Source organism: Quercus robur, chromosome 5, assembly GCF_932294415.1.
Source record: "Quercus robur chromosome 5, dhQueRobu3.1, whole genome shotgun sequence".
In the NCBI taxonomy this organism is placed as follows: domain Eukaryota; kingdom Viridiplantae; phylum Streptophyta; class Magnoliopsida; order Fagales; family Fagaceae; genus Quercus; species Quercus robur.
The window spans coordinates 70,975,101-71,119,279 of NC_065538.1; the positions used below are offsets into that span (position 1 = coordinate 70,975,101).

The 144,179-nt window shown below is 33.9% G+C and overlaps 12 protein-coding genes and 1 long non-coding RNA gene across 16 annotated transcripts; 7 read left to right on the plus strand and 6 right to left on the minus strand.

Annotated features, from left to right (window-relative positions):
• The first annotated feature begins 4,820 nt into the window (after positions 1 to 4,820).
• Positions 4,821 to 5,699, plus strand: LOC126728651 (uncharacterized). The gene is made up of 2 exons (XM_050434444.1): positions 4,821 to 4,884; positions 4,981 to 5,699. Exons 1-2 carry the CDS (start codon positions 4,821 to 4,823, stop codon positions 5,697 to 5,699), a joined length of 783 nt encoding a protein of 260 aa, XP_050290401.1.
• Positions 5,700 to 10,404: 4,705 nt separating this feature from the next.
• Positions 10,405 to 11,050, minus strand: LOC126729170 (uncharacterized). Its single transcript, XM_050434861.1, has one exon. It carries the CDS (start codon positions 10,898 to 10,900, stop codon positions 10,418 to 10,420), a length of 483 nt encoding a protein of 160 aa, XP_050290818.1. The 5' UTR covers positions 10,901 to 11,050; the 3' UTR covers positions 10,405 to 10,417.
• A 3,267-nt stretch (positions 11,051 to 14,317) lies between these two features.
• On the minus strand, positions 14,318 to 15,135 carry LOC126728652 (uncharacterized). The gene is made up of 2 exons (XM_050434445.1): positions 14,916 to 15,135; positions 14,318 to 14,694 (listed from the first exon to the last, which is right to left on the minus strand). Exons 1-2 carry the CDS (start codon positions 15,133 to 15,135, stop codon positions 14,318 to 14,320), a joined length of 597 nt encoding a protein of 198 aa, XP_050290402.1.
• A 2,361-nt stretch (positions 15,136 to 17,496) lies between these two features.
• Positions 17,497 to 18,503, minus strand: LOC126728653 (uncharacterized). The gene is made up of 2 exons (XM_050434446.1): positions 18,078 to 18,503; positions 17,497 to 17,913 (listed from the first exon to the last, which is right to left on the minus strand). Exons 1-2 carry the CDS (start codon positions 18,501 to 18,503, stop codon positions 17,497 to 17,499), a joined length of 843 nt encoding a protein of 280 aa, XP_050290403.1.
• Positions 18,504 to 22,101: 3,598 nt separating this feature from the next.
• LOC126726926 (uncharacterized) lies at positions 22,102 to 25,323 on the plus strand. Its single transcript, XR_007656098.1, has 3 exons — positions 22,102 to 22,717; positions 23,794 to 23,855; positions 25,113 to 25,323. It is a non-coding gene; the product is annotated as an uncharacterized LOC126726926 (long non-coding RNA).
• An 8,288-nt stretch (positions 25,324 to 33,611) lies between these two features.
• On the plus strand, positions 33,612 to 34,346 carry LOC126726927 (NADH-ubiquinone oxidoreductase 20.9 kDa subunit-like). The gene is made up of 2 exons (XM_050432341.1): positions 33,612 to 33,869; positions 33,977 to 34,346. The coding sequence occupies exons 1-2, from the start codon at positions 33,707 to 33,709 to the stop codon at positions 34,123 to 34,125; spliced, it is 312 nt and encodes a 103-aa protein (XP_050288298.1). The 5' UTR covers positions 33,612 to 33,706; the 3' UTR covers positions 34,126 to 34,346.
• Positions 34,347 to 54,839: 20,493 nt separating this feature from the next.
• LOC126726928 (scarecrow-like protein 13) lies at positions 54,840 to 59,970 on the plus strand. 2 transcript variants are annotated; one of them, XM_050432342.1, is made up of 2 exons: positions 54,840 to 55,013; positions 57,862 to 59,970. In XM_050432342.1, exon 2 carries the CDS (start codon positions 58,111 to 58,113, stop codon positions 59,785 to 59,787), a length of 1,677 nt encoding a protein of 558 aa, XP_050288299.1. In that variant the 5' UTR covers positions 54,840 to 55,013; positions 57,862 to 58,110; the 3' UTR covers positions 59,788 to 59,970. The 2 variants fall into 2 exon arrangements, with proteins under 2 accessions (XP_050288299.1, XP_050288301.1); XM_050432344.1 differs by having other exon boundaries at positions 54,881 to 55,013; positions 57,859 to 59,970.
• Positions 59,971 to 63,464: 3,494 nt separating this feature from the next.
• Positions 63,465 to 67,247, plus strand: LOC126726929 (uncharacterized). Of its 2 annotated transcripts, none has more exons than XM_050432346.1 (7): positions 63,465 to 63,664; positions 64,352 to 64,718; positions 64,829 to 64,990; positions 65,173 to 65,335; positions 65,444 to 65,524; positions 65,624 to 65,729; positions 66,852 to 67,247. In XM_050432346.1, the coding sequence occupies exons 2-4, from the start codon at positions 64,358 to 64,360 to the stop codon at positions 65,328 to 65,330; spliced, it is 681 nt and encodes a 226-aa protein (XP_050288303.1). In that variant the 5' UTR covers positions 63,465 to 63,664; positions 64,352 to 64,357; the 3' UTR covers positions 65,331 to 65,335; positions 65,444 to 65,524; positions 65,624 to 65,729; positions 66,852 to 67,247. The 2 variants fall into 2 exon arrangements, with proteins under 2 accessions (XP_050288303.1, XP_050288302.1); XM_050432345.1 differs by having other exon boundaries at positions 63,466 to 63,664; positions 65,173 to 65,319.
• Positions 67,248 to 75,466: 8,219 nt separating this feature from the next.
• LOC126728654 (pumilio homolog 12-like) lies at positions 75,467 to 78,672 on the plus strand. The gene is made up of 5 exons (XM_050434448.1): positions 75,467 to 75,917; positions 76,745 to 77,378; positions 77,494 to 77,656; positions 78,031 to 78,194; positions 78,336 to 78,672. Exons 1-5 carry the CDS (start codon positions 75,467 to 75,469, stop codon positions 78,670 to 78,672), a joined length of 1,749 nt encoding a protein of 582 aa, XP_050290405.1.
• Positions 78,673 to 84,178: 5,506 nt separating this feature from the next.
• On the minus strand, positions 84,179 to 88,471 carry LOC126726930 (pentatricopeptide repeat-containing protein At4g16470). Its single transcript, XM_050432347.1, is given in 9 exon segments — positions 84,179 to 84,626; positions 84,864 to 84,985; positions 85,244 to 85,388; positions 87,076 to 87,133; positions 87,255 to 87,341; positions 87,344 to 87,768; positions 87,770 to 88,023; positions 88,025 to 88,141; positions 88,143 to 88,471. Coding segments are annotated over 9 exon segments (1,545 nt in total). The 5' UTR covers positions 88,224 to 88,471; the 3' UTR covers positions 84,179 to 84,370.
• Positions 88,472 to 95,977: 7,506 nt separating this feature from the next.
• LOC126726931 (heterogeneous nuclear ribonucleoprotein 1-like) lies at positions 95,978 to 101,162 on the plus strand. 2 transcript variants are annotated; one of them, XM_050432349.1, is made up of 6 exons: positions 95,978 to 96,366; positions 96,514 to 96,606; positions 96,714 to 96,740; positions 96,917 to 97,141; positions 98,357 to 99,551; positions 100,693 to 101,162. In XM_050432349.1, exons 4-6 carry the CDS (start codon positions 96,920 to 96,922, stop codon positions 100,704 to 100,706), a joined length of 1,431 nt encoding a protein of 476 aa, XP_050288306.1. In that variant the 5' UTR covers positions 95,978 to 96,366; positions 96,514 to 96,606; positions 96,714 to 96,740; positions 96,917 to 96,919; the 3' UTR covers positions 100,707 to 101,162. The 2 variants fall into 2 exon arrangements, with proteins under 2 accessions (XP_050288306.1, XP_050288305.1); XM_050432348.1 differs by lacking the exon at positions 96,714 to 96,740 and having other exon boundaries at positions 95,980 to 96,366.
• A 5,772-nt stretch (positions 101,163 to 106,934) lies between these two features.
• LOC126726932 (ras-related protein RABA5a) lies at positions 106,935 to 113,435 on the minus strand. The gene is made up of 4 exons (XM_050432350.1): positions 113,116 to 113,435; positions 109,034 to 109,196; positions 108,462 to 108,880; positions 106,935 to 107,482 (listed from the first exon to the last, which is right to left on the minus strand). The coding sequence occupies exons 3-4, from the start codon at positions 108,799 to 108,801 to the stop codon at positions 107,157 to 107,159; spliced, it is 666 nt and encodes a 221-aa protein (XP_050288307.1). The 5' UTR covers positions 108,802 to 108,880; positions 109,034 to 109,196; positions 113,116 to 113,435; the 3' UTR covers positions 106,935 to 107,156.
• Positions 113,436 to 134,084: 20,649 nt separating this feature from the next.
• Positions 134,085 to 137,502, minus strand: LOC126726933 (U-box domain-containing protein 4). The gene is made up of 2 exons (XM_050432351.1): positions 135,979 to 137,502; positions 134,085 to 134,572 (listed from the first exon to the last, which is right to left on the minus strand). Exons 1-2 carry the CDS (start codon positions 137,299 to 137,301, stop codon positions 134,510 to 134,512), a joined length of 1,386 nt encoding a protein of 461 aa, XP_050288308.1. The 5' UTR covers positions 137,302 to 137,502; the 3' UTR covers positions 134,085 to 134,509.
• Positions 137,503 to 144,179: the final 6,677 nt, after the last annotated feature.

Here is a 144,179-nt window from a genome sequence, read left to right on the forward strand (position 1 = left end):
ATTAATTAAATAGCCAGAATGCAAACGACCGGAAGAGATAGGAAAAATTGATGACCCAAACTATTGTAAGTATCATCGCATCATCAACCATCCAATCCAAAAATGCTTTGTTCTTAAGAACTCATCTTGAAGCTGGCCAAGGAAAGGAAAATCGATTTGGATTTTAATGATGTCGCTCAGTCAAACCTTGCCACATTTGCTTGCGAGTTACCTAGTTGCATGTCTCCAACTACTAAGCAGGGGGCAAATACCAAGCTCATTCAATTTGGTTCTCTAGAACCTGTTCAAGTTCAACTCTCACAAAAAGTATCTAATTATAACTCAAATGATGATAGAAGGTCAATAGTGGATGAGGAAGAGGGCTAGATGATGGTTACTCGTAGGAGATGGAAGAAGAGATGAGCATTCCCTCTTCATTTGATCACCCAAGAGTCTAAAAGTGTACAAAACCAGATTCAACCTCGATCAAGAAGGAGTGATGAAAGGCAAGAAAGACTGGAAACAAAAATGTATGACGATTTGGCACAAGCCCAAAAACTTTGAAATCTCATCACATTGGAAGAATTCTTTCCCATAAAATTCTTTCAAAACAACTCAGCGAAGGCCGTTCACATGGTCTCTCGTTACGAAGTTCATGACAAAAAGGAGGGTGTTGACCATAGTGATCCAAATGAGACTTTGTCACCTTAAAGGAGCTCCAATCTCAAGTTAATGAGGTTGAACCCTTGCAATTCTCCACCTCACCAAAAGAAGTGCTCACCCAAGCCCTTGAAGAGCCAGAGATGTACACCCCTTATACCAATACACTTCAACAAACGTAGGAATGTTACGTGTGCTCTCCAGTCTTAACTTTCACTGACGAGGATCTGTTGTTAGGCTCTAAGCCTCACAATCATCCACTTTATGTCTCTGGTTATGCTCATAAACAAAATATCGATCGTATTCTCATTGACGGAGGTTCAGCTGTTAATATACTATCAAAATGACAATGAGACGACTTGGTCTTACTATGGAGGAATTATCGCACAGTCGTTTGGTCATTCAAGGTTTTAACTAAGGAGGACAACTTGCAATCGGCATGATACACTTGGAATTAATCATTGGAGAATTGACAAGCAACGTTTTATTCCATGTCATTGATGCCAAGACAACCTACAACATGTTGTTAATATGTCCATGGCATGGAAACGGAATAGTGCCGTCAACTTTGCATCAATGTTTCAAGTATCTTCAAACTGGAATAAAGAAATTCAATGCCGACTTGAAGCCTTTTGCTGAGACTAAAGCTCACTTTGCTGACGCAAAATTTTATGTAAAAGATGACATTCCTAGTGAAGTTCTCCTAGTTAAGATCCTGTCCATGGAAAGCAAGCAGGTTGATGAGAAGCATGTTAAATTCATCACTAGAAAGGATATTTCTTCCCCAAAGGAAGGTCCAAAATATGGGAATGATCGTTCTAGTGAATCTACCAGTAATTCAGTGAGAGCGGAAATTGCAACGCCTTCCAATAGCCCTCCATTCCTCCGGTATGTACCATTATCACACCACAAGAATGGACAATCACCATTCGCGGAATGCCTTCAATCTATAGAAGACATGCAAAGGCCTTTTGCAAAGCTCACGATGAAGGATGTAGCCATATTGAAAGAAAACCATGTCATGCCTTTAACTTCATCCACAAATACTTTGCCCTTAAAGCCACTAAATGGATTTGTGAGGTCTTCACAAAGTCTAACAGAGCATGGTATTCTACCAAGTGAGCAGACGAAAGAATGGTTCGACCCAAAGGCATATAGGCTGTTAGCCAAAGCAGGCTATGATTTCTTAAAACAAGGGACTTAGGGAAACTAATTCCAGAAGCCACCGGAGAAAAGATGCATGGCCTTAGCAAAACACAAAGAAAGATGCAGCTCGAAGGGCATGAAATTCCTATCCCAAAGACCGGATTAGGTTATACTCCAGAACAATCGGCTTAAATATGGATCAAGAAAAGAAGTAATACTTCAAGTTCCCAATACATAACGGTGGAGGTTGGTGAAAGTTTGAATCAAAGAAAAGATCACTCTTTATCACGCGTCTCAGTGTTCGATCACATCAAGGCCTCATCGTCACAAATCACAGTGTTCAACAAGTTAAAAATGGCTTGTTTAACACAAAATCGAGACACTATTGTGTGTAGATCAGTCTTTGATCGATTAGGGGCAAGGAAAAGGCCCGTTGATAGTTGCTCTCAAATCTCAATAAACTTTGAGGTTCAAGAGGAGAAAGCTAATAATGAGATCCACAGTAGCATTCCTTCATATACGAAACGTAACTTTACCCTAGATATCAGCACTGAAGGATCGCTCAAAGTCAAAAGGCGAACGATTGTACACACAAGTTAGTCACTCGTCCAAAATCAGCAAATTGAAGAGGTATCATCCTCGTTTCATATTACAGTAGAAGAGGATACACAGTCAGATGCTAAAGCAACCAATGAAGAGGTCAGTAAAGCTCCTCCAGCATTGGAAGATGAAGGACAGGCTATAGTTGATGAACTTAAAGAGATCAATTTAGGAACTACTGAAGAACCCTAACCAACTTTCATCAGTGCGCTTCTCAAGCCTGAAGAAGAAGAAGAAGGATACCTTAAGCTCCTGGTAGAATATAAAGATGTGTTTGCTTGGACTTACAAAGAAATGCCTGGGCTCAATCCAAGTATTGCTCTACACCATTTGGCAGTAAAGAATGGCGTGTGCCCAATCAAACAAGCCCAAAGATGCTTTCGGTCGGAACTTATCCCTCAAATAGAAACCGAGGTCAATAAGCTAATTAAGGCGGGCTTCATTCGTGAAGTACAGTACCCGAAATGGATCACTAACATTGTCTCTGTTAAAAAGAAGAATGGGCAAATCCGGGTGTGCGTTGGCTTCTGTGATTTGAATAATGCATGTCCCAAGGATGATTCTCCATTACCCATCACTAAGGTCATGGTTAACGCCACTACTGGTTATGAACCTTTATCTTTCATGGATGGTTCTTCAGGTTACAACCAAATTCGAATGAATCCTAAGGATGAAGAGCTTACAGCTTGTCGTACTCCTAAGGGCATTTACGGTTACAAAGTAATGCCTTTCGGACTAAAGAATGCTAGTGCTACTTATCAACGGGCCATGCAAAAGATCTTTGATAATGTACTTCATAAAAACGTGGAGTGTTATGTCAATGATTTAGTGGTTAAAACAAATAGGAGGGAAGACCATCTGGTAGATTTGTGATCTGTGTTCAACTGCCTAAGAAAGTTTTAGCTTAAAATGAACCCCCGCAAATGCGCTTTTGGCCTAACATCTGGGAAATTTCTTGATTTCATTGTGAGGCACTATGGTATTGAAATTGACTAGTCCAAAATTGAAGCTATCCAAAAAATGCCAAAGCCCAAGAATCTGTGAGAACATAGAGGCTTGCAGGGAAAACTAGCTTACATACGACGATTTATCTTGAACTTGGATGGCCGATGTCAACCTTTCAATAGATTGATGAAGAAGGATGTGCACTTTGAATGGGATGAGGCTTGAATCAATGCTTTTACGCGCATCAAAAGATACTTGCTTAATCCTCTAGTTTTAGGTGCCCTTATCCTAGGAAAGCCTTTGATGCTATACATTGTAGCACAAGAAAAGTCTCTAGGTGCTCTTATAGCGCAAGATAATAAAGAAAGGAAAGAAAGAGCCCTTTATTATCTAAGTCGAACTCTCAATGGGTTGAATTAAATTATTCTCCTATCGAAAAGATGTGCCTTGCTCTTTTCTTTGCTATAGAAAAACTGGAGCACTACATGCAAGCATATATGGTCCGTTTGATAGCAAAGGCGAACCCGATCAAATATGTCCTCTCCAGGCCAATAGTTTTGGGTCGTATAGCTCAATGAGCAATCTTGCTACAACAATATGACCTTGCATACGTTCCACAAAAAGCTGTCAAAAGACAAACACTGGCAAATTTCTTAGCTGATCACCCGGTTCCATCTGATTGGGAGTTCTCCGATGATTTCCTGAATGAAGACGTGTTTTACATTGAAGTAATGTCATCATGGATGATGTTCTTCAACGGGGCTGCACGTCGAGAAAGAGCCAGGGCAAGTGTAGTGTTTGTTTCACCACAACAGCAAATACTTCTATACTTGTTCTCATTAAGCGAACTTTGCTCTAACAACATAGCCGAATATCAAGCATTGATTATTGGTCTACAAATGGCCATTGAGATCGGCATATCGTAACTTGAGATCTTTGGGGATTCCAAATTAATTATCAACCAAATCTTGGAGCAGTATGACGTCAAGAAGGAAGACCTTATCTCTTATTACAAATATGCGAAGAAGTTGCTAACAAATTTTAAGGCCATTACATTGGAGCATATACCAAGGAAGGAGAATAGACAGGCTGATGATTTAGCTAATTTGGCTACAACCTTAGCATTATCCCAGGAAGAGACAACCAAAGTTGCTATTTCCCAAAGGTGGGTGGTACCTCTCGTGGTTGAAGAAGAAGAGCAAGCCAACGTCATTTCTGTATGCCTTGTTGAAAAAAAAGATTGGCGACAAGCGATCATTGAGTACCTTCAACATGGAAGACTCCAGGATGATATACGCCACAAGACTAAAGTTTGACGAAGGGCTGCTCGATTCATTTACTATAAGGACACTCTCTTCCGCCGTTCATTTGATGGTTTGTTTCTCCATTGCTTAGGAGAGGAAGAGGCTAAACAAGCTTTAAAGGAGGTTCATTCTGGAATATGCAGCGCATACCAATCGGGTCCTAAGTTACACTACAGGATCAAACAAATGGGTTACTATTGGCCTATGATGGTGCAAGATTCCATGGAGTATGCTAAGAAGTGCGAAGCTTGTCAGTATAATGCAAACTTCATCCACTAGCCGCCAAAACCTCTACACCCAACTATAGCTTCTTGGCCTTTTGATGCATGAGGGCTTGACGCAATAGGGCCATTACCAAAATCATCCGGTGGCCATTTGTACATCCTGGCTGCAGCTGATTACTTCTCAAAATGGGCAGAAGCTGTGCCTCTTAGGGAGGTGAAGAAAGAAACGGTGGTCAATTTCATTCAAACTCATTTGATCTATCGGTATGGTATCCCTTGTTATATCATAACTGATAATAGCAAACCGTTCTATAATAGGCTGATGATGGAGCTATGCAAGAAGTTTGGATTTAAAAAATACAACTCCTTCATGTACAATGTCCCGGCAAATGGACTAGCTGAAGCATTTAACAAAACACTCGGCAGTTTGTTAAAGAAGGTGGTATCCAAGACAAAGCGAGACTGGAACAAAAGAATCGGAGAAGCGTTATGGGCATATCGAACAACATTTCATACGCCTACTCAAGCGACGCCATATTCTCTTGTTTATGGAGTGGAAGCCATCCTTCCCTTAGAACACCAAATCCTATCATTACAGATTGTCATTCAAGAAGAGTTGACTGAAGAAGAAAATTTCAAACTCAAATTGCAAGAATTAGAGGCACTTGATGAGAAAAGGCTTGAGGCACAACAACGCCTTATGTGCTATCAAGCTCGTCTTTCAAGCACATTCAATAAAAGAGTCAAACCACAATCATTCCAAGTTGGTGACTTAGTCCTCGCCATTCGAGGACCTATCATCACAACTCACCATACAGGCAATAAGTTCATTTCAAAATAGGATGGACCTTATGTTGTGTAAGAAGTCTACACCAATGGAGCTTACAAGTTGATTGATCATGAGGGTGTAAGAATTGGCCCTATCAATGGGAAGTTCCTCAAACACTTCTATGCTTAAAAATCAAGGACTGCTCCTTGGTAAAAGTTTGAACTGCCCACTGCAGCGATGCAAGGGTACATGATGTCTTCCCATTACCTTTGAAAGCGTACCAATAAAGAGAAATGAATCCCCCTCTAAGTCACCAATGGCGAGTGTGGTGTAGTGGTTGCATGCCTTTGTTGCCCTTAAGGCCGAGATCTCGAGTTTGATTAGTGGTGATACCCATTATTACACATGTGAGCCCTCTTTTTTGTAAAAACAAAAAAAAAAAAATTACAAAACAAAACAAAAAAATAACAAATAAATAAATAGATAAATAAATAAAAACAAAACAAAACAAAAAAATCATCAAAAAAAAAAATCTATTGAACTACGTAATGACTTGATCCCTCTCCGGGGTACGTAAGCAGCTTAGTACTTTTCAATAAATTCAGTCACATGAAAAGAAGAAGGATTGTCAGTCTAGCTTGAAGAGTTTTCCAACGGTCATCAATATGATTTTAAGGTCCCTTTGGTTAGCTAGGCATTGCTTAAAGACAGTTAACTGCTCAATAAAATGATCAAAGATCGTTGTAGTCAAAGATGAAAACTAAATGAGGTCTGTATGACATTGCCCATTTTCTATGGACATTCTCCCACATTTCTAAAGTATGCTTTGCATCACTTATCTCTTGGGGGCATTTTCTTGTACCTTGCAAGTCTAAGCTACATCCTCTATCTTCTAGGTTGTGTCATTTCATAGCTCTGAAATTTGAACCACATTATCTCCCTTCTAAGTGATGTCGTTTCACATCATGTTTCTGAAATCTAGACGGCGTCAACTTCCTCCAGAATGATGATAGATTATATATCCGAAGTCGGTGTTGCATCATCTCTCCTCTATGGACATGTTCGTGCAATTTCAAAATTCTTGGTGGCATGTTTCAACATCTTCAAAGTCTTGGCAGCATACTCTAGCATCTTCAAAGTATTGACGTCATTTTTTTTCCCCGCATCTTCAAAGTCTTGATAAGGACTCCTTGCATCTTCAAGATTTTGTTGGCAACTCCTTGCATCTTCAACGTCTTGTTGGCAACTCCTTGCATCTTCAATGTCTTGTTGGTATCGCTAAAATCTTGATGTCTGGCTACAGTGTTATACACCCTCGATGTCTAAGCTATGTTGCCTCTAAAAATTGGTGCTATTATAGCTTTATTGATAAGTGTAATTTTTACATGATTTTTATTATCCTCTTATTTATTAAAATTGCTAGTTTTCATTTATTTGTTTTGATTTGATTTTTATTTATATTTATCTATTCATTTGTGCTTTGAAGGAATGAGAAGATTTCAAATTAATCTACAAGGGCTTTACATGCAAAGTGGGGCTAGGTCAATTGAATCAAGTCAACTTACATCTAGCCAGGCATGAATTCAAGAGAAGACCAACCCAATTAAATTCAAGTCCAATTGGCGCAGGGAATCAAAGGAAATTTGCACCAAATCTAAGTCCAATTCGGATTAGGATTCCAGCTTGCATATCAGTTAGTATTTTCAGCATAACTTTGGGCTCAGATGTCCAATCGAGATGATTCAAGTTGGGCTGGAAATTTAACTTAAAGGGTTACAACTTTGTAGTTTACCAAAAGTCCGAATTCTGAAGTTAAATGGGCCAAAATAGTCGGTTAAGTGAAGCCTAAAAATATGGGATTTTCTCCAAACGGGAATAGGATTCCTTGACCTATTTAGAGGCTCTTTAAGGAAAAAAAGAGAGAAGAGAAACCTGAGAGGAAAAGGGGGTGCCGCATTTTGAAGAATTTTCTTTGGAGTCTTTCTAAGGACAAAGGGCGCTGCTTCATGTTGATCAACCAATTTCCATGAAAGACATAAGTTTTATTTGTTTTCTTTTCAATTTTATTATGAACTAAATTTTATTTTCTAGAGCGTTGATGTAGTCTAGCAATGAACACACAATTTATATTCTGAGTTATTTTATTTTTAATATTTCCATGATTGAGTGTTTAATTCTTATTCTTAATGCTTAATATTTCTTTTTACGAATTATTGATTGATCAATTGAATGACAATGAGACCGAGAGGTGATTTGTTATTTTAGTTCTAGAATTAAACACCATTAGTTGAGCGAAAGTAGAGATGCTTTACTGCGATTAGTGTGATTTTTCAGAAAATTCAAAGTATATAATGAGTCTCCAATTAATTAAATTCACATAGAGATATGGAATTGTTATTTGAAGATATTTTTGATATTATTCGAGAGAAGATATTGAATACTTAAGGAATTTTTAATCATCAACGGGAGATTATTAGAATTTAATAATTAGGAAGAATAAATTGTGTGGGATTTGTTAGGTGAAATCAACCGCTCTAGATCCATTCTTATCATATATTTTTTTACGCTTTTAGATTTTTATGTTTTGTATTCGTAGATTTATTTTTATTAAATAGTTTAATTAAATTTAGATAGTAAAACTTCCTTTTATTTTCGATTTTCCAAATAGTAATTAATTTAGTGAATTTCGGTATTCAATAACATAGTTAATCCCTGTGGGTTCGACATTCATTTTCTAAAAACACTTTACTAATTGTTACGATTTTGTGCACTTGCAGATTATTTTTCGCGAACAATTATAAAGGTCAATATTGGTGCAACTTCAATGCGAGTGCAAGTGCTAATGTGGAATGTTGTTATGGCTTCATGACAAAGATGAACGTTGGCACGGCTTCGGTGCAAATGAAGTGTTAACGTAGCTTCATGGCAAAGATGGATGTTGGCACGGCTTTGGTGTGAATGAAGTGTTGACATGGCTTCATGGCAAAGATGAATGTTGGCACGGCTTCAGTGCAAATGATGGTGCAACTTCAATGCAAGTGCAAGTGCAAGTGCTAATGTGGAGTGTTGTCGTGGCTTCATGACAAAGATGAACGTTGGCACGGCTTCGGTGCAAATGAAGTGTTAACGTAGTTTCATGGCAAAGATGAATGTTGGCATGACTTCGATGCGAATGAAGTGTTAACGTGGCTTTATGACCAAGATGAATGTTGGCCCTCCTTTAGTGCAAATGATGGATGCAACTTCATTGTGAAGGTAAGTGCAAATATTGCTTCATGGCAAAGATGAATGTTGGCATAGTTTCAGTGAAAGGACAAATGTTGGCACAACTTCATGGTAAAGACTCTTGATGTGGCTACGTTGCAAAGATTGTTGAGATGACTGCATTGAAAAGACAAGTGTTGGTGTAGCTTAATTGCCAAGATAAAGGCCAGTACAACTTCAAGGTCAATTACTAGTAATAGCATCATTGTATCTGGAATATCGTTGATAACATTGTTGCCTAGATGACTGCTGCTATGAGAACGTCAATGATGGATATCGCTAAGAGATTGTTATTGCAGGGCAATAATTTGATAATATGGAGACAAACATCACTGTAAGAACGTTGTGTTCAATGAAATGTAAAGTCGCCAAATAAAGATGGCCATCAGGCTAAGAATGTTGATGTAAAGCTTGACGCTAAAGCCCAAAGAATAAGGAAAGCATGCTGCATAACAAAAACAAGCAACAACAAAGAACTTGTCAAAAGAAAATCTCATCGCACATCTAAACGGAAAAAAAAAAATGATAAAGAGAGAGAGCTTCAATTTTAATCTCTAGCCTATCATCAAAAAAAAAAAAGCATAATTTCTCTACACTTAGAGTATCATGCTACCCACTGGAGATTGCTTGTACAATTTAATGCATACCCCGGGTGGCTTTATATTGACAACTTCTGAGATAACAGACAAAAGGAAAAAGGAGAGTAGGCAAGCTATTAAATGCTGCCACTAGGGGTGGCAAACGGGTGGGTTGGGTCATAAATAGATTGGGTGTGTAATTACTCATTTATCCATTTATGACCTATTTATATATAAATTAATTATCCATTACCCGTCCAACGCATTTAATTAGTAACCCGCCCATTTAACGCAATATGACCCAAATAAATAAAGGCGTAAATGCTCTTTTCGTCTCTATATTTTGGGGTCATTTCTATTTTGGTCCCTACATTTCTATTTTACCATTTTTAGTCCCTAATCCAATTAACGCTTGTTATTTTAGTCTTTTCCGTCACTCAACTAACAAAAAAAGCTGACGTGGCAAACAAATTGCACTGTTGATACAGTAAATGCTTACGTGGCGAATAAAATAATAATAAAAAATTATTTATTATTTAATAAATGCCAAGTCAGCATAAAATAATAATAAATGCCACCTCAGATCCATGTCAGATTAGAATTTTAAATTTTAATTGATCAATTTTTAAAAAATAAAAAACAGAATTAAAAATAAAAAACACATTAATTTAGATCTAACATCCTCTTCATCAAGAACACAGAAGAGCACAACCCATAAAAAATCATACAAACCCAGAAAATCAAACACAAGAACACAAGAAAATCAAACTGAGAAATACTAGGGAGCATGCTATTTATTTTGAGGGGCAATCAAATTGAATTTGGCATGAAAAACCAAAAAAAATACCAAATTTGGAGGTGATTGCCTTTCACTACTCTTCTTTACTTGTTCCTTCTCTCTTAGAGATTGAATCGTAGAAACTCTCTGAAAGCAAAATATCTCAAAAATTAAACGAATTCAAAAACAAAAACAAAGAAATCAAAATTTGAATACTGAGTGGTTACCATAGATTGAGATTGGAGTTGCTTCAATCTGTATAATCTATCGAGCTCGATTTCGAGGCTCTTCTGAATCTCTCCTCCCTCTTCGACCTCCTTCATCTTCATCTCCAACAACAAGTCCCTCTCTCTCACCATCTTCTCCGTTCTCTCTCTGTCCGACCTCAACCTCTCCATCTTCTTCCTAATTGCGCTCAGCTCCTCCGCGAGTGACGCGTCCAGAGATTCGATCTGAGTCGGACGGTGGAGGATGTTCTCTTTGTTTGACTGGTCGGTGATGCAGATCTCGATCTGAGTTTGCTTTGCTGGCTTGGTGTGTGAAGAGGAGTCGGTGACATGGTTCGCCGGAGAGTTCAGCTGCTGGAGAGGTGTTCTGCCAGACTTTGGCCGGAGTTTATGGTCTCCGGCTACTGGGCACTGAGGCATTGGCATTGGTGAACAGTGAATGAATGTGTGGGGTTTGTTTGTGGTTTGATTTTCTTGTGTTCTTGTGTTTGATTTTCTGGGTTTGTATGATTTTTTCTGGGTTGTGCTCTTCTGTTTTCTTGATGAAGAGGATGTTAGATCTAAATTAATGTGTTTTTTATTTTTAATTCTGTTTTTTTTTTTTAAATTGATCAATTAAAATTTAAAATTTTAAACTAACATGGATGAGGTGGCATTTATTTATTTATTATTTTATGCTGACTTGGCATTTATTAAATAATAAATAATTTTTTTATTATTATTTTATTCAACACGTTAGCATTTACTGTGTCAACAGTGCAATCCATTTGCCACGTCAGCTTTTTCTGTTACTTGAGTGACGAAAAAGACTAAAATAACAAGCGTTAATTGGATTAGGGACTAAAAGTAGTAAAATAAAAATGTAGGGACCAAAATAGAAATGACCCCAAAATATAGGGACGAAAAGAGCATTTACGCCATAAATAAATAGCTTGTTAAAAACTTTAAAAACAAAAATTAAAAAGTTCAAAAATCATTTTTCCTATTCTTTCCTTTCATTTTCCCTTCACAAAATTCATTTCTCAGCAACCAAACAAAGCCACAAAGAGAGAGAGAAAAATGACTTTTTTCTTCTTTCTCTTTTTTTTTTTTTTTTTTTCTCGGCAACGAAACAGAGTCTCAAGCACACCGAAGGTCATAAAATTCCTTTCATTTCCTCTTTCCCTTCTATTCCCTCTGTTTTACTCAGCAACCAAACAGACCATCAGAGAAAGAAAGAGAAAAAGTTAAAGTTGTCAACTTCCAAAAAAAAAAAAAAAAAAGGGTTCAAAAATCACTTTTTCCTTCTCTTTCCTTTCATTTTCTTTGCAACAAAAGACCCATTAGATAAAAAAATCATTTTTTTTTCCTTTCATTTCTTAGGAACCAAACAAAGCATTAGAGAGAGAGAGAGAGAGATACGAACAGGGAAAATGAAAGTCCTGGAGAACTCTATGCTTTTCAGACGCAACGCCGGGATTGAGAGCCAAATCGCCTTCTCGCCGATCATGGGTCAGGTCGATACGAGAATCAAGTCAGGGAGTTGCCAATCGAAAGGGAGAAGTATTTGGTGAACATGGGCCTGACCCATCTATGTTTGGGGAATCGAGAAAACGACAATGCCGTAGTTCGAAACGGTGTCGTTGTGTGCGAAGAGTGCAATAGAAGAGAGGTTAGGTTTCATTGGTGCGTTTATGATGCCGTGACTTTCGGGTTCAAGCCTCCAGTTGGCCCGATTGCCCAACCTGTTAAAGGGTTCGATTAAAACCAACTTCGCTAGAGACGAAGCTAATACACTACCTTTGTGCACTTTCTTCTCCGCCTTCTTCGCTTCGTACCTCTACTGCTTCAGCAGCTTCTTTTGAGCGTTCTTCGAGAGAGTTTGTGGTTATGGTTGTGGTTGTGATTGTGATTGTGATTGTGATTGTGAAAGGGAATTTTCTTCATTTTGCGTGGCCTCCATTGTTGCTCTAATCAGTGTTGTTCTCTTTTCTCTGTGCTTGAACACGAGTTTGTTTGGGGTTAGGGCACTAACATTTCTTTGGGAAATCGAATGACAAGGAAAAGAGTGGAATGGTGAACTCCGATTCCATCCTCGTTCTCTCTCTAGAATTTCCTTTTGTTTGGTTACTGAGAAAATCTGAGGGAAAGTGTTTGGGCTTAGAAATCTAGAGGTTAAAGTGTTTGGTTACTGAGAAAATCTGAGGGAGAGTGAGACTGAGATCATACTATTTATTTAAGTTTTAGATTTTAAAAGGGTTTAGTGGGTATTAGTGGGTTTATTTAATTTTAAATTTTAGATGGGTTTAGTAGGTATTAGTGGATTTATCCATTTAGACCCATCTAATTAAATATCCAAATGGGTCTTTATCCATTTAACTCAAATACTTAAATGGGTTAGGTTAAGACTTATCCAAATAAGGTGGGTAATGGACGGGTTCATGGATATGGATAAAAATTGTCACTCTTAGCTGCCACCAAACAGATATTATTTGAAGCATTGTTATTAATACCATTCCGTTCCGGTTGGAATGGCCGGAAAATCTCCACTGCCTTTGTCTCTGTTTAAAACGAAGAAGAAAAAACACAAGAATGAAGAACAAAATGAAACAAACATAGCAGAGAAAGAAAGAAATAGAGGAAACAAAAAATAGAACAAAGGGTAGAGACCGAGACAAAGCTGGTGAGTGGTGAGGCTCCAGACTCTTGAATAAGAACATTGAGAAGTGTGAGACAAAGGAAATAAATGGAGTAGGTGATAAAGAGATGGAGAGGTTCACGTGGGTGGGGGTGGGTTTGGGAAATGGGAAAAAGTTAAATTTCAATAATGTTCTTAGAGCATTTCCATTAGCTCTCTAAAAAAAATGCCATTTTAACATATCAAAAACCTACTTTATCATTTTAGCACATCATTTTACAACATACCATTTATCAGATGTTCTATATTTTTACAACTTCATTTAAATATTATTTCTTAACTCTTTTTTATTATTATTTTATTCTTTCTTATTATTTGTTCCTACCAGCCATATTCTTGGTCTAATGGTAACATTGCATTCTTGTTCAAATATTTTGGTTCTAATCAACGATAACATTTTCAAATAATCATCCTATTCAACTGTCATATTTTTTTAAATCCATATTTTCCATTTAGCATTTTTAAAAAAAATAAAAATAAAAACTTAGAACCTGTCAACTTCCAAAAAAAAAAAAAAAAAAAAAAAAAAAAAAAAAAAAAAAAAACCCAGAACCTGTCACGTTCAAATCAAAAAAATAAAAAAAATAAATAACCCTCAGAACCTGTCACCTTTAGGAAAAAAAATGTTGAACCTGTCATTAACTTATATCCAATAACATCAACTCAAATTTTACACACATAGTTGGCTTAAACAGATGGTACTTAAACAACATCAACCTATCAAATTTACACACTTCCTTGATCACAGATGGTACCTAAACAGACATACTTGAATTAACACAACACAAGTGGTACTTAAATAACATCAACCTGTCAAATTTACACAAATACTTGAATTAAATAGAGTTGAGCTTGCCACTTCCTTGATCACAAATGGTACTTAAATTTAACACAACACAACAATTGGCTAGTACTTAAACTTAACATAACGAAACAACATAGCCAATGAATTTTAGTGGCAACTTCATAAACAAAATAAAACAAATAAACCAAATCAAAAGTTTTAATGGCAACTCCATAAAAAGAAGAGGAGAGAAATAAACAAAACCAAAAGTTTTCACAACTCTTCTTGTAATTGCCATAAATGATCAACGAGATTCTTTTGGAGTTGAGAATGAACTTCTTTATCCATAATGCGTTGATGAACTTGAATGAACTCCGAAAATTCAAATTGTCCGCTCATGTGACATTGGTGTACATGAAATCTCATCAATTTGTTCATAATCGAAGTCCACTGCTTCAGCTTCATCTCGCTCATTTTCAATAATCATGTTATGAAGAATTATGCATGCTTTCATAATGTCATGTAGTGTTTCTTGATAGAAAAACTGTGCAGGTCTACGTACAATTGCAAATCGTGCTTGAAGCACTCCAAATGCACGTTCTACATCCTTCCTATATGCCTTCTGAGTTTTTGCAAATAATTTTCTTTTATCTCCGAATGGAGATGAGATTTTCTTCACAAATGTTGACCATTTTGGATATATACCATCAGCAAGATAGTATCTTATTGTGTAATCATGACCATTGACTGAGTAATTAACTGCAGGAGCACGTCCTTATGCAAGCTCAGAAAATAAATGAGACCGCTCCAACACGTTAATATCATTATTGGACCTAGGTAATCCAAAAAATGAGTGCCATATCCAAAGTTATATGAAGCCACTGCTTCCAAAATAATAGTTGGCTGACGAACATGACCACAATTCATCCCTTTCCATGCAGTTGGACAATTTTTTCATTTCCAATGCATGCAATCAATACTTCCCAACATGCTTAGAAATCCACGGTTTTGGCTATGGGCTAACAATCTAGCGATGTCTTCATTGTTTGGTGACCTCAAGTGTTGCTCTGAGAAAATAGCAACCACTGTTGCAACAAATTTTTTTAAACTCATCATTGCAGTGCTTTCGGCTATTCTCACATATTCATCCAAAAAATCAGCTGTTACTCCATAAGCAAGCATCCTAAGTGCAGCGGTCATCTTTTGAAGGGGAGATAGACTAAGCTTTTTGGCATTATTTCTTTTTTGGATAAAATAAGGTTCGTGAGCTTCTACCTTAGATAGGATTCGGAGAAAAAGAGAACGTCTCATTCGAAATCTCCTTCGAAATACTTTGGGAGGATATATAGGTTCTTTAGCAAAGTAGTCATCATAAAGCCGTTTATGGCCTGCCAAATGATTACGGTCGATATACTGACGACGCTTACGTTGTGATGTCTCACCCATGAGAAGTTTTATAATTATCTCATCTTCATCTGAGTCATCATCAAGCAATTCACAAAAAAAAAAAAAAAAAACGACCCATGGAGATAAACTAGAAGAAAACATTGGAAAGCAATTATCAATATAGATGCAAGAAACATAATATGAAATGAAATCAATAACTTTAAAAGAAGGTTTGATCATTATGTAAAGAATATAAAATTTTCTTTAAATACAAACGTGACCTAAGATGAGATCCTCTCCTATCTTCTTCTAGCACTTAAGAATTGTAAACCAATGGATACATTTCAGCAACAATTAGAAGAGCCCAAGAGTCAAGACAAGCATAGAAACTAAAAGAAAATAAAACCAAATCAGCACCAATAGCACAGCAGCAACAATAGCAAAATAAGGTTGAAACAATAGAAAATATAACCAAATCAGCACCAATAGCACAGCAGCGTTAATAGCAAAATAAGGTTGAAACAATAGATACATATAAACTTATTTTCTTTAGCACATGAAGTTGGATTTGGTGGAGGCATGAGGAAGAATGAACAAGCTAACCTACTGTTGCCACTATTTTTACCAGCTGCTCCCACTCTACCCTTGTTTTGATTATGAGATATGCTAGTGTTGTAAAATTGAAAACCCCTTTTTAGACTTTTCCTTTATTCTCTTTTTGACTGGATAGTCAGGACTCAGGAGCAAGTTTTAATTTCTATGTTCTTTTGCTACCTTTTATGGCAACTTCCCTCCCTCCAAGTTTTATATATATATATGTGGGAAATTAACAAAGACAGCCATTGATAGGCTCCATCATGGATTTCACCTAAGAAATTACCTATAAATTAATAGAAAAAATAGAATTCCTTCAATGAAGGTTGCAGCCATTAATCAGCTGTTTAATCCCCTTTTTTTTGGGGGGGGGGGGGGGATGAGGAACATAAATTCATTGCCACAAGAAAATGAAGTACAACAGGAAAGGCAAAACAAAGGAAAGAGATACCTAGCTACCATCCTGCCATCACAGAAACAACAACCAAAGATAGATCCTTCCAAACTACAAAAGATTTACTTTACAAGCACAAGCCAACTAATAATAACCAAATCAGCACCAATAGCACAGCAGCGTCAATAGCAAAATAAGGTTGAAACAATAGATACATATAACCAAATCAGCACCAATAGCACACCAACATTAAGCATGACAGTAATATAAGCTAAAATGTTAGGATTACATAATAAAATACACGACATTTTAGAGATTGCATCCACCAGTCTTCAAACACTTACTCCAAAAACTATGGATCCCACAGCATATCATAGTGGACAACGAATCAAAATAATTGAATCTCATATACTTACAGTTCTCAAGGAAACCATAAAGCTTAAGGTAGAGCTTCTCTTATTTTAGAAATGCATCATTCTACTTTGATCTAGCAGTTTCAGTTTCTTGAGAAATTTTAATTAAGCTTAGTTAATAATCTCTTCTAAGTGCTCATACAATCAGAAATTACTTTCACAGTAGAACATTATTGGTCTTATTATGTTGTCCATGCACAAAAGAAATTCATTTATTTCCTATTCCCTTCTTTCTTTTTCTTCATTTAAAATTTTCCGGAAAAAATACCATTACATATAGGCAGTAAAGTAACTATTCATTTTTCTAGACATTATTCTTTGTGAAAATGTTAACATGAACCGCTCTAATTAGCTGATACACATTATTATATAAATTAAAGCTTGTATAATATCATGTTCGACTATATTATAACATATATAAGTAAGCATGTTAGGCAGAGCACGCAAAGGTCCCCAAAAAAAGTAAAAACCTCATGGTAGAACTCTAAAATGACAGTAATATAAGCTAATATAAGTAATATAGAAAATACATGACATTTTATATAAGCTAAAATGTTAGGATTACATAATAAAATAGTCTAGACCTTTTGCTAAGATCACAATTTACATATTTAAGGCCTAAAATCAGCTACATCCAAAAAATGCCACAAAATACATATCAAGGCCTACAGTAAGTTCCTACCAAAAAAAGAAAAAAAAAAAAAAAAAAAAAAAAAAGGCCTACAATAAGTTACTACCAAAATAAGGTTGAAATAAGACATCCCCAACATCATCTCAACCCAACGAACTACTTGATCTTTGTTTTGCAAGGATTTTCTTTTTGAGTCCATCATAAAAAGTTCTTTGGTCTTCATTCATGCCACTTGTGTCTAGCATCATAATTCTTTCATTCTCTTTCAACTCTTTCAAGCAAACCTTTTCCGCTTTGAGACGAACTCTCTCTTTTTCTTGTGCATAAGATTCGTCAAGCATTTTCTTTTTCTTTTTCAAATATTCCGTTGCAACATTTTTCCCGTCATCTTTTCTCTTTCGATTAGCCTTTTCAGCTTTTCTACCTATTGGCCTCTCGAAATTCATAGTGTCACCAACCCCCCCTCCTTGATCTATTGAATCTGGAGTTTGAGGCATTTCTTTTCTTGAATCTTCCCTAGGCATAGTAGATGCCCACTTGGGAAAATCCTTCAACATTTGCTAACAATGTTCATATAGAAAAAAGTAACCATATAATTCTTTAAATAATTCCCTTGCTTTGTCAATCTAAAAAAAATTAAATAAATATAACATAATTAGTTTCTTCAATCATTTCATTTGTGTTGTAAATCTAAAAAAATTAAAGACCATTGCAAAATTTATACCTTCATTTCAGCAGTGGTTCCACTTTCATTCTTTGCTTCAATTTTAGTTAAGGAACCACAAAATTTAACTGTTTCCCTATTAATCAGTCCCCATCGGCTTGTTAGGGATGAAATACTACGTGTAGAGTCAATCCTGTGGTCCTTGAAGTATTTTGCAACTTTGCCGTAAAACGTTGTTTTATGTTGCTCATTACCATTCACAGGATCGATACTGGTATTGAGCCATGCTGCTACAAGCAGCTTGTCTTCCTCAGGATTGAAGCCGACACCACATGATGTTTTTTTCTTAGAAGTGGCAACTTCATCATCCAGTGAAGAATCTTGGACTAACACAGGACTATTTTCAGATAAACTGAAAAGTTCGTCCTCACTATTAATATTCCCCCGTAAGACATCAGTGAACGATGAATACTGTCTTGAGTCCATGCTCTAAATGCTGGAATTAGAATTTAGAGCATGGACTATTAAAATTTCATAGTGTCTAATAGATTATTCGTAGTGTCTCATAGCCTAGATGCTAGAACTAGAATTTAGAATCCGTAGTGTCTCATAAATTTGCATCCAAGTAATCATTCGGTAATGCAAAAGAATTGAAAAAAAAATTTTAAATAACACAGCACACAACACACAGCACATATGAACTAAATAACGAAATACCAAGAATAGATGTAGACACCGAAATACCAAGAATCATAGAAAAGATGGAGAACTTACCTGTACGGTGAATCGGCGATAGTGATACCGAGATGAACTTCTGATCAACGATACCGAGATGAACTTCCGATCGGCGATACCAAGTTTGAACTGGGAATCAGCGACTTTGAGATGAACTGAACTGATTCGGTGTGTGAGATCATAGAACAATGGGTAGATCGCCAAAAAAAATGTAAGAAAGGGGGAAAAAAAACCGATGAGCCTGATTTTTTATAGATCAGTGATGGTGGAATTTGTAGGATGGTAGAAAGTAAATCGGTGGTGGCTCAAATTGAACTGCGAATCGGCGACATTGAGATGAACTTTCGATTCGGTGTATCAGATCATAGAACAGAGAGAAGAGAGCGAAAAAAAAAAAAAAAAAAAAAAAAAAAAAAAAAAAAAAAAAAAAAAAAAAAAAAAAAAACCGGTGAACCTGATTTTTATATATCAGTGATGGTAGAGAGGAAGTTGAAGGGAGTATGGGAGAGAGCAAGATGGCGGTGTGAAGCAGCAAAGAGCAAAAGGGAGAAGAAAAGAGTGTGTGGGAGAGTGTAGATGGTGAGGCAGAAAAGGAGCGACTGTGAACATGAAAGAGGAAATTATATTTTAATTGGTATCAGAGGGAAAGACAAATAAAATAATAATAAACAGAAATGGCATTCCAGTCCGTACCATGCAAAAAATGAAAGTGTACTGTAGCATGTTCCAAATTTTTAGCACATATAGCACACTTCATGATGCTGTGTTTTTGGTGTTTAGTGTGTCAAATGCCAAAAATTTGGCATTTGATACACCTGATGAGAGTGCTCTTAGCTATTAATTAGTCAATATGTTCACTTTATTTACAAAAATGCAACTAATGATTTTTTAATAATCAAATGCTAACTTTATTTGAAAATTTTTTTAAAACGTAAATATATTAAATCCATTATATTATATTTTTATATATTAATATTTATTTATTAGTGATAATCTGTAACAGTAAAAAACGGTACGTAGAAATAGATTTTTATCAAAATATTTCATTCCAATACAAGACAGTATTCGTAACATTGATTTGAAGTCAGATTTTGCAACTCCAATGCATTCAAAGTCAAAAAATACTGCAGTAAGCACCCATAAAAGGATCATGTTGACAGAAAGAAACCGTGGCACTAAGCCTCAGAAAATGCTTGTAGGCCTCAAAGAGTACACATGTCACCTAGGGGAAAGCAGCAGACCCGGGATGAAATTCTTGGTCGCATATTGCTCAAAGTGAAAGTGCTACCGACCTTGAAAGCAGTAAAAGACACTGTCAGAACCACAATGTAGGCTAAAATGGCTGTCGTCTCCTTTTTCAGATTTTTAAAACTTCTGACAAGATTTCACAAAAATCAATCCACAGAAATCTTTTAAGGACTTCGAACAACAAGACCCAAAAAGAGACGTCCACATTGGAGCCATAACGCGCCGCCACGCGCGGTCACAAATTCTCAACGACCTGTGGGTTTTTCATTTAAATCTGCACAAATCTGAGAAAATTTTTACAAAACCGGTGCCACCACTAGATCCATCGGCCCACGGTCTACAAAACCTAAAATTTTCAAGACCAAAAACGGCTGCACGCACCCCACGCGAAGCCACGATCTCTCAACGACCCGCGGCTAGTCCTTCAAATCTGTGCAAATCTGATCACAATTTTACAAAACTGACACTACAGGGGTCTTGTACGGCCTTAGAACTACAAAACCTGAAAATTTCAGGCCCAGAAACACAAACACGCACTGCCACGCGCCTCCAGAAGGTCCGGAAATCTCTGCCTCAAACGAACACGTACTCCCACGCGCCTCCATTTTATTTCACGCGCTTACACGCGCCGGCAGATTTCTCACACGTGTCACGCGCTTCCACGCGCCATACTCTGACACGCGCCCACCAGCTCTATGACGTCATCCTACACCAACAGGTTTGACCCGGACCGACCTGGAAATTGACCCGGATCCGAACCGCTGCAAAAAAAAAAAAAAAAAAAAAAAGGAAGAAGAGAGAGAGAAAATGCTTTGACCAAGTAGACCTTTAACTTTGACCAAAAAGTCAAAATTTTAAAAAAGGACCTGTCCCACTCAGTTTTTCGAGTACATTCCGATTTTGGGATCCATTTTTTCATTCGAAACTCAGAAATTGCGCAAACGTCCAATTTCTAGAAAATTGACTTTTGCATAAATATTGACCAAAAGTCAAAATTTTTAAGAAAGGTCTGTCTTGCTCAATTTTTCGCATACATTCCAATTTTGGAGTCCGTTCCATCATTTGAGACTCGGAAATTGCACAAATGACTCAATTCCAAGATAGTTGACTTTTTATGTTGAAGTTTACTCAAAGTCAAGATTTTCAAGCCAGACTTATCTTGCTCAGTTTTTTGCGACTTTGAAATCACCAATCTAACCCACATCTTCGAAGTATTGACGGTGTCCAAAACTTAAGCTCCCAAGATCAAAATTTGAGATTCATCCATTTAATTTGAATCCCCTCCGGGTTATCCTCCAAACTTCATCAAGGCTTCCCTTTTAAAGAACAGATGAACTCTCACAAGTGTGTCTTAAACTTAAAATTACATTTTGTCACTACTTCAGCCTACAATTCCCGTTCAATGCCTACCTGTAACACCCCGACCCAATTTTTATAATTAAATTATGTGTTTAAGTGGTTAAGTATTATTAATATTTTAAGCCACTTTCTTTTTATAATTAACATAAAAGTATTTAATAAGCATATTATTTCATAATGCCATTGAATGAGAATTGTAAAGATTATAAATAATTGAAATGACTATTTGTATTATAAATATATACTTAATATGTGCAAAACTATATTAAGTGGTTAAATTATGATATATATATATATATATATATGTGTGTGTGTGTGTGTGTGTGTGTGTGTGTGTGTATGCAAAGTGATATTATTTTTGTAGAAAAGTGTGAGTGTGAATGCAAGAAATTATTTTGGTAGAAAAGTGAGTGTGAATGCAAGAAAGTTGAAAAGATGAGTTATCCTCCCTTTCCTTAGCAATATACGTATGTCACCCAAGATATTTTGCCCAAGATATTTTGCTTGACTTCTTGACTACACCAAGAGGTTCATCTCTTATTCTTCTTTCCATATTCCTTTTCTTTGTCTTATTTCTTTGTTCTTTCCTTGTACTTACACGACAACACTGTAGGATTATATCTCCTTAAAGAGAATTTTATGTGGCTCACATTTGAGTGAAGATGAAACTCATGTCTTAAGTTTCTTATTTCATGTCTTAACTTTCCTATTTGTGAAAGTTACATGTTAGATGTAACATCCTTTAGTAACTCTCAAATGGTGTAACCCATTTGGTTAATAAACACCATGAAGTTACAACTTTTAAGCTCCTTGATGGAAGGAGAGTTATGGAAATCTTCATTTAAAAGGGTCCCTAGTCTAGCTTATATATATGGCCTGTCTCCATCAAAAGGAAATATGTAAGGTGAAGGTCATAGACTAAAAGACCCTTTTATATACACTATTATCATATAGTGAGTCTTCTTTTTCTCTCAACACTTAAACAACTATGGCTGAAGGTATGTCTATGTTATTTTGTTTCCGCTGCACTCTGAATTTTGTCTTACAAACACTTCATTTTCTTCTTTGACTTTCTCAAAGAAATAAGACTCAAGAAACTCTTTTGCTCCCATTTCCCACGGGTCCATGCAAATCAGAAATTTGCACCTTACTTTATCTTTTTCTCTTAAGGAAAGAGCTAGGAAGCTCTCTTGATTCTTTCTCTCAAAACCCACAGTCAACACCTCAAAAGAAAGATGAAGCTTCATCTCATTTCTTCTTCATATTCTCTTAAAGGAACCAAAAAACTCTCTCAAGCTCTCTACCATTCTTTCATGAGTGGTTCTATGTCTATTTTCCCCACAAGAACCATAAACTTGGTAAGGGTTCTTGCTACTCTCCTCTTAGAATCCATGTTTTCCTTTAAATAATTTTAGTAATGGTATTTGTAAGTCTCTCTCTCTCTCTCTCTCTCTCTCTCTCTATATATATATATATATATGCTGTTTTAAGAAGCTTTGAAGTTGTGTTGGTGATTTGTTGAAAGTAGGTTAGGGTTTTTACTAATTAATGATTTTATAGGATTAAGGAAGTAAGAAAATGTTAGGATGAGTATTTTGATGCTGCTGCTGGGATTTTTGGTTGTGGGTATTTTGCTCTAAATGGTTAAATGACTGTATGTAAGTGTTTTATAACATGTCTTATGCGTGTATAAAAATCCCCATATGAAAATACCATCGTTTGATAATTCTTTGTGGATTTACGATAAAAAGTTGCAGAGCTGTCACTGTGACAGATTCTGTGTTTATGCATGATAAATTATGTATTAAATTACATATAGTGAATTTGGATGCTAGGGATAATTCCTATGAAACCTAACACACTTGTGGTTGTTATTGAAATGGTCTCACAGCATTTGGATTAATATAAAAATAATGGTTTAATTTTTAAGTTGCAAGAAATTCTGTCAGGGCAGATTTGAGTATGCTGTCTTGTGTGATTTTTAGTAAATCATGGGTTTATTCTTTGACTTCGAAAATTTTATGGTTTATAATGAACATACAGGGGAGTAGTTATATAAAATTCCATGACAATTGAATGTGATTGGACAGCCCGTTTGTATTTTACAAATGGGGTATATGCTGCTGGAATAGAATAGTGAACAGTAAGGGACATGCCTAACTTTGAGGATTTAATTCTCAAGTTAGGGTGAATGTTTTGAGCTATAATTTAATATGCTCATCCTTTGGTATGTTAGAATCATATATAAATTTTATGAATTGGTTTCTCTATGATTTAGTACATCATGTTGTCTGATGAATGCATTTTGTGTTTGTGGGAACCTCTTTGAGGTGGGATTAGGATTTCCTTGATTCTAAGAGATAGGTTTTGAGATGAATGTGTAAGTTTATGATAAGGAATTATGAATAGTAATAAGCTTTGATATTTGGTTTAGGTGTTACCAGTATCCAGGTCTAAGCTCCTTCGACTTTAGGCTCTCGGTTCCTCTGCTTTCAGGTAAGGGATAAGTTATATGGGCATTTGATAAGCCATGAGGTTATTTTAAGGTATATTATGCATTAAAATGTTTTTGATTAGAGACATGGCATATAAGCATTATTCTGAGAAAGATATGTTCGTGAGTTCTCGAAACCCTATGTATATGATTTAAGCATATTGATGCCATTACTAATTTTCACAAACATGATGTCTAATGAAAAGAATGGAAATGCTATTATTATGAAATGCTATTATTATGAAATGCTATACAAAATAAGAAATTTCAGTATGATGTAAAGTATGAAATGTTTTCGGGTTATGTCCTCTGGTGATCTGAACTCGGCCAGTAGGGGTTAATTACTGGCTTTCCATGGAAAAATGTTATCTGTTTGGCCATTTAAAGTAGAGGAAATGGGGTTGCTCGTAACTCTAGGCCATTTAAAGTAGAAGAAATGGGGTTGCCCGTAACTCTAATCTGAATAAGGTCTTCTCCCCAATGTGTACGGACGGCGGGGAGGAAAAAAACCTGGAGGGGATGTGCCATCAGGCCTCCCAAAAGGGACAATATCATACACACGGGGGCACCCAAATGTGATGAGACCTTCTCTGTACAGCTTATCAGAAATGGACTAACCAATATGATATGAACAACTATGTTATGTTATTAATCATGAGAGAATTATTTTGTTTAAATGCATTATGAAAAGCTAAAAGCTCTCATGAAAATAAGAAGTTTCTGATGAAAAGAAAGCTATTCATTAAAGATAAAAGTTTCTGAAGTTCTGTTGTACTATAATGATAAAGCTTCTGATGAAAATACAAGTTTACATTTAAAAGTTATCAGATATCTATTTTTATGAAACGTTAAGTTTTATGATCATGAAAGTTATAATATTCTATGAGAAGAAGTTTATAAGGAAAAGTTTCTTATTAGTCAAGATGTTTCTAGTTTAATACAAAGTTGCCGATTATTTGATTTAAATTAAAATAAGTATTTTGTAATGAGAATATATATATGGCGACTTTGTAGGAAATGAAAGAAGTTTAATCTGAAAGGTTTGATAATGTTAACCTAATAAGAAAAGGAGAACAATTGTTTTCTATGAAGAGCGTATAAGTTATTATTATGAATAGTATTAAATACTATGCATGAAAAGATGTTCTCCTATTCGAATATTCATAGAATGAAATGATCTGATTTACATGCATCCTTATTGAATTCTCATATATCTTACCTTTACTGAGCTGTGTAGCTCACCCCTTCCACTCTTTCAGTTAGCAGGTTTTATTTTGGAGCAGAGGGAGCCTTAGTCGAGTTTGGAAGGAGTTGGTTTTTGTTTTATATGTACAGATCCTAAGTTAGCATTCTGACGTTTAGCTTTATAGTTATTGTGTATTCTAGGATCAAATGAAAGTTGTGTACCTTAAAGTATTAGGAGATGTATTATGTAAAAGTATGAAATTAAATGACTGGTGGATTATGTTATATTTTGAGTACGATGTAGATGCTCTGACTATCAAGTGAAAAATTATATCAAGAAGTAAAGAAACAAGTATGAAAAGAAAAAGAGAAGATTTTGGAAAAAATTTACTAAAAGTTAAGTTGGTTCTTATTAATATCAGGTTTAAACTTGATATTAACATGCCGGTCATGGTCACAAATCCGGGTATCGGGTTTGGGGCGTGACACTACCAGTTTCCTACCTACCATTCTCGTTCCCTATCGATCTCCCACCTACCATTCTTGTTCGATGCCTACCATTCTCATCAAAAATTCTCATCCGCCATTCTCAACTACCCATCTACCATTCTTTATCTTTCTATTATAAATAGAAGGGTCGGATTCATCGAAAACTCATCAAGAAAAAGCACATTGAATCATTAAATGAAGATTTGCTTCTTTCAAATTTTCAAGTCATCCTTCTCATAGCCATTTCTCACTATAGCCTTATCATTCTCAACACTTAGCAACCAATATTACTTCATAATTAGTTTGAAATCAACCCTCTCATGGTTCAGTAGAAACCCTCCTCACAACATCCTTGTAGTTTTGAGATCCAAACAAATTTTGTTTCTCCACTTAACTACCACATTTGTCCATAAAATTACTCATAACAAGGCTAGTATTGTTGTTCCATGCTTCCTCGGACTTAGTTGACCAGGACATTTAAGTCCAGTAGAGGCACCTGTTCCTAAGCTCAAGGCTCCCGTAGTCTTTCTCCAATTGCTTGGTCTTCCAGCAGAAGCAGCTGTTTGGAACAAGCAACAACTTAGCCGGTTCCTAAAACCAAGATCACAAGTTAGCTTCATCTTTTATTTTCTGTGCTTTTCTAACAAGTGACATTAGGTGAAGGTGGTAAAAAGTGTTGGGGTATCCTACAAATTTCCCCCCATCCAACACTTATGATGACCTCTATGATACCAGCTCATCAGAAATTAGCCTTTGGTGTCGGTAAATGGTCGCCAAAACCTCATTCCATGTTCCCACCAGCGTGGGACCCAAAGGTCATCATTGCTGGTACCTTAGAACACACTTTTCTGGAATTACTCCAACTTAAATTTTGCTTGAAGTATTTCAAAAAGTACTCTTTTGAAATTACTTCAACTTAACGTTCATCAGCATGGTCCTATCACACAGGCGCATTCTACGACTTGCCTCCAGACCTCAGTCAGCATGCAGTCAGTCCCATATTCCAAAATACCCCAGAAACATCTACACCAAAAATTCCTCGACGTACAAGGCTAGCTCCATGGTGTCATATTTTTTACCCATTCACTATCTTTGCTTCATCCCCGTCTTCTTCACCACCAACATTAGCATACCCAAAATCCATAAGCTTCTGAAATTACCTTAACTTAACCTAAGTGATGTAATAACACATGCACACTCAACCACTTTCCCACATGTCCTCTCCGTAATCTGAAGCATATTCTTCCGAGATAACTTCACCAAGAGTTCTTAAAAACACGAGGCTAGCCCCATAGCTCTGCATGTTGTACCCAGCCACCATCCTCACCTCTTTCCCATCTTCTACACCCTGTGATCGCCGCCAACGATCCAAAATATTCTTTTGAAATTACCTCAGCTTAACCTCTGCTAAAATGATTCAATCTTGCAAGTACATCCAACTTCTTGCAAATAACTTTCAGCCTCACCAACCCACTTCAAATACCATAGAACACTCTTTTAAAATTACTTCAACTTAACCTCTGCTGAGAAGGCTCGATCACGCAAGTACATTCAAATACTGGCAGACCCCTTTTCTGTCTCATTAAAGCCTTTCATATGGGTGGGTCTACTCTTCGGAAATTATCTCATCTTGCTAAAAGTTTCACCACCTTCAACTACTTCACTTGAAGAGTCAAGTGTAAAAATCCGTTTTTGAAACTCATTCCCGCACCACACCCCAAAATTATGTGCATGAACAAGTCTTGATGGGGCATTTGTAGAGGAAAAATTCCCGACCTATCACAAGCTGACACATCATACTACCAAGTTCACAAAATACAACCAATTACAAAGCTCCATGTATTGTTGCTAGGTTTTGCTATTACTACTTAGAAACCAACAAAAATTTGCCAAGTGTCATGCAAAAACCAATCACACATCAGCGCATGTAAGCGATGACATAAGCAGTCCAACACGTGTAAGCAATGACAAATGCAATCCAATGCGTGTAAGCAATGACATAAGTGGACCAATCAGGCTGTGACATGTGTCACCAATCAGACTCCGCCATGTGTCACTCACCCACCCCCAAACTCCTATAAATAGAAGCCTTCCTAAGGCATTTAAAAGGACACCAAGCCATTTGGAGCACAAGCAGCATCAGAGAAGATTCAGAAGTACTCAGAAGTACAAAAGCTCTACAGGAATCAAGTCTCAAAACCTTCAAGAACTTCAATCTCAAAATCAAAGAACATTCGAAGTAGAATCTTCCAAACTATCTGCCCAGATCTCAAAGTTCACTGGAATCAAGCTCAAAAGCCTCTAGAAACCTCAACAAGCCATAAATCAACGAAGCTCTACAAATTCAAGCCTTCAGAGCACCGAAGAACTTCCACCACAAACCTTCGAAAACGAAGAACACACTAAGAACACAAAGAATGTGAAGAAAAAAGGATGTGAAGAAAAAAAGATTTCTAACAAGCTCATAGCTAGAGATTCATTGTAATTCTGTTTCAAAGATCTTCAATCCATTCCTCAACCAAATTGAAGGATATTTTGTGTTCAAGTCAAAATCAAATTACCACAATTCCAATCAATAAGTCTTGCAAGGAAATCGAATCAGAGAATTACTCTTTTGTAATTTTAGAGAATTGTATCACATATTCATCAATACAAATTTGCATTTGTGAAACTATTTTACTTGTTTGATTTATTTCAAACTAGAAATTAGGTCGTCTACACATACACAATGAAAAATTTTGTCATTCATACTTTCTTCTTTATCATTCTATATGAATCTAGGTGCAATATTTAGTTTACTTAGTTTTTAATGAAAACTCATTTTAGGATAGAAAAAAAAATTAAAAAAAAATAACAAAAGGCATGTATCATCGAGTTTTCCATTAAATAAATTATGAGTTTTGAATATTTAAATTTAGAAAATCAATATTCTCTAGGTAATAAATAAAACACCTTATATCATCATTCCAACTTTCTAAGCATTACTACCATCTAAAACTCAAAGTACATTAAGAAGATTTTTAGGATTTTAAAATTTAGTGGAGGTATTTTAGACATTACACAATGGAATATTTTAAGTATCATAAGTTTTCATTAGGGTTTAATTGAGAGAATAACAATATGACATATTTTCTATTTCCCAAAATATTAAGGGAAAAATTGCTTGATTTTAAAATTTAAAGAGGAATTGTGGACTATCCTAAACATAAAGGATGAAAAGTGTTTTTATCCTAAGTTTTTGATTTTTTGTGTGTAAAACTATGTGTTTTTACTTAAAAGGGTGCGTAAAGATAAAAATACAATATAAAAAAATACAAAAAGTCAATCTAAAAAAACTGTATGTGAAACAGTGAATTTTGGCTTAACAGAATGGTTCAACATTACCACCTATAATTTGTTATGAAAATGTTGTGAACAATGTTGTGGATATAGGACTTCTTTTTTCACAATACCTTTATTTTTAGTTGTGATTAGTTTTAGTATGATATTTTATTTTGACCTATAAAGAATTAAAGCTCAACAATTATGAAAATATTGTGACAATTTGTTGTGTTAACTAACTGCTCTATATATATATAAAGAGTTGACTAGGTGATATTACCGGGAAAAAAAGAAGAAGAAGAAGGCCAGTGAACAATGCAATTGAATAAACCAAAAAATAAACTGTAGATACTACTATAGCTTTACAATTCACGCTTTTGTTCTAAAAGTGTTGTGAAAATATTGTAGATGTAGCATTTCTTTTTTCACAATACCTTTATTTTTAATTGTGGTTAGTTCTAGTATGATATTTTATTTTGACTTATAAGGAATTAACATATCAACAATTATGAAAATATTGTGACAATTTGTTGTGTTAACTAACAGCTCTGTATTTAAAAAAAATTAATTAAAAGAAAAAGTTGACCGGACTATATTTTCAAAAAAAAAGAAAGAAAGAAAGAGGCTAGCAAAACAGTGCAGACATTAAACAAACCAAACTCATGTGGCTGTTTACTGTAGCTATAATGCATTAGCTCTAGAGCTGTCCAAACCCATCCGAAGACCCAACCCACCCGAAGAAATCGACTTGATCTGATCCGACGTCGGTCGACCCAACTACTCTAGCGGTCGGCAGTGGGTCTTCACCACCAGAAATCGACTCCGACGGGTTGATTTTGGTTTCCTTCCCCTAAAACCCGAAAAACCCGAACCAACCAACAAAAACCCAAATTCTGGCAAAAAACCCATATTCCAAAGAAAATTTTCCAGATCCCGGCCAAAAAAACCCAGATTCCAGCGATATTTCACATAGATTCGGTGAGATTTTGATCGGATTTGGCGAAGTCTCATCGAATTCGGTGAGATTTCTATCGGATCTGGCAAAATCTCATAGAATCCAATGAGATTTTCACTAAATCTAGGTTTTTCTCACCGTTTTCTCGTCGTTTTCTCAGATATATGACGCTGACTAACCCATCTGACACCCGTTGAAGGTCTTATTAGCCCGATCCAACTACTCCGGTGGTCAACAGTGAGTGAGATTTTCTACCACCTGATTCTGTCGGGTTGGTTTTGTGTTGGGCGCAAACCCTACCCGACTTGTGGACAACCCTAATTGGCTCTTTTTATATATAGATATAGATAAGAGCTCATGAGTAGTAATTGGGATGGCAGTGATTCTGATTCATACATCGGCCCGAATATATCAATGTCAACGAAGTTAAGGAGGATTTTTTTTTTTTTTTTTTTTAAATGCTGGTGACATTAAATTTTATTGCACAACTTTTTTATAATTTAATTATAAACGTTATTTAGAGTAATACCACTTTTTCATATACTTATTATGAATAAAAAGCTTTCATATTAAGTTACTTTATAAATTGAAAAAAAAAATTGCAGCAAAATACAATTAAGACATGATTTTTATTCACTTATTACTAGCAATAGTAGCTTGTAACCCATGCATATACATGGATAAATTTAAAAATAAACACATTTTGTTGCCATAAAAATTTACACAATCAATCTAATTATTAGAAAAAATAAATGTAATTAGATGCATGATAAAATTCCTTTCTTAAGTTTAGCACTACTACTTATGATCACTTTTGTTAAATAATTATATGATTGATTTTTTATTTATTTATAGTTTATTAATATTAGACTTTTAGTATTTTGCACTCATTAACTCACTTAGCACACTAGAAAACTTTACATAGAGATATAATTTAGTTATGTTATCTCAAACTAAAACAAATAAAATTTGTTTCAATAGGTTCTGATGTACTATATGCATAAACGTAAAATTTGTAAGCATGAAAATTCAAAAAGTAAAATATTCGCTTAAGAGGATTCATATGCATATATAATAGTGGTTGTGAACAATTGAAAAAAACTAACCATTATTTCAAACATAAATAAAATACCCTTCATAACTTAATTTAGGCTAAGTTCTTCTAAAAATTTATTTGAACTAGATAATTTCATAATTAAAAATAAAATATCATAAAATTTGTATTCCATCATAGTTCAATCATCCTAAAACACATCAAGATATAGCCAAAATGCATTTACACATTTATAGTACATGTAAGGTAGTTAACTAATCTCTCAGCAAAAAAAAAGAAAAAAAAAGATAGTTAACTAATAATTACTAACCAACATTAAGTTATACTTTCACATTCAAAGTTTTAAACCTTCACTCTAAATGATCATCTAATAACACAATCTAACAATCATAATTCATAAAAATTAATCAAATAAACCATTTACACTCCATTTGGAAGGTGGAAAAGTAATGTAATAACATAAATTATTTTGGAATGTTCGTTCCGTTCCCTTGTTTGGGAGTTTTGATGTAACTAATAAAATTAGTAAGAGTGAACACTCATTCATCTCTATTTCCTCAAAACCTCAAATTTTTATTCCCCGAAAATTGGAGGAATCAAAGGAAATGAAATTATTAATGAAGTTTTCACTAAAACTCCTAAAATATCCCTATATATTCAACCATTTATTTTAAACAAGAGATCTAATAGTAATATTATCATAAAATGATTATATTCATTTTCCTCTATATTACTCCCAAACAATGTAACTTATTTTCCATTCCTTTATTTAAAAACACCCAAACAATATTACCTAACTTTATTCTATTCATTTCTTTTCTATTCCTTTCCTTTAAATACATTTTATTCCAATTTATTTCATTCATTTCCATTCATTTTTTATTTACTTATTCTATTCCATTCCTTTATGGACTCCCAATCGAAGTGTTAAACAAAGCAACAAATCAATTCTCTATTTTGGATTTTTTTTTTTTTTTTTTAAAAACCCTAGACAAATAAAAACACCAACAAGTCACAAGTCCAATCTAAAAAAAATAAAAATAAAAACCCAAAACAATTACAAAATACAAATCCCTAGCAAAAACAAATCACAAGACCCCAAGAGATTTTTACCCAATATCTCTCTCTTAGTGAAGAGCTCTTTGCCTCTCTTAACCCTCATTTCTTCCTCTAAGGCTCTACTTTGCCACCAAATCATCACCTCCCACTGATCGCTCCATCTACACACCAATTTGTGTTGCCAACGGCTTGGGTCCACTAGTATCTCTCCAGCTCACTAGCCCAATCCATCACAACACTCACATATGAGTCGAAATCGGCTATGTTATGCCCTCATGGATCTCTCTATCCTCTGATATCTCTCATTCTCTCTTCTCTATTTACGATGTGTTCTTCTGGTTGTGAGAAAGCCCTTTGCTCTTTAATAACTTAGTTGTGATTCTTGCTTTTTATTTTGGAAAATAAGATGCTAGAAATTAATTGATTTGCAGTGTTTGTACAACGTACTTATGTATGAAGTAAAAAATTATGAAAGAAAGTGTAAAATGTCTCCCTAACAAACACAATACAAACCCACTTGACACTTACCATGCATGCGTACCGGATAATGAACGTGTGTGAACAAAACAATACCATCAATAACTGTTACGTGACCTCTTTAATTTTTATGTATCTTACAACAGATTCCTATCTCTCACCATTTTTTTGTCTTAATATTCATGCATGATGTTGGTTAACCATCATTTTAGTTGTTTTTATTAATCTAGTGATTGACATGAGTTTGATCTTTGAACATTGAACAATATTTGTTTTACAGCATCTTAAGTTGGTTTTTTTTTTTTTTTTTTTTTTTTTTTGCCCTTGATGTGTTTTGTCCTGATCATCCGTTTCAATGATGACGATGATAATAATTCTTAGAATGTTGTGTTGCATCTCCAAGAAAATACTACATCTATAATATTTTCACAACAAATTCTAAGTGACATGCTGTTATTGGTGGACAAAAAAATAATTTCAGACCAATACCAACTTACCATCTTGAAAGTGTTGTGAACATGTGTTGTAAATTTAGCACCACCTGCGATAGGGGGTGGGGGGATTTAAAATCTTATATGATGTGAAAATCTTTTTTATTTTTTTTTATTATAACATGCGAAAATCAATGTTAGTGTTACATTTTGTGACTCTTGGAATATTTTATGAATTTAGGTTTGTCAATTTAATTTCTTGATATTTTTTTTTTTTTAAAAATTGAGACTTACAAAAATAACAAAACAACATCATTTTTGGGACACTTAACGGAGCAGTTCAAGCGGACAATATGACCATATTGAATCAAATTCAAAATTATAGGATTAAAATGAATAAGAGTGCCTTTGGATTATGCAATTTCTGGTAACTTCTTTATATAATATTTATCCAAAAAATATATAATTTTTGATAAATTTTATATTAAATGTGTAACGAGTAGTTAAAAACTAACTCATTTTTTAATAAGTTAAGAATTATATTATTTGAAAAATAAATAAATAAATAAACTGAAACAAAAAAGCAAAAGGCAAATCAACTTTTTCCAAAGGCACACTTAAATCAAAATTTATCCAAAATATAATTTAATCTTTTTTTTTTTCTTCATAAAATTAAAAGAACATGATCCCCAAAACTGTCAAAAAGCCTAATAGAGTCCATTTGGAGCTAGAGCTCAGCCCATGAGGCCCAAAATCCCATTTCCTCTTGTAATTTACACTAGCAGTAGCAGAGTAGAGAAATCTACAACCCCAGTTCCATCACACCCAAGTAGAACACACTGAGTAATTCTGATAGATAGCGTCTGTGACTATCAAGTAAAAATGTCGAAGATGAACATAGACATCACAGCATCGGTGAAGCCAGAGTACCCAGTCTTAGATCGGGACCCTCCGTTCACCAGAGTCGTCGGAAACTTCAACTCCCTCGACTACCTCCGCTTCGTCACCATCACCGGCGTCTCCGTCACCGTCGGCTACCTCTCCGGTAACCCATCTCTCTCTCTCTCTCACTACTTTTTCAAATTTGTTTCTTCAATTTCCGAAACTGAATTGAGCAATGAAATGTTGAATCATTTGGGTGTGAAAAAATAGGGATTAAGCCAGGGATTAGGGGACCGTCGATGGTGACCGGAGGCATTATCGGGTTAATGGGTGGGTTCATGTACGCTTACCAGAACTCGGCGGGTCGAATCATGGGCTTTTTCCCCAACGACGGCGAGGTAGCTCGTTACAAAAAGTGACACCATTTTTTTGGGTTTTTCAACAAGTCGTTAAATTTGTCACTCTTTTCAGACAAGTTTTAATTTCTAAGTTTTTTTTGTTGTTCTTTTTATTTTTCCCATGATGTTTTGTCCTGATCGTATGTTTCAATGAATATAATAATTCTCAGACTATTGTGTTGCATTGTATTGAGAAAACACCAAAGAATTGGTATTACCAAAGACCCTTTTGATTTTGGCTTTGTTGGTTTGATTATCGTGTGTTGTGAATATCAGAATGTAGTGTTTTATGATACTACACATCTATAATGTCTAATTGTGGAAATGATAGGGTGGGAATTTAAAAATCTTATCTGATGTGAAAATCAATGTAAGTGTTACATTTTGTGAGTGCTATGGTGTTGTTGACTCAATAATTAGGAGATCCTTTTAGAGGTACTGTCTGGAATCTGCGAGAATGTTGTTATTGATTTTGTGAATAACGTAGGCGTCATAAAGGACGGGATTGCTATCTTTTTGGGTCAATTTTTAAGGAGAATTATCTGAATGTTTTCTTTCTATGTGATTATGAATTTAGGTTTGGTAATTGATGGTTTGATGAATACCATAGTGTGTGCACTTGTGTCAACTATTGCATATGTGCATGGTTCTTGTAACTTGTAAGGTCCTAGGATTTAGAATGTTCTCTCTCGATCTTCTTGTTTAATAGTGGGGTACTAGTTTTGCTCTCTTTTGGGTTGTAGATTATGCTCTTTTCCTAGTTGAGGAGTTCACCCTGCTGGCATCTGGTCTAGTGTATTCATTACGAAGCAAATCTGTCTTTAATTTTTTTTCTTTTTATATTGTAGCTTTGAAATAGTCTCATATCATGTCACTAGAATGGAACACTGAACTTGGGAATACTTTAGTAGATTGTTTGAATGGTGTTGGCTTTAGAACACTAGGAGGATTTACATTCCAATTTAGATGGTCCTTATTTTCAAGTAATGTTAGTTATGGCTTTGAGAATGTTTTCTTATCCCAAAAATACAAAAAACAAAAAATACTGCTTTAAAGAATGTTTAATTGAGCTATTGAATGTATGCATACCTTTTTGTGGGAAGAAAGAAATGTGATAGGCACTTGGGTCACCTGTGCTTAACTTTTTGGGGAGAAAGAAAGGTGACAGGATTTAGACAACCCCATACCTTCATAGAGCTGGAACTGGGCAAATATGGGTAGAGCAGGGAATATTACAAAACAATTACTCCCAACACTGCATCTTCCCCTAAAAACTCTGGCAGAATGGTGCACAGAGAGATGTTAAGAGAATGCGTGATGCAAATTTGAAGCAATCTTCCAGTCTATTAAATGAACTATAGTTAATCTTGAGGCTGAAATGTTGCAGACTTCCTCACTTAATAGGTCTTTTAGCCAAAACTGTTTGGAGCTTTGCTTTTTGGCCTGGTGAGTGGAATTTGTAATCTGAAACAGCAATTTGTTGTTTAGCTATAGTATCCCATTAAATGTAGAACCATGTCTGTTGCTGTTTGCCTCAACTGGCACCTCTTTGTATTTTTAACAAAGACATCTAGGATTTAAATCTTCCACTCCAATTTATCGAATTATTAAAAAAAAAAATTGCTGCTACTCAACAGGGTTGACAGAATGGCTTGACTCCAAATGGTTGCCTTTTGTTTTATGGTTGATTTCTTTTTCTCCCTCTCCCTCTTTCTATTTGGTGTTGGGGTTGTTAACATGTTTTTCAGGGGACTTCAACGATTGTGGCTTTAATAGAATAATTATGATGGTGTGATTTGTTTTTGAATGTGTGGATGGAAGTATTTTCGTTTTAGCAGGATGCCACAACAAAATGAAATAGTCATTTTACTCATATGTAATTCTCTGATCATTGTGCTCTCCATTTCCTTATCAATTCTAACTCCTGCACAAATTAGAAATGCTTGGAGTCTTTTGGTGCTATACTAGTTCAGGTCATAATACTTCACCATGTTGTGCAATCCCAACATGTGAAGCAAGCTTCCATTTCTTAATTAAACCTTTAGTTAATCTTGAGGCTGAAATGTTGTGGACAGCCTCACTTAAGAGTTCTTCTAGCCAAAACTATTAGGAGTTATACTTGGTTGGCCTGTTCAGTGGATTTCTTTCATGTGAAAGAACAATTTATGTTGTTACTGAAGTAGTTCAGTAAATGATTTTGTATCCATTAAATGTAGTATCATGTCCCTTGCTATTTAACAGGGATGGCTTGACTTCAAATGGTTGATTCTTTTTTTTATTTTTCCTCTTATGGTTGATCTCTTCTTTCCTTTTTCTATTCGGTTTCAGGATGCTGTTCAGGGAAATTTAACGAAAGTGGGTTAAATAGAATAATGATGATGGTACTTCCTTTTTTGCAGTAGCGTGCCACAGCAAAATGGAATAGCCATTTTTTGCATTTATAAGTCTGCTCATCAACCCCGTACCAATTCTTAAATTTTATTATTCACTGCACAAATTAGAAATACTCATAGTAATTTTGGTGATATACTAGTTAAGCTCATATTACTTTACTGCATTCTCTGCATATTCATTTCATGCCAGATTGAGGATCCCCAGCAAGAGGAAGTGTGGGGTGTCTTAAAAAGCTAATATCTATATGATGTTGGTATTGTGTAGGGCCTGTAGGCCTATGGAATTTGCATTCAACATATAACAATGTAATGTTAGAACGTAAAACCCCATCAAAATCTCGAACAACTTGGTGTTATATGTTGAATGCAAATTATATTGTTATATAATTGTATGTTTTAGTGTTCTAACATTATACTGTTATATGTTGAATGCTTGTGGAGCCAGTTATAATCGTATTTGTGGGCTAGATATTGCATAGTTTTCGTTAGAGATCAATTTTATTTCTTCTTAGTTTGCTGATCTTAATCTTTCTAGTCATAACATTCTCTTGAGCTGGTTGAATCCATGATTATAGTGGAAGATAACTAAAACTAATACAATGGTAGTCATCCTAAAAGGTTTTTCCCTGTGGAAGTTCAAAAAATTATGTTTCTTGTGAGAGCAATCATCATTCTAAAAGGTTTGTCCACGTGAAATCTCAAAAAACTTTGTTCCTTGTGAGAGCAATCATCATTATAAAGCGGATGTTATAAAGGTTCAAATTTTATTGAATACTGGTCAGAGCATTGTGATGATTGAAGCACTTGACATTGTTCGAACATTCCTTTTTTTCGGAAGAACCCAGATTCAGCATTAACCATTTTACTTTGCCCTGCCAATATGACCTGTTTAATCAACGCTCAAAAATAATTGCTTATATTATCTGGAGTTGTGATCATTGTTCCAGGCTTTTAGCATTAAGGGTTAACTTTGGTCGTTCATCTTTATTTTGTTTGGATGCAACTGATCTTTAGATTGGTAAAAGAGGGTTACTTCTTATGAATGATAATATATTAAAAAGAAACAAGAGTGCAATCCATCTTCAACTTTAGGGACAATCACCCAAGAAGGAAGAGAGGAGATGGAGATAGATCGATTTCAATTGCAGAAGGCAGCCTGGCGAGCCACATCGTGAGGCAAAAAATTAACATTCCTAGGAACGAAAAAGAAATCCCAACAAGCTTCAGTGAAAATAGGAGCGATGAACCTAGGGGGTAAAGAGTGTAGTTCAGTAGGGATTTAATGACACATTTAGAAACCCCTGCAAAAATAACATATTGGCATTTGTGCAAGACAGCCAATTCAATGTCTTGGAAGGCATGCAGCATGAGGGAGTCGGGTCTGTTGGGGGGAAGAGACGTGAATGTGTAAAAACGATATCACCAAACTCATGTCTACAAACAGCTGCAGAGAAGGAGGCATGAGTTTGGAGAGATTCAAGAAATAATAATCAAACTTTGATGCTGCCAGTGGGAGGTGAACACCATTTTATGCTTGGAGAAACAGCCAATGAGGACCATGCTGAGATGATGTGGTCTTGACTCTTGATACACTTTGATTATACCTTCTGCATCTTTCCTTGTCTCTGGTGAGTGCCCTGCAAAATTGGTTTGGTTTCTAATTCTCCATATGTTATCAAATAAAACTGAAAGCAAATAAAGTGAATCGGTTCACAATCTTAGCTTATAGATACTGGGGATTTTGGAAAAGTACACTCTGATTAGAGATATTAGGCTGTGAAAATTTCCAAGGACATGGATTAGGCATTTGTATTGGCCTAAGAATACGTTAAAATAGAATCCCTGGGTATATATTAAAAAGATCGAATAAATTTTATTGATAAGATTATCAAGATATTGAAAGATTCAAGAAATTGATTGGGATTGGTTGACATAGGAGAAATATATAGTAATAGAATTGGTTCCAATATTTTCTCCACCAATTTATGGTAGGTTTAGATTAGAGGGAATAAAGTAAAGTAGAATATAATTAGCCCAAAATTAACCTATTTACAGTTAATTCTACTTTACTCTCCTCCACTCTCCCTCCCTCCCCACTCAATCCAAACAAACCCTTAAGTACCTACCTTTTAAAGATGTTGTCTTGTGTTATCGACAAATTTATAACCGTCCTTCCATATAGAAAAGTCAAAAAAATAAAATTGTCAATAATAAAGGCAACAGCCCTTTGGGTCATTTGTGTCGGGAAATGTAGATGTATGCCTATTCTTTCTCTCTCTCATAATTTAATTGTTACAATTTACAATGGAAAAAGACAGGATTTAAATACAAATTATCTTCATTGAAAATATTAGGAAGTGTGAATCATTTGAAAAAAAGTTAAGGAAGTGTCAATCATTTGAACCTCTCTCTCTCTCTCTCTCTCTCTCTCTCTCTCTCTCTCTCTCTCTCTCTCTCTCTCTCTCTCTCTCTCTCTCTCTCTCTCTCTCTCTCTCTCTCTCTCTCTCATCATTCTATCCTTAATTAATTCTAATATGACCTTACATAGAACTTTATTGTAGTCTTTGCATGCCAAACTGGAATGATCCATTTAGAGGAAAAAAAAATTTTCAAAATTTACTTTATAATTTCCTTGTGTCAATTTATGATTGGTACAATATTACTATCATATGGTATTATCATTAACATTATTTTTTTTTCCCATATACCAATCACAAATTCACAACACATTAACTCAATAATTATTATTAAAAAAAAAAAAAACAATAAGTTAATTTAAATGTTGATAATGTAATAAAAAAAAGTAGCGTCATGTCTACAACATTTCCACAATACTTTTGTAGGGACACGTTCCACAACGAACCGCAGTAGTGTTGGATTCGCACGTGAATGGGTCCAGACAATATCATTTGTAGAGAGTGGGTTCGAAAGGCTAGGCCTCGGTTACCTAGCGGTGGGTTTTTGTGGTGCTCATATGTGATTGAGGTGTCTTCACCCTTAGAGTCTTTCTCCTGGAGGTGGACTGGGAGGCCCTTCCTTTTTGGCCAGTCTTCTCCCTTGGAGTCTTTCTCCTGGAGGTGGACTGGGAGGCCCTCCCTTTTTGGCCAGTCTTCTCCCTTGGAGTCTTTCTCCTGGAGGTGGACTGGGAGGCCCTTCCTTTTTTGCCAGTCTTCTCCGCCCCCTCCCCAGATTACTTATTTTTTCTTTTATACTAGCCTGCGTTCACTTTCCTTCGTCCACGTGTAGGGTCAACCTTTCCAAGACTGATACTTGTCCCGTCAGTCCCAGACCAAAGTTGTTGGGAGTGGTTGATAAAGCTAAAGAATACGGCTCTATTAGGTGCAGAGCTATGTATGAGGAAGGTAGTAAGGGCAGTCTTTCCTAGATATTTTAGATTTTCTTTCAAGTTTGTCCCTATACCGTTTTCGCCCCTCTTCTTGGTGGAGCTTTGGGTCAGCCGAGGACTGCACTGTCCTCGGCTGCTTCTTCGGGCCAATTTGTGCTTTACGTTATTGAGTTTGGACTATAACCTTCTTCGGCTTGGGCCTTAGGGCTCCCCATGAATAAGTGGGCCTGGCCCATAAATTGTTGGGCCCCACAACTTTCATTACAAATCGTAGGTGGCAAGTTGTTTTTTATCTTAATATAAACTCATTATTGTAATTACATTTTATCTCAATAGTAATAGCAAATTTAGCAATTTGTCACCTAAGACTTGTTGTGAAAAGTGTTGCAAAAATGTCGAGGACATAACATTTCTTATAAAGTAAAGTCCAATTTTTTAATTTCATATGAACGTGAGGTCGTAAATGAACTAAAATGTTGATGAACAACTTGAGCTTGGCTCTGGAAAAAACTTGTTTACTTTTGTTTGTTTAGCAAACAAGCTAAGCTCAAGCCTAAATTTAGGCTTAACTATTAAATTAGCCAAGCTCAAAAATTATAATATATTTGTGAATAAGTTCATAAATATGTTTTGAATTAACTATATATCTACTTGTCTAAAATATACTTTTATAGACTTGAGATTAGAATGTATAAATTTGTAACTAGGTTTATATGATATTAAATTATTTTTTATGGTTTATTCATAATATAAACAGACCATTCGTAGTAAAAATTCATAGATTTGTGAAGGGATAAAAAAATTATTCATAGTTCTATACTTTTATTGTATATGGGAAAAGAATTAATCAAGCATCTTATGCACAAGCTCAAGCTTGTTCAATCAATCTTGAACATATACTCTTGTTTAGTGATGAGCTCGAGCTTATCTCATGTTTAAAGTAAAATTAAATAAAAAATTTAAATTTTTAAGGACAAAGTTTAGCTACAAAATTGGTTGTAACCTTAGATTACAACCTTACTCAATATCTTTTTATTGGAGGTGAATTTTGACAAATCCACTATTAGATTACATCTTCCTCTTATATCCTCCATGCTCGCAAAATTTTTAAAAAATTAAAGATCAATAGCTATGTTATCAATAAAATTTTTAAATTGCAAGTTTTTGTAATTTAAAATTATGCATAAAATATAAGCTTATAGATAATATAGTAAATAATATCCGATTAACACAAAATTTGACATATGTATTAAAATTATATAGAACATGCAATTCAACGGTTAAATTTTTAAAATATGTAGTAATATTTATTTTATTGAGTAAGTTTGTAGCCTTAAACTACAACTAATTTTGTAGCTAAATTTAGTCCAATTTTTAATACTCTAAACTCAGCTCAACTCAATTTCAGGCCTATTCAACGGTTTGAAGGATGCTGTTATTTTCATGTACCATTTGCTTCTTTTCTGGTAAAAGAAGCAAGACTGACCTCATCCCACCAGGTTGTGTTTGAAGCTTTTTTGGTCTTTATTCTTTGGCAAGAAAGTATGATTATTCTACACGCGTCAACAGAAACACATAAAAATCAAAGTATTGCTTCTATATGACAATAATTGAAATTTTTTTTTTTTTTTTTTTACGTGGGGCACACTGGAAGGTCTCTTTCTTTAGTTGGAGAGATCAAGACAAATCTGGATTTGTGATAAAACTTATGTTAATGATTTTCTTAAAGTGGTCAAGGGTTTTGATCTGGTCACCCCTACATTACGTACTAGGTGATCTCTCATTCTGCTGACGTTTATTGGTTGAAACTATAACCAGGTTGGTCTAACAATGGCCCATATTATAATTGCACTAGGTGGAACATTTGAACATGTTGAGAATGCAACTATCTTTGATTTTTAAATTAATAGATGTGTTTTTTACTTGTTTATTGAAGGATTATGACTTTATATGCTAGGTACAGTGCATAGAGGTTTCTGGGAGAACTCAGAAAACTAAAAAAATAAATAAATAAATAAATAAAGATATGCCCAGAGAGACGGAGAATCTAATCTTTATAATCGGTGGGTGTTTTCTGTAGCAACTTGCATATGAATAAAATAAGTTTAATGGCTACTGACATAATCTGATGGTCAGTTTCAGAGATATCTTCTGTGAATTATTTTATATGAAGTTCAAAATGGTTCTAATTTGGATTTTTTTTTTTTCGGCAAATGGTAATTCAGGGAATGATAAATTGCAGATGTACGTATCAAATATTTGTTGCTAGCATGTTGTTGTAAGTAGGAGCGCAGCCAACCTGCTAATCTGTTAAAACTGCAATTCCACAATTTTATTTTGTGTGTAAATTCTGCTATGATATATATATATTTTTTTAAGAGAGTTGCAATGTATGACATCTACTACTAATGATAACTTTTTATCATCAAACTAAAATATCAATCGATTTTTAATATAGATGGAAGTTGAACCTATCAAAGCCGCAGTCAATCACAAAAATAGCTACTACTAGAACATAGAAAGTAAAATGAATTACATTGACATAAAATTTCGCACAATTTTTTTTGTGTGTAATTTCTACAATGAATTTTTTTTTTTTTTGAAAAAGAGTTTCAACTTATGGCATCCACTCCTGATAAGAGCTTTTTATTATTAAATTAAAACACCAATCAGTTTTTGGTGTAAACAAATATTGAACCTGTCAAAACCGCAGTCAATCACAAAAAGAGCTCCTACTAAAACATAGAAAGTAAAATGAATTAAATTGACACAAAATTTCCCACAATTTTTTTTGTGTGTAAATTCTACAATGATTTTTTTTTTTTTTTTTGAGAGAGAGTTTCAACCTATGACATATGCTCCTAATGATAACTCTTTATCATCAAATTAAAATATTAATTGATTTTTGGTATAGGCGAAGATTGAATCTCTGATCTCTTATTCACCCATTAAAAATTTTACCAATTAAGTTAATTGGAACTCACAACAATGATATGTTAATTGATTGGTATATAATTGTTTTTTAAAAATGTCAACCTGAAATTCATGTGAAAATGATATAACATTATATCACAACTTATTCTCTTTAAAAATTTGTGTGAAAAAAAAAAAAAAAAAAAAAAAAAAAAAAAAAAAAAAAAAAAAAAAAAACGAAGCAAGCCCCCAATAATACCCATTTCTCTTGGTCACGGTCTATCACTTATAGTGCTTTTTTAGCTTCTGATTCGAAGCACAAAACCAATTGTGATACACCTCTAGGAAAGGTTCTAGTGATAAAGAAGGGTGATAGTTATAAGATTTGGCTTATTTAGATCAATCTCAATCCTTCAATTTCTGACATTAGCTTACTTTTTCTTTTTTAACTTTCATCACTTTTATTCACTTGCCGACAGTAAAAGAAGAAACTTTCATCTAATGCTGGGGCATTGATGAAGATAAAAAGTGGGCCATAATTATTAAGCTGCTCTTTTTTATTTTATTTAAAGTATATAAAGGAAAGAACCAGGATTCTCCTTTCCCAAAATTCCCTCTATCAAACATCATTTTCAGATCTCACCGGCCACTAACCATTAACTATACTTGTGGAAAATGGGGAAGCCGATCGGAAGAAGAGAAAAAGTAATGATAGATCATAGTGATAATAATTATACCTATAAAGCGAATCACTTTGAGCTCAAACTCCCAAAATTCCATTCTAATTTGGAATCACCGTCCAAAAGAATTTGGAATATGGCCTGCATTTGGGTGTAACTGTATACGAAACTTTGGTACGTGATTGAAGTAATTCTGAGCAAATTAGGGTTGTTTGATAGAGCATTTTAAACATATGTTTTTTATTTTTAAATAATATATTTTTACACATTTTTTTACTTATACGTATTTATAAAAAATACAAATAATATTACTCAAATTCCTCTATCAAACAGGTCTTTAGATTTTGTCTAAGTAAATACTAAGATTTAAGAAAAAACTAATCCAAAACAATAAAATCATAATCAAATGTTTCATAATGAACTTTTAAAAAGATCTTAAATCAATAATTACAATTTTAAAAAAAATTAAGACCCTTTAGCAAGGATTTTTTTTGTTTTGTTTTGTTTCTTTTTTACTTGCAATGTTTTTATTGAGCTTTAATTTAATTAAACTAATTCAAGGGTCCTGTAACTCAATTGATTGGTACCTCCTAATATTTCCATAACATCTAACACAAAAATATTTTATAAACTCCATTTAAAAGCTATGATATCTTTTAAGGAAAGTTAAGCAAAGAAAAACTCAACCTAAAACAATTCTTTATGAGACTAAAAGTAGTTGTTTTGAATTTTCCGTGGAGGTGGTTAACTAAATTAGACTCTAATGACACAAATTAATGGAGCACTATCTAGTACAAGAAATAAATAAGCCATTGATTTTTCTGCACTAAGCAAGACCCGAACTTTGTCACATTCTTTTAATTCTGTCTTCCACCCAACTCTTTTCTTACACTATTTAAGGTTAGGTAATCGTATCAATTGGCTAAAAAGGTAGGAACAAAAATATTCAGGTGATTTGTTGCATACCATGCAATCATGCATTAATAAAATTCAACATATAAGATCTTTTTTCTAGCTATCTTATCTTTCTCCTCTCTTATTTGAAGAAACAAAACTTTAAATTTATGGCCTATTTTAAAAGTAATGTTAGAATCACATAATTTTATACAATTTTGACCACAATTCATCACGTGACAAATTGTAAGTAATAAATGTATAAATTCATATGGACCCACTAGCACTTGTTTATCATTCCAAAGTCCAACTTAACATTTTCCCTATTTTAATTGTAGTTTCCGCCCAAATCTTTTACCCTATTAGCTAAAAGGTTGGGTCAGTCTTACTCTTATTCATTGGTCAACAAAAATGAAAATAAATAAATATAACATAGCCACATTGGTGACGTGCAACGCGTTTTCCATATAGTGCATGGAATTATTATTCAATTGGAAAAATAAATATAAATAGATACAACCGTTGAACGGCACATTCTCACCCAAAATTTTAAGGGTACCTGCCTATTCGAATGATGACGTGGCACTATGCCTTTGGTAAGAGAATAAGTGACTAACAGCTGAATTGATAAGACACGCGCGCGGCGTGTTCATTCTCATTCATTCATTGCCCGCGCTTCCTCGTGTCTCATATGAAAACACGCTGTGGTGACAAGGACTACCGAGTAGTTGCTGATGTGGCTAATTATAAGCCGTCCATTTTTTTTAGAATAATTACTTTTAATTGATATAGTAAGGGGGAGTTTGATTAAACTTTTTAAATTTTTTATTTTTTCAAAGTAATTTTTTTTTTTTTTTACTATTTCTACTAATTATTAACCTCTTCCAATGTGAAAAATGAGAATAATTGATTAAAAAATTTTCGTTTTGTAAATTTTACCAAATACATTAAATCACTTCTTGAAACAACAAATGTGAATTTTTGCCCAAAATGTTGTAACCAAACAAGCACTAAAACACATTGTTATAATCACTTTTTTTTTTCCTGACAGTAAATACTAAGGATATTATCAATTTTGTAGTATAAAGAGACAATGAATATAATTGGTGAATTTTTAAAACATAATAAATAAACATTTGAATTTCATTGTGACTAAAAATACATCAATTTATAAAGATTATGTAGTACTGATAAAAATAAAATTATATAGTAAAAATTATTATCCTTGTCACTCTTTTTTAATAGTTACAATAGGAATTAAAACATATGGTATTTATGATGATTTTTTTATCATCAAGTCAAAATTCAATAAAATAAGATTTAAAATATATGATATCTATTCTATGACAATTATTTTTTTAGTTTTATGATAAAAAATTAATGAATATATTTTATGTGTAGATGAGATTCGAAAAAATGTTAATGATGATTGTCTTTTATGAATTTATCATGAGGCCAAAAAGACACGACCCAAATCACAATTTTTTTAATAAATAAAATATAATTTAAACTTTATGGAGTATGTCATATGATATTTAGTTTTTAGCATAGGTTAAAACATCATTGACTTTCTTTTTTGAATAGTCGTGATTCAAACTTAAATGTATTAGTATTATTACAGCTCTTTTTTTTTTTTTTTTGTCTTTACATTAATCATTACGAGTCTGTTTAGAATCCATTTATTTCGTTAAAATTAAAAAAAAATTGTTGAAAATACTATAAATAAAGGTAAAAGTTAGTTGAAATAATATAATGAGACTCATGAATAGTACTAAAAAATACAGTAAAGCCTATAAATAATAACAAAAATAAATTAAATAGTAAAATAAACTAGCAAAATTAATCATATCCAACGGACACTTATATTGCTTATACACTAAAGCAACATGGTCCTTCCACCACGCGATTACCGCCAAACCGTGTCTATGTGACGTGGGGTGTGGGGTCGTGAAGTGAGTGGGAAGATGTTGATTTCCACGTCACTATTACTATTTTTTTAAAATAAAAATAAAAGAAATACTATTTGGTTAGAATTTAGAATCAAAGCTGCTTCGAGGAATGTGTAGGCGTCAGAGTCTCAACTCTCAAGTAAAATACGTGTTTATTAAACTTCCTTAAAATTCAGTTCATTTACTGAAATGCCATTTGACCGTGTTTCCGTACACGAACGATAGAGCTCATGGTTTCATTATTACACCTCACGGCTTTACTAATGTTCAGGATTATCCATCTTCTAGATCCCACTTCTATAGTGTCTGTATTTGTATATAAGGTTTTTTTTATTTATTTTTCATTTTTATCAATTATTCAGTTAAGTTTATTACTCCTACTACTTTTATATGAATTTTGTCACGTGCATTAGTTACATTGGATACATTAAGATACAAACATGTATTTCTCTTTTTGATAATCATATCTTAAGTTTAAGGATTCGGTTAACGAGTGCCCATAAGATATTTATTAATGTACAATTTTAAAAAAGTTTTGACACCATTCTTTTGAAAAATATAAAGAGCTACCAAAAAAATTAGTTACTTTTTTTTTTTAACATAAAATTTTTTTTAAGTACATTTTCTAAATTTTAAGACATCCATTAACTTATCCCTAAGTGTGATATGCTTATTTTAGACCTATCAAATATTTGTTAACAGAAGATTTAGACATCTCAATTCAGGACTTGGATTAGGTCCAGTCTAATGTCCAATTGCTTTAGACTCATTTAGACGATGACATGTTTAATAGTAAAAATATGGCATCATCAGAATGAGTTTAGTGCAATTGGACACTGAACTCAATCCTTACCCCCCCCCCCCCCTCTCAACTAAAATGATACTCTTCTTATTTAAAAAAAAAAAAAAAAAAAAAAAAAAAACTACAGTTTTTTTATGATTTTTATTATTATTTATCTTTTAGTGCAATAGTCACTCTACAAGTATAAGTGTTTATGGGAGTGTGGGGAGCAAGGGATAGGGTTCAGGTCTCCATTAAAGGGAGTTTGACACACATATACACTTAGATTGGGCTAGAGTAGAATTTCTATCTTGTATAATAATTATAAAAAAAAAAAAAAAAAAAAAAAAAAAAAAAAAAAATCACACTTTCTTTCTTCTTTAATACTAAGTAATGAGATAAAGACTAAGGTAATGAGTTTTTTTACATTTTTGAAGGTAAGTCAACTTTTATAAATTTAAATTATGAATCATTAAAGGAACAAAATTAGGAGGAATTTTTTCCATTCAAACGTTCATATTATGAGCATCTATTGCTTTTCTAGTCAAAACATGTGCTACTACATTCACTTATATCATCACCTTAATCTACTAGGTTAAACCTTCACTCCAATGATGATGTGCCCATACTTGGAAAAGTTAGGAGTAGATTCAAGAAGAGATTTCACTGGGTCATAAGTATGGTTGTCAAAATCGCGATCTGGATCATAGGATTGCATGATTTGATGATCCCACTTCACCAAAATGTTTAGGATCTCATTAGGATCGTAAAAATGGTAGGATCAGGTAGGATCGTAGGATAATATGGGATCCTACCAATTCTACCAAAACATCAGTTTTTAGTTTTTGGTTTTTTTTTTCTATGTTGTGATGGTATGAATTTTTATTTATTTTTATATAATTATGTTAACCTAAGCAAATGTTTTCTAGTTTCTAGTTCACTTGTAATCAAAATGAAGGAATGCTTCGTCATTTCTAAATAAAGAATTTATATTGGCTTTGCTACCTTTTAAGCTATAATGTTGTTAAATTTGTTTGATCAATATACTAATTTGTGTTCTAATATTACTAATTTTTTTTCTTATATATAATTTTATTAGTATGCTTGTATTTGTATATTGATTGATTGATTTTTTTTTAGCATGCTCTGTAATTGTTGCTGAGTGTTATAACTTGAATAGTTCAGTATGAAATTGTCTCTTGATCTCTTTTGCAGTTCTAATATACAAATATACAATATCTACATAGATGATGATATGGATGATGATGATTAGGACGGTGGTTATAAGAACCCTAAAATAAAAATAATTAAATGTTCACTTCACCTTAATATTCATCTTGCTTTTGAATTTCATATTTTAATTAGCTAGTTTTCATTTGATAGCTTATTTTGAATTTTAAACTTGGAACTTGGAAAATATTTTCATATGTATTGATAAATATTTTGTTATTTGGTTGCTACTTAAACATTTATTGAATTTTTTAGATACATTTGGTCAAAACTTAAATATATTTGTTTTGTTAATATAGACGTAGCAATGTATGACATGCAAATTGCATCATATGATGCAAGTCTTTGTTTTTTTTATGGATAAATTCACGATTTACGTGATTATTCAACATACAAAATTATTATCAATGTGTTTTTTTACTTTAAATCTAAAAATATGTAGGATTTTATGATCCACGATCCAATTCTATGATTCACGATCCCGCCTACCTCCTCCAATCTTACATAGGATTCCGAATTTGACAACCTTCATGAGTTTAAAACTAATAGATTACATGTATAAATTATTAATATTTATGTCATTTTTGTTTATTGCGAAGTAATTAACAATTTGGGAAGATCATTATATTTATTTTATTAATAATCATGGAATTTCAAATGAAGATATCTATTTAGAGCCAAAGAAAATATAAGAAATAAACTATTAACATAAAAATGTCATTATATTATTTTATACAAATTTTGATACGTTTTGTTTGTCTACTTGAAATTTATTTAAGCATAAAGTTTGACTATAAAATTTATTGTTGTCAATGGCTACAACTACACTCAACATCTTTTTATTAGATATGAATTTTGACAAATCTAATATTGGATTACTTTTCTTTTTCTTATATCCTCCATTATTGCAAAATTCTCAAAAAAATTAAATATCAATAACTATTTTATTAATCAAATTTTTAAATTTTAAATTTTTTAGTCTAAAATTATACATAAAATAAGTTTATGAATAAAATAATAAATAATATTTGATTGACATGAAATTTAAGATGTTTGTTAAACACATAATGAACATACAATTCAACAATTAGATTTTCAAAATATATAACTAAATTAAAACTTTTTAGTAAGAGTTGTATCCAATTGGCTATAACTAAATTTAGAATAAAACTTTATCCTTTATTTAATTTATTATCCTTATAACATTTGAAACCAATATACAAACCTAAATCTATCTTTCATCTAAACTTTTTTATATTATAGGCGGAAAAAAAAAAACAAAAAAAAAAAAACAAAACGTCTTTTCTTGATATAGGCAGGATCGAAAAGCCACTTTTTCAAAGATATTGACCTTGACACCGACTTTTATATATATATATATATATTTATATATTTATGGAACACCGACTTACATATTATGTGTATCATTGCTTTTAGCACGTTTGTTCAATAATGATTTAGGCCTGGGAGTTCAAACTTATATTTTCACATTTTAAATAATATTATATACACTTTTTTATTCACATGTATTTCAAAAAACTTCAAACAATAATTTTTAAACTATCCTACCAAACACCCTCATAGTTTTTTTTTTTTATTTGAAAAATCCTATAAATTTCTACTTGAAAACAGAATAATTGCCTTGGTGTTTCTATTTTTCTTTTTTTGATAATGTGTTTCTAATTTTCTATAGTACAAAATAAATCTTTGAAAAAAAGAATTATCCTTTATATTGGTAGCATATTATACACTCCTAAACTCTTTACTTTAGTGAAGTGAGTTGAGTTTAAGAATGTTTAAACTTTAAACTTGCTTCCGTTAAACTTAATCTAGATTGAGCTGACTGCGTTTATATATTTTTTGTTTCAAATTTAGCTTCTATTCGTTTGACTAAAGAAAATATAGTGCTATTTTACTAATTTTGTAAGTGTACCATCTTAAAGACTTTTTTTTTTTTTTTGGTTGAGAAAAGTACCATCTTAAAGACTTCAACTTATTAGCAGCATAATTTGACATTCTTATTTTTCAAAATTAATTTATTACTAAAACAGTAAAATGCTCACAAAAGTGATGCAAAAATCACAAAATCCTTCAATATATGTGCTTTATTTAGTTCTAAAATTTTGTCAACTAGTTTTTCTCTTGATTATCTTTTCCTCTATGTCATGGGTTTGTTTTCTAATACATTTTTTTTTAGAAAAAATTTATTTTCTAATACATTATGTCACTATATACACTTATAAAATTATGTGGGTCAAATGAAATTAAAGTTGGGTTCAATTGTGTTTAGTTTATTGAAGCAGTCGGAATTGAAATTGTCAACTAAATTTACTTGATTGATAGATAGGCATAAAGAGCTTTTCTATGTTACAACTTGAACCTGAGCCTTGCACACGTAGTTCTTAAATTTTGTACCTACCTAAAAATGATTTTAAATACAAAGATGATAATTAAAATCTTTTTTTAGGTAGGTACAAAATTGGTGTTTGTTATTGTCACGGAACTCACATTTTAGAAGGATTTGCTCACCAGTCAGCATTTTGATACGTTTTAAAGCCATTTGATCCTTGCTAATATTTGTGCATTATTTGCTTGATCTTGATCAAGTTCTGTCTACAAATCCAAGGGGTTTGTTCCTCAATTAGTTGGCATATTTTGGTGTTTTCAACAAAGACATCCCAAATTAAAATCTCTTCATTTCCAGCTATTGATATTTGCTTGATCTCAATCAAGTTCTGTATGCAAAACCCAAGGAATTTGTATATCTTTTGGTATTTTCAACAGAAACATCCCAAGTTAAAATCTATTCATTCCCAACTATCAATATTTGCTTGATCTAAATCAAGTTCTATTTACAAAACCTAAGGGGCTTGTACCTTAATTGGTTGACATCCTTTGGTGTTTTTAACGTAGACATCTTAATTTAAAATCTCTTCATTCTCGCCTATCGATAGAGGTCCCATGTACAAAAAAATGATTAGGCAAGGTGCATGCGTGCGACACATAATAAATTAAGAAAAATTTGGAGCTCTCATAACACAGAAAGGGTAAACATTTTTTTTAATATATCTTTTATTGTAGAAAAAACCTTTGTTCAACTAGAACTTGAACGTATACATTGCCTATTTCAAAACGTTAATCTGGTGTCCGTTTGGAACATTTTATTTAGCTGAAACTGAAAACTTTTTGTTAAAAGTATAGAAAAAAAGTTAAAAAATAACCTGAATAATACAGTGTGATCCATGAATAGTATTAAAAAGTGTAGTGAGATTTATGAATAGTAGCAAAAATAAATTGAAAGTGGAGATAAGCTGAAAAATTCAGCTCATCCAAAACACATACTTGGTGCATCATTGTTTGGAGAAATAAGATAGGTAAAGAAAAACATGAGTGGAATTGCCTGTAAATTCTCATGTGATTTGCAGAATTCTCTTTCGCTACGATTTGATTAGTATGATTTTCATTTTCTTTCTATGTTGAGTGGGTAGAGCTTTCGTGTGATGACAACGTATTTTTCAATAAAAACAATGGCAAGTAACTTCTTTTATATATATATATATATATACATATATATGAGTAGGTAGATGATAAAATCATGACATAAATATGAAGTAAAAGGAATATTAATGAAAAACTAATTAAAACTTAGGTAAACTCTCAAAAAAATAATAACCAAAGATTAGAGGAAGGGGAATATGAACCCGAAAATGTTTTTGTTGAAAACATTTGTAAGTGTCAGTTGCGTTTCAAATTGAGTTCTTGATGACCATTAAGAGAGTTTCTTTATATAATAAAGGAAAACATTCTTGAAGCGCTTTTTTAGGGATTATTTAACTTTTATTATTATTATTTTACGAAAGCTTAATTTACTTACACTAGTTTGGAATCTCATGCATATGCATTAATGCACTTAAAGATATACAATAAAATGCATAATATAATTCTTATATATATAATTTAAATACTATTGATAGTCATTGTTATATATTATTAACTTTTTTAAAAAATTTGTAAGGATATTAATAGGTATATAATGTAAATTGTCCAATTTTTAAAATTATTGTGAAACACTTTTTTTTTTTTTTTTTTACGATTCATTTATTTTAGACTCTTTGGTTTTTGTACTTAATAACTCACTTAGATAAATATTTATGATATATATGGTCCCACATTTGATTATAAAATTAAAAAATAAAACTCTTTAAGAAAAAATAATTTAGGATACATGGTGCAAAATTAGAACTATAATTTAGGATTATAATTTGAGTTTCTCTTAGTTTCACTTATTATTATATATATATATAGATATATAGATAAGGAATAGGACAAGGACTAGGGAGAGTTAACTACCACATAAGTCATTCCTAGATTAATCATTGACAATCCTAGCACATCTAATATCTTAATGCTCAATTTTTTTCGATGGAAAACATTGTGTGAAGATAGTTTTTCATATTTTCCAGTATTTGGTAGCATAAAAAAAAGAGTCAAAGGAAAATTATCTTTAGTTAACATAAAAAGTATGACTTATTTTTAGAATTTTTTTTTCATTATTATTATTATTATTATTATTATTTTGAAAACAACTTTATCTCATAGCAAGCTAAACAAGGGAAGTTAGAAGATTATTTTTGAACTCATTTAAAATTACTATCAAAAATAGGAAAATGAGATATTTTTATAGAAATATTTGTTGGAAAATGACTCATTTTCTAGAAAATATCATCGCTAAAACAAACAGATTGTTATTGAAACAAACAAACAAAACAAAAACTTACCTAGATTTAATAATAAAAATTAAATCATATTAGTTTTTTGTCAACTTCTTTTAAATTTTTTTTTTTTTTTTTTTAACATTGTCACATATCTTTCAAAATACCCATATTTTCATAGGTTATCCTTTTAAACATTGGTTAATGCAATCACATAGTTGAATTTAATTGAAAACCTAAAGTACAACATCTAATGAATAGTATCTAAGTTTTATCACAGTTTAAACTAGTTAGAACTTGGATACCATTCGACATATCTAATGAAAAAACCAAACAATATATAAATGATGGGTTTCAATTTGCTAATTTGGTAAATCTCTTATAGTTAAATAAGAGATATGCAATTTACACTCTAGTTACATCAAAAACCAATTGGTGTGTTTGGCTTGATGATAAAAAATAATCATTATAAAATAAATGTCATAGATTGAAATTATAAAGTATTTGTAAAAAGAAAAAAAAATATTATACAAAATATAATTAAAAAATGTTTTGATTGAAAAAATATAATTAAATTAGGTATATTCTTTGCATTTTTTTTTAAGGTGTGTTCTTTGTAACAAATTCACTACTTTAACCTTTTTTTTTTTGTTGATTCATTTCATGGATTAGCAATTAATTAATAAATATTTTTATTTGAATTAAGGACAATTATATGTCTACATGAATAATACAATGTAAATAATGTAAATTATACACAATGTCTACAATATGACTAATATTTGTTACTTTGAGAAAAATGTACGATCTTTTTAACTACAATATACACTTTACATGAATATTACAATGTAAAAAAATAATTTTTCTGCTTCCCTCTTTTTTTTTTTTTTTATAAAAATTGTTGTTATAATGCTTTTAATAATCTATTTGTTGATTATAATTAACAGGAAGATACTTATGAAATCATGAGGCGTATTAAACAGCACATCACTAAAGAATGTCATTCATTTCAATATTATATGAGAAAAGTTAATCAACACCTTAAAAAAAATTTTGATTTAAGAAATATTTTTAGAAACTTTTTATGGAAAAAGAAAAAATAAACTTATTTTTATAACAGTTTTTTATATGAAAAATTTCAAGGCCATATAAAATGGCACAACTTGTGCTATAGGCAACCAGTTATAGTCTGATAAGTAAGATAGTTGTGATAAAATTTGTGGTGGTTTATGTGATACTAAAACCACTCTTTTTATATTTCACATGAAAATGATATTAAAATTTTTCTAAAACAGTTCTATAACGAACGCTTGTTAACAAGACCTATGTTATATTAGTCTTATACTTTTGAAATCAAATTAACCTAACCCTTTAATACAATGGTATGTTTGGATATCTCCACCAAAAAAGAAAAAAAAAAAGGAAACCCAACCCAAAACCCCATGTACTAATTCCAATTCCCCCACGTTTATAGAAAGCTACATGCGGATTATTAGTTGCCCAAGAAGGTTCCTAAATTTCGAAACTAATCTCATTTCTTCTTCTTCTTTTTTTCCTCTTTTGATAAAGTCGAAAGTTTTACTCTCAATTATTTCAGTCTACAATGTGACTCACTCAATAAAAAGTCTACAAAGTATGGTATTAAAAACTTTAGCCGAGTATAGAATATTCTGCATACGCTTATCTAGAGTTCCTGCCTTCCTGGTAAGTGGTAACCAGTAACCCCAAGTTGTGAATGAATAATAAAGAAATGTCACTTGGTTCAACAAGGTGCACACTTTTTCAAAAAGACAAGTATCACTTATAAAAGGGTAATATTGTAGTTTAGGGAGTAGTTGAGGGCAATTGTTTTTTTTTGCAGATATAGCTAAAAAAACTCTATATAAAAGCCTCAAAACAAGCAAGTAGATCATTACTGGAGGCTGACAGAACGGTTGAAGTTTGTGGTATTGATTAAGGAATCTCAAAGACAAAGCGAAAAAACCTGTGAGTGCTGAGAGTTCTGACAAAGGTATGTCATGTGTGTAATCACTATGTACTCATTGATTTTTACCATTGATATATTGTAGTAGTTTTGGTTTCATATGTGGGTTTTGAAGTTGTTTATGAGTTCATTAATTTTGAAGTGTTTTCTGTGGGTGGAGACTTTTTCTGGGTCATCTGTTGGGATTTTGTGGAGGTGGGTTATTGTTGTTTTTAACTTTGGATTGGTTATGAGCTATGGGGTTCAGTTTTTGTTGATGATTTTATGATTTGGGTATGTGGTTTTGTTTTTGAATTTGTAAAAGGTGGAAATTTTTTATTCTTTTTTTTATTTTATTTTGTTTTTTCTTGTTGTTGGTTTGAATTCCAATTTGGCGTCTGAACATGGAATTTGCATTTGTTTATTCTTTTGTTGAAATTTGATTAGTTAATTCCTTTATTGAAAATATTGAGATGGCTATTCAAGGATGTGTTTTATGTAGTAATATGGGATTTCAACATTGGAGGTTGTTATTGGCTTGAGATTTGGTTTGTTTCTCAACAAAAATTGAAACTTTTTGGCTCACAGCTGAGGTTGATCTAGTGATTGATTCATTTTGTTCAAGTTGAACAAAAACCTGTAGGTTTTTTTTACAAATTTAATTACTTATGAACTTGGTGTGATATAATAGGATTTACCACCCTCTTTGTCATCTGAGGTAAATTTTTCATTAGATACAGCTGTAGTTCTTCCTCTCTTACATAAAGTAATTTTTTTTTCTTAAAAAAAAAGTTTTCTTTTCTTAAGATGGATAGTTGACTTAGATTTAGATAGCTATAGTGTATATTAGATTCTTTCACAGTAAGGGCATAAGCCACCGACACATACACACAGGCAAAATATATAGTTAAGTGGTTTATGGAAATGGTTAAATTCTTTCTTAATACTTGTCTGATATTGGGGAAAATTGAGTAGGTATTAGAGTTTGGCTTAGATGCAGAAATTTTTTTATGGGACACCTCTCACCCTCTATCTGATGTATTTACTTTGTGACACTCCATGGGATAGGGGCCAATTAGTGTAGTTTGTGGCTTAGCTGCAGAAAATGTTCTCATTGATGCATTTCCCCTACATAAATAGCCAAGGATGAGATAACCTCATCAGCAAATCCTAAAACATAGGAACTAATCTTATCCTAAAACATAGGAATCAATTTGAATACAAGCAAATAACAATACAATACTAATCTCCTACTACTTTATTCCGATAAAGATCTATCACTAAGCCTAAATTTATATAAATTTCTAATTCAAATATCAACTTATCCAACCCCTCATCTCGGGTCATAACACCCTCTATTTGATGTATTTACTTTGTGACAGTCCATGGGATAGGTGATAATTAGACTTGTGTACAGAAATTGTCTTCAAAGTTCTTTGTAGAGATGTACCCGAAATCTAAACTTTCTAAATATTTTTCTCTTGTGTTGCCCATTACTTTTCCACCCATTATAGTGAAAGTCAATCATCTACTCTATCTAAGTCTGTCTCAATTGAAGTTTGTCGCATTTGATTCATCATATTCAACTGACCAACTCCTTGGTCAAACGTTTTAGTTACTCTTAGCATCTTCTTGGCAAATACATGACTACCCAGCCAAAAATTCAAAAGCAGGGAAAAAAAAGGTGATGGCTTTATTGTGTTAGTTGCTATTTTATTTTTATTAATGTTGGTAGAAAAAAGTTTCAACAACCTGCTATCAATGTCAATCCAATGGCCCTGATCATGAATGGGGGCTTAGACTTCTAGTCCTAAGGAGGACTTGACTAGGGAAACTATACATGATCATTAACTGGGCTTTAACTTTAGGTAGGGCCTGAACCACTATAGCCTGAGCAGCAAATAAGAGCTGAGAGCTCATAGTGCAAGGACATCTATGTATCATCTTAAATGGTTGTAAGGGCTTGAGATGTGGAACCACTCCTGATGAAGATCAAAGAAGAATTTGTTGAATAGTCTTCACTCTTCATAGAAAGTTGGGACAAGAATTATCTTTTAATTTCTGTGTCCTTTGAACTTAAAAGTATTGAGACTAGACTTGTGGAAAAATGTGCCCTTAATGAAGTCAGAAGCGTGCTACTTGAGGCTTGAGAGGCTAGTAATATTTTTATCCTTTAAAGTTGTGCCTGCTGGATCAACTTAAAGTTGAACTGTAATCTTGTAGTGTTTTTTCTTAAATCATTCATGTCTTTTTGGACTCTATGAGTCTATGGTTGTCTTTTTGATTTGCATTTGTATTGACTGAACTACATGTTTGTCTAGTATGGCTGCTGAGGTGACTAAACAGGATATTGGTTGTTTGGTGATGTTTTACCTATAGAAAGCTTCATGGACTTAAAAGATAGACGAGAGCTATGATTTGCATGCTTTATCCTACAAAAGCACCTGGATGTTGCATTTGAGTCAGTATTAGACAATACAGTAATTCAGAAAGGAGTTCCAAATACTATGGTTTACATCTGTTAGGTGGGAAAATGGAGATTTCATTGAACATGACCTTTTCTTCTCATTTTCTGGGTAGGATGATGTCGATGTTACTCCGTTTGGTTTACAGTCAAATGGAACTACTATCTTCCACCATCTTTATCTTGAACCTTTGCCAACTTGGCATTGTGCTATGGGTGTTATGCTCCCTAGTTGTTGGTTTGGGACTCCTTCACAGCTTGGGTTTTTTTGGTTGGTTGCTGGTGTCATCATTTTCTCTCTGGAATTATATCTACATTGCTATTCTTGTGATCCTTGCTTGCTCTTGCTTGATCCCTTTTCTTTGATCTTTTTTCTTCAAAATCAATGTTGCAATCATGTTTGATCCTTTTTTTATATTCTTTTTTTAGCAGATTATATTGGTTTCAAAATTCACTTCTTGACGATAGCAGAAATACTTGGTGATTGAGGCTGTTGCTGGCAAACAAATCATCCAGCTTTTTATGTAGTCTTCGCGGATACTTGACTGTTTATCAAGATTGACTGTCTAACTGTATGTTGTGATTCAATGAATGAGTGATTTGAAGTCCTGGGAACACTTTTAGCGTCACCGGCAACTCTCCATTTTGTTTCTTGGCTAAGTCAATAATTTCCTATTTTAGATGCAAACTTCCCAGGAACACCATAGTTCTTCCAGTTTACATGGGTTGTACCACCAGCCATTGCAAGAAATTGATCCCTATTGTGTGCAGCATTTCCAGATTATAGAAAACAATGTCTGCCCAGATACTGGCAGCCAAGGAACAACTGTTTCCTTCCAACCCTACCCGGAACAACCTCAATTTTTCACACTGGATTCGTCCCCAGCAACTGTTGGTTATATTGACTACAATTCCCCTTCTGCCACTAGTTTTTTGTCTAACAGAAGTCCCTTTTCCCCTCAAGTTTCTCAGTCATGCCTGTCAGATCAACATCATTCCCCTGACAATACATATGGATCGCCAGCAAGTGGCTCTTCTGTTGCTGATAATGGCAATGAATTCAAGCACAAGCTCAGGGAAATAGAAATTTCATTGCTGGGTTCTGAATCAGGTATTGTTGACAGTTGCCATTACTGTCCCAATAGTGGGATTCACAAAGCCACTTTTGTGTCAGGGTGTGATTGGAATCAATTGGTGCAAATGGATCCCTCACTAGACCTGAGAAAGGGGCTCATTTACTGTGCAGATGCTATAGCCCGTGATGAACTGACAACTGCAGTTGATTGGATGGAATTATTGGGAAAGCAAGTGTCAGTCTCTGGTGAGCCAATCCAACGTTTGGGTGCTTACATGTTGGAAGGGCTTAGAGCAAGGTTAGAGCGCTCGGGTAGTTCCATCTACAAAGCCCTAAAGTGTGTAGAACCAACAAGCTCTGTAGAACCAACAAGCTCAGAACTAAAGTCGTACATGACTATCCTTTATCAGATTTGCCCTTACTGGCAATTTGCTTACAAGTCTTCAAATGCTGTCATTGAGGAAGTTATGGCAAATGAACCCAGAATCCACATCATTGATTTTCAGATTGCACAGGGCACACAGTGGGAGCATCTCATCCATTCTCTTGCATGTCGGCCTGGTGGGCCCCCTCTTGTACGAATCACAGGTGTTGATGATTCCCAATCATTTCATGCTCGAGGTGGAGGGCTTGATATTGTAAAGCAGAGGCTGACAAAGTATGCTGAGTCGTGCAGAGTACCATTTGAGTTTCATAATGCTGCCATGTCTGGTTGTGAGGTTGTGCGAGAAAATCTTAACGTTCAACCTGGGGAAGCATTGGCTGTTAATTTTCCTTATGTTTTACACCACATGCCAGATGAGAGTGTGAGCACACAGAATCACAGGGACAGACTATTGAGGCTGGTTAAAAGTTTGTCACCCAAGGTTGTGACCATCGTTGAGCAAGAGTCCAACACCAACACTTCCCCATTTTTCACAAGGTTCCTGGAGACCCTGGACTATTATACAGCTATGTTTGAATCGATTGATGTGGCTCGCCCAAGAAATGACAAACAGCGTATCAGTGCTGAGCAGCACTGTGTAGCTCGTGACATAGTTAACATGATAGCTTGTGAGAATGCTGAGAGGGTTGAACGGCATGAACTTCTAGGAAAGTGGATTAGGAGACTTTCAATGGCAGGGTTTACTCGATACCCATTGAGTACCTCTGTGACTAACATTGTTAACAATCTATTGAAGCAGCAGTTTCATGAGAATTATAGACTTGAAAAGAGGGATGGGGCTCTTTACCTTAGCTGGCTGGAGAGAAACATGGCAACCTCTTCTGCTTGGAGGTGTTGATGATTGCTTAGCAAAAATTCTGTAAATCTTCTTTTTGTATTTTTTTCTACGACTTCTAGAGCATAAGAGATGGTGGTATTTGTAGTTTCATAGAATTGAGTTATATTAGAGCATGAAGCTGAATCTCTAAATTCACTGTACATGTCTACCTAAGAATGAAAGAGAATAGGACTGATTCATACTTGCACTTGATTATGATATACCTGTTGGGCTTGGAACTTCTCGGTTAAGGGCAACAATGCTTATCAGTATGTCTGACTTTAACAGTCTTATGTTTGGCTAGTATTTTCAAAGAGCAGATATTAATACTGAGTTAATTGGAGCTTAAATAAAGGGAGGGGTTACAGATGGGGAGGTCTAACTTATAAGACCATTGATATTTTATTTCAGTGTATATGTTTCTTTAGTTCCTCATTCTAGAGAGAGCATTTGCATTCCTTTGCTGAGTCTTTCTGGCTACAAGTAGAACAAATATGTTTTAACACTCCATGAGCATAATCAACATCACTGGTAAGCTGCGACTTACGTTTACTGAACATCACTGGTAAGCTGTGACTTGCGTTTACTGATGCTGGTAGACAGTAGACCCTTGTAGTTAAAGGTTCTAATGCCAGTACTTGTATAGTTTTAGCCTTTTAGGACGCAGGAGGCTAGGACGTTATTGAAACACATTCTCTTTCTTAAACTCAAAGCATCCCCAAGGAGGTTGCTAACTTGACTAAAATGTCAATTTAGCAACCAATTCCCCAGAATTGTTTCTACAGCAAAGAAGCTATGCTCAAAAAATTTGGCAGCTCACTGTAGCTTAAACTCAAAAACAAAAAAAAAAGAAATTTTTTTTAATGTGGGTTGTAAAAAAAAGTACTATAATATTTTAATGGGCTGATGGTTGTGGCTGTTGTTTATTATGCTGGATATATTATTTTATTATGTTGTTTATATTATTTTCATGTTTTGAATGTTAAAATAAAACCTTTGATGTTGGGTGTATTATAAAGTGAGGAATAGGACGAAGCAGTGTTTGCGAGCTCCATATGTAATGTCTGACGCGATTTAAAGGGCAGTTAAGGTGATTTGAGAAAAAGCCTGATGTGGGTTTGACAAAATCCAACAATAAACGATGCTCAAGGGTGTGGCTGGGCTGTGGGAGTAAATATGGTAGGTGTGGAGGTTGAAAGGCCGTACGATTTGGGGAGATGTTTGTGGTAAATTTAGGGTTTTGATTTTGGGGGATCTGCTCAACGATTATGAAGGAGATAATGGTCGTTGGGACAAGTTATGGTGGATTGGGTGGGTGTGTGAGATTAATGGAGGGTGTGTGAGTTATGGTGATGTGACATGGCTGTGCGAGAGGGACAGGAGAAAAGCTTACAGAGTTCCTTACCGCATAGACACGTGGGAGAGCCGTTGTTGAGAGGCCACACTGCACTAACGCGTGGGAGAGAAGAGACCATCTACTTATACACGTGGAAGAGCACAATGAATTTACGTCAAGTGGGCCTAGAGTATTGGACTCTCATGTGAAACACAAATTCAAACAACGCTTGAACACTAAACTCAAACAATAATAGTTAAGAATCACTTACCAAACACATATTTCAGCATTGAGCCCACTTGTTTGGATGTTTAAACAACAAACAACATTGCTGAAAATGGGATACCAAACAGGCCATAAATTTTTTAGATGATTTGCTGTAATTGCTTACAAGGTTACTACCTAATTGTGGTGTGCCTTTGTGTTAGAACCCCTTTCCCTCTTCCTTGTGTGTGTGTGTGTGTTTGTTTTTCAAAAAAAAAAGAATGGGTAATTGTCCCACATTGCTTAAGAGAGTGTGTTGTGTGTAGTATAACTTGCCCCACCCTCCCTTAAAAGTTACCATGGCTTTTGAGTGGAATTGTGATGTGCCTTTGTGTTAGAACCCCTTTCCCTCTCCCTTCTGTGTGTGTGTGTTTGTTTCTCAAAAAAGGTTACTACCTAATTGTATTTTTCTTTGTTTATGTGCTTAAAAGTACATCCTTAGTGGTTCTAAATCCCAGTTATAGCTAGATAGCCTAGTTTATCATATCGGATAGTGAGACCATTCTTGGTGAGGTGCTGCCAAATAAGTTATTCTTTTGCAAAATATACGATGATTTTCATACAACATTTGAGGACACACAAGACCGATTTTCCTAACCAAATAAATGAACATAGATATCACCCAACAGTTTCTATTCTCAGTTTTCTATCCTTTCCCTTTTCACACGAATCAAAAAGCCTAAGAACCTTGTGGCTATTGATCGAAGATACAATTTGGAGACAGTTTCAAAGAAATTGTGTGATACTGGTTTTCATTAATTTCATGTCAATCAATTGCACAATTAAAAACACTTCTATGTGATTCACTGAACTGGGAATTTGGCTATGACTTTGGTAGGTTCTGCCTTCATTCACGCTAGGCTTCTCACATGATCGACTGTGATGAATATAGCTGATTTCTATGCAATACCTGCGGCTTTCATAAAGAACCAGTTGTGCAAGCTTTCATCTGCAAACCAAGGGAAACATTCGTTGACATGTTAACTAGAAAAGTCACTTATCAATGCCTGATATAAGAAAGTCTCATTAGCTTTCTGCACAAAGAAATTAATATTATCATGTTACATTCTTCATGTTTTTGTGATGCAAAGAATCAGGACTATATAATCACCCATTTACTAAATCTTCCATAACTAAATCTCTATCAACTAGTAGCAAGTTTTCTTCACATGACACAGCATAAACACTCAAAACAGCCCAGCACCTCTAAACCACCCAAAATTAAGTGACCAAAGAACAAGGTGAGTCATAAAGGAATGTTTATGATTTCAACTTCTTTGCTTTCTATACTTCTAGTATATCCCCAAATAGGAAAATTAACACAACTTTTTTCCCCCCTTCCTTTCTAGCTTTTCCAATGTATAACACATTTTGTGGGTTCCAGTTAGTTTAACTAGTAAAATCTCTGATGATTGAATAAGGGATCTGAAGTTCAATCCCCGTCTACACCAAAAACTAATTGGTGTCTTGGTCTAATGATAAAGAGCTATGTTAGCGATTGGTTCTTATTAGATGAGAGGGATTCACTTACAATTTCATGTGCTTTTTAACCCAAAAAAAAATTAGAAACTAAATTAACAAGTCTATTATTCATCTTGCAGAAAGACTATAAATGTCCAGACTAATAAAAGTATATATATAATTTTATATACTTTTTTTTAGAAGAATATAATTTTATATACCTAGACTATCAAAACAATAACTTTTTTTTTTTAAAGAAAAAGCAATAACTTATATAGTTATAGACAATTCGAAAATTTTTTAAGATAGATCTATGTCTTTTAAGATATGATATCTATTTTATTTATATATTTTCAAAAAATTTAATCTCTACCATTCCTTCTTAAATTTAAATAAAAAGTTATTTATGAGATTTATTTTTTTATGTTTTCAAGGGAGCATGAATCCTCTTTCTCTCAACTATCGAATTAAAAGTAAAAAATATTTTCTTTTATTTATATTAAAAAAGCACTTTTATAGAGGACTCAAGGGGAAATTTAATTTAATTTTAAATAGCTGCGTTAATTTCGGGCTTGCCATAATCTTCTTATTGAATATTGACCAAAAACAGAAAAAGTCTTAAAAAATCCGAAACGTTTCGAGAGCTTCATTAGCATATATACAAATGAATCCCACAAAATAAGCTCAAAAAATTAGCTGTCAAAACCTCATTAGCCCAAATCGCTGACTAAACGGTTACAAAGGTCCGCTAAACACAAACTCAAAACACAAACACAAACACAGAAGTCGAAAAATGCACATTGCTCGGTCTCCGACAACAAAAGGCCACTCTCAGAGGTTTTTTTTTTTTTAATTATTTTTTTATTCAAATCCCAAGTTTTGTATCACACAATTCATTCATTTCAAACCGAATCCATTTTATTTATTTTGATCAATTGTTTAGAAGGAAAAAAAAAAAAAAGCAGTCATTTTCATTGTTATTGTTTTTGAATCTGATTGATGTGTTTATATGGTTTAGAGAGCGAATCAGAACATAGGTATTTATTTTTTTGGATAAAAAGAACATGGGTGTTTGTTGAGTCATAGGTTGGTTCTGTTGGTTTTGTCACGAATTGCTTGTTTTATTGTGTGTGGTGGTTTGGTTTTATATTGATTTGTATAACATATGACATTAACAAATAACAACTTTGTTCGTTAAGGGTGTTGTTGTTGTTGCTGGTTGTGTCTCTGTTTGATGTTTATCTAAGAATGTTCATGTTGAAATTTGTAGTTTTGCTTATAATATGGTTAAGGTCAATTGAGATGTTGTGTTTTGGGGTTGTAGATTTTTTTTTTTTTTTTTTTGATTATTGTATTTGTGTTATTGGGTTGTATTTTTTACCATGTTGGTTTTGGATTCATTGAATTTGTTGGGGTTCTGAGAAAATGAGGAAATACGGAAATTGTTTTTTTTTTTTGGGTAGTTTATAGAATAATGAGGTGAATGTGTGGCAAGTTTGTTGATGTTTTGAGTGTTGAGAGCAGATTTGAATGAGGATGGAAGAGGAATCGGGGAGGTTGGAGCTGCGGAGAATGCAAAGGGAGCAAGAAAGAGAAAGGCGGCGTATACGGGACAGGCAAAGAAGACAGTCTATGACTGTTGAGCAGAGAGAAAAACATCTTGCTAGGCGTCGTAGAAACTATCAATTAAGAAGGCTAAGAGCTGAAAATGTGAGGTTGGGTTCTCAAACCGGAGAAAGAAGTGTTGTGTCTAGAAGTGAAACCATCACAGTCAATGAACATCAAGCAGTAATTTCTGTTTCAGGACCTAGTGACCAGTGTAATACTGTTCCTCATGTTCAAATCAATCAAGGCCAAGAAAAACTAATTGTGGAATGCACAAAGTCTGAGGGTGAGTATTTCATATATTATGAGCTCTTGATTAGTCCTTAGAAAGATACATAAGGAGAGCTTTTGCATGAAAATGATTATGTATTTACAGTGAATTTGCTGCTTCTATAGGTTTGGAAGCTCTAGCCCACAAATCCGCTCATTTCCAAAGAACGTTACGTCTAAGTCACGTAAGACATCTTGCTCGGACATTGAATCATTCTGTGGGTGAGCTTACAGGCAATTGCCAAGTCGTTGCAGCAGTTGTAAACAAGGGGGATGTTACTAGCAACCGTAAGTTGTTTAAGTTCACATTTGATAAATCTAAAGTGTTTAAATTTTGTGTACTGACAATTTATTGTTAAGTACTGTTTTAGCAGTTTTCCAAGCGTAATGTGATATTGTTGCTATGTTACTGTGATTAATGTGGTCGCAAAAGAACTTAATTTAAATGTAGTTCCATTTCCATATGATAGGTTCTCCAGTTGGAGATTCTGATTCTGGTAGATCACTGCAAAGTTTACGCTTAAATCGTGTTAAGCATCTTGCTCGCACAGTAAACAATTCAGCAAATTCTGTTATGAAAGAGGCTACTGGTCAAAGTGACCAAAGTGGTGCAGAAGGTATAGAATAACTTATGTAAGTTATTTATCAGTTGCACAACTGTATTACACTCTCCTTTATTTTTTCAGCAAAACTTTTGTCTTCTATATTAATCTGTTTCTAAGCATGGTCAATTTTATCCAGTTCAACTGAAACTGCCATGGGGAGGAGACACAGCTGGTAATTAATGATGGCCTGAAACTTGTATGAACTGTTCATTTAAAGGTATGAAGACACATGAACTTGCTGGGATGCTAATGGCTGTTTGATATACTTAAACCATTGCATGGAGGATTTCAATAAGTTTTTGGTATCACATTTCAGGATGAACATCTGTCTTGGCTATTGAAGAGAGGGGACCTTTTACTTGGCCACATGCAAAAAATGAAGTTTGCTTAGCTCTTCTGAAGAGTTTCTGGATTGAAGATATGTAAGTTAATAAACTATTGTCAGTTTTTTTTTTTTTGGGCTGTCATGTCTGCTGATTACCGTCCATGTAAATTGCTTTTAATACAATGAAATCATCTTATCCCTACTATTTGGTGCAGTTGTAGAATATGGAATATTTTTTTTGTATATTACCTGACATTGTCTGCTGTCCTTTCATTCAATTTGGTTTAGACTTTTTTACAATTTCGTTGCATTAAATAGATTGTTTACTAATTCTAATGGAAGATAAAAATTTCTTTTGTAAGCCTTTTCTACTCTTTGAATGATCTTAAAAATGGATTCAACTAGCATACATTTTGAAACTTAAAACACATAATTAGTTCCCCTAATGAAAGAAAGGAACGGTCAAGGGTCCAGGGTAATGTTTGATCAGGTTCATGGAAACCTGTGAAGACATGGATAAATGGTCATATTGTTTAAAACTTTAAATTGAAGGCATTTGGAAGCACAGGCAAAGAGAAGAATGTAGGTTGAATTGATGGAAGGGAAATGACATTATATGAATTGTCAGAAATATGTAGCCTTCAAATTAGCATAACAGTGACATGGTCCTTGTCTGGCAACTTTTGAGTCATGGAGAGTTACGGCAATCTTTTCCCCTCCTAAGTTCCCCTACCCTCCCCCTTCCCTGCTGCCCACCCTCCCTGCTCTTGGGGTGGGGGCAAAAAGTATGATATTAACTGGTTAAATCAGAAATACTGCATAGCATCATCATTCATACCATGCATCCAGTGATACTTGGTGAATGGTTTTTTCAATGACTACTAGTTGTTTACCTATTTAATAGTTAGTCTTTTCTTATATAGTAGATAATGTCACTTGTCGATTTTGAATTGGATTGTGGCAAGTTATTCCAAAACCCTTTATATATGAGTAATTGGCTCAGATATCATATTAATTATACATGAGATCTCAGAAATTTACTTGCACTCATATTTAGCTTGAAGGTGCATGCCAGGCTCACATTTCACACATGGATGATGCATATTAGCCCATAGCTTTTCTGGATTTTTTTTTTGGTTCAACAGTTACACTTATCATCATGTATCAGCAACTCTTGCTCTAGGCTGATTGATTGTTCATCTTTTTGGTTATTTCGTAGTGTTGTGCAGGATGGAGAAAACGAAAAGGAATTGCTTTACGGGCCAGGGCATAGATAAATTGTTGGACAGGGCTGCATGATGTTAGAATAACATGACCATAGAAATAATCAGAGACTGAAGCTTGATTCTTCCACCTCAGCTGGGTGAATTGTATTGATGCCTTTTTGCAAATCCTAGGAACTTTGGGTTCATTGACTGCACTTATCTATTTATACGCAAATATTTAATTTGATTTTTTGGGATGATTCTTGCTGCTTGTTATTTTGCTGTTGAGTATTTCAATGGCATACTCAAGTTTATTACATCTTTCTGTGTGTTATTTTTCTACATTTTACACAGAATTCAAACAATTATGGACCATGTCAGTATATATAAGCAATATATTGTTGAAGAGAGATGATCTCCCTATTGTTAATAAATACTGAATATCTTAGCAAACAACAGCCAAACCCAGTAAGCTGAATCAACTAACCTTTCCATTTTTTCAGTATACTTTATTAATTTGCTGACCGTTTCGCTTATGAACGGTTTGGGATGGGTTTAAAACCACCTGTTTGAATCGTCCTTCCAACTACTAGGCGAATTAGTGACACTGTTATTGTTGGGATCTTTATTCATCTCAAGTAATTCTAAGTCTTTTGAATAAATGAATGAACAAAGGGAAAATTTTAGCTTTAAACTGGTTTAGATCAATTTTTCTTTTAAGGGAAAAACTCTTTTACACACGGTGTGTTTTCAATTTTATAATTGAAAAAATCAGGTTAAAGGAAGTCAATTTCGTATTGCACTGGTTATGCTAACTACCAGTACTTCTCTAAAATGTATGAAAAAAATATCAGGTTGTATTGTAACAAGAATATTTCAAATATTTATTCTCCAAAGTTTATATCAGATATTTCAACCAATATTGATGTTTTGGCCAATAAACGAGAATATTTCAGATATTTTGTCCAATATTGACGTTTCGGCCGGTATAATAAAAAAATGTTAAAATTTTTAATTTTTAATTTATTTTTAAAAAAATGTTATTTAAGGTAATAAATTGGTTAATTTATTTAGGCTAAATTTTAGGTTTATAAAATATGTGGATTTTAAATTTTGAGAAGTGTTATGTTCATAACATTTTTTTACAACACCTTCGTAACAAATTTAGGTAGTAAGTTGTTACTGACTCTAATTTGAATCCACCACTAAAATTAATTTTTTGCCCACTAGTAATAGCTAGTAACAACTCACCACTTAGGATTTATTGTGAAAATGTTGGGCCAATTGTGAACATAATATTTCTCTTAATTTTTTTTTTTTGTTGATAAATATAAAATTAATAAATTCATACTTAACTAAATAAATAGAGGCAATCCCAAAACAGTACACCTGTATCAAATAGGTAACGAAATATTTCGTTTACCTGGCCAAATCGAAACTATATTTCATGGCGAAATCGAAATTGCGTTTGATGCGAAATTGACTACATTGGTTTAACTATATAATAAGATATGAAAATTTGACTATATAAAACACACAAATGGATGTGGCAATTAACATAATAAATAAATAAAATCTCTAAATTACTATACATATATACATATTAGTTTGTAAAAGTTATTTAAAAACTTAAATAATAATATTTGTAGGGACACAAAATCTTTAACGGCCCAACAACGATGTTGGGCTCGCACACGGAAAGCCCCTCACAATAATATTTGTAGAGAGTGGGATTAAAAGGCCAACGTTGGATCACAGGGGGACATTTCGGGCCGGACTTTAGGTGAACTAACATGAGATAAAGCTTTGGGCTGGATATTCAGGCCCTTTAATCTTGTGTCTAGGAGGATTTGGCTCCTCGGATCATGTCCGAGGAGCGATGGTGTTGTCCTCGGTTACCCGTCGGCGGGTTTTTAGGTGGTGTCCGGCGTATATTCTCCAGGCCTTCTCTTTCATCAAGTCTTTTTCAGAAGCTAGATGAGAGAGCCCCCCCCACTTTGGTCATATAACATTCTCTTTTATACTAGTCTACGTTTGTTGTCCTTCGTCCACGTGTAGGGTCGATCTTTCTAGGACAGCTATCTGTCTCATCAGTCTAATCCCAAAGATTGCTGGAGATGATCCATAATGCCTAAGATCCCGGCCCTGTTAGGGGGAGTGCCATGTCAGGGAAGGGCATTAAAGACAACTTCCCCAGGATATTTTCTGATCTTTCTAGCTTACTCGTATTCCATTACTATCCCTGAGGTTTTGGATCTGCCGAGGACGAAACCGTCCTTGGCTATGTCTTCGGGCTATTTTTATGTTTCCTAGTTTCGAGCTTGGGCCCTGGCCTCCTTCAGTTTAAGACCGGTGGGCTTCCCATAAGCGTGTGGGCCGGACCCATAAATTATTGGACCCCACATTAGCCCCTCAAAATCCTGCTGTCCAACATCATGGTAGGACAGGTGGATTTTGATGATGTCAAGCCCTTATTGCCGTTCACTTTCTTCGGATCTTGATCAACACTGGTGACTCTTCCCCTCCACAAGGAACGCACCGGTCTACGAGCCGTTTTTCCTGGATTTGCGCACGCTGCCGTTATGCTACGTGGTTATCTGCAGCGTGTCTTTAATGTCTTCCCATTTACGAGGCCTCCCAGATGCAACGGTTACTGATGGTGTGGGAGAACGAAACGGCGCGTTATACTCTGGATTTCCCTGGGGATCTGAATATGTCACATACCCTCTTCTTCGTTCCCTATATAAAGAGAGAAGACAGAGGGTGACTCTCTCATATCTGAATCCCTCACGTTCTTCTCAGAATCCACTTCCTCCATCCGACTCCTCCCTACTCAATAATACTTCTCTCATAGTAATCCACCATGAACAAATCCTTCCTTTCCCAGAAATGCCATGTCCTGACAAAACTTGAGATGGCTCGGTCAGGGCAAGGATGGCGGAGGCTTAAGATTTGCCTCCCCATTCTTTTAGCCAAAATCCGAAGCAGGGACTCGTCACACCCCATTTCTGGTGTGACCGAGTCGAAAACCTCCCTTGTCATCTCCATCCGCTCTCTTATGAGCATACCTAATATGGCTCCCCTTCTCCCTCTTTTGCTCCTTTTACTTTCTTTTCATTGCTTCCCTCTTCTTCTCCTCCTTCCCGCTCATGTCCTCCATCTTCTTTTTCCCTTGGATTCTTCAGTGACAAGAGCTTGCTGAAGTGCTTCCATGTCTTCTAATTCTTCTTCCTTCTCCTTCATTATTTTTGTATAAGGATCTTCTCCTGATATGAGCAGTACTGAGGCATAGATTTCAGAAAGACTTTGAAGGCGAATTCAGAAGACACCTGATGGTTTACTTGTGTTACGGATGTTGTTACTGTTTTAGCAGTTCATTTTTTGTATAGGCTCGTTTAAGCCCTTCCTTGTACATTGTAACAATTTTTCATATTAATAAAAGTTATTGTTACTCTATTTCGTATGTCTTGTTTATATATTTTAACAAATGTGAAAGCGCTGCTCGGCATAATAGTATAGCATTTCAATCGATAATAAATAAGGCCAAAGTAATCGTTGATAAAAAGATGCCACGATGACTTTAACAAAATTATTATTCAACATAGCAATCCGACCAGTGAGGAATGAGACTTATCTTAAAATTAGCCGTGATGGGTATTAAATGCTTCAATAAGATGTAAGAAGTAGCTATCCGAGGACGTGTTACCCACCGGATGAATGGCCTCTTTAGGTTGACGATCATTAGGTTGTTCTGCCATTTTCATGATACGCGAGACTTAACCCTTTCCAGTATTTAAGCCGAGAAATTTCTTCATTCAGGCAGTTGATTTCCCAAGCAGCCTGAGTCTGAGGACTTTGCAAAACCTGGGTTTTGTTCAAGACTTATGCGTTTTATCTTATGTACTTGACTTTTTCCCTTTAGGCTTGAGTCCGAGACTTGGGTCTTTATCGATACTAGGTTTTCCCTTTTAGCTTGGGTCCGAGGACCATGCAAGACTTAGGTTCTATCCGGGACCAATGTCTGCATTAGTACTTGGTTTTCCCTTTTAGCTTGAGTCCGAGGACGATGCAAGCCTTAGGTTCTGTCCGAGACCAATGTCCGTATCAGTACTTGGTTTTCCCTTTTAGCTTGAGTCCGAGGACGATGCAAGCCTTAGGTTCTGCCCGAGACCAATGTCCGCATTAGTACTTGGTTTTCCCTTTTAGCCTGGGTCCGAGGATCATGCAAGCCTTAGGTTCTGTCCAAGACCAACGTCTGCATCAGTACTTGGTTTTCCCTTTTAGCTTGAGTCCGAGGACCATGCAAGCCTTAGGTTCTGTCCAAGACCAATGTCTGCATTAGTACTTGGTTTTCCCTTTTAGCTTGAGTCCGAGGACCATGCAAGCCTTAGGTTCTGTCCAAGACCAATGTCTGCATTAGTACTTGGTTTTCCCTTTTAGCTTGAGTCCGAGGACCATGCAAGCCTTAGGTTCCATCCAAGACCAATGTCTGCATTAGTACTTGGTTTTCCCTTTCATTAGGCATTTCCCGAGGTGCCGAACAGGGTGTCCCTGGGCCTTTATGCAAAACGGGCCTGGGTCGCGAATTCAATGAACCCGCGGATTAAGAGATATTTCTGCAACCTCTGGCCATGCAGTACTTCTCTGACGCCCCAAAGATCGAGGCGCGCCTTTACGAGGCTCCTTCAGTCTTTTGGCTGCAGTTGACGTTGGAAGTTGAGCCAAGACCACTTTGTCTGTAGCGCTCCTTGGGACGCCGCCTAAGTTGACTGTCACTATCTTGTCTTTTCAAATAAATAGGAGGGAGGGAGGGTTGCTTTATATATACACCCAGCCTTTTAGTTTTCTCCCACATCAAGCTTCCCATACCCGGAGCTCTCCTTTCTTGGCATAACTTGTCGAAAGCGAGGGTTGGGAAGAAAGAACTTCCTCCGCCGCAGAGGCGCCGTGTCTTCATGAGGCTTATAACAGTAAGGTATGGGCACAGGAAGCACAAGTTCAGGAGGGTACTCCATCTCCACCGAGGGGGAAAGGAATCTTCCTCTCTTTTAGTCAAAATCCGAAGCAGGTTCTGTCCATGCCAGAGTTTTGGTGCGGCAGAAGAAGGGTTTTCCTCCATCAGCGCCTCTGCTTTGCGGCAGGCGTATATTTAGAGAAAGCCCCACCACCTCCAACTCCCTGCACCTTTTCTTCAACGGTGTCAGGTTCAAGTTGGGTCTCTTGAGCTGCCTGAGTTATGGGCAGGTAAGGGTGCGGGGGAAGAATAAGGTCTCGGAGCTGTAGCCAACCTTTCCTCCGACATACCTCCTCGGCTTTCTCCAGCTTTCTTGTATTTTTCTTTTTCTTGATTATGTAGTAAGCTTTGACGTAGGCTGATTCCAGCTTTTCGTTTGTACACTGTACTATTTCTTCATCGCAATAAAAATGGAAATTGATTTACATGTTTTAAGCGTTGGTCTAATGGGCAACACAACTTTGTGAACGAATGTGCTCTATGTATGTGTTGCTTTGAAAATATTTGTGATAAAGCTACTTTGAAGCATAATCTAACCAACTCTCGTCTGTCAGCACTATCATGCATTATATCGATAACTTGTAATAAATCAAACCTAAGAAACTAACCGGAATATCAGTTGGGTACTCTGTGATAAGTGCGTGAATATCGTCCAAGGCTGATGATTTATAAATATTCCATGCGAGCAATCGACTGGGAGTTAGGGGACTCCGATGGCGCTTTTGCGTACTTGGTTTCCCCATAGGCTTGAGTCCGAGGACCATGCAATGCCTTGGTTCTGTCCAAAACTTGTATGCTTCTTTTTAAGTAGTTGGTTTCCCCAGAGGCTTGGGTCCGAGGACCATGCAAGGCCTTGGTTCTGTCCAAAACTTGTATGCTTCTTTTTAAGTAGTTGGTTTCCCCAGAGGCTTGGGTCCGAGGACCATGCAAGGCCTTGGTTCTGTCCATTACTTGTAGGATTTCTTTTTTGTACTTGGTTTCCCCATAGGCTTGGGTCCGAGGACCATGCAAGGCCTTGGTTCTGTCCATTACTTGTAAGATCTCTTTTTTGTACTTGGTTTCCCCATAGGCTTGGGTCCGAGGACCATGCAAGGCCTTGGTTCTGTCCATTACTTGTAAGATTTCTTTTTTGTACTTGGTTTCCCCATAGGCTTGGGTCCGAGGACCATGCAAGGCCTTGGTTCTGTCCATTACTTGTAAGATCTCTTTTTTGTACTTGGTTTCCCCATAGGCTTGGGTCCGAGGACCATGCAAGGCCTTGGTTCTGTCCATTACTTGTAAGATCTCTTTTTTGTACTTGGTTTCCCCATAGGCTTGGGTCCGAGGACCATGCAAGGCCTTGGTTCAGTCCATTACTTATAAGATTTCTTTTTTGTACTTGGTTTCCCCATAGGCTTGGGTCCGAGGACCATGCAAGGCCTTGGTTCTGTCCATTACTTGTAAGATCTCTTTTTGGTACTTGGTTTCCCCATAGGCTTGGGTCCGAGGACCATGCAAGGCCTTGGTTCTGTCCATTACTTGTAAGATCTCTTTTTTGGTACTTGGTTTCCCCATAGGCTTGGGTCCGAGGACCATGCAAGGCCTTGGTTCTGTCCATTACTTATAAGATTTCTTTTTTGTACTTGGTTTCCCCATAGGCTTGGGTCCGAGGACCATGCAAGGCCTTGGTTCTGTCCATTACTTGTAAGATCTCTTTTTTGTACTTGGTTTCCCCATAGGCTTGGGTCCGAGGACCATGCAAGGCCTTGGTTATGTCCATTACTTATAAGATCTCTTTTTTGTACTTGGTTTCCCCATAGGCTTGGGTCCGAGGACCATGCAAGGCCTTGGTTCTGTCCATTACTTGTAAGATCTCTTTTTTGTACTTGGTTTCCCCATAGGCTTGGGTCCGAGGACCATGCAAGACCTTGGTTCTGTCCATTACTTGTAAGATCTCTTTTTTGTACTTGGTTTCCCCATAGGCTTGGGTCCGAGGACCATGCAAGGCCTTGGTTCTGTCCATTACTTGTTGGAGATCAACCTCTAGACCATGGCGGGGGAGGGATTTGGCCTGAAGCCGGAAGCCCCTAGAGCTGTCCGCGCTGTTGACACTGCAGGGCGTAGCCCCTAGCAAAAATTCAGGTCGGAGCAACGACGGCATGTCGCCGGAGATGGAGGGAATCCCACGAACCTCAGCTGACTAGAGAGTTGACTCAAACACCTCCTACGCCAACGCGCAAGCCTTTCCCACAGACGGCGCCAATTGTAGGGACACAAAATCTTTAACGGCCCAACAACGATGTTGGGCTCGCACACGGAAAGCCCCTCACAATAATATTTGTAGAGAGTGGGATTAAAAGGCCAGCGTTGGATCACAGGGGGACATTTCGGGCCGGACTTTAGGTGAACTAACATGAGATAAAGTTTTGGGCTGGATATTCAGGCCCTTTAATCTTGTGTCTAGGAGGATTTGGCTCCTCGGATCATGTCCGAGGAGCGATGGTGTTGTCCTCGGTTACCCGTCGGCGGGTTTTTAGGTGGTGTCCGGCGTATATTCTCCAGGCCTTCTCTTTCATCAAGTCTTTTTCAGAAGCTAGATGAGAGAGCCCCCCCCACTTTGGTCGTATAACATTCTCTTTTATACTAGTCTACGTTTGTTGTCCTTCGTCCACGTGTAGGGTCGATCTTTCTAGGACAGCTATCTGTCCCATCAGTCTAATCCCAAAGATTGCTGGAGATGATCCATAATGCCTAAGATCCCGGCCCTGTTAGGGGGAGTGCTATGTCAGGGAAGGGCATTAAAGACAACTTCCCCAGGATATTTTCTGATCTTTCTAGCTTACTCGTATTCCATTACTATCCCTGAGGTTTTGGATCTGCCGAGGACGAAACCGTCCTCGACTATGTCTTCAGGCTATTTTTATGTTTCCTAGTTTCGAGTTTGGGCCCTGGCCTCCTTCAGTTTAAGACCGATGGACTTCCCATAAGCGTGTGGGCCGGACCCATAAATTATTGGACCCCACAATATTTTACATTACCAAAAGAAAGAAGATTGATATTAAAAGACTACTACTAAAAAAAATACAGAAATAAAATAAATACTATTTAATTCATATTTAAATATTATTATTTGATTTATTTATATTTTTAAATTGAGGTTTAGGCGGTGTGTGATACTAAGTAATCGTAGTTGGACTCTAATGCTAGTTGTGTACATCTATTCATATATACACATTAGTTTGTAAAAGTTATTTAAAAACTTAAATAATAATATTTTACATTACCAAAAGAAAGAAGATTGATATTAAAACTACTAAAAAAAATATAATACAGAAATAAAATAAATACTATTTGATTTATATTTAAATTTTATTATTTGAATTTTTTTTTTTTTTAAATTGAGGTTTAGGCGGTGTGTGATACTAAGTAATCGTAGTTGGACTCTAATGCTTGGAGTTGTATACATCTATTTAAACTAGGAAGTCGAAAAAACCTAGTTATATAAATAATAATACCAATCAAAAAAAAAATAATAATAATAATATTTTATTGAACCCGGATTGCTATAAATACTTATATGAAAGTACGTACCCCCGACTCAAATTGTTTTCGAGAGCCACCGACTCAAATTGTTCCATGGAATCTCGTATCAATTTTAATGAAACACCAGCACCACCACCAGCACCAACGCCCAACACCACCACCACCAACTCAGGGGATAGTGTTACTTCCAACGTTGAAAGCTTTGCTTTTAATTTTGCAAACCTTCGAATTGCTACTTCTTCTTCTAGTCCTGCCTTGAATCAAACCCAACAGATTCTTCATACTAATGGAACAGCGCCACCAACGCTCAACACCAACTCAGGGGATAGTGTTAGTTCCAAACTTAGAAGCCTTCCTTTTAATTATGCAAACCTTCGAATTGCTACTTCTTCTTCTACCTCTAGTCCTGCGTTGAATCAAACCCAACAGATTCATCATACTAATGCAAATTATGAAACTGGGCTCCAACATATTCCTCTTTCTCCCTTTGCGTTGTATCCACAAAGACAAAGTATATGGTCATCGCCGGACAATTGGCTCGGAGGTATTGATATGCGTCTTTACTTGTGTTTATATATGTATGCATGTGTTTATTTGTATCAATTTGGGTATATATATTTTGGCGGCTCCAGGGTTTTCTTTAAAAAACTTAAATTATTATACAAAATTTCATAAAAAAACTCATATATTGACAAAGAAAAAACTCACACACAAATACATTAAGTAATCGTTACATAATAATCTCATCCTCAATAAAAGTTATGTAATGATGCGGGGTACATCTTTTTCAAATTATATTATTAAATTATTAATGAGAATTAATGCAAGCTACATCTCTTTAAAATTATATTATTAAATTATTAAGGGGATAGTAGCCTAATATATTGTTAAGGAGGTAAAAGTTTAATTTTGTTGGGCCTAAAATAATTTAGGATGGTCACAAATTTTATTTTAAGGTTAAAAAAATAATAAATTTCTTAAAATTTACATAGAATTTTTATTTATTTAAACACATATATCCTTTAGATTTTTTAGGGTACTCTACTAATAGATTTCTTTAAATCCTAATCACTTTTTTATAATTTAAGAGTCTAGATTTTACCATAGTAGCATTCTACTAACAATACTATTAAAATAATATATAAAATAATGTTGCAAATAAAATAATTAAGATTATTGTTAATGGAATGCTAATATGGCAAAATCTAAACCATTAAATTATAAAAAAATAGTTAAGATTTAAAGAAATTTATTTGGTAGAGTATCCTAAGAAATCTAGAAGATTTGAATCCGTATATGTTTGGAGTTTTTGAAGAGAGTAGAATTTACATTTTAATTTTTTTTTGAATTAATATTTGGTTATTTTTGTAGGAAATTATTTGTGTAATGGATATTACCCTAACCATCAAGAAAACTCTCTGTCAAGTGCAAATCCTGGTTTTGAGGGCGCATCCACAAGTAATTGGGCCAACCAAAATGACCTTGGTAGATATCATGCAGCTAGTGTGTTACAAGGAAGGGGAGATAGTGTAATGAATGCAAATTTGAACTTGCTCGGTGGTGGAAGGAGTCAAAATTCTTCGTTTGATTATCCACGTGAAGTAATTGAAAGTAATAGAACCAATGCAGACTGTGGTTACTGCCAAAACTTCGGGGCTCCTGGTTGTTTGAGGAATCAACAAAGCTTTGGTGGTGTTGGATACCAAGGTGGTGGCATGTTGCACTCATTACAAGGTAATGATATTGTTACTTTGGCGAACATCCAAGAAGGTTCACAGTTTTTACAGGAAATCTTGGTTTCAAGTAACCAAGAAATTATAAATAATTTATTTGATGGGGTTATTGATTCTTTATCAAAGTTGATGATTTCCAAACATGGATACTATTTCTTTGGTAAGCTTGTTGAGTCGGTCAATGACCATCAGTTGCAGCAAATTGTAGTGAACATAATAACTCTGCAACCTCCTGGTGAATCGCTTACTAGATTATCATCAAATTTACACGGGTAATATACCTTTTAACACTCACTTTTTTTTTTTTTTTTCATTATAAACTATTTATGTTTTATGCTTCTAATTTTACTAGATTGATTAGATTGATGATTGAATTTTCATGCGCAGATCAAAATCACTTCAAAAGCTTATCAAAGTGCTTGTTGAAAAACCACTCTTGATTTCTGAGGTGATATCAGCTCTATCTGGGGAATTCTTAAAATTGATGAAATATCGAACAGGATCTTTGGTTATTATAAAATGTTTGGAGGTTGCTAATGCTCAAAGTGAGGTAATTCCATAATTCCATTAGTATATGTTGAATTAATTCTTTAGACTTCTTCCATTCCTTGTTCATTACATAGTGATAAATTCGTAACATAACACCTTTTTTTTTAAATCAATATAACACCTCTTTTAGTAGTTCTAGAGATCCAAAAACATGAAATCATATACATTGATTAACTATATTTTTCCATGATTCTATTTGAAGTACAGGATAATTTGTTGTCCTTAATACTTTACCATTGTCAATATTCTTTTGAGGTTTATTTAGTTTGGACTTTGGAGTTATATGTTTAGAATAGTTAGTAATGAAGCCATAATTTAGAATATTTTCTATCGTTATTTGGCAACGATTAATTTGAATTATCTTTTCTGGTTCAGTTACTGTACGACGCAGCCATAAACAACTTGTGCGAGCTAGCCAAAGATGAAGAAGGATGCATATCCTTAAACAAGTTCATCACAAGTAGCAGAGGGTCAGGCAGAGAACAACTCCTACATGCAATGGCAGAAAGCTCATTATACCTCTCTCAAGATCCCTCAGGGTACCAATTTCTTTTAACATCTTATTTTGTGCATGGTTTAACTTAATTTTTTTTTCCCCAAGTGTGCTTTAATTTTTTTAATTTTTTATTTTTTTCATATGCAATTGTTTAATTAATGGGTTGTTTCTTTTGTTTCTTTAGGAACTATGTTTTGCAACATGTCCTAGGTCTCGATGATCCTCAAGTCACTAACAAAATATGCTTACGTCTGAAAGGTCACTTTGCACACCTCTCTTCACAGAAAGGTGGCAGTTATGTGGTAGAAAAATGCTTGAACTCTGTCGGGATGAATTATGTGATTGAGGACTTTCTAAGTTACAACAGGCTCTGTCAACTTGCTAGGGATCAATATGGTAACTATGTGATCCAAGCAGCATTGAAAGCCACTAAGGTAAACATTTTGAACTACATAGCTATGGACATTTCAGATTTTATGCACACTAGGAATATATTCCTATTCTTCACTGCTGATGAATAGCATTGATTTTGCTATCTTCAAGGGCAAGTGATCTTTTATAGGTAAAAATTAAAGTATATTTTGGTTATTGGTTATCATAAAGACTGAAAACATTTGCACGTATTTCAAATGCAATTTTTATTAACCTTTAGCATGCCATGAGTAAACATAAGCTTCCTGATTATTGGTATTTAATTGCTAATTTACCTTCTAAATTTCCAATTGTTCCATTTTTGTCTTCCAGCGTGTAAACAGCCTATATCATGAACGACTTCTAATGATCCTGCAAGGAAATATGGCTACTCTCCAGTCTGGATATGGAAGAAATGTGTACAGTTTGATTGTCAAAGGGGTTCCACTTGATTGAACATGATCATAACTCAGAATGAACCAACCTTCAGTGTGAAGAAAAAATGTTATTTGTGTCCTTGTTAATGCTTTGTTAGTTTGTTTGTTTAGCATGTATGGGTACAGCCTGTGTACTCTTTTGTAGTTACCTAGAGAGACATACGTTAACAAAACCCTTCAGGTTTATAAAATTTGAAAATCTCACTTTCCGTAGGTTAATTGAAAGTGGGTATATTGTAGGTTCTTTTTTTGTCTCTCATGAAATTTAGCTTGTTTTTAGGTCTGCATGATTTATGTAAACTCTAATGTTGTTATGGCTTTTTTGTTAGGGGTTTTTATTTTATATATTAAATTTGTCTTCAATTCTAGCATGGATCTGTTATAAGCATTTTCACTTTACGAGCATGCCTAACTCAAAATTGTTGCCCTTATCTATTTTGTAGAATTGTACAAGATATTTAATTAATGGACTTTTATAAGATATTTAATTAATGGACTTTTATAAGTTTGCATTTTACTAGCGATATGTAAACTATGAATTTTCCTCTAAAGGATAGCCTTATGATGTAACTAATACAATTGAACAAAACATTTCCTTTGCTATTCTTTCAATCTTTGATTGATAACACAAAAAGGAAAGGAGAAATTTATGAATTAAACATGTCAAATGCAAAGAAACACACAATCAACTCTTTTATTACTGTCACCATTTTTATTGGATGGTAATTTATTCTCTCACACTTGTTATTGAACATTGTCAATACATATCATACACTTCACATTTTAAATATGGATATCACATGTGAAATTATGAATACTTTTTGTACAAAATGGACATTAATAAGTATGACTAAACAATAACCATTACTCGACAGAAAATGACTACCTGAACATATGTGTTTGGTCATATCTATTACTGTGTCTGTGTATCACATGTTGTTCATGTGGTCAATTTTTGTCAAATAAAAATGACAAGTCTAACAGAAAAGTTAATTTTGTTACTATAAATACTACAAGGGTTTAGAAAATCAATTTTGTAGCACATAGGATGTACTTGATAAATGAACCGTACCTCGAGGACCGTCGAGGATCTCCTTCTTCAAGTTGACTAAAGCCTTCGCTTTTGCATTTGACCACCCTTTTTCGTGTGTGAAAGTTTGATCTTTGAAAATTGTTGACTTTAACTCCCACAAAAACAAAATTTTCCCCCACCTTGGCAATTGTTAAATAGGCTTATAGGCATGTTTGAGTGAGGGTTTTGGTTTTCTTGTAAATAAGGAATGAAGGTATAAAACAGATACGTTCCTTTTTTTTACTTTACTTTTCTTTTTTGTTTTTTGGTACTAACTCTTGTAATCAACAAGTCCGACAAGTATTGAAAATAATAAATAAATAAAAAAGAATAAATAGCCATTATTATTTAATCATCTATTGTACTACAAGAACATTTGTCTATAGTTTGTAATATTAGTAGATACTATTTTGTAGGCAAAGACACGTATTGTCCATAAAAATTCTTTCGTATCTTTTAGTTTGTCCTTTTTTCTTTTTCAAAAAAAAAAAGTTTTTTTTTTCTTCATTAAAAGATATATAGGTGATGACCAATTAAAAAGGGCAAGGCTACAGCTTAAATAATTCATCTCCCAAAATAGGTTTTTTTTTTGGATAGGAAACATACATTTTAACTTGCTCTTCCTTAATTTTCATTTATTGTGCAACTACAGAATTGGCTTCTTTGACTTTCCCGCATTTCTCATAATTATTCAAAGAATAATAAGATTTTTTTTTTTTTTTGGTAGAATGAATAATAATAAGAATTTTGTAAGATTAATGGATCATCTTTTATTTTTGTACCATTTCGCTATCACGCGGTCTGATTTATGACAAGACATTATGTGCGTATTACAAATCAAAGACTTGGTTGATTTTATCATGTATTACGATATTTCATAATCAAAAAGACAAGGGCCTCTCTAAAGACAATTACTTCTTCTTTCATTTGAATCAACAACCTATATATCTATGACCTTTGTTCAAAATGGAAAAGAAAGGCATTAATATAAAATTCATCAAATCTAAATAAGGTTGCGTTTGTATCTTGGATTTGGATTTAAATCAATTGGTTTTAAATATTTTGATTTAATTCTTAAAAAAGCCTAGATTTCAAATTCTTAAATTTTAAAATCCCTTATTTGGGTCTATTTTACATGTCAAATGATTTGAAATTTAGAATTGTAATTTTTTTTTTCTTGAGATATTTAAATTTATTGTTTGGGTATCAAAATTCAGATTTAGACTTTTAATGTATAATATTTAGTTTTGAAAATATTATATTAAATTACTTTTTTGTTGGAATTGTGCTAAAATATAATTATACTTTGAAAAACTAAGATTTTAAAAAGTTATATATAAAGTTAAAAGCTAAAAATTTGTCGAATAAGTTGGAGGCAACTCAAACTTGCCAAATAAAAGCAAAGACCTTATGTTAGAGAGTATGAGGTTGTGACATGTGGCACATTCCTTGAACTTCTCTTTATTTAGGCTTCTAAATCAATAAAGTTTGCATTTATATCAAAGTATTAGTTCATTAAATTAGCCAGTAGAATAAATCTGACGGCCCAAAAAATTATATCAAAGTATTGTAAGAACCAAAAAATCTGACCGCCCAAACCCACTTAGAACAACGAGTGGCGCAGTTAAACCTTGGCCCAAATCAATAGAATTTGTAAGAGAAGGAAACGAACAACAAGAGGGGACTCTACCCAAGGATCCAAATAGAGAAGAAAATGTTAATCTTATAAAATAAAGGGGTATCTATAGTTACACTGTTCACTCCCCTTTCTCTCTCTTCTTTTTTTGTGCTTAACTCTTTTTGATGCCTCTCTTTCGATCCTTTCTTCCAGTGCTCCTTCTTTTCCTTATATACTTCTACCTTTATCATATCTCCACCACCTATTTTCACTTAACCTCCCTCCTTTCATGACATTTGTTACTTTTAACATCTAAAGAAGATGGTGGAAGGAATCTGCTTAGCTGTGACTTACACTATTCAAGTCACTTCCTCATCAATGCGACTGATAAAACTGTTGTCTACCATTTAATGCGGATGCAATAGGCTACACTAGACCAGAAGCTTCCTTAATGTCCACTGACTTCCTCTCTCTTTTTAGATTCCAGCTCCCACTTAGAATACTATAGAGTACTTTGATTCATTTCTTCCCTTCCTCAGGCGGCTTTCTTCCTTGGGCCCGTGGCCCATGGCATTCCCACACCAATGCTGCAACCCTTCAACTTCATCCTCGGTCCTCGGGCACCCACATATATAATTATCTATATTTGTGCATTAATTATTTATATTAAATGAATTTATATGATTATTTTTAAAAACTCTATATAAGAGATAATTTTTAATTGGAATAATAATAATAAATTTAGAATATGACATTCTTACTTATGTTTAGTTGCTAAATCTTTAAATTTCCTAACTCCTTTTAGTTACATGTAATATATATATATATATATACAAGTGTGTGTAATAGAATAAATATATTTATTTTGTTATAGCATAATGAAATTTTAATATCATTTTTCTAAGATTTATATGAGAAGTATTTTTATTTTTTATTTTTTTTTAATGTGAGAAACAATTGAAACAATATATCATGCAACAATTGAAGCAATGTCCAACAAAAAGGGGGGGGGGGGGGGGGGAAATTAGTAACACACAATCAAGAATGTTAAAAATAATAATTGAAGGATATATGCATTTTTTTTAGTAGGCATGAAATATGCTTATCTATATTAACCACTATATCATGCAATTTTCAATTTGGGAACACACACACACACACACACGTATATATAGTATGATCAAATCACTACACTACTCTTAGTGTTTTTCTATTTTGTCTATAAAATAACAAAATATTACAATTTTTTACAAGGAAATTTATTGATATTTTTTTTACACATGGATAATTGGGGATTCGAATCATGAATTTCTATTGGAAATTAAAGTGTCAACCAATTAAGCTATAAGATTCTTGGTAAAACTTATTGAAATATTGGAGAAAACTAATAATAAATTGCATGCACATCATGCGAAAATTCAGCTAGTAGGCACTTAAAGACTCAAATTGGTTTAGAGAGGTTCCATGGAGATTTTTCCTCGTGCCAACTTTAATGGAACACCAGTACCACCAACAACTGGTACAAGGTAATGATATTGTTATGTGGGCGAACACTCACAATGGTTCACAGTTTTTACAAAATATGTTGGTTTCAAGGAACCAAGAGACTATAATGATTTCCAAACATGGGTACTATTTCTTTAGTAAGCATATTGAGTCTGTCAATGACCATCAGTTATAGCGAATTGTAGTAAAGATAATAACCCTGCAACCTACTGATGAATCGCTTACTAGAGTATTATCAAATTTACACGAGGTAATATTCCTTTAATACTAACTTTTTTTTTCATGTAAACTATCTATGTTTCATGCTTGTAATTTTACTGGATTGATAATAGAATTTTCTTGGGCAGATCAAAATCACTACAAAAGCTTATCAAAGTGCTTGTTGAAAAACCACCCTTGATTTTTGAGGTGATATCTGCTCTATCCGGGGAATTCTTAGAATTGATGAAATATCGAACAGGATCCTTAGTTATTATAAAGTGTTGGAGGTTGCTAATACTCTTGGCTTAAATGTATAATGACAAATCATTATAGTTTGGTAGAACATCTTGCACTTGGAGGATATTGTTACCTCTCTTCTATTGGAAGCTAACTAGCTATCTTCGCATTACAATCTTCAGTCTCAATACTAATTTTGGTGATGCACAAGCCAAGGCGAAGAATCTTCAAAGATCTCACAGCAAGTTACTTTTGGAACAGGGGTAAGAAACTAAGACCTGTAACTTCAATTTCCAAAAATCTGATAAAAAAGAACTTAATCCCTAGTAGAAGTGTAGAACACAACCCAGTTCCCAAACAACTTTTAACTTCTCAAATGGAGAAAAATTCACAGGCAAGTAGTTAATAGTGGAGTATCTAAGATACAACACCTAAAAAACCAAGGTTTTACCCTTCATACTATAAGCGAATACATCTAGTGACTATGTATTGTTTAAAATAATAATAATAACCACACAATTGTATTTTCTAAAAATGTAAGCATCTATAAAAAATTCATCATTTAAATAGATTTAGCGATATATACATTCTTGAGAGGAACCTAAAGACGTAAAATTCTTTAACACCATTGCAATTTCACAATCGACAAGTTGTGTAGACTACAAAGTAGAGCATGCTAGGAAAATCTAGAATACTAGGAAAATCTAGATTTTCTGCTAAGTAGTTGAACTCTTGAACTATGCATAAGAAATACACTGAACGTTTTGAGATTCCAAGACAGTCCTTGCAGCTTCCATGACTACTTGTCCACTGACATAGTGCTTCCGACACACGGGCATGTAGACATCAGCCCCACCAATCAGTTCAGTTTGTGCTTCCTCCGTTTTCCTTAAGGTGAAGAAAGCACGTTTACCGCAAAGTTCACAGCGAGAAGTTAATTTAGTAACAGAATCAGCCAGGGGAATTATATCCAGCACAGAACCAAAGCTCCTCCTGTCAAAAATATTTATATTCACCATTAAAAGGATCTTGTTTGAATTTCCAAGTAATGTAATACAATGCAATGTCATTTAACTGCAAAAAAGCTTTTTAAGTAATAAGCAAAAACTCTCACTGCAAAAGAATAGGTGATGATCTAAGCCTTTATATGAACGGTGGTAAATTATAATTAGGTAAGAAAAAAAAAAAAAAAGCCAGGAGATTATAATAATTGGTTGCCTATTTAAATACCTTAAATAATCACCATCTAGTCCAGCAACTATTACTGTTTTGCCATCATTATCAGCAGCTTCACGACAGAAATCATAAAGGTCCTCAAAGAATTGAGCTTCATCAATACCAATCACATCTAACTGCCACCATATACAGGTCAAAACTAAGTATCACTCCTAGTTGTACATTAAAAAATTAAGAAAGTTAACTGCAATAATGTTACCACAAAATCACTAAATCATTACTCCAACAGTGCACATTTACAAAATAACGGTTACTTTATTTCAAATTGATCCGGCTGATAGTTTTGTAGATTTGAGAAAAATAGTTCTGCATATTTACAGAAGAATGGATAACTGTCAGTTACACATGTATCTCAAATGGTGACATTGAAATACCTTATCATATGCATCAAGACCAAATTTTTGTCTGAATGATGACAAATCTGGTAAGGCCAAGCATGGCAATTTTGCCCCATCATGTGTCACGATTGAATCCAATCCATATCTTGTATCCTTATTTGATTTTATTATTGCCACACTTCTGCATAACAGACATGCAAAATAGAAATAAAAAATCATAGGAATAATTTCAAATATAAGTTTAACATTATTCAGTAAAATCAGGTATTTGAATACTTGCTGCCCTGTATTAGCAAAAAGAAGCAAGGAAATTTTTTTCCAACAAAAGTTTTGGCGTTTTTGTAGTTGGCATGGGTGTGCAGTAAGATGCTTCACATAGTTGAAGTATCTCTTGAAGCAGCAATATCAACTATGGTGATAGCAGCTCCCAGAGTTGCAAATTAGTTAAAATCAAAAGCTTCAGAGACAAATGGAAGAAATCTAAATCTGGTCCTGACACAATATTTTCAGCTTCAATGTAGCAGAACATTAAGAACAGACCTAGATTTAGAGGCAAATAACAAACTTAGTCAAACATAATACATTTACAAACTTGACTGGGCACAAGATGAGTTCATTATGCAAATAAATTCAATGAAGTTTGACATCAATTACTTCTCATAAATGTTAAGAGATGAAATTGAGAATGATAAGTTTTATGATATCCAACATATCTTGAGAAAAATAATGGGTTTGATTTGAAGTGATATGGATCTTGCAAAAAATGACTTTAGAAGTGTATACGAATAAAGAGGGTTAAGGGAGGGGACTGTGTAATTTCTAGAAGGATGAGAACTGAGAAAAGATTGAGGAAGCAATAAGGAGGAGTGATTCCATATCTTGCAAAAATGACACATAATTTGAAAGCTTCTGTTTTAATTTTGAAATTCTTTTTATATGATTTAAATTTAGTTTGGGAACTTGAGATAAGCAGAGTAAGAAATGCCAGGAATAAACAGCTGCATTTCTCATATATATCAGATCATACAACCAAGCCTTAATCCCAAAATTTTGGGGTTGAATTCTCATATATCATATCATATCATGCAAAATATTATGCACTTGTCATTGATCATGTACCATATCATACAAAAAATACAACATCCAAGCCATAATCCCAAAATTTTGGGGCTGGCTTCTCATATGTCATATCATATTATGCAAATTTTTATAAATTGTCATTGATCTAGATTGTCTGTGAATTCTAGTATTAGACAAAACATATTTTTACCTTTACACATCATCATAAAACCTGAACAGACTGAACACATAGATGCATCTAAAAGGATCAATATGCATTACAAATGCAATCTTTTTCGGCATTATCAGGACACTGAACAGATCAACCTACATGCTTGGCAGTTGAACTGGCTCTATTGTTTCTGTACCGAGTTTATAAACTGAAACTAAATGATTTTCTTTGGCACAGATTTTTTTTTTTTTTTTTTTTAACATTCCTGAAGAATGCAATAAATAAATGACCCTAATGTCTAATTAGAAAATATTTGGCATGTAACTGATATCCATTGAGGCTCACCCATTAGTGGTCTTCCTGATTCTATAAAATTTATGAAAGCACTACGGTTTTAGGCATACATCTCTTACTCTCTCAAATGGCCCTGCTTCACAAAGAGAGATAATCACAGGAAATGAGCCTTTTCCATGACATGAGTTAGTTGTCACTTAGATCAGGAACATAACCTGCATCCTTTAAAATGCAAGTCATTTCTCTGATCAACTCATATATCTCCTTAGATTGCTTATGAGATTTATCACCCTTAAAAAAGAATTTGGCCTCATTTTGAACCTCTATTCTGCTATAACCAGGCTCCTTTATGATCCCCAATTCCCTCATCACAGCCCTAACCTCTATAACATTGTCCCAAAACCCAGAGGTGGCATAAGCAATAAGCATTAGACAAGACCACATACTTTCCAGGATTTTTGGGTTTTAATTCAAAAAATTTCTTTGCTGCAAGCTTTACCAAGTACATGTCTCCATGAACCCTACAAGCCCCAAGCAAAGCACCCCACATCACTGAGTGCTCCTTAGAAGGTGTGTCCAGAACAAACTCATACACCTCTTGTAACCGATAGCACGCCCTAAAAGATCAACTATAGCAGCATAATGTTGTCCTCTTGGCTGAATTCCATAATCTTTGGTCATAGATGAAAAATATGCCCAACCCTCATCAACTAAGCCTCCATGGCTGCAAGCAGAAAGAACTGAATGAAAAGTAACATAATTTGGTTTGAGGCCTTCATTTTTCATCCCATGAAAAGATTCCAAAACCTCTACAACTTTTCCATGCTGACCGTATTCAGAGATTAAAGCAATCCACATAACAACATTCCTATTTAAAGACTTGTCAAATACCTGATGCCCATCAGATAAACTACTGCCTGTAAAGTACATGTCCATGAGGGCACTATTGACTACCACATATTCCCTAATTTGACACTTGATCATGACACCATGGGCCTGTTTCCCATGCTTAAGTGTTGCTAAAGTAGCCCAGGATCACTGATGCGGAGGTATACTGATCTGGTATAAAACCAGACTGTCTCATCTTGTAATAAAGATTTAACCCTACTTCTTCAAGCCCCTTTTGCACATAACCTGCAATCATTGCATTCCATGAAACCAAGCTTTTCTCATGCAAATTATCAAACAGAATGTGAGCAGTTCCTAGATCCCCTGATTTCACATATAATATCAACAACTTTGTCTTCAAATACTCGTTGGGATCATATCCAACAACAACCATTAGTGCATGGGATTCTTTTACCCTTCTTGTACTCTTTTCTGAATATGCATTCCTGCAATAGAAGAGCATAAGTTCCTGGTTCCACTCACACTCCCACAGTGCACAAAAGCCCCACAGCTTCCCTTAAATCTTCCTGAAACGCAAAGACCCTTTAACATTTTATTGAATTGGAGATAGCTCTTGTAAGGCTCAACCTGAAAGCTGATCATAGTCGAATTCCGTCAATTGAACCAATACATTGTCAAATCTACTCTTTCCTCATTCTAAAAATAATATACGCATGTCAATTCCATCAAACCTTGAGCTTTACAACAATCACAGTATATAGTAATGGAAAATTTCATTCAAATAGCCAAATATTCAAATTACCCAATCCACTACTGAACCTAAAGATCATGCATTTGGCACAGAAAATGGGGAAATTATTGTGTACTCCCGGAGAACCATAAATGCGTACTCCCTTCTCTCATATGAATAGTGGGTCCCACTAATTAAATTCATAGTGGGACTCATCATTTATGTGAGAAGGGGGAGTATGCATTTATGGTACTCTGGTCCGGGAGTACCTAATAATTTTCCAAGAAAATGATACTACCCACCAAAAAAATGCAGCATTTTATCAACAGCCCGCATTAATTCAAGCTCAAATTCAATTATAATAAATACATACATAAATATGTATGTAAAAACGGTAACATTCCATTCAGATAGTCAAATATTCATAGTACCTAATTCACCACGGAACCTAAAGATTACATCTTTGGCACAAAAACAATAGTACCCACCCAAAAAAAAAATATATATATATATATAAATATTTTATCCAAAATCTGCAAGAATTCATGCTCAAAATTCAATCATAAAACAATACATAAATATGTATTAAAAGGCAGCATAACTCTAATCACATAGCCAAATATTCAAACTACACTTTTCACCTAAGACATTTCATATTTGGCAGAATAACAACACTATCCACCAAAAAAAGCAACAATCTCACAAACAACCCATTTAAATGTAAGCTCAAATTCAATTATAATACATAAATTTTAAAAGGAAACATTTCCACTCAAAAAGTCAAACTACCCAATTCAGTACTGAACCTGAAAGATCCCATCTTTGACACTAAAACAACACCACACACCAAAAAGAGCTAAAACAATTTCAAGCATGTGTACTACACAAAGAAATAAACTAAAACTACTGAAGGTTACCAAACCTGCCATTGCTGCTCTCAGATTGAATTCTGCGAAGAAGGGTGGTGGTTTTTCCGGCGAACATCGGGCCAACGATCACGTGAATCTCTCCGGGAAACTCCGGCGGAAGAGTCGCCGGCTCCATGTGCACATCGCGACTTTGGATTGAATGAATCGAACAAGTGGGAGAAAGGGTTGTGGGTTTTAGGGGAAGGAGAGTTGTTGTAGGGTTGGGATTGCATGGAAAGGACTTGGAGGTGAGGAGGGCAAGATGAGCGGTCTTGGGGAGTTGAAAAGTGAAGGCTGACAACGTTGGAGTTAGGATGGACTTCATTCTCGAAAAAGTTAACATGTGTGTGTGGACTGTGGAGTGAGACAGAGAGAGAGAGAGAGGGGTTTAAGAGCTTAGATTTGGCATGTGTTACTATTTCGTGAGGGTTTTACTTTGGAGGGAAAGAGTAAAGACCCAAACGGGGAGAGAAAGAGAAAGACAGCGGAGGAAAAGTCCGGAGAAATTTGGGGTGTTTGTACTGTTGTACATGTGTGTTAATAACAATTTTTAATTTTTTAATAATATTATACATATTTTTATATAATTTTTTTACAGATATATATTTCTATATATGTTTTCAAACAATAATTTTTAGTTTTTAAACAACATTACACCTATTTTCATACACACACTTTTTCCCCACATGTATTTAAACAACAGTTTTTAATTTTTAAGTGCATGTACCAAACACTCCCTTGGACTTTTTTAAATTGAGAATTATGTTTATGCCCTTGCTACTGAGACACGACATCACGAGTTGAGTTGAGTTGGGTTCAAGTCAAAACATGATAGTAGATCTCCGATCTTGAAATTCCTGAAAATTTTTTAAACTATCAAAAGAATGTATTTGAATTTTAATCACTCAAATACAAATTTTACTACCAAACACACTTTTTTTATAATAAAAAAAAAAAAAGAAGGAAAAAAAAGCTTTTTTTACTAAAAAGATTAAAAAAAAAATAAATTCCGACATGGTCAAAAAAACATAGTTTTAAATAAATAAATAAAAATCTACACCATTTTAAGTTGCGACATTTAAGACTATAAGTCCGTTTGGATAGAACTTATTTTATTGAAAACTGAAAATACTGTAGCAAAATAATTTTTAAATATATGAATAGTACCGTGGAACTGATGTGCTGAAAAGGGTTGGAAAGTCAAATAGTGCGGCTACTGTTTATGAACAGTAGCCGCACTATCTCCTAAAACGCGTGCAAAAAAAAAAAAAGAAGAAGAGAGAAAACGCAAAACTCAAAACGCCAGACACCAGACACCAAACGTGTATCCAAACCCCACCTATCTCAATAATAAAAATGAATGAAAGTTCTTCTCAAAAAAGATGAAAGTACTCGAAATTAAAATGTCATATACCCGGATACCCCATAAAAAATAAAAAATCATATACAAATTTTCAAATAGTAGGCATCTTTGATAAAACAGTAGAACAATTTTTCACACTGAAAGGCTTGGTTCCAGTTTTCCTATTCATTAAACTAGACTCAAGCCATGTCCTCGTCCTCTAAAATATGTAGTCATAATACAGTAGGGTAGTGAGAATTTTTTTCTTGGGAGGCCAATGAGTAAAACTTAATATATTTTTTTCATTTCTTATAAAAATTACAAAAGGGTAGAGGGGATTTTTTTTTTAAACCCAATTAGAGGCCATGGCCTCCTTCTGCCTCCCTCTGCTAGTGGTCATAAATAAGAGGTGACTGCCAATTAAATAATAAATAATAATGATGATGATGATAACAACACCAACAATGGAAAGTTGAGCATTTCATAGTCTAGACTTTAAGACTTACATTTTTTTTTAAAACCATTGATTTCTATTAAATCTAATGATCAATGTTAATATATAAAATATATATATATATATAAAAAATATTTGTGATGTTTATACCTAGTGTAATTATTTTGTTTAACAAGTATTTTAATAAACCAATCATTGAATCCAGTCTCCATTCTTGCAAAATATTGAGATGATTGGAGATTAATAGCAATCTCATCATAAAATGTTTTAATTTTTCGTATTTTTTAACTTTAAAATTATATGCAAAACAAGAGTATATGAATCAAATAGTATATATGATCCAATTAACATATATATTAGCGTGCATATTAAGTATAATTTTTTTTAATCTAGTGGAATTTTCAAAATATTAATTTAATAAAAAGTTTCAAATTTTACATGTAGTGAAAGTTTCTTCTTTCTTCTTTTTTTTTGGGGGGGTGTTTAGTAACTAGGTTTTTTGAGAAAAGTATCTTTTACCGCATGTTTCTCTTAAATAAATTATGAAAATAAGAAAAGTGGAAAAAAAAAAATGTACGAGAGATTGGCTTACCATAATATAGTGCGGATAGATTTTGTGAGAAGTTGATCTTAGGCAATTAAGGTTTATCATCAAGGGTTGACTAACACAAACTTTTATATTTCAAAAAATAAAATCATCAAACTTTGATATTACAAATACATTTAATTTAATTGGCCAGGAACCTTGTAATTGAAATAATTGACACCTTCTAATTTGTCCATAACATTTACTTCGGAAACTCACAAAAAAGTCAAATTCAATTTAGTTATTCTTTCACTTTCATTACAATACAACTAGATGTAGAATGAAATGGTGATCAAAACATATATGTATAAAACTTATTAGATGTGGGCAATAGCTGGATTGGGTTGGTAATGAACTGTGTCGGCCCTTCTATTGGTGAGTTTAGTTAGTTTGATTCAAACTTTCTTCAGCATAGGAAGGCCCACCAAGTAAAGCTCTTTCCCTTTTTTTGGCCGTGCCGTGAAGTAAATTTGTATCGTGTGCTAGTTAAAGAGGTTGGCGAACTATTATGTTCTATAAATTCCATTAGTTTGACTACAAAAAGCAAAGCTTCATAGACTCAACAAGTCGCTTATAGTTATAGAATGCCGACTACTAAGGTTGAGTTTGGATTGTATTGGAAAGGAAAAAAAAAAAAATTGCGTATGACATTTTTTTTATGGGTCTCATGCACTGTTTATGGGATCTGCAAATACGGAAAAGTACAAATCTAACTTTAAAATTGGATCTCACAATACTATTCACACATTTAAAAATTATTTCATTACAGTATTTTCAGTTTTCAGTAATAAGCGGTATATCCAAACAGACCCTAAGGATTTCCCAATCCTAGGTGTCTATAATGGCGCCCAGACCTCAAAGTAGCTACGCTTGGCTTGTTCTCGTGAAGAAACCAAAGATAAAAGTGATTACCCCTTATTTTTTGTTCAGTAATTGATTATCCGGTTTTAGTGAACAGTGATTTGTATCCCTACATAATAGTTTTAAAAATAGAAAGCTGTTGAGAATCAAAGTGACATGTGAACCCCTCTTAAATCATTGTATTGCATGTGATTCAATCATCCATCTGTTTAATCCTATCCATAATGCATTGAGATATCCATTATCCATTATATACACACACACATATTTCCCGTTGAGCTATCTAAATCTACTAATATAAAGCTTGAGTTTTTTATTTTTTATAATCACATAAGGTTTGAGTTTAGTTTAGCTTAAAACCATCAATTTTTTGTCACTTTATTATTATTATTATTATTATAAGCAGTTGGAAATTTTATTGAAACTAACAGAGGAGAAATATGAGAAAGAAGAATACAATTGAGCCCACTAGGGAATTCCTCTTAACAAGTCAGAATCTAAACTACGTACGGTACCAGCCATTTTGGGCTAGAGCATGAGGCATGAGCAGCCTCATTGATTGACTAGCATCCCTTTCTAGCAACTTGTTTGTGTCTACATACAGATGATATTATGCCTAATTAATATTATGCCTAATTTTAGAATGTGTAGTTTCATATACAAATATAATCATTATAATTTCTCAAAAAAAAAATTATTATTATAATATCTATTAATAGCTACTATAATTATTGAATTTCTTTTTTAGATTAAAAAAATTAAAAGAGAAAAAATCATATTTTAATTTATTTTTCAGAAGAAAAATTATATTATATTAAACTCTTCCACGAGTAGTTATAGTTGGAAAAAGGTGACGAGCCAAAGTAGAGATGATAGGAGAAAAAAAGTACAAAAGAATAAGAGGAGTTATAAACTGAGGAGTCCAAGAAATAGAGAACCGAATAACACATCATCAAAACAACCTAAATGATACTCCAACGAAAACGTCTGAGGTTCTATTAACTCATAATGGACAAATGTCTACAATGAGGACCTAATAAAAAAAGTCCCCCCACCCCCCAAAAAAAAAAAAAAATAGAGATCAGGTATAAAAATAACAGACTATCTATATAAGAGACTTATTGTTATGTGAGAAGAAGTATGCATTGATTAGACTTCTAGATTTTTCTATAATTTTTCCCTACATGATAGATGATAGAAGAGCTAGTGGCTAGCCCTTTGCTTGCGGTGACTTGGTAAACTTTGATGGCTAACCTAACAGACAAGCTGGATTAAATTGACTCACTCTAGTTTTGGTGTTGAAGTCTGAAGTCTGAACTGAACCCATTGATATCTACGTAAAAAATGGTGAAGATATATACTAGCCTTACTAGGGAATTAATGTGAGCTGACCACGGACAAGGCACGAAGAGACAAAGATGTCTTCCCATCTCTTGCTCGCAGCAGGCAGCAATTTCGTTTCCTAAACTTTGCCCAAATGTCTTTACAAGGACATCTTTTTCCAGCATATCTCGGAAATCATTTTACAGGCCTTATATATATATATAAATAATTACACAATTTCTTTCTTTCTTTATTTTATTTTATAATATATAGTTTATGAAATTTGTTATGACTTATGATTAAAGCATTATAAAAATAATTGTCCAATGAAAATTATGTTACGCCAATGACTATTTGTCACTTTAACAAACAATAAAAATTTTTGTATAACATGATTCCTTATGAGAGAGAGACACGTTGAGAATCCACGATACCACCTTAATTTTACTCTCTCTATTAATTTTATTTTTAAGTTTTCCATTAGATTAGATTATCTTGCATAAAATAATTTGACCTTAATTATGAGATTATAGCCATATCTAAATTATCACGGTTATATATTATAAAGTAAATAAGCCTGACACGTGGTAGGAGAATAATTCCATTCGATTGGTGATATTTTATTGTGAAAAATATATTATTTTTAAATTAAATTAATAAAAAACCAAGAGGCGATATAGTCATGGACATAACGTCATGCATGTGCAATTGTGCACAAAATGAAAATATTTGTTGATGCATCTACCTGTTGTATTCCTTTGATGTGTGGGTGCACAAGCAAACCCTTCTGTCTTTCACACATTTCCAACTTTTTGTTGATTTTTATATTCAAAAGTTGTATTAAAAATGTATTTTTGAAATAACCATCTTAACTTATCTGTTCAAACAATTGGCAATCCCTCCATTTAGTGTTATTTACAATAGTTCCACCTTTAACTTCAAAAGATTCCCTAAATGCACCATTTAGTTGTCAGATCCTTTCAATAACTTGCTTGGAAGATGGGTTCATCCCTTCCCTCCACATCAAGCAATCATACTATGGATGAATTAAAAAGAATTATTAGAATTAAGTCCATAATTATTAGCAGCACCAAACAATCTAAATCCTTTTTCCTTATTTTGAATTTTGTTACTTCTATAGTTCTATATGTAAAAGTATATAGTTGAAAAATATTTTTGTCATTAAATAAGGAATTTAAGATAGAATCTCGCCCATATTTTATATATTTTCTTTGTATGATGTTAAAATATAATAATCATGACATAGAAGTAATAATATAAAATCTTATAATATATATACAAAAACTTTTCTTCTTGGCTCCTTCTACAATCTACACAAATAAAATGAAAAGTATAGTCATGAATTCAAAACATATTATATAAATGTACAACCCTATAACTTAAAAAAAAAAAAAAAAAAAAAAAAAAAAAACTCAATAAATTATCAATAAAAAAAAGCCAAACATTTTCGATCTAAATGAATGATTAAAAAAATAAAATAAAATAATGGTCCGATTAATATATGTCCTACATTAATCATCAATTTTAGAAAACTTTTTATAAAAAATTGAAAAAAATATCATAAAAGTTAATCACTCTTTCACTTTTCTATAAAAAAAAATTTCTTAAAAAAATTTATTAACATATGCCCTAAGGGCAAACCCCATAATATATATATATATATATATATATTTTAATGCACATGTTGTCCTATATAAATATATATGTTTTTTTTTAATAAAATATTATTTTGGTTCCTAAATTTTACCAAATATTTGTTTTTATCTCTAAACTTTTAGAAGTTCATTTTTTGTTCTTAAAATGTTAAAAAGTTTATATTTCATCCCTAAACTATATCTCACATCCTTGGTACAATAGTCACTTTACAAGTATAAATACTTGTAGAATGTAAGGGTAAGAGTCGGAGTACAAGTCTCCAAGAAAGAGTTTCACACACATAAATTAGGATAAAGTAAAATTTCTATCTAGTATATAAAATAAATAAATAAATAAATAACTTATAGAATACTACAATTTTGTTTGGGTTGGCAATCGAAAAGGACTTAAAAGTCAATGGGTATAAGTGGAAAAAACACAAAATCAGAGGAGAACATAAGAATGATCAGACCAAAGGTCCAAAGGCCACCTAATAAACAAAAAAGGAAACATTTTTAATATTTTTGAAATCAAAACGTAAACTTGGGAAGTCACCACCTTCCATCGTCTCCACCTTTGTAACTTTCTTACACGAGAGAGGATAGATTGCCCAATTATCTCTCTCTCTCATTGTGTGCGCTATATATGTAAATATAATATAATAAACCCATTTCAGATGCTATTTCTTTTTCTCACATATATCTTTCTTCTGTTCTAAGCCATAGCTTTCATCTATATAACACCCACATATTACATATATATAAACTAAGTTGAATCAACCGTAATTGAAAAAAACAAGTAAAGAGAGAGACAGAGAGGAAGAAAAGAGAGAAAAAGGAGGCCCCTTTTCTTCTTCTTATTGCTATACCTCCTTTCAGATCTTAGTTTCTGTCAAATTTCCTATCTGGGTCTTCTTCATTTTGTGGTATATGTTTTTCTTTAGCTGCAACTGCTCTGCTTTTTCAGTTTCTTTTAACCAATATAAAAAAGTTCTGAATTTTGGATCTTTCACTCATTCAATGTTAAATTTACACTCTTTTTCGCTTTGGTTTTTGGGAATCCTGGATTTCAGGTCGATCGGTGGATGTTACGAAGTTATTGATATAATCCAAGAATACCCATTTTCTTATTCAACAAAAAGAGAATCTAAGATTTCTGTGTAAAGGTACAGTTTTTCTTGTTTAATCTGCATTACAATGTTTGTTACATGATTTTTTTTTTTTTATGTTGCATTGGATTCCGACTGTGTTTTACTTTGTTTTCACTTTTCAGTAATTAATGTGTTGCTGATTAGATCCGGTGTGTGTTATTATCTTCCTTTTATTTATTTGTTGAAATTAGTTTGGTTGATTTGGAAGATAAATTTTGTTGTTATTAATTTTTTTTTTAAAAAAGGTGAATATCTTCATACCAATTCGTTTTGTTTTTGAGTGTTGGGAATTTAATTGATGGGCTTGTGGGAAAGCGATTTGCAGAATATGGAAATGGAGCCTGGCAAGCTTTTCATTGGTGGGATATCTTGGGACACAAATGAAGACCGTCTTAGACAGTATTTCCAGTGTTTTGGAGAAGTAGTGGAAGCTGTGATAATGAAGGATCGGGCTACGGGTCGTGCTCGTGGTTTCGGTTTTGTTGTTTTTGTAGACCCTACTGTTGCAGAAAGAGTTGTTATGGGAAAGCATATGATCGATGGGAGAACCGTAAGTTTGTCTGTTTGAATTCATATTTATATTTCTGCTCGCTTTGAGACTTTGCATTTAGAACTATCCTGTTATATTGGTTTCCTATTAGCATTATGAATTGGAGTGTCCACTTCAGATTTATGTTTGTGAGTTTATCATTTAACAATTGGAGAATTGAAGCGTGTTTGAATATTCTTCTGTGCATTGTGATTCAATAAGTGGGATTTTGGAAACAACTTCTTGATGTTTCCAGTGTCCTCTATTGATTTTAAAAGCTTAAAGATGTAACCTTTGTGTTTTTTTTTGTCCCTTCTTTTTAAGGTTTATTTACTGTAGATAGGAATTCCTGAGAAGACAAGGGAATCAAAATGTTGTCACTATTAAGAGCCTTTTGGCCACTTCAGGAAATTCTGGGAAATTGTTTAGTCAGCCGTAAAATGATCTCTAGAGAGATGATTATCAGAATAGCAGTGCTGAAAAAAAAATTTAGATGGAAATTTTTTTCCAAGAAATGCTAAGATTTTAAGAGAGATTCTTTGGGGTGTCAATTTGTTTGTAAGCACAGTTATAGGAACACTAATAGGATGGTGCCAATACTATGACATTTGCATGAAGATTGAATCTGTTGAAAATTGAAAAAGGACCTTTTGGAAGTCTTAAACAAAATTTGGACCAGGGAGAGTGTTCAGTATAAATAATTATTAATATAACTAAGATTATTGTCTGATTATTGTGTTGATGGTTTAATTAGGCCTACAACTGTTCAGTGTTGCTTGCAGATGTGTATGCTTCACTGTCACTTATACATTCAAGGCTCAGTGGACAATTTGTTGAGTCGCTGAATCATTCTTTGGAACCCTCGGAAGGGTTAGCTTAAGTAATTTGAAATAAAATGATTTAGAAAGAAGATAAGGTTGTTTGTCAATATGCTTTCCATGTTACTCCCACGGGCCTAAGCCTAATCTTCATACTGTTAAAGCATCCTAAGTAATGCAAAATCACAATAATTAGCACAAGAAAAAAGTAATGAAGATCAAGATTTTGATTCAGGCTTTATATTCCCTGATACCATTGTTGGCATTTGCAGACACCAAAGTTATTTTCTATTTTTACTCTGAATGATCCAGTTTGAATTGGAATTCAGTTTTTCTCTACATTTCAGGCACTCTTGTTTGCATTGTATAAGTAAGATTTTATTGGTTCAGTTTTCATTCTTTAGCTTTCTATTCTCAGGTTGAAGCAAAAAAAGCTGTCCCTAGAGATGATCAGAACATTCTGAACAGAAACAATAGCAGCATTCAAGGGTCTCCTGGTCCTGCTCGCACAAAGAAGATTTTTGTGGGAGGCTTAGCATCCACTGTCACTGAGAGTGATTTTAAGAAGTACTTTGATCAATTTGGGACAATTACAGATGTGGTGGTGATGTATGACCAAAATACACAAAGGCCTAGAGGATTTGGGTTCATTACATTCGACTCTGAGGAAGCAGTGGAAAATGTGTTGTACAAAACTTTTCATGAACTCAATGGTAAACTGGTTGAAGTTAAACGAGCTGTCCCAAAAGAATTATCTCCAGGGCCAAGTCGGGGCCAATTGAGTGGACATAACTATGGTCTGAGTAGAGTTAGCCTCCTTAATGGTTACAATCAGGGATACAATCCAAGCTCAGTTGGGGGGTATGGACTTAGATTGGATGGTAGATTTAGTCCAGTTACAATTGGTCGTAGTGGATTTCCTCCATTCAGTCCTGGATATGGAACAGGACCAAATATTGAGCCCGGGTTGAGTCCAAACTACGGGGGAAATGCAAACCTCAGTTCTAATCTTGGCTTTGGACAGGGATCAAACCCTTTATATAGTGGAAATTCAAATAGGAATGTTAACCCCATTGGATATGGTGGGGGCAATGGAGGAAATAATTCAATGTTAAGTTCATCAAACCGTACACTGTGGGGGAATGGGAGTCTTAATTATGCTACTAATGCCACAAATCCTAGTGCTTTACTAGGCTCTGGAAGTGCAAATTCTAGAATAGGTCCTTTTGACAATATTGGAGCACTTTGGAGTTCCTCTCTTAACTCAGGTATAGGTGGAGGTGCTGGTTCAACCTATGGTAGTGGCAGTCTTAGTTATGGCAGTGGAGAAATCAATTTTGGTTCAGGAGGGGTTGCGTATGGAAGAAACAGTGGAACCAGTGTTGCACCAGCATCATCATATGCTGCATCAAAGGGTAGTTACAATGGGGCTTCTGAAGAAATTTATGAAGGTCTGTTCTATGGGGAGCCTACTTGGCAATCATCATTTTCAGAGCTAGAGGGTTCTGACTCACTTGGTTATGGGTTTGGAAATGCAGCTTCAGATGTTTTAAGTAAAAACTCTGGTGGTTATGTTGGTGGTTATAGTGTTAACAATAGACAATCAAATAGAGGTGAGATCTGTTTCCTTTGAATATAATCCTTATTCCATCCCCCCCTCAATGTTAAATCTTCTGCTTTTTATTATCAGTTTTTAAGGCTTCTTAGCAAAGTTAATTGATAGTGTCAAACCTAGGTTTATTACATTCACAATATAAATGATACTTGTCTTCTCTGAGCATATGCATCAGTCATGGCTTCTGGCTCTATCATGCTGAAGAGTCCTATCAATTGTATAATTTTGTTTATTTTAGGGGCAATTACACTTGACCACCCCAAACTATACCCCCGTTTGCATTTACAACCATGATCTTTTAGAATGCACAATTACCATCCTAAACTATAACTTGTGTTTCACTTTACACCCTACTGTCAATTGGGTTGTTAACTTATACGGAAAAGTCTTTCACGTGTGACTCACGTGACCTATGCATACGTGGCACCTCATGAAAATATGAATTGCCTCAATCCCTTAAAACAAAGTTTATGTGGCACTGCAATGGTTAGATCTGTTTAACAATTTTGTTTTAAGGGATTGAAGAGAAGCAATTGAATCTTTTCATGTGGTGCCACATATGCAAAGGTTACATGAGTCGCACGTGACATGCTTTTCCGTCCAAGTTAACAACCCAATTGACAGTAGGATGCAAAGTGAAGCACAGGTTATAGTTTAGGTGGTAATCATTCATTCTTAAAGTCCAAGGTGGTAAGTGTAAATGGGGTATACTCTAGGGTAGTAAAGTGTAATTTTCTCATAATTTAACTGCCATATATGGTACCGTTCTTTATCTATTACTGGAACATTTAAATTTAGGCCATTTCAGTTGAGCATTAGTTCTGTTAGCTGATGATCTGCTAGCAGAGCATATGGGTTTATCATGTTGGCCAACTGGGTTTGAAATTTAGCTCAGTTGTTTGTGTGCTGGTCCATATTAGTTAGTGTATGACTATGACATGCACTTCACATCAAATTTGGTCTACTGATGGAAAGTATATATATTACACCCTCTCAGCCAACCACCCATCTATTCACTGAATGTCAATCACAAGTTACCTATATACACCATCAATTATTAATCTGATTTGAAAAAGATTATTTGTGTTATTCAATGCTTTTCGGTGGTATTTACATGCTTTTGATCAATATTGATACAGGAATTGCTGCCTAGGAAGATTATGATATGGATGTCCAAAATTATTGTAGGTGAAGTGTAATTGGTGAAGGTAAAGTACTGTGAACCTTCGTACATTTTCCTTGCTGAGATACAGTATACAAAAAATTGTGATTAGAGCGAATTGGTTCACCTGTATTGAAGAACTCTTCATATAGAGCAGATACAAGGGATTTCTTTTCAGTTTGAGGTTGGGTTTATATAGGTTTCTTCCTTGGAATTTGTTTGAAATGTATAATCAGATTTTTGAGTTTATACAGATTTATTGTATCATGCATCTATGTTGACACAGCCAATACAGAAACAAGCAAGAATTTTTTTTCCCACTTTTCTTTTTCTGCTGTAATATCCAGCAAAATTGCTGTTTCTTGTCTTTTGGCATGTTGTTTCCATGCAAGTTTTCCCTAACAACTTTAAGCTTCATTAATGGAGAATGCCGCTCCTCTTGCTTTATTCATAGTATCATTTTAACAGCGTATTGTTCTCTATAAGGATGTGCATGCTTTTATGGAAACCATGGAGGTCATATTGTTGAGATTTGGTAGGGTGCAAAAGTTAGAAAATTACTAGTTGTTGAGGGAGGTTTTGATTAATTATCCCTGAATGCTTGCCAAGATCACCCATATTGTTGACTTTTTTTTTGAGAAACACCCATATTGTTGACTTGGTTTCTAGTGATTGTGGTTAGTATATCTGAAATGAAAGATGCTTGGATTTTTTACAAAATTTACCACATAGAGCTTACAAAATGATGCAACACCAATCAAAAAAAAAAAAAAAAATTGTAACACTCATTAATCATGTAATTGGAGCTCATTGCATACATTGTCACGTTAGGTTATTATTATTATTATTATTAATTGAAAAAAAAATTAAAGAAAGTTAGTTGGCAAGATTTATGTAGTACATTTACATTTTTCTTGTGAAAGTGTCCCTACCATTTTTCTTTAAAACTTAGGCCAGTGTTAAGGCGTAGGCATGTGCCACGTTGGCCATTAGAGAAATCGATGATGGTTATGGGAATTGTAGGATATTATATTCTAAAGTTTTTAGGGTAATTTTACTAGAGTAATTGTACGGATATAACAAATTTGACAAAGTGGTATCCATCACAAAATTATTTTCTTGGCTTATCAAGTGTAAAAAAATTGTATATAGAAAAGAAAAAAATTGAAACTACTTTTTTTTTTGACATAAAAAAGTGATGTAAGGGATATTACAAATTCAACAATGTTATAGTATATCGAATTTCACAACTTGTTAATGTGGCAAATTGTGATTAGTGCAATATCACGTTCACATGGATTATTTCTAACACCACTTTCATTGTACTTTAATCATAATCTAATATCTTAGCAGTTGTGAAATTTATTATGATATTATGTCATTATGGTTATGAAAATTTGGTATATAATTCTTAGTTTTTACAAACTAATGTAAACTTTGATTATATACATATATAACCAAAGTTTACATTAGTTGTAAAAACTAAACGATTTTTTTATTATAAGAACAAAGTTTAGCTACAAAATTAGTTATAGCGTAAAACTATAACTTTACTTAATATCTTTTTATTGGAGGTGAATTTTGACAAATCCACCATTTGATTACATATTCTTCATATATCTTTTATACTTGCAAAATTTCTAGAAAATTAAAGATCAATAGCTAGTCATCAATAAATTGTTTAAATTGCAAGTTTTTGTAATTTAAAATTATACATAAAATATAAACTTATAGATCATATAGTAAATAATATCAAATTGACACAAAATTTGACATGTGTATTAAGAGTGCAAAGAACATATAATTCAACGGTTAGATTTTCAAAATATATAGTAATATTTATTTTATTAAGTAAAGTTGTAGTCTTGGCTACAACCAATTTTGTAGCTAAACTTTCTTCTTATTATAATATTGATATGTCATTAATTATATTCACTAGCACATCAATGTGCAAACCTTTTAGAGTAAATTAGTAGGGAGATTCTAGCTTTTTGCCCTTAATTTTTAAAAAATTTAGCAATATGCCCCTATTTCGAAACTATATAGGGATATGCCCCTGTTTCGATGCTCGATTACCTTAAAATCGAGTTTCAATGAAATACTTGATTCGTAGAAAATCGAGTTATGCCGAATAAAACAAAAAAAAAAAAAAAAAAAAAAAAAGCAAGGAACTATAGGGCCTAAAAACGCCACTATAGAGCCCCTTGAACCTGGTATGGGGACTTATAAAAAATTTTGCAGGAAAACGCCGCTATAGGGATCTAAAACGTCACTATAGGGCCTAAAAATGCCACTATAGGCACCCAGAACAGGTCGATTACACTTATAAAAAAAATTTTGCAGGAAAACGCTGTTATAGGGCCTTAAAACGTCACTATAGGGCTTAAAAACGCCATTATAGAGCACCCTGAATATGGGCCAATCACACTTGTAAAAAAAAATTTGCAGGAAAACGCCGCTATAAGGTTTTAAAAACGTCACTATAGGGCTTAAAAACGTCACTATAGGGATTAAAAACGCCACTATAGGGCCCCCTGAATATGGGCAATTACACTTATAAAATTTTTTTTTGCATGGAACTCGAGTTTCTATGGAATTTTTTTTTAAAAAAATATTTTTTTAAGTTTGATCGGGCATAACTCGATTTTATACAAATCGAGTATTTAATTGAACTTGATTTTAGGATAATCGAGTATCGAAACAGGGGCACGCTTCTATATAGTTTGCAAATAGGGGCATATTGCCAATTTTAAAAAAAAATTAAGGGTAAAATGCCAGAATCCTCAAATTAGTAGTAGCTATAACATTTTCTAGGTGCAATACAATCAAGCCCAACTTATTTTTATGATTTTATATGATCAAAATAAACTAGAACACAATTTCCCTTCAAATCAATTTATTAACTTAAACTAAAATAGGTTAAGTTGTGCCCTTTATTCACATAGAATAGATCATAAAAGATGACATATGCATGAAAGTGGCCCACCCACTTGACTTGGCAAGATCTATGCTTTGGGGTCATGCAAAAAACCCAAATAGTCTTTAATCGTACTTCCAAACCATACTCCCATTAATCTCCATTTAAATTGCATGTGCTTGGGGTACACATAAAAGAATGAAGAACGTTAGAAAATGTGTGTAATGGGCCCAGAAAGGGTTAGGCTTTGCTTTGCATTGGGCTTTAACAATATTAGCAAAAATAGCTATCAACACCTAATTAATGATCAAATGACTTATTTAAATGATTTAATAAGTCATGATATTTAATATATGTGAGTAATATTACAAACCATCATAAAATGGATTAGAAGAGATTTTTCTAAACTAATTTAAAGAAAAATTTACAAGCTTAATTAATAAAATAAGTCAAAAAAAAAAAAAATGGCTAGAAGATAAACTTTTAAGTTTTAACCAACATTGGTATCATGAGAAGATTTTAAGGGCAGCCAACCACATTCCGTGTAGACCACTGTTTACACTGTAATCCTATTTTCTGTGTTAGAAAATGAATCAATTTGACAAAAATGCAAAACTGACTCTTTAACTTTTAATTTTTTTTCATTTTAGTCCTCTGACTTTTAGTTTTGCCATTTCAGTTCTCTAACTTTCAATTGTTGTCAATTTGGTATTTCCGTTAAACTCCAATTATGTTTTGCCGTTAATTGAGCCAAAACTACGCTGTTTTGGCTTTTTTTTTTTTTTTTTAATAAATTTCGGAATTTAAAGAAAATTAAAAAGAAAAAAAAACATTTATGTGATGAAAACCCAGTTTGAAACTGCAACCAACACCGATAAAACCTCGGTGGAGTTGAAGTTGAGGACATGGGTTTTCTTTTGCGGGGACCACGCGCTAAGGCTGAGGTTGACGTCGGCGCGGCGGAGCACGGTGCGGAAGCTGGCGGTGGCGGCGAAGACTATGAGGAGGAGAGTGCTGAATAGAGGGCGGACGGAGCATTTTTGTGGGTGTGGTAGTTTCATGGGTTTTGCTGAAGACGGGATGTTGAAAGATTGAATCTTGGGTCAGGGTCAGTTCCATTGTCTTCTTTAGTTTTAGGAGTGTTCTTGGACATTGGAAGAGATGGGATGTTGAAAGATTGAATCTTGGCATGAAATGGTGGAAAGAAAGCTGAAACTTTTTTGTGAGAGATTGATGAGTAGCTAGTTTCCTGAAAGTGGTAGTGAGAGTTTTGTTGTTGTTGTGTATTGGGTTTACAATGTGGTGGATTTGGTTTGAGTTTGAGAAGTATGTAGGAAATTTACCAGCGAGTGATTTGGGCGTGGCTTGGTTTTTTTTTTTTTTCTAATATCAGTTTTTTTTTTAATTTTCTTTAAATTCTGAAATTTATTAAAAAAAAAAAAAAAAAAAGCCAAAACAATGTAGTTTTGGCTTAATTAACAGCAGGACATAACTGGAGTTTAATGGAATATCAAATTGACAACAATTAAAAGTAAGAGGACTGAAATGACAAAACTGAAAGTTAGGACTGAAATGAAAAAGACCGAAAGTTAAAGGGTCAGTTTTGTATTTTTGCCAATCAATTTTCATTTCGCGGTTTGTGAATTATATTGCTAGTACTCTCTACCCTTAGAGGCTCCTCTTCTGAGAGCACATAAATTGAGAATGCCAATTCATCTTCAAAACCTGTATCTCAAGTTTGTGTGGCTGTCAAGGATTCTTCATGGTGATTTATGATGTGCTAATCTCTCGTTGCTTCTTTTGGTTAGAGAGTGGGGGAAAGAGGTAGGGATGGAGAATTTAATAAACTATAGTTATGCCCTGAGGATACATGGACCAAAACTTAAAACTATACCACCTTTAGTGTGTTTGTATATATATATATATATATATAGAGAGAGAGAGAGAGAGAGAGAGAGAGCCTTCATAGTATTTACTATTTAGCATACTTGAAATTTGCTAGTAAAAAAATAGTTCCTTTGTATAATTATTCCCAATTTTTATTTTTGGAACTTTATTTTTACTTTAAATATATCTAAACCGAATTCCTGATTCATATTAATTTCTTGGAAGGGTAAAAAATATACATTTAGAGGACAAGAGACCACGTCTTTGTTTTTTGAAATAGTGAGCCTCGTATGTCTTACATTATGGAAAAATAATAATTAAGTTTTTAATTAGCAATGAATAGGAAAGGGCAGGGGCAATGGAGTTTGGCGCCTACAATTGAAGATAGTGCAGGTATATACAATGCACCCACTTGATGGTGCAAAGAATATCAGAATTGTGTAGAAAATATCTATGGCTAAGAATTAGGAATTGTATTACTGAAGATTAATATGATTACAAGAATGAGTCTCTGTTTATATACTCATAGAGCTCAATGGAATAGATAAGTGGCTGCAACATCGTTTCATATTTTTTTCTGAAATCTTGTTACCAAAGCGACACCATTTCTTGCTTCGTTTTGCTTATGACAGTTAGAACTATTCTCTGGTTTTACAGATGGGTCTCACGTCTAGTAAAATATTAGTCTTCGAAGTGATACATTAGCAATGATAAGGTTTTATGTTATATCATCTTGGGTAAAACGCAAGTCCAATATATCAAGTTTTTCAATTAAATTCAAACACATGACTACATTGACTTTTATTTTCATTGAGCGCTCGAATTGTCCACGTCGTTTAATGACTAATGATTATAAGTTAATACTTGCAAATGAAATGATGTGATTCATGCATTCTCTAACAACAACAAAAGATGATGTAATTCATGTGAATCAGGGTCACACTGGAAAAGATTAGATGGGGTGGAGCTTTTGGTCGGCATGCTGAAAAATTGGTGTTGTGCCAATCTCCAAGAATTTTAAGACTCCAGTTATATCGATTGATTTTTACTGCACAAATTTCTAATTATCCTGAACAATTTTTTTGGCTGAGTACATGCATATTCTTAAAAGTTCATTCTATTCTTATTACGAGCATACAAGAATAACACCAGTGTTATACGAGGGAAAAGGGTCCATACTGTCTATATTATTTGTGTGTCACGACACAACATAAATTACCTACATGGCTACATACAAAATATGATTCTCACCATCTCATCCTTCACCTTAATCTTAACAGGGGATGAAACACCATTTGTGTTTATTGGCAATTAGAAAGACAATTATAATGTGATAGAGGGTAAAAAATAAAAAGGAAAAAAAGAATCAAACTCAGTTTTGAGGACCACCTAATGCGAAATAAAGCACAACACAGTAGTAGAATTTGAACATCGTATAATATGATTTTCTTAATCCCCCTTCAGGTCATTTACATGTCTACTCTAATTTCTCTTCAACCGTTCTCAATCAAGAACAAGTGAAGATGAATTTTACTCATTTAACATCTCAAGAAATTTGGTCACATGGAGAATTAGAAATGTGGGATACCTGACTGGAATGGAAAACCAATAAAAGAGCAAATCTAACTAGTGTAGGTCTAAAATGAGCAACACCAACCTTTTTTAGGCTCTACGGATGCTTCACCCTGTAAAACCACAGTTCTTCCATTTCCCATCCAGGTAGGATCCTGTTTCTTGAGCTCTTGAGATATCATAACTTTCCGGCTTAATATGTTATAGATCTCTTTCACAATTGTCTGAAAAGCAGCAGCTACATTGGAGGAATCAAGAGCAGATGTTTCCATGAAAAACAAGCCCTCTGCTTCTGCCAAGGCCTTTCCTTCAGAAGTGGAAACCTCCCTGGCATCCTTAAGATCAGACTTGTTGCCAACAAGTATAGTTACTACGTTCATATCAGAGTGAGCTGTTCAGCAGCAGAACCACCCAATCAATCCTCAGTTAATCCGATTTAAAGAAAAAATGCAAGATAATATTCTCTTTCTTTCTTTCTTTCTTTTCTCTCTCTCAGTGCAAGATGATCTAATGTAGCCACCAGAGTACAAACAACTATCACTGATCAAAAAGAGTACAAACAACAATTGTTACAGAAGCATTGCAAAGGAATGGAACCCATCATTATAGACCCATTTCCTAAATCCATCTAGAATCTGACAAGTTGTAAGGAGTAAATAGGGATCTCAGGAAAAAAGAAAAGTGAAATAATACAATTCACAATTCAGAATCACAGCCTTTGAATGCACATGTAAAATGGGATCATTAGTAGGGATGGCATGGCAATAGGGTAGGTTAAGAAGGCCACCACCCAAACCCACCCCTCCTTGAATACATTTAGAATCTTACCTCTAAATTGTCATATGACTAAATATATTCCCAATCATACAAGAGTTTAAATCCTATAAAATTTCTGATGCACATTACTGACAATATCCATCACATATTCATATCCTATTCATTTCTCTTTTTTTAATCTTCTTTTGTTCTTGAATTTCTACACGTTGATACTTTAAGCTTATTTTCTGCTTGAAATAAAATCACTTTGTTGGATTAGCAGCTTGAGGGCCAAGGCTACTCAAAGAGGGGTATTGAGATGGGGATAAATATGTTCCCGCACTTCATGTATGGAACAGGTTTGGAGGGCAACTTTTGCTGGCAGGGGATTTGGGGGGGGGGGGGGGGGGGGGGGGGGGGGTGGGGGGTGTGTGGGTGGGGTGGGATTAAGAAATACACCCCACACTGCCCATTTCTAAATGGAATTTACTTAAATGCAAGTGATGTCATTTAATTACAACAATAAAGTTCCCTAATTGAACGAACAGGCTTCCTCAAAAAAAAAGAAACCAGAGAGAGAGGAACCAAACATCAAAACAAAGTACTATTCTTACTTTGAAGTTCATTTAGCCATCTGCCAATGCTATCAAATGTCTGGCGTCTACTGATGTCATACACCACAAGAGCTCCAACTGCACCTCTATAATATGCAGATGTAACAGCCCTGAACCGCTCTTGACCTGCTGTGTCCCAAATCTGAGCCTTGATTTCCTTTCCATTGATATCCATCTTTTGGGTTTGGAACTCTACTCCTATAGTTGACTTTGAATTAGGGTAGAACTCATCTCTAGCAAACCTTGCAAGCAAATTTGACTTCCCAACAGCTGAATCACCAATTAAAACAATCTTGAAAAGGTAATCCTCTGTTTTTTCTTCCTCTGAATAAAAAGCCATTTTCCAACCTTCAAACAATTGCCACTCTATAAAGCCATATTACATGAGCATCCCTCTAGATATTGGGTCACAACACTACCTAAGAAATAACAAAATTATTTAAACAAGGAAAAGGAATTAGAGATAAAAAGAGACCAGGAGCTGAAAAGGAAACCTGGAAGGTAACATAAAGCACCAAATTGCAGTTCTGTAATTACTCAGATGCAGCATAAATTAGAATTTAATCAAATACCTATCATCTGGAGCTAACATTTTTGGTGGGTGATGGGTATGATAAATTTTGTAACTTCCAACTCCACCCTCAGCTTCTTGCCACTGATGTAAATCTATCCGGAGCTTTCTTATGTCAAATTCCAATCTGCCCCTTTAAGCAAAATGACACAGTTTCAAAGTCCCTGCATTGTCAAGAAAGCATAAGAATCTACAAAACCTCCTCTGGAGGTAATCTGTAATGTTGTTGCCTACTTTATGGGTGTACAAAAATTAAGGCTGTGTGTTTCTTTTTGGCATTGGCATTTTCTTTTCAGCTTTTTAGGTTATTTGGTCATGCACAAATTTTTAAAGACTCACTTTTTCTAAGTACAACCATATTTTAACCAACTTTCAGGGAAAAAAAAAATCAGCAAAAAAGCGAGGCCATATAAGTTTGTGCCAAACAGATACTACTAATATAAATTTATCGTATGTAGTGATCATATGGACTGACAGCCAGAAGCTGAAAATGTATAAGCAAAGCAACAAAACTATCTTTTAAAAAAGAAAAAGCAGAAGAAGAACAGAGATTATGTATGTGACAGTATCTATTATGCCTGCATGATGTATCTTCATATTTTCCGGCATTCATAGCAAGAGTTGGGAAAACAGGAAGCATTTTCCAAAGCATTTTGGCCCTTTAAGAGAAAAAAGTGATATAATCACTACTCTAACCTTGATTCAGGATTCACCTTCAACTGACCCAATCACTTAGTGCTTTAAAGTTCAGCTATGTTTATGAATAACAGTGAGACTATTACTGCAAAAACGTTGTTTTCTTTTTATTTTTAAGTTACATAAAAGCCCAATGAGTTTTGAACCCATGACCTTGCCCTCTACCCTTTCTTATGGAAGTAGGAAGAGCTCATCGGCTATTGCAAAGACATTGTATCACAAGAAGAATTTGAAAGACAGACATGAGGCACCATTACCACTGGGCTATTACTTGAACCCAAAACAATAATAAGTTGTTAACAATTGATTTCATCACATTCCTCCATTCAAAAATTAATGAAATGAGCAGTCAGAGATCTGGCTGTCATGATTAAACTGTAGTCATAGAACAAGCATACGACTGGAGATAGATATTTGATAAAACAAATATTAAGGATAAAATCTCAATACGCAAACAACTGTGTGCTCTTACAATCTGGCAAAGAAGTACTCAAACCAGTCATGCCCCACTAAACATTTTTTGATAAGTCACAATCATGCCCCACTAAACATTAAATTGGAGGAGAAAGAGACAGCCAGACTCACACAAAGAGAGATTACAAGCATCTCCCTCCTACATGGTATTCTAAGACTGCAGGCTGGCATGATTATTAGCATCACTCTCTTATCCCCCCCCCCCCCCCCCCCCCTCCCTCTTTCAAAACTCTGTTTTTTTAACCTTTCAAGCAAGCCTGAGAAATGTGCCTACCCAAATGATAATGGAGAAAACAGAATTAGTTACTGTTTGTAAATGTGACTCAATTTGGGTAACGTATAATAGAGATTTTTTTTTTTTTTTTGGGTGTGCGTGAGGCCCTTAAGCCATGTCTGATGGATGTGAAGCATGCATGGTTTAATGAATTGAGTCGTAAGTAGTATAGGATTAAATCAGTTTTGAATTTAGATTTTTATTTATTTTATAAAGGTAACATGTGGCTCATGCTGACTAATCTGTTGAGGATTCGTAGCTGACCCAAAAAAACATTTAGGACTAAGGCCTTGCTATTGTTGTGTATAGATTACAATATTTATTTCTTATCATAGTCTACAACTCTTGAACCAAGCAAAAGAGTATGATCCACAAGTTACAGTTACTTTTGTAGTGAGAAATAAATCTGGTTGTGATGGGGAGTTGGTAGCCCATCTTCTACTTCATTGTCCTATTACACACACCTTATGGACCTTCATGCTTCAGGCTTTTGGTATTCATTGGGTTATGCCAGGATCGGTGGCGGGATTGTTATCTTGTTGGTATCAGTGGCTTGGGAAGCATAACTCAAATATTTGGAATTTGATTCCAGGGTGCTTAATGTGGATAGTCTAGTTAGAACGAAATCGTCACTCCTTTAAGAACAGGGAGAAGACGTTGGATGAGTTAAAGGTTTTATGCCAGCATAGTCTTTTTGAGTGGTCTCGTTGTTGAGGCTTTACTGATTCTTCGTCTCTTCCAGAGTTTATGTTTTCCCTTAGATTATCTTTCTGATCTCCCTCTCTTTTGTTTTGTTGTTTGTTTTATTTGTTTCTTGTTGTTCATCATCATGAACAACTTGTACTTGTCATTTTTTCTTATTAATAATAGTTCTCGTATTACTTATCAAAAAAAAAGAAATAAACCTGTTTATGCAATCTTGTGAATCAGTCCAATCAAGTTTTATGAGTTTATAAGTTTTCAATTGTCTTGGGTTTATTTCTCTGAGCCAAGTCAGTATTTCATTAAATTTTAATAAGACTTTAGTTTATTAGTAAAAAATTCAAAATACTGAGTCCTAGTCCTAAAAGGAAGTTGACATCTAAGAATCTAAATTAATATGCTTAAGAATTCAAAGAAACAGATAATAGAACCATTTCTTTATTTAGGAATGCATGTTTATTTCTCTCTCTCTTCCAAGGGTTACAGTTAACAGCCCCAAAATTCTGTCTTTTCCTTCCCTTTCTCAACCCCTAAGCATACACTTTTTCCCTTATACACAAAATAGCACATGGATTAGAATAGCTATTCAAGTGGAATAGTTACTTAGTCATTTGGACCATTTGGTTATCCTTATTCCTACAAAATAGATATTCCATAGGGCTTAACTATTCCTTTGAATTCGTGAATGGTCAATCTTTATTTTTGGTAAAATAGAAATTTTCATTTAAAATTTTTATAAAATTATGATTAAAAAAAGAAATAGAAATATAAACAAAATATGAATATGGTCATAAACATAAATATAATAAATTTAGGTATTATTCCATAGTATTATTCAGTAATTATACACATATTTGTGAAGTTATTTATTAAATCAAATAAATCATAAAATAAAATATAATAAATTTATATAAGGTTTTAAATTATTTATAAAGATCATGTGTAAATACTATAATAAAGCCTATTAAAACACCTTAAAATCCCAAACACAATCACTGTACAAAATTCCTGCAACCCTATCATTCTTTGTTTCAACCCCCTTTTTGCACTTGAAATCCTATATTTTACAAACCCAGTTCCTTATGCAATCCCTGAAGCCTTTCTCTAGTCATAAAAAACCCCAAAACCATAAATTTTCCTACTAAGCCCACACAAGCACACATGCTTGATTCCCTAAAATAGTCCTCCAACAATACAATTCATTGATAAATATTCACCAGAACACTCAGCAGTCACAATGAGTTAAAAGGAAAATCGACAAATTCATGCAGAAATTTCAATAAAAGAAAATTATACCAAAAACCAAAAGCCAAAGTCGCCTCTAATTTAAAGTCAAGTTCGTATTTTTTTTTTGCCCCCCACATGGTTTCTCTTTATGTTTTAAATGTAAAACATTCTAGTGAATTAGTAGTTGGAAGGCTAAAAAGACAATGCAGGTTGTTATTCTGGTTTATTTTGAAGCAGTTGGTCTCTATCTATACAAACTATCACCTTGATAGGTTCTTCCCTCCATATTCTAATCAAAAACCAAAAAAAAAAAAAATGTTCTTCACTCCATACTACATAAACTCCCACTTATCAATTTTTCACAAGAGCAATCTATAAATTTAAATTTCATTGGAGCCTTGGCAGAACATAAATCAGCACCTAAAAAAAATAAAAACTAAAAAATGAAAAACCTAAAGGGCCATGATTAATGATTTGATCTCAAATAGCAAAACAATAAAAAAAAAAAAAAAAAAAAATCCTAAAACTATTTTTCTAGAGATCTGATTGCAGAGTTCTCAACACAAACACAATTCAGATGGCATTAATCCTACATTAATATCTCCGAACCAAAAAAAAAAAAGGCTTTTGTATTGGAGCGTTGGAATCTACAGCGACAACAAAGAAAGAATCAAATTCCATGAATGAGAGAGAGAGAGAGAATGACATACCTGATTGAGTGGGGGCCTCCTCCAAATGCCTGATTTTGTCTCTCAGATTTTTATGTGTACAAAACCCTCGGAACTCTCTGGCGGTATACAGGATCTACTATTGGAATTGGAATTTGGAATAATAATATTATGATTTATTATTATAAAAATTAATTGACTGGAAAATAAATGTTAATATATATATTGATGATAATAAATAGGGGGATTAAATTGTTAGAAAATGAGAGTCAGGCTAAACGGGGGAAGCAATTAGGCATTAGCCAGGCTGGGCCACATCGAGCGACTATTGATGATTTTCCTCTCTCTCTCTCTCTCTCAAAAAAAAAAAAAAAAAGAGAGCCTGCGTTATTTAAAAATTTAGAATTATTTTTATTTAATTTTTAAGTTTCGAAAACCGACTCGTTCGCTCCGGCGACTTTAACAAACCCAGTCCGGGGTCAATGCTGGTCGATTTGGATACAAAACGTTTTCACGGGTCGCTCCATGTCAAGTGTTTTTTTTGTTTTTTTTTTTTTTTAATGTAAATTTAAACACTTTCAAACTTTAGGGAGGTAAAATTCAAATTTTGAAGCGTTAAGGTATAAAATCCAACACTCTCAAAATTTAGAGAGTAAAATGCAAATTCTGTAATTTCAGGGTATAAAATCACAACACTCCCAAACTTTAATGGTATAATTTGCAATTTACTCTTTCTTTTTTAAACTCTCATTTTTGCAAAGTCTGAAAGAAATCACAGTTGGTGGTTTTACCCTAATTTATTGGAGAGGTGGATTCCCATATTAAAATTTTTTAAGCAACCAAAAAACAAATCTATATATTTATTATAATGTTTTAGAGTATTTAGGGAAGTTTATATATAGTTTTTTTTTTTAATGGAAATTTATATATAGTTAGTAAAACACTAACCAGATTAATAGTTGGTCTTAAATGGATGGTTTGGATTTTATTAGCTTTTTAACATTTTAAGTGGATTTCAAAAATAGTATTAAATAAAAAAAAAATTCAAAAATAGTGTTAGTTAATATTTATATAAATGTTGATGAATAAAGAAGAAACCATTAAACACATCTTCAAACATAATGAAGAAAAATCACAATCATCAAGAGCAAATGCAATCATTGAGCAAATAAGTCAGTGGACCAAAATTTCCAAAGAAATAAACATAAATTCAAAGCAATGCATCCCACGTTATCTTTGAAAAAAGAAATTTCAAATGTTTTTATGGATCAAGTACGATTTCTCTAAGCAACTAAGGGTGAAGCAGTTTTGAGTTCAATAAATAAGGTTTGAGTAATGATCTAGGTGAGTGAGTGAGTTGGGTTGGTGATCTGAGTAGTTTGAGCCGACAATACTTGCATTTGTTTCTCTAGAAAATCTATTATAAAAATAGTTTTTTGTATTTTTCAATATTTGATAGCATCAAAAAAAAAAAAGTCAAATGAAAACTATTTTTTAGTCAACTAAAATCCCTATTAAAGATATAACTTATTTTTAGAGATTATTTTCCACTAAAATTTTATGCAAAACAACTCTATTTCACTTCTTGCTAAATAAAGAAGTTAAGAGGTAATATGGAAACTATTGAATACAATTCTATCTGATTTTTAAGGTGATTGCCAAAATAGGAAAATGTGAAAGTTTTTTTTTTTTTTTAATTAAAAACAAAATTGAAAAATGAGTCATTTTTTAGAAACATTAATGTCAAAACAAACAAAACTTAATGAGTTATGAGCTAATCTAGTGTTTAATACAACTTCTTATCCACAGCTCTTGACAATCTCTTTTTTTTTTTTTTTTTTTTTTTTTTTTTTTTTTTTTTTGTGCAAGCATACTTTAACACACTTATAGCAAAAATCTAAATAAGTTGATGTCAAACGCACATTAAGAGTTTAAGACTCAATAAAATTTTAACCTATAATGTTCGCTTTATGATAATTTCTCTATATCATTAAATTAAGAAACTAATTAATTTTTTTGTGTCGGCATGTTTAAACCCAAAATTGAAGCAATTTTACCAACTGTGCTCACAATTGACATCTCATTTATTAAGATAGTTATTGGGTTTTATTACATTCTTGTCAACCCATGAGTCACGACTTTGGGCTTGGATTAGGAAAACAAAAACAAAAAGGGAATTTTTATTTTATATAAGACGTGGGCTTTAATTATTATTATTATTTTCCATTGAATGCCTCTTTCTCTTTATTCATAGCTTGAGTTAAAACAAAAGCAAAACAAAATTACAAACTAGATCAAGAGTGGATATCATAGGTAGAAAGTCTCTAAAAAAAAAATTACAAACCAGACTTTTTTTTTAGAAGAAACTACAAACTAGATTTGAAAAATCTAAATAACAACAGCTTTATGAAAGTGGTCCGAAATTGAATGAAACAAAGGGCCTAGATTTTTATTTTTTTGGTGGATTAGCATTTTGGTATTTTGAGAATTAATTTTGATGAATTTAAAATATAATTTAGATGTACTATGTAAATTATAATAATATATTGAAAATAATGTGTAAATTGCTTATGAAAGTCCAATTTTCTTATAAGGTATGAAACAATTTAAGCCCATTATTTAGTAAAACTATAATCATTTACATAGTTGAGCCCAGTTCCTTCAAAATTATCTCAAAATACCAAAATTAATCAAAATAACAATTTTAAATTAAGCCCTAAAATCTAAACTAATTCAAATTTACAAGTTTAAAACACATTTTTTTCAAACTACCATAGTTGCGTAAGTTGGATTGGATCACTTGGATTGAAGAAGAGAGTCCAGGATCCTACCCATATACTAATTTCTGCATCCAAAACATGGACATGAAAGGGACCCAAGCAACAAGGCCATGGGTTGCATAATTGGCTTTACAATAATGGAAATAGAACATCAATTAAACGATTTGGGGATCTTATTGATATATCATATATGCTGCCTATGATGGAAGAGATTGCCCAATGTGGAATGAGTGACCGGGGAGTTATGTATGATTTCTATAATATTTAACACATCACATTCAATGATTAAATTGTTCAAACCCAAGTTGTGTATAGAAGAAACAACTAAATTTGTAGAGTTTCTGCCCAAAGAAGATCTTCGCTGACATCTGAATTAGTCAATGCATGGATAAATTTACCTACGTGATCTTGATAAATAGTAGCAAGGAGGGAGTTACTTGGTCTAGTCTCAACATCAAAATTAATTTTGAGCCATCCAAGATGGAGGAGGGCCAAGAACTATGAGGTAGCTTTGATACCATGGCCACAGGAAGATGACTCTGATACCATGTTAGAAATACTGAATCAATAGTATTGTATATGACAGTAGTAAAATATATATGAGTGCCTTTATATAGGAGGTAGAGTGTGCAGTACAAGTATGTGTGATGTACAAGTAAATAAGGTGGGACTAAGGCCCATAGTATATTACACATTAACACATTTGATTCCTTAAGAGTATGTAACAGTAATTGATTATGAACGCTATGACCATTTTGTGAATGTATGATTTCTAATATATTGTTGTTTGGAAGTTTAGAGGAGTTCTAGGAGGAGTTTCAGGATATCAATTAGGAGGAGTAGATTTAAAAGCTGCATAATTGTTCCCCCCCCCCCCCCCCCCCCCCCCAAAAACAAAATCTTCTTAGAAACCCTTTCAATGTGGCAATTAGTTCAAATTGATTTAATTTTAGTGTTCATCAGTTATTTGAAGCCCAAATGTTGTATGTTCACTAGTATTTTTAGTTTATTCATTATTCACAAACCATCACTTCTATTTTTTTTATGCCCCCTTCATGAATGTAAGACTTTTAAGTGGCTTTAGATACATGGAACCAACTAGATGTTTTATGTGCTATACATAATTGATGATTACTCTCCATGTTGCAGGGGTATATCTTTGGCTGTAGATAACTGACAAGATGAAAGCATTTGCAACCTTAGAAGTAATTGGCAATAATGACGGAATACTGGACCCTAGGACTCATCAAAATTCTATAATTAAAATACTAAGTTCCTTTAGGTTAATGTGAAAATGTCTTCATAAACTTCAAGAATGAAGGATTTAGTGATTTGGAAAGCTAATTGAAATTTTTTTTTTTTTTTTTTGATATTTGTGTTTTGGTATAATATAGATTTTGTAATATATGTGGTTCTTTTAAAGTCCATGTGCATGATTGTGAGGTTTTTTTCCATTTTTTTTTAAGAGAGAAATTTTACGTGTTGAGTTGTGACTCTAAATAGGTTAAAAAAAGTAATCAACAAAATTACTAATTAGAGAAATGCCACGCAAAATAAAGATCAAATTATCTCTAGATATTGAGACTTTTTTGAACCTTAGAAATTTTGAGCTTAAGTTTTTATTTTTTTAACAGGACTTTGAGCTTAATTTTCTCTCACATAAATAGTCGGAAATTGATTTATATGTTAAAAACAAAGGAGAACGGGGTATGAATAGCCTAAAATTCAAATGTTGACAATGTAACAACATATATTTGTGGGTTTAAATAAAAATTTATATTATTTTCATCTTTATGTTTATGTTTATGTTGATTACGTTTTTGTATAATTTTTATTTAAAAATAATAATTCTTAATTAATATATTTGTAACCCTTTTAGATCTTTTAAATTAAATATAAAAACTAAACTAGTAAGTTTGCATTTATTAGTTGTTTGATATCCCTGATTATATGCAAGGCACGACAATAAACATGTAAAGTGAAATAAAATAAATATATTGGAATTAAATTATATTGTGAAATGTGATAATTTTTTAAAAATTACAATATAACATTATACACTTTGCACTTTGTTGTTATTGCATTTACGTGGCATGTACTCATTCCACCATTTTTTGTTTAACTACATACTCTGGCATTTGTTTTGGTTCAAGAACCAAAAAATAAAAACTTAAAAAAAATATAACAACCAAATGTATTGCAAACAACCATAGGCTTTCACAGAAGCCAAAACTGTCTCTAATAAAATATAGGTTAATTGGCACATAGGTAGATATCCAATTGCATATTGGCTCAACTGTGGAAAATAGAGCTATGTTATTGCAAATGATATAGATTATGAATGTCAATCCAATATTTTTGCGGTTTTTATACGTGGCACATTTGCCATCCAATTTGAAAAAACAGATATATTAAGTGATATAAAACACATTTCCCCCTTTAGATCCAGACTCGAGAGATATCAAAGCTAACTAAACTAAATCTATAATCATTAATAGTATCAAAAAGAATATTTTTTATCCACTAATTAGGAGCCACATATGATATGATTTTTTAACCCACAAGATTTCGACCAATTTAGATTATGGTTACTGCTAAAAACTTATCTATTTAATTCAACTTCTTTTGAAAATTCAGAAAATATCCTTAATTATTTTTTTCCTTCAAATGTACCCTACACATGAGAATAAAAAATGTATACATCTAATATATAAAAAATAGGGTTGAATTATCTTTAGATACTGAAGAAGGAAAGGGTATGAACAACCTTAAAAATTCAAATGTTGACATTGAGATTTCTATATTTTCCAATGCTTCTATTTGAATTAAGAATAACATATGTTTGCGGGAACAATAAAACAAAAAATATTTATTTGCATGTTTATGTTTATTTTTATGATATTTTTGTTTAAGTGTTATATTTTAGCCCCTTTAGATTATTCTTTTCAATATATATATATACACACACATATATATGTATGTATGTATGTATGTATGTACGTATGCACGTACGTATGTATGTATATTATAAAAAGAAGCACATACACAAAATAAACAAGTAAGTTGGCATTTTCCAAATTATTCATAAAAATAAAAATTAAACTTAAACTGAAGGCCCACCTGATATTAAATTGTTGGTTCCGTCCCTGTTTCTAATTCCAATGGCAACATGAATGAGCAAAACACTTAAAAATAATAAATGTGCTTCTTTTTATAATAAATAAATATATATATATATATATATATTGGTTTACGTAGATGTTAACGTGATTTCATACAGTAATCATATACCAAGTTTCAATATAATCTGATGATTGTCCAACACTAAGTAACTAGTAGACCACCTTAGCAAAATGAGATGCAATTGGAAAGTATTTTTAATTGTCCAACTAAAGCTAATGGCTTAAATATTGAAAATTTTCTGTCTATATATGCTTAATTTCTATCCCATTAGATAAGAATCATAAAATCTTTACCATCTGATAAGTAGCATTGGCTCCCATCAAAATTACCTGACTTCCATAATTAAAAATAAAAAATGCAATTGTTAACAATAAATTGAGAAAAAAGATTGAAACTTTAGTTCTCGTAAATGAGAACAAACAATGTTAATGAACTATAAAACTCTTGACCTATGACTAATCTAACAATTGAAATTAGTTATTCATTTTTTCAACACTAAGTAATGACAATTTCTTAGGCAATTCTTTAGATGCATGGAATTTGCATGTAAGATGACACAAATACTCCTTGTTCTTTATTTTCTCTTCTACATAACTCGTAAATATTTCATTCTTTGACTTTGATAACCAAATTACCCAGTAAGGACAAAGAGTTTGTACATGGTGGATATTATGGACCATACCAATATATATGAAATTTATGTGTATGTGTGAGTTGCATTAGGATTGAGAGATATAAAGAATAACTTGCTAAATCTTAGATGGTATCATGTCCAAGAAACTGAAGGTTGCCATTGACAAAATCCATAGAGCCACCCAAGGAGGAGGAGGCTTTGAGTCAATGGTGCTGATTAAGTGTTTGGATTGATCTAATGGCAACTGATTAAGCTTAGAAGATATATTATCCACGTCTACTATCTTATGGCTTTCAAAGGTCAGCATAGAGGTTGGTTGGAAGAGAGAAGATAAAGCAGCTTTATTGTTAGGAGATATGTGGAACTTGTTAGAACATATGTCATGTAGAATTGGCTAATCCTTTGACAAAATGCACTTTACTTGTAATTGGATAGATCTAGGATGTGTTTGATACTTCAAGGAACAAGAGTTCAAGTTTAGTATTGAAGCCATGCAAGTCGATTCAAGAAACAAGTGAAGAAGTGATGTTCATTAAAGCTCGACAGATCGCTCGACAGATAAATCTATCGAGGTTTAATGTTTAATTCTCGACAGCTCTCGACAAAAGCTGTATCTATCGAGAATTACGAAATTCCGATTTCCAGATCTGTTTTTCACGCATATTGAAAATTACTTTCCTTTCTCATAACACCAACCTGAATCAAGGCCTTAATATTAGAAAGGATATCAGGGATTAATAGTTGCATTTAATCAAGCCAATACAAAGCAAAGAATATAAATTTAGCCACTTAGATACATGCAAAAGACATAATAGTTGCAATATGGTAGCTCAGTGAGCCAGATGCCGATATAATGTCATTGTCTTCAATCACCAAAGTATTGTAACAATTGTCCTATATTGACTATTGATGAAATTGATTTTAGCATATGTCATATGGTTTGACTTCTAAATCCTGGTACAACAGATAATTTGGTACATAAATGTTTTTTTCCCCTTGTCAGAATATGTAAACATAGAATTTGTCTTCTTAATCAATTTAATGACCTGAATTCAATTAGTTGGGTTACTATAATAAAAAAAACTTGGCTTCCAGAATTATAATTTGAATTTCATAGCATACTTATGTTAATGACTTTAAGAGCATGAAATTTTAGCTTTACAAATTTGATCACATAAAATTATTGGTCCTTCTCACCCTTCCACTATAAAAGAATATGTCCAAGGGAGACAGCTATGTGAGGCTGCGAAGTATAATCCCTTTTGGGGGCCAAATACCTCCGATCTCTACCGCATGTGCCAAAGAAGAATGAGAAGAAGCCCAAAAAAAAGCAAAAAGGAACATAACCTCCAATACGATAAACAGAATAAAACCATATCGAAGTCCTAATTGTACGACTTTGGTATAATGTCCTTCCAACGTGGATTCACGTAGAACATCGCGCCACCATACGAACATGGTATATAGGAGAAATATGAGGCCCAAACTGAGAAGTGTTACACCCCCTTGAAATGGGTGCATGTACATCACACCTCCTATGGTGGTTGCCAAAGCTCCGAGTGAACCCGAAATAGGCCATGGACTTGGATCTACCAAATGATAAGAATGCCTCTGAGATTCAATCATAAACCACTTTGCCTCAGTTGTATGTAAACCCCCTTTCACCCCTACCCCCCAAAGTGGTAAAGAAGGGCTCTTTGGGGTCTAAATTTCTTTCTATTGTTCCCCCACCTTTTTAGCGTTCTAAGGCCCTACTTACTTAATATATATTATGAAGTACCCTTTCTTCCACCTCCGAAGGATGGAGGGGGTATACAGTGAAAGAAGCGTCGAAGGGGTCATCCTGAGTTACTGAAGAGTCGTCTGACTGCTCAGTGACCGAATCAGAGAGGTTTTTACCGCTTTCTCTTCTCCTTAGCACTCTCGGACTAATCATCCTACTGCAACAAAGCAAGCTTAGGAATGAATCTGATGGAAATTTAGGTCTCTGTCCGCTTGGAAGATTCTTCTTTCCTCTTCGGTGAAAGAGGGCAAAGATGTGTGGGAGAAAGAATTCTAAAGGGAGAGAAGATTTCGTCCACCAAGCGGCGGGACAGAGTGCGACTCCTAAGCAATTGGAGGTTCTTGCTCATCTCTTGGGGGTCCATATCATCTGAAAACTTTTCCTGTTCCATTATTATAGCTAAATTTGAATAGGATGACTCAACGTCAGGAAAAGTAGGCCGCCTCTTGCCTTGATTGAATTTGGCTTCGTTGCGCCCTGAATCAATCAAAAAGCTTATAGATTTCATTTGGACGAGAGGGAGGCTGTGAGTCACCTGGGCTATGGATTTGTTGGTTGGTTGATTCTTGAAATCGCCTCTTGAGAAAAAAAGGCCCTCGGGTTCCGACCCACAAATGAATAGGAAGCGAGGCGAGGGTCTTTCATTAAGGGAGGGAAAAGAGGGGTGGGGCTTTGTTCTGGGGGGGTCGCCTTGCGCAGCTTTAGAAAGGAGAGAATTTCAGATCCTATTCACAATTGAGACCATCTAAGGCTGGGTATCTGATGAAGGAGATCAAATCCTATAACTCTAGGCTCAAATGTCCACAAGGTGACTATGGGAAACTGGATTCTTTAAGACTTTTGGAAACAAACTCCTTAGTTTTGGGTTCTTCCACAAGGGGTTTGGATTTTTGAGGAGGAATTCAGAATGGCTACTTGCACAACAATCATTGATAATCTGAATTCTCAATGAATCAAAGGGATCAAATATGATGTAAGGCTAAAATTTCATGCTCTAAGGGTTGATCTGGAAGAGGGTGATGTCAAAATACACCTTCAAGACTCCTCCGAAAAAGCCTTAATTTGACAAACAAGTAATGCAATTTCTAACTTTGAAGGTTTAACTTCAATCAAATCATTTGGTGCTTTGAAGATAAAGTGTATAATGATCTTTGAAATTTCATCAAATAGGAATTGCAACTTGTCTAGAATAATAGAACGACAGAATATAAATAATTAAAGATTAAAAGAGGGATTACCAACTAAGCGGGAAAGATGTTTAAGGCGGAGACTGAAATTGATGATGAGCTCTGCCAAGAAATCATCTTTGCTTTGAATGTTGTCTCTGGAGAATTTCTTGATAGCTATTTCAGTATTAGTTTTATGATCCTCGTCCTCCAAAATTCCTTTGTAAACAGCAATATTTCCACTTTGACCGAGCCCTGTACTCTCATGGAAGTTGTTGGTGGCCTTCTTTAAATTTTGTACTTGAATTCCCTTGGCATCCCAGGAAACCACCTCAATTGTGTGCCAAGTACCTTAGACTCCTCTTCACCCCCCCTATCTTCTTCTTCTTCTTTTTCGCTTGTTCAAATATTAAACCCCACATAGGATCAACAATATCACCCCTGGGACTCCAACCCCCGCACCTGTCTTCAACTAAAGCAAATCACTTTTCTTTTGTAGATCATCAATGTCTATGCTCCATTTCAATACATAATTCAACTCAATATGTGGATCACTTGTAGTCTGTAGAAGTAGCAAAACCAAAGTAGGACTTTTTTTATTGACATATTCTTTCAGGTTTATGGTCTTGCTAAGAAGTGGCTTTCAGGCTTGCGTTGCCCTTCTTTCACCTTATAAACCTCCATCACCTTGGACATGCCATTGTAGTGCACCCAAACAATGTATACGGTGCCTACTTTTGGGGATAATTTGATATTATGATCGTCAAGAGAGACAGTCGTGGTTGAGTTAACGGAGTTGATGTTAAGGCCAATATGGTTGTCATTAGGACCGAAGTCTTGCGTTTTGGTATCGAACTCTATAGCCATGATCTAGTTGGTTGGTTTGCCATCATTAGCAGCATTGGTGAGGCCAAGCCATTGCCCATAACTTGCTTCAGGGATAGAGAGATCAGGAGCAATGAGAAAAGCAAGGTCCTCACCAGCATTCCATGATGTGTTTCTATAAATGTTAATGACAAAAGTGGAGTTGAATGAGCCTGATCTCATTCAACCATTGAATTTAAAAAAAAAAAAAAAAAAAAAAAAAAAAAAAAAAAAAAAAAAAATCTACAGTGGTCCAAAAGAGAGGAAAAAAATAATTTTATTTATACATCTTAAATTTGGATTATTACATAGATTCTAATTAATTCAATTAATAAAAATCATTTTACTTGAATAATTAAAGTATCCACCAAGTTAAAACTACTCATAATATTTTCAATAGTCAGTTTGAAAATTGGTAGGTCAATGATACTTTGGAAATTGTTCATCTTTTTCAATTGATTTGTTAGTGTATGGACTCAATTCGTAACAATCCCAAAATGATATTGGGTTAGCACGTTAGGGGCCCAAACAATATAATTTGTAGAGTGTGGGTGTTCAAGAACTAAATTAACCTTTCTAGAAGCAAAAAGATTCAATGTCCCGTTTATAGATGGATCATAGCCGCTATAACAATCGGTTTTTCTTTGAAACCAATACAACTCTTTTCTTTCTAAGTTTTCTTTTTCAGTTTTCTCTCTGTTCCTCTCTATCTTTTAACCTCTTTCTGCATGCTTTTTCTCTCATGTTATATACTGCCCTCTTTATCCCATTTTCACCACACACGTGTAGGTTGGGTTCCGGCGATCTCTTTCTGTCCCATCTAACACCTTCTGGAATCTCCTTCTAGTAGCTGTAAGGTTGTTTCACTACTGTTCAGGTATCACTTCCACATTAATGCGGCCAGAGAGTTGGTTAGGAGGCAATTAATGCGGAGACAGCTGTTACCATAGATATTTGTTTGCCTTCTCTCTCTCCCACCTTTGGCTCCCTTATCCCATCTTGAGTGGTGACGTAGCTCCGAGGTATGTTTGTAACCAGATGGCGTCCTAATCGTCCTCAGACTTGTATTGCCAAGAAGGTTTTTGTCCTCGGACGAATATTGAACTCACCTTTCGTGATATTCCCTCTTCCCTTCGTTTGGTTACCCTTTCAATCTGGTATGGGCCTCCTCGAGCAGGTTTGCCTCCTCGGATGGGCCACAAGCCCAATTAACTTGACTTTAATAACTTTAGTGACTGACCGGCCCCCACAATTAGTATTAGAGGTTTAAAAAAAAAATCACTATATAACAAGTCAAAATTGCTCATATTTTCATTCTTAAGTTTAAGTGTGTATTATGCCAAGAAAATTATTGCATTTGAGTTTTAAAAAATTGCGTTTTCATTAATTTTACATTGAGAATCTAGGACAAACTATTAATCTGGTGAAATATTCAAACATCATATGCATCAAGCTTGAAAAATTATCTTAGTTTTGACTAATACTTAGCATAGACATGCAAGTATTGTAATTTTTTGTTTTCTTTTATTGGGTGAGTACAACTATCTGTATCTATATTCTTAATAAATTCACGTGGATTTAGAATATGTACTCTCCAACATGTCTTTTCCCACTAGGTTTAACTAGTCTCCCACACTCTTTTCATAATCAATCAAAGATTCGAACTCCCCACCTACCATTCTTACTCTCTCTAACATACCTCTCATTATTGGATTGAAATCAGTTAATATTGCACCTTATGCAATAACAATGAATGGTTGAGATCGAAAGTTAGAAAAAGTAACTTTATCTCAACCATTAAATAAAAAAATATTAAAAAGAAGTAAAAACTTAAAGTTAAAAAGTTTAAAAGAGAGAGAGAGAGAGAGAGAGAGAGAGAGAGAGAGAGAGAGAAGGAAATGGGGTAATTGCACGAAATGCAATTGCACCGGATCTTAATCTCTCGTTATTTTCTTTTCAATAGTCTAAAAAAATAGTTCTTATTTTTTTTTTTCTATAAAAGTTCATACATAATCATCTTCAGCTCGTGTTGTTCTCCATCCGTGGCCAAATCTGCCATATATGTATCATCTAGTTGGATGTATCATATAGTTCATACACTTTTTTTTTTTTAATTAAATGTCACAAGACTCACAAGTCACGACTACAAAACTCTTGGCCATGTTTTAATTTCTTTTAAGCTAAATTGTAAATTATACCTTTAAAATGTAAATCTAAACATTTCCAAACTTTAAGGGGTAAAATTCAAATTTTGAAATATTAAGGTGCAAAATCCAACACTCCCAAACTTCAAAAGGTAAAATGCAAATTTTGAAACTTCAAAGTGTAAAATCAAAATACTTCCAAACTTTAAGGGTATAATTTACAATTTACACTTTCTTTTTTAAACTCTTACTTCTGAAAAGTATGAGAAAGATCATGGTTGGTCATTTTACCCCTAATTTATTGGAGAGATGGATTCCCATATTAAAAATTTTTAAAACAACCAAAAAACAAATCTATATATTTATTATAATGTTTTAGAGTATTTAGGGCAGTTTATATATAGTTTTTTTTAATGAAAATTTATATATAGTTAGTAAAACACTAACCAGATTAATAGTTGGTCATAAATGGAAAGTTTGGATTTTATTAGCTTTTTAACATCTTAAGTGCATTTCAAAAATAGTATTAAATTCAAAAAAATTCAAAAATAGTGTTAGTTAATATTTATATAAATGTTGATGAATAAAGAAGAAACCACACAACACATCTTCAAACATAATGAAGAAAAATCACAATCATCAAGAGCAAATGCAGTCATGGAGAAAATAAGTTAGTGACTCAGTGGACCAAAATTTCCAAAGAAATAAACATAAATTCAAAGCAATGCATCCCACGTTAACTTTGAAAAAAGAAATTTCAAATGTTTTTATGGATCAAGTATGATTTCTATAAGTTTCTCAAAAAAAAAAAAAAAAAGGGTATGATTTCTGTAAGCAACTGAGGGTGTAAGCAGTTTTGAGTTCAATATTGAAAATAGGGATTTTAGTTGACTAAAAAATAATTTTCACTTGACTTATTTTTTCTGAGGGTGTAAGCAGTTTTGAGTTCAATAAATTACTCAAACCTAGGTGAGTGAGTGAGTTGGGTTGGTGACCTGAGTAGTTTGAGCCGACAATACTAGCATTTGTTTCTCTAGAAAATCTATTATAAAAATAATTTTTTGAATTTTTCAATATTTTATAACATCAGAAAAAATAAGTCAAATGAAAATTATTTTTTAGTCAACTAAAATCCCTATTTTCAATATTTTCAAGATATAACTTATTTTTAGAGATTATTTTCCACTAAAATTTTATGGAAAACAACTCTATCTCACTTCACACTAAATAAAGAAGTCAAGAGGTAATATGGAAACTATTGAATACAACTTTATCTAATTTTAAGGTGATTGCCAAAATAGGAAAATGTGATAGTTTTTTTTTTTTTTTTTTATTAAAAACAAAATTGAAAAATGACTCATTTTTTAGAAACATTAATGTCAAAACAAACAAAACTTAATGACCTATGAGCTAATCTAGGGGTGGCAATTCGTGTTCGCGTGTCGGGTTTGTGTCGTGTCAACTCATACGTATCCGACTATATGGGTCAATACTAACCCAACATATTTATTAAACAGGTCAAGATTTCTCAATCCTAACACGACCCATTTATTAAACAGGTTAGTCGTGTCGACCTGTTTATTTGATTTTATCAAAATGAAGAAAAACATTTATGAAAAAACAAGCAAATAAATATTTTAAATATAAAATTCAAAACTAATGAGTAACTGCATCACAAATAATAATTTAAATCTAAAGCATATTTCAATATCATAAATAATCAATCACAATATGTCAAAAAAAATAAACTACAACAACTAATAAGTTTATATACTTAAAGTTTGAATGGTATATTGGTAAAATTTCATTTAATTAAACGAGTTAGACAGGTCAAACGAGTTCCATAAATTTAACCCTAACCAAACCTGTTTATCAAACAGGTCCGTCGTGTCAACTCGAATATGATACAAATCCATTAAGCCTCAACCCATAACCTGCTAATTTCGTGTCGTGTCGTGTCAAGTTCTTGATTCGTGTCCAATTTTGCCACCCCTAAACTAATCTAGTGTTTAATACAATTTTGTAAGCTTAAGGTCTCCATTGGCTTCAACTTTTTTTGTCATATTTTATCTTTTTATTGTAAGTGTGTTAAAGTATGCTTGCACATTAAAAAAAAAGAAAAAAAAAAAAAAAAAAGGAAAAAAGATTTTCAAAAGCTATAGATAAGAAGTTCTTCTCTAGCTTTTGAAAATCTTTTTTTTTTTTTTTTAACATACAGAAAAAAATCTAAATAAATTAATGCCAAACACGCATTAAGACTCGATAAAATTTTAACCTATAATGTTTGCTCTATAATAATTTCTCTATATCATCATACTAAGAAACAAATTACCAACCAAGCTTTGTGATGATCTCAACGCAATGTGTACGAATTTCTAGTGGGGTCAAGTGGATAGGGAGAGGAAAATCCATTGGCGAAGGTGGAGTATCTTAACTCAAGCTAAGAAAGCTGGAGGAATGGGTTTCCGTGATTTGAAGGCTTTCAATCTTGCTATGCTAGCCAAACAGGGATGGAGATTATTGCAAAACCAAGAATCCTTAGTGTTCAAGTGCCTCAAAGCTCGTTATTTTCCCAGCTGTACCTTCTTGGAAGCAATTGATTCACCGACTAGCTCTTATATTTGGAAGAGTATTATGGCTGCCCAACCTATTTTAAAGAAGGGATGCTGTTGGAGGGTAGGTGATGGATCATCTATACGGGTCTTGGCTGATAGTTGGATTCCCAATCACCCCACAAATAAAATTCTTATCCACCCGGTTAAGGAAGAATGGGAATGGAGAGTGTCTGATCTTATGGAACCTGACTTAAGGAGCTGGAATAGAGAGCTAATCATGTCAAAGTTTCACAAGGAAGATGCAGAGGCTATTTTAAGGATACCACTGAGCAGAAGGCAGGTAGTGGACTCGGTGATGTGGCTGCACATAGCAAGGGGAGTGTATTCTGTGAAATCAGGTTACTATGTGGCAACACAGGTTCTTAGGGGGGCGGATTGGACAGAAAGTTCGAGAGGAGTGTGTGGTTCTAAAGTCTGGGCAATGTTATGGAAGCTCAAGGTCCCAAATAAAATCAAGGTTTTTGGCTGGAGGGTATGCCAAAACATACTTCCTACCAGAGATAATTTAGTCCATCGACGAATTATGGATGATGACACATGTGAACTCTGCAAAAGTACTTCAGAAACAGTGATTCACGCCTTATGGGAGTGTGGGGTGGCGAGGGATGTGTGGCTAGCAGCCTTGTGAAGCTACAAAAATGTTTTGGAGGTCAACAAGATTCAATGCAATTATTTGAAGAGATGCAAGGCCGGCTGTCCAGGGAAGAACTGGAGCTATTTTTAGTCCAAGCCTGGATCATATGGTCCCAACGAAACAGGATTTCACATGGAGGCAAGCTTCAGTCACCAACCCAACTGAACAAAAGAGCACTTGATCTCCTGGCAGAGTTTCGACAAGCACAAGAACAGCTAACAATAGTCAGCAGAGCCAACACAGTGAGCAGATGGTGCCCTCCACCGATTTCAAGGTTCAAACTTAACTTTGATGCAGCCATTTTCCCTGACCTCAAGTGTTCTGGTATAGGAGCTATTATTCGCAATGAAAGAGGTGAAGTGATGGGTGCCATGTTCGCCAAGGAGCAACAGGTACAGGACAGCACGGAAGCCGAAGTACTTGCATGCCGCAGAGCTCTTGAATTTGCCATTGATATTGGATTTTCAGAGCTAGTGATTGAAGGAGACAGTGCGCAGGTGCTGAATTCACTAAGGTCCACTGTTACAAATCTGTCTCGGCTTGGTCATATTTTTGCTGATATTCAATGTTTGATGGCTAGCTTACTGTGGGTAGAAGTCGAACTGGTGAATAGGAATGCAAATGGTGTAGCACACTCCTTAGCGCGTTATGCAAAAACTATTGTTGAAGATGTATTTTGGTTAGAGGATTCTCCTCCACCAGCCTTGGAGGCATTGTATGTTGATTCCCTTCAATTTTAATGAATGAAAGTTTTGATGCGTTTTCAAAAAAAAAGAAACAAATTAATTTTTTTGTGTCGACAGGTTTGAACATAAATTGAAACAATTTTACCAATTGAGTTCACAATTGAAATCTCATTTATTAAGATAGTTATCGGGTATTATTACATTCTTGTCAGCCCATGAGTCACGACTTTGTGCTTGGATTAGGAAAAGAAAAACAAAAAGGGAATGTTTATTTTATAAAAGACGTGGGCTTTAATTATTATTATTATTTCCGATTGAATGCCTCTTTCTCTTTATTCATAGCTTGAGTTAAAACAAAAGCAAAACAAAATTACAAACTAGATCAAACTCTCTAAAAAAAAAATTACAAACCAGACTTTTTTTTAGAAGAAACTACAAACTAGATTTGAAAAATCTAAATAACAATAGCTTTATGAAAGTGGTCCGAAATTGAATGAAACAAAGGACCTAGATTTTTTTTTTTTTTTTTTTTTAAGAAGAGAAAGGCCTAGATTTTATATCAGCAAATGCAATCATGGAGCAAATAAGTCAGTGACTCAGTGGACCAAAATTTCCAAAGAAGTAAACATAAATTCAAAGCAATGCATCCCATGTTATCTTTGAAAACAAATGTTTCAAATGTTTTTATGGATAAAGTGTGATTTCTAAGCAACTGAGGGTGTAAGCGGTTGAGTTCAATAAATGAGGTTTGAGTAATGGTGGGTGATTGAGTGAGTTGGGTTGGTGATCATGTAGTTTGAGCCAACAAAATTTGCGTTTGTTTCTCTAGAAAATCTCTTATAACAATAGTTTTTTACATTTTCTAATATTTGATAGTATCAAAATAAATAAGTCAAATGAAAACTATTTTTTCTTCAAAAAAAAATGAAAACTATTTTTTAGTTAACTAAAATCCCTGTTAAAGATATGACTTATCTTTAGAGATTATTTTCCACAAAATTTTATGGAAAATAACTCTATCTCACTCTACGCTAAATAAGAAGTTAAGAGGCAATATGAAAACTATTGAATACAACTCTATCTAATTTTGAGGTGATTGCCAAAATAGAAAAATGTGATAGTTTTTTATATATAAAGAAATGAAAAATTACTCATTTTTTAGAAACATTAATGTTGAAACAAACAAAACTTAATGAGCTATGAAATAATCTAGTGTTTAATACAATTTTGTGAGCTTAAGGTGTCTGTTGGCTTCAGCTTTTTTTGTCATATTTTAGCTTTTAGTTCTTATGTAAAGCTTTTGAAAATCTCACTCTTTAATGTATAAAGCATATTTTAACACACTTACAGCAAAAATCTAAAAAAGTTGATGTCAAACGCACATTAAGACTCGATAAAATTTTAACCCCTATAACATCTATTTCATGATAATTTTTTTTATCATCAAACTAGGAAACTAATTAAATTTTTTTTTTTAAGGTAGGCAAGTTTGAACCCAAAATCAGAGCAATTTTACCAATTGAGCTCACAATTAAAACCTCTTTTATTAAGATAGTTATTGGGTATTATTACATTCTTGTCAGCCCATGAATCATGACTTTGGGCTTGGAGTAGGAAAAGAAAAAAAAAACGGGAATGTTTATTTTATAAAAGACGTGGGCTTTAATTATAATTATCTATTTATTTTTCGATTGAACTCTTCTTTCTCTTTATTCAATTCAAGCTAGCAGGTAGCTTGAGTTAAGACAAAAGCAAAACAAAATTACAAACCAGATCAAAAGTGGACGTCATAGGTTGAGATTTTCTATAATAAAAAAAAAAATTACAAACCAGATTTTATTTTTTTTAGAAGAAATTACAAACTAGATTTAAAAAATCTAAATAACAACAGCTTTATGAAAGTGGTCTGAAATAGAATGAAATAAAGGGCCTATATTTTTTTTGTTTTTGTTTTATTGAGAAGAGAAAGGCCTAGATTTTATATCAGGATACAACCTAGTTGTTAAGATCCATATATAACCCAGCAACATGCATAAATAGCATGAGATAACAAGACTAAAGGCTGGGATGTTTGACACAATCCTCTAATTCGACAATATTTTTTTGTGGATTATAATTTTGGTATTTTCAGAATTAATTTTAATGAATTTAAAATATAATTCAGATGTATTATGTAAATTATAATAATATATTGAAAATAATGTGTAAATTGTTTATGAAAGTACAATTTTCTTATAAGGTATGAAACAATTTAAGCCCATTATTTAGTAGAACTGTAATCGTTTACATAGGTTGAGCCCAGTTCCTTCAAAATTATCTCAAAATACCAAAATCAATCAAAATAAAAATTTTAAATTAAGTCCTAAAATCTAAAATAATTCAAACTTACAGGCTTAAAACACAATATTTTTTTAAACTACCATAATAGCGTAAGTTTTATTGGATCACTTGGATTGAAGAAGAGAGTCTAGAATCCTGCCCATACACCAATTTCTGCATCCAAAACATGGGCATGAAGGGGACCCAAGCAACAAGAAGGCCATGGGTAGCATAATTGGCTTTACAATAATGGAAACAGAACATCAATTATAGGATTTGGGGATCTTATTGATATATCATATATGCTGCCCATGATGGAAGAGATTGCCCAATGTGCAGTGACTGGGGAGTTATGTATGACATTGACTTCTATTATATTTAACACATCACGTTCAATGATTAAATTGTACAAACGCAAGTTGTGTCTAGAAGAAACAACTAAAATCGTAGAGTTTCAGCCCAAAGAAGATCTTCACTGACATCTGAATTAGTCAATGCATGGATAAATTTACCTACGTGATCTTGATAAACAGTAGCAAGGAGAGAGTCACTTGGTCTAGTCTCAACATCAAAATTAATTTTGAGCCATCCAAGAACTATGAGGTAGCAGCTGTTTCTTTAGGAACAAGCTCAATAAGCAACTCCCCCCTCTCCATCTCATTTACTGGCACTTCCATAAGCAAGTGTACATGGACATTTTCGTCTATTAAGCAGCCTCATTTTTTCCCTTAAGTTTTCTTCTTATTTTGGTGAGAAAACTTTTTGATAGATCCAGAGAAAAAACACCCAAATCCCACTATTTATTTTCCCTCCTCCTTACTAACAAAACACACTCCAAAAAAGTTTTTTTTTGCAAAGTTTTCATCCACCCTATTAAACTTCCAAACAAACACACCCTTAAATTATCTTTCTTGAGTCTCTCTTACTCAAATTAACAAGTTTAACTCTAGGTGAGCGCTTCCATAACCAACTCTTTATAGTTATGGCACCCGAAAACTCTTAAATTATCTTGACAGAAACAGAAGATTAATAAAGAAGTAACTACTAACAAACAAGCAAAAGTGTTCAGTACTTCACTTGCATGCAAAGTCATGAACAACTCCGTTCATTTATTAATAGGTCTAGGCAGCATCAAACATCGTGACAAACACTTGGCTGCTTGTTGTTACTCGAATAAATCAATTTGTGCCAAAATTTTGTAAGGGCAAATGGTGCCCACAGTTCATCATTCAAAATTGTTGGTACTGATTTTCCGATTTCAGGATCACAAGCATCCAAACAAGCAATAGGACCAGAAACACCTGTCCTGCCAGCTAAAGCCAGATGAAAGACAACGTAAAAATAAAAAGAACAGAAGAAAAAGGAGCACTGGCAATTAATTCAAATCTGTGGTAGGGTTGACCCTGTTGGTGGGAAATCGTTGCAAACAACAGTTGAGCTAACTTTACACCAAGCTCCAAGAGGGAAGGTCGCAAAAGAATAAACATTAATAGGGGTCGTCGGTCGTCCTATCCTATTATGGTGACATTATAATCTATAAAAATAAATATTCTAGTCTATCAATAAACCAAGCTTTTTATTCATTACTGATGGTTAAGTAACTTAGTTAAGTACAAAAACCAAGTTCATAAAATTTTGGCACATTAAGAAATAACAATATCACCTACAAATCCAAAAAGATCAATTTCGATGAGCTTCAGACAATTTTTTTCCTGTAAATAAGTAAAACCTAAAGATCACATTTGGGTTTGGGGGTTTAATTAAAATCAAGAAATGAAGAATAATTGCTGGTGTAGATTGCATAATTCAAACCAAGAGATTCGGCTCATATAAAAGTAAACAGGTTTGATATTATGAATTTGAAATGTCTTCTTACATCTTAATCATTTCAAGTCCACATACATTAATAGGGGGAAAAAAAAGGTTATTCCATACCCTATTCTATGTCATTTAAACTAAAATTTGTAATCAAAGTCCTCCTTTTTTTATCGCTCTATACAAACCAACCAAAAGGAATAGTTACAATGTCCCATATACCATAGAAATGATAATCCAATATACTCCCAACAGTACCACATAAAGGATTTACAAGGAAGTTGTGCAGTAGAAATAAAAACAAACACATCTACGCACACGGGCACACGCATATCACCATAGAGCATGCAAGAGACAGAAATTCTTCAAAATGATAATATGCTCCAAGTACTACAACTCTCTTCAACTTCACTAAATAAAACCAGACAATCAGTAAACCTTTTCACAAATTTTGGGTAATCCAAACAAAATATAAGGACAATAACCCAAATCTCATCAACCCAAAAACCCTAAAAAGCAATCATGTATTCCACCTCAAGAATACATTAGATTTTTTAATAATAGAATACATTAGTAAATGAAAGTGAAAAAAAAAAAAAAAAAAAAAAAAAAAAAAAAAACACCCCAATACCTAGTTATGATCATCTATCTAAAAGTCAGTCGCTTGATCACTAGCTTCCCTAACTTTCTTCCTTGTACAAACTTTCTCCCAAAATTCTCAACCACACTGTACAAACCATCAAAAAGCACTCCATATATATACATCAACAGCCAACTTCATGCTGTAGCCAAAGAGTAAACTTACATTCTTGTCTATGGACTTGAAGCAGATGCCTCTTGTCTTGGTTCTCTTAAATACCCAAGAAGAGTTTCAGCCTGCAAAACAAATCGGATACTAAATAATTAGAGTCAATCATAAATCCCAAAATCAGAGTGTAACATGCAATATCTAAGACCGTGGTCTTTCAACACAACATCATAACCTCTGAAAACTCTGAGCATTCCAATTATAACGATTTGCACAATATCTATGGTAAAGTTCATGCACAATGCATGGCGGACAGCATAAAATCAAATCTTAAAAGTTCAAGTTTGTAAGGCCCCATCTAAAAAGTTACCATATCAACAATTTGAGTGAAGATCAAGCTACTAATTGTTCAAGACTTATCAACGAGTGGAATCTATAGTCTTCACTACTTGGTATGGCAACTTTTTAAAAGTTAACCTAACCAATAAATTGTGACCCAAATCTTGTGCAATGCAAAATCCTGGATTCGCTCCCTAATTTTGTCAAAGTCATCAAGTAGCCCCAAATATGCATAACACGCGACGATATTACATCAAACGTTTTAGCCCAATTGCCTAACAAACAAACATAACTAGCATAATTCCATCACCATGCAACAAAACTATTTAACAATAGTACTGATTTTGAGGATTGATCTATGAAATTTGCACTATGTTTGGGAGTTTATAAAGGAAGGGAAAGGAAACGAAAGGAATGTAATGGATAGAATGGAAAAGAATACTTAGAATAGAAGAGAATTAAATAATTATTCCTTTGTTGTTTAGATATGTGAAAGAAAAGGAATGGAATACAAAATTTTTTGGAAATTGAATGGAAATGAATGATTTTATAACAACATTATTATTATGCTATTTCATTAATAAAAAAAGGGGTATATATATTTAAGAAAAAATTTGGGGTATCATGAGGACTTCTGTTAAAATTCATTTTAAAGCCCATTCTATTCTTTCCTATTCTTCTCAATTTTGGAGGAACTAAAAAAGGGGCCTATAAGGGAAAGGATCAAAGGAATGGAATATATGGGTTCCATTTCTTTTCCTCATATTTCTCTTCCCCAACAAGAGAAAGGGATAGAATACAACATACTGGTGTGCCTACATCCACGGCCACAGCTAATGTTTCACAATATCTCAAATACATGGTTGACCCCAATTAAAAACACCCTTATCTCAACTATAGAACACTCCTGAGTCCTTTACAGGATACCACTTTCTCATTCAGAATATGAACCACCATCTCTAACAACTACCAATCAACTCATATGACCAATTAACACAAAATCTAGTAGCAATTGATATCAAGAATGTCAAGAAGACAAACTATGCTAGAAAATAAGATGAAAAACAAGCTTAATTAGCTAACAAACCAAACCACTAATCAAAAGCAACATAATTGCCACTGTAGCTTTTCACAATCTGTTATGTTAAGTTGTTAACACTACCAATCAACTTAAAAAACCAAAAGAAACACTCACCTTGTGCTTAGCTCTAACACTCCCCGTCTGCGAAAGCGCGACCAGCGGAGGAATAGCCCCTTCTCTCACCAGCAGCCCTCTATTCCTCACACTGTCGGCACACAGCTGCAACAAAGTCACCACCGCAAACTCCTTCCCCTTCACAGTCCCATCCTCAATAGCCTCCACCAGCACCGCAATCCCGCCTTCCTCCACAATTGCCTCCTTCCCTTCCTCAACCCCAGCCAAGCTACTCAGCACAACCATCGCCTTCTCCGCCATCCCCGACCCCTGCTCCGCCACCAGAGCCACCAGAGGCTTCACCGCACCGGCACTCACCGCCCTCTCCTTATTCGGCTTTATCGAACAAAGCTTGTACATCGTCGTCAAAGCATCCTTCTTCCCTCTATTGGACCCATTCAGCAGCAACGAAACCAAAGGTGGGATGGCCCCACAAGCCCCAATTGAGCTCTTGTTCTCCTCCACCAAAGCCAAGCTCAGCAACGCACACGCAGCGTTCTGCTTCGAAGTCTCAGTCCCAGTCTTGAGCACATAAACGAGTGACTTTATAGCTCCAGCATCAGTAATCACCATCTTGTTCCCTTCGTGGAGAGAGAGGTTCAGCAAAGCCGTGACGGCGTGCTCTTGAGTCCAAGGATCACTACACCGGAGAAGCGGAATCAGAGCCGGAACGGCACCGGACTCGCCGATTAGAGCTCGGTTATCGGCCCGGTTCTTCGCCAAAAGCCTGAGCTTTGCCGCAGCAGATCGCTTCACAGCAATCGACGGCGATTGCAGCCCGTCTATGCAGATCTTCACAGTCGGCTGAAGATCCTCAGGCGAAATGCTCTCGATTATCTCGGTAGAGAAATTCTCTCTCTGCAAAAACCCCATGCAAGGCTCAGGGTGAACCTCGCTCGACTGGCCGTTGCTGTCCTCCAACGCCGGCGGTGGCAAGCTCGCGAGCCTTTGTAGCTCGCCGGAGATGTCGCTGCTGCAAGCTGAGAAGTCACTGAAAGCTTGAGAAAGATCCAGAAATTCCTCCTCCGATGAACTGGACTTCACCGACTTGTTGGTCCGCAGTGCCAGCTCGCCGAGACGCATGTCGACGACAGAGTCGGTGAGGTTTTCGGACACGAAAGCGGATCTCACGGCGGCGACGGGGCCGGAAAACGAGCAGCTGTTGGTGTCGTCGCCGCCGTTGTCGCTGTGAAACATGTTGGACCTTATCGTGCGCATCGAGCGTCCGACGTGTCGGTAAATCTTGGTGGAGGAGGTGGTGTAAATGTTTCGTGGTAAAGGGAAGCGATTTGAGCTGGAGTGAGAGTCTTCTAGAGAAACCATTGTTGGAAAACAACAAAAGTTTGAAACTTTTTTTTATTTGTTTGATGAATTTGAGAATGTTTTTTTTTAGGAAAATTTCATGGTGGAATGAAGTGTGAGAGAGAGAGAGAGTGAGAAGTAGAGAAGGAAGATGAGGGAAGAGATTTGAAGGCTGGCTTTTGCTGAGGAAAGTGGATTTGGTATCTGGGGTAAAGCTAAAATAACAACTTGGTTTGGTCATAAAAGTCACAAACCACATAAATAACACATGGTAAGTAGAGGTCTTATCAAGACTCAATATTGAGACCTTTCTTTTTTAAAGTATGTTGCTTCTATAAGTTGCTGTGTAAAATGGTATTTTGGCTTTAAAAGAGTGTTTATAAAGAGAGTTTTACTCATGAATGTCCAAGAGTATATATCAGTAAATTATTTTTTTTAAATTATAAAAAATTGAAAAAGTGATTGATTGTTTTGATAGTTTTTTCAATTTTTCATAAAAATTTTCTAAAAATGAATGATTAATGTATACCTTTAAAGTATATATTAGTCAAACCTTTATAAAAAAGTTATGAAGAATTGTTGCTCCCAAATGGAATTTCAACTTTTAAAAATGCGCTTTTAGCCATTTAAAAGGCCAAAACACCTAATTTCGTTTTGAGTTTTAAAAATGCACATTTAAAGGTCTGTTTAGAAACAATTTATTTAGCTGAAACTGAAAACCTTTTTGTTGAAAGTGTAGAAAAATAAAAGTTAAAATCTAACTGAATAATATAATGAGACTCATAAATAATACCAAAAAGTGCAATGAGAAACATAAATGTGGGGGCCAGTTAGCCAGAATGTACTATTAAAACTGTACGAGGATGGTCAAATAAGGTTATTATGGGAATGGCAGAAGAAGAAGAAATAAATATTGTATATGATAGTCCAAAATATGTCCGAAGAGAAAAGTCATCTCAGAAATAGAGATCCGAGATTAGTAGGAATGTCCTATCATCCTGAATATCCTTCAAGGTTGAATCACGGTTAGAAATCAGACATTGGATAAGAGAGGAGCAGAGGGAAACAACAAATATCTACAAAAGCTGCTACCTCCACATTAAATGCCTCCCAGCTAACTCTCTGGTCGCATTAATGTGGAGGTGATACCTGAACAGTGATGAAGCAGTCTTACAGCTGCTAGTTGAAGGTTCTGGGAGGTGTTGGATGGGACAAGTAGGAGTTCCTAGAACCTAACCTGCACGTGTGTGGTGGGGATGATACCAAAATTATAGTATATAGCATGGAAAGGTGGCCTAAAGAGAAGGATCGAAAAATCAAGAAATCTTTGTAATAATCATTTGAACTCTTGTAACATTGATCATCAATTGGACATTATAACATAGCTCCTCAGACTATGTCGATAACAGATTTTCTTACCTTACTTATGTTTGATTCTCTTAAATAAACAACTGTTGTTATCTTTCTTACTGAATATAACTAATTCTTTCATTCACGCACTACAAATTCATTGTTTGGGTTCAATGGGCTAAAACCCAATCCTATATTGGGTCCAATCCAAATTCAATCCTTACAATAAATAATACCAAAAAGAAATTAAAAACTCAAATAAACTTAAGCAAATAATCATATCCCAAATAGGTTTTTAGAGTCTATTTGAGAACAACTTATTTAGTTAAAATTGAAATTTTTTTTCTGAAGTAATATAGTTAAAACTAAAAGTAGCTGAAATATAATAAAATCGATGAATAATAGCCAAAAAAAAATAACTGAATAAAAAAAATTGACTTTTTAAATTACCTAATTAAATTAGACGGTCAAAATGCCTAATTAAATTACCCTAAAATCAATGGAGGGAAAGGAGTGTGACGTGACGGTCGGTGATCACAGTGTTGTTTTCGTGTGGAGTGAGTGTGGGGCCGTCGGCGGTGAGATGAAGAATTGAACAGATTGAAACGTCGACGAATTGAGAAACCAAGTTGAAATTACAAAAAAGTGCACTTTTTTCTTTCTTTATTTTTCAACTGGGGTTTTGGTTTTGTGAATGAATGTAGTTGACTGCTGCGATGTGGGAAAGATTCTGCTTTGGGAGTTACGACAAGAGTCACTTATTTAACAGTTGTAAAAAATAAAAACACTTTGGGATAGGTAGGGACATGTGTTGCCAGCCATTTTCACTTCTGTAACGTACTTTGATTATTAATTTCATTCATCTTGTATGCATACGATTTAGATCAGACGGTGCTGAGGGCATTTACAGAACTGAACAGATCAGCCCCTGAATGATAGCATGGGCAGAGCAGGGATTGCATCTAGAATCTTTCTAGTTTCTACTGTGTACACGTGCCTGGCTGCTGGAAATCTTTATTATTTCTCCAGTAAATGTTAGTACTAACCATGACTAAACCAAGCGACAGAGATTGTTGGGCCAGTTCAACATTTAAAGGTTAATTTCAATGCAAATAGTGGCCACCTACGACACAACTAAGAAACTTTTTAAAACAAAGCAAATATTCCAAAAGAAAAAAGAAACTTTTTTAAACAAAAATGGTAGGAGCAAGAAAAAAAATCACAATTTTTACCGTAATTTTCTATGTGACAAATTATAAGCAATGGAGAAAAATTGATAGATTGATATAAAAGTGACAAATAATTAATCACAATCTATCGAATAGGATAATTATGGTAAAAACTATGAATTCTTATATGATATTAAAATTACTCAATTTGATCAATGCTTGCTTAAATTATTAGTCTACTTGGTTAATGTATCTTTTTCATTTTTTACTTTGACCCTTCATTGTCTTAATAAAAGTTAGGTTTCGTGTTTATGTTCTTAAGATGTCACGTCACGTCACGTTACGTTATTTTATTAGACAAACAAATACACGTGACAAGTTTATGTGATATTAGAATTACTCAATTTTGTCGGTGCTCATTTTTTACTTTGACCCTTCATTGTCTTAATAAAAGTTCAGTTCCCGTTCATATTCTTAAGATGTCATGTCACATTACATTATTTTATTGGACAAACGAACATTCGTGACAAGTTTATGTAGTATTTACTGGAAAATATAGACCAATTGACTATTGGTGTAAACATAATATAACTCTTAAGGGGAAAATCAAAATTCTAAAATTTCCAGGGTATAAAATCCAAATAATCTCAAATTTTAGGGATGTAGTTTGCACTTTAGCCTTTTTTATAATCACATTTCATGTATATCATATATTCATATTAAAGTGCAAGTTGAGAGAAAATTCTATAAATTCTATTGAATTTTAATTTTGTACCAAGTGTTTTTTTAATTGCCTACTAATTCAATGCCAAATATCTCTATATTTTGAATGGGCTTCAGTTTCTATCACTTTTGTAAAAAAAAAAAAGGGCTTTAGTTTATACCAAGTGTATCCTATCTCTTATTTTGTGTCAAGTGTTTTTATTTGTAAATTCATGAATCTAGACTTAAAAAATATATTTTTAAATAAACTCATTTAAAAGTTTGTTATTGAATTAGAACCACTTATATTAAGACAAACGACTGAGAAAGAAAGACTCCATACTTCTATTTAAAACTTTAAATGTGTAATACTTCCAACCTATTTAAAGCTATTTTAAATCTATCTAAAACCACTTTTTAGAACCAAAGGCGGAGCCATGGGATCTATTCCCACCCCCCCCAAAAAAAAAGGGCACACTGCTTTGGGTTAATTTTCATTACTCTTTGTACACAGTAAGTCCTAAGTTGGGGGCTTTTTGGGGTGGACAACTCAATGACTTTCACTCAAAGTCACAAAGTAACCAGAGTAATAGCATTGCGTGGCTATTAGCCATCCAAAGGAGTAAAACATAAACCTGAGAGTGACAAATAGGGTAAGGAGTGAAAAGCGGTAAAATCATTTTTGCCCTTTGGATGTTCCCACTTTAGATCTCATAGTATAAATTTATTTATGTTTTCCTTTTTAATACTCATTTTAAATGATAATTATAATTAATACACTATTATGTCTTTTATATTGGTCTCAACTACTCTTTTTTTTTTTACAAGATATAAATTCTACTATAACCAAATTTAAGTATATATGTGTGTGAGTCTCCCTCCTAGAGACTTAAACCCTGACCCTTACCCCCCACACCCTACAAACACTTATACTTATGAAGTGACCATCGCATCAAGGATGTGCAATGATATATTGGTCTCAACTACAATACACACACACACACATATATATGCACCAAGGGAGTCAATACCGTATAGGAGGCTGTACTGGTTTGACTAGTAGTACGATATATTTCGGATACCGGTCAATACTGGTGTATCGTTTCGGGTTTACCGCTATTTTTTATATTTATAATATATATATATATATATATGTATGTATGTGTGTGTATATATTTTAATAAATATAAAAGTTACCATAAAACATTTCCTCAATTCAAAACTAATTATTCATGGTTTTAGACTTTAGTATCAATTAAAAAAAAAACACACACACACACAATATAAAAAATTGAAAGCTTAAAAGTTACCATTACATACTAAGAAAACAAATAATACTAATAAGTTAATGAAAATAAGTTACCATTCTGCCCTAACAAAAATTCAAAAATTACAAACTTAAAAAAAAAAAATAAAAAAAAAAAACTTTTTTTCTGTATCGACCAGTATGCCCGGTACTGGCCGGTATTGCCCGAAATTGGCCGGTACATCCGGTATTTAAACCGGTACGAAACGTTGATATTTCGATACCGGTATACATACCGGTACAATACATACCGGCCGGTACCGATACAGTATTGACTACCTTGATATGCACGTGCATACATGTGTATAAATTTTTTTTTTTGATAATATACATATGTATACCGGCTGGTACCGATATGGTATTGACTACCTTGATATGCACGTGCATACATGTGAATAATTTTTTTTTTGATAATATACATATGTATAATTGTATATACATGTTCCCCTTGGAAGTCAAAATCCTGGCTTCGCTATTGTTTAGAATCACTTCTAATTGAAATAAACTAATCCATATTTTCTTATGATAACATATTATTAGTTTTAAAATTGATTGTTCATACCTATTTGAGATCTGCTTATTTTGCTGAAACTAAAATTTTTTTTGCTAAAAGTACTGTAGATAAAGGTAAAAGTTAGCTGAAATAGTATAGTGGAACCTATAAATAGTACCAAAAAGTGGAGTGGGGCCATGAATAGTAGCAAAAAAAACTGAATAGTAAAATAAGTTGGTCTTTTAATTTGTAGGCAAACACACACCTAGGATCTGTTTGGATACCGCTTATTTTGCTGAAAACTGAAAATTTATTACTGGAAATACTGTAACAAAATAATTTTTATAGGTATGAATAGTGCCGTGGGACTTAGAAATGCATGATTATGCGTGTTTTTGCATTTTTGACTGGGCCGTGAACTGTACTATGGGACCCAGCCAAAAATGCAAACACAAAATAATTTGCCCGCAAACGCACGCCTAGTACATAATTTTAGTTTAGCATGAACCTTCTCATGAAGAAGCGTTGCAACTTGCAACAAAAGAGAAATTTCAAATCAATGTCGGAACTAGAATTTTATTTTTTAATGGGGGATTAGTAAATTCTATATATATATATATATATATATATATAGAAAACTACAAGATGGAGGGGGAAATTTTTAAAAACTAGGGGGCCATGCTCCCCCCCCACCCCTTTGAAATAATCTTTCGTTCATGCGTAAGCATACTAAAATTAATAATTTAACATCATAACTTAGTAATATAATTAATAAATTAGAAGGCTATTCAAACTTCAAATAGCTGGTTTAACGGTTTTCAATTTTATGTGATAAATCTATAAAAATAAAAAATATTATGTGATAAGTCAAATGAATTCAACTCTTATAATAAACTTTTGAGATACTACTAATTCAATGTGTGAAATGGAAGGAGTGCACAAACTCGAGAGATTAGTTAAATGTTCTATTCCACAATTTCTACTTCCACACCAACCCAACCCAAAAAAAAAAAAAAAAAAAAAGTAATTTAAAGATGGTTCATGCATGATAAACAATTCGGTCCATTCATTTATTAACATATTTAGTTTAACATTATCTTATAAACCTATGTTCATTTATGATGCAACATGCTGAGTTGTTTGCCACCCTGACTGCAATTTCTAATTCATAGGAAAAAAGATAGTGTTTGTGACCAAATAACAACAACAAAAATCCCATCAAAAAAAAAAAAAAAAAAAACAAAAAATGATAGTAGGTACACCTGCTATGTCGTGAATTGTGCCATCTTGAAAGATACATTTTACGTGTTCATTATTTTGAGCGCTCGTGCATTTTCAGATGTTGTATCATATTCATTATCTTTTAAATTTGGAAGTAATGATGCTAGTTTAGAAGATCTACTCAATTAATTTTGAAGTATTTTGAAACGTAAAGTTTGATGTTTTTGGTTGAACTAACGAGTGTCCTCTCAATGATTACGCGTTTTTGACTATGAATAATGATATCTAAATCTACCGCCCACCCTGCTTTTACAATAGATTTCTCATTTCTTGACACGAAATAGGAGTATAGGACACATTTTAAATCCCTAAAGAGTGGGAATTAAATTTCAAATGTCATTGTGAGCTTGTGACCATTAAATTAAGTAGTGTAGGAGACTAGTTAGGAGTAGGATTAGCCTCTATATCCAATTATTACTTGTAGGATTTTGATTTTATGAGGGTCATGATGGATAGGCAGACTTGTGCAAACTTGTGGTTGCTTTTAGCTATAGAAAGTTGTCCTATGTTGTATGTGGTGGCCAGTCCACGAGTGACAGCGAGGCCAGTTTACAAGTTATTAAATATGTGTATGAAACATATTATATATATTGCATAA

Excerpts from the sequence above, each read along its gene's own strand:
- LOC126728651 (XM_050434444.1), top strand. The coding sequence starts at position 4,821 with ATGGGTTACTATTGGCCTATGATGGTGCAAGATTCCATGGAGTATGCT. Across the intron at positions 4,885-4,980 it reads TGCTAAGAAGTGCGAAGCTT|GGCCATTACCAAAATCATCC; the intron begins GTCAGTATAATG and ends TTGACGCAATAG.
- LOC126729170 (XM_050434861.1), bottom strand. The coding sequence starts at position 10,900 with ATGCCAATGCCTCAGTGCCCAGTAGCCGGAGACCATAAACTCCGGCCA.
- LOC126728652 (XM_050434445.1), bottom strand. The coding sequence starts at position 15,135 with ATGACCGCTGCACTTAGGATGCTTGCTTATGGAGTAACAGCTGATTTT. Across the intron at positions 14,695-14,915 it reads ATTTCTAAGCATGTTGGGAA|TTAATTACTCAGTCAATGGT; the intron begins GTATTGATTGCA and ends GTGCTCCTGCAG.
- LOC126728653 (XM_050434446.1), bottom strand. The coding sequence starts at position 18,503 with ATGGACTCAAGACAGTATTCATCGTTCACTGATGTCTTACGGGGGAAT. Across the intron at positions 17,914-18,077 it reads GAACCACTGCTGAAATGAAG|CAAATGTTGAAGGATTTTCC; the intron begins GTATAAATTTTG and ends GAACATTGTTAG.
- LOC126726927 (XM_050432341.1), top strand. The coding sequence starts at position 33,707 with ATGTCGAAGATGAACATAGACATCACAGCATCGGTGAAGCCAGAGTAC. Across the intron at positions 33,870-33,976 it reads CACCGTCGGCTACCTCTCCG|GGATTAAGCCAGGGATTAGG; the intron begins GTAACCCATCTC and ends GTGAAAAAATAG.
- LOC126726928 (XM_050432342.1), top strand. The coding sequence starts at position 58,111 with ATGCAAACTTCCCAGGAACACCATAGTTCTTCCAGTTTACATGGGTTG.
- LOC126726929 (XM_050432345.1), top strand. The coding sequence starts at position 64,358 with ATGAGGATGGAAGAGGAATCGGGGAGGTTGGAGCTGCGGAGAATGCAA. Across the intron at positions 64,719-64,828 it reads GGAATGCACAAAGTCTGAGG|GTTTGGAAGCTCTAGCCCAC; the intron begins GTGAGTATTTCA and ends CTGCTTCTATAG. Across the intron at positions 64,991-65,172 it reads GGGGGATGTTACTAGCAACC|GTTCTCCAGTTGGAGATTCT; the intron begins GTAAGTTGTTTA and ends TCCATATGATAG.
- LOC126728654 (XM_050434448.1), top strand. The coding sequence starts at position 75,467 with ATGGAATCTCGTATCAATTTTAATGAAACACCAGCACCACCACCAGCA. Across the intron at positions 75,918-76,744 it reads GCCGGACAATTGGCTCGGAG|GAAATTATTTGTGTAATGGA; the intron begins GTATTGATATGC and ends TTATTTTTGTAG. Across the intron at positions 77,657-78,030 it reads TTGCTAATGCTCAAAGTGAG|TTACTGTACGACGCAGCCAT; the intron begins GTAATTCCATAA and ends TTTCTGGTTCAG.
- LOC126726931 (XM_050432349.1), top strand. The coding sequence starts at position 96,920 with ATGGAAATGGAGCCTGGCAAGCTTTTCATTGGTGGGATATCTTGGGAC. Across the intron at positions 97,142-98,356 it reads ATATGATCGATGGGAGAACC|GTTGAAGCAAAAAAAGCTGT; the intron begins GTAAGTTTGTCT and ends TTCTATTCTCAG.
- LOC126726932 (XM_050432350.1), bottom strand. The coding sequence starts at position 108,801 with ATGGCTTTTTATTCAGAGGAAGAAAAAACAGAGGATTACCTTTTCAAG. Across the intron at positions 107,483-108,461 it reads ATGGCTAAATGAACTTCAAA|CTCACTCTGATATGAACGTA; the intron begins GTAAGAATAGTA and ends GCTGCTGAACAG.
- LOC126726933 (XM_050432351.1), bottom strand. The coding sequence starts at position 137,301 with ATGGTTTCTCTAGAAGACTCTCACTCCAGCTCAAATCGCTTCCCTTTA. Across the intron at positions 134,573-135,978 it reads GTGTTAGAGCTAAGCACAAG|GCTGAAACTCTTCTTGGGTA; the intron begins GTGAGTGTTTCT and ends TTTGTTTTGCAG.